At 45.4% G+C, this 144,179-nt stretch overlaps 2 protein-coding genes across 2 annotated transcripts in view; one reads left to right on the top strand and one right to left on the bottom strand.

The window, feature by feature from the left end:
- rgs9b (regulator of G protein signaling 9b) overlaps positions 1-14,863 on the top strand; it is a 17,189-nt gene extending 2,326 nt beyond the window's left edge. Inside the window, exons 2-17 of the mRNA XM_033985150.2 lie at positions 840-936; positions 1,927-1,977; positions 2,662-2,768; positions 2,917-2,968; positions 3,085-3,143; positions 3,289-3,365; positions 3,491-3,572; positions 4,152-4,214; positions 5,634-5,663; positions 5,757-5,818; positions 9,103-9,216; positions 9,646-9,761; positions 10,392-10,479; positions 11,276-11,414; positions 12,354-12,436; positions 13,933-14,863. Coding sequence (XP_033841041.2) covers positions 840-936; positions 1,927-1,977; positions 2,662-2,768; positions 2,917-2,968; positions 3,085-3,143; positions 3,289-3,365; positions 3,491-3,572; positions 4,152-4,214; positions 5,634-5,663; positions 5,757-5,818; positions 9,103-9,216; positions 9,646-9,761; positions 10,392-10,479; positions 11,276-11,414; positions 12,354-12,436; positions 13,933-14,089 — 1,377 coding nt within the window. The 3' untranslated portion in view covers positions 14,090-14,863. The remainder of the gene's footprint in view (positions 1-839; positions 937-1,926; positions 1,978-2,661; positions 2,769-2,916; positions 2,969-3,084; positions 3,144-3,288; positions 3,366-3,490; positions 3,573-4,151; positions 4,215-5,633; positions 5,664-5,756; positions 5,819-9,102; positions 9,217-9,645; positions 9,762-10,391; positions 10,480-11,275; positions 11,415-12,353; positions 12,437-13,932) is intronic.
- Positions 14,864-58,364: 43,501 nt separating this feature from the next.
- On the bottom strand, positions 58,365-131,459 carry LOC117387611 (glutamate receptor ionotropic, NMDA 2C). The gene is made up of 15 exons (XM_033985149.1): positions 131,106-131,459; positions 128,285-128,383; positions 110,396-110,461; positions 108,736-108,924; positions 106,297-106,631; positions 101,189-101,303; positions 97,147-97,358; positions 86,424-86,592; positions 85,191-85,344; positions 83,825-83,950; positions 80,652-80,881; positions 73,629-73,789; positions 65,566-65,753; positions 63,456-63,688; positions 58,365-59,801 (listed from the first exon to the last, which is right to left on the bottom strand). Exons 1-15 carry the CDS (start codon positions 131,457-131,459, stop codon positions 58,365-58,367), a joined length of 4,068 nt encoding a protein of 1,355 aa, XP_033841040.1.
- Between the last annotated feature and the right edge of the window lie 12,720 nt (positions 131,460-144,179).

The following is a 144,179-nucleotide window of genomic DNA, read 5'->3' as shown; positions in this document are numbered from 1 at the left end:
AGGGAGAGGCGGAGAGAGAGGGAGAGAGGTGGAGGTCAGGGAGAGGTGGAGAGAGAGGGAGAGAGGTGGAGGTCAGGGAGAGGTGGAGAGAGAGGGAGGTCAGGGAGAGGTGGAGAGAGAGGGAGAGAGGTGGAGGTCAGGGAGAGGTGGAGAGAGAGGGAGAGAGGTGGAGGTCAGGGAGAGATGGAGAGAGAGGGAGAGAGGGGGAGGTCAGGGAGAGGTGGAGAGAGAGGGAGAGAGGCGGAGGTCAGGGAGAGGTGGAGAGAGAGGGAGAGGCGGAGGTCAGAGAGAGGTGGAGGTCAGGGAGAGGTGGAGAGCGAGGGAGAGAGGCGGAGGTCAGGGAGAGGTGGAGGTCAGGGAGAGGTGGAGAGCGAGGGAGAGAGGCGGAGGTCAGGGAGAGGTGGAGGTCAGGGAGAGGTGGAGAGCGAGGGAGAGAGGTGGAGGTCAGGGAAAGGTGGAGGTACTTCATAAGACAAGGTGATGCACAGGATAAAAACATTCTAAAGCCACTATTATTTAGTCACAAAACAAACTCAAATAAAAACATGTTTTTTCTTTTTTATATATTTGTGTTTATTTCACTGAAAAACGTAACAGCGCCTCTCCACAAACCTGACTCTTTGCTGTGCTTGTTTCCATGGAAATGTCCGTGGAGAGTAAAGGGAGGCGGGGCTCAGAGCGTCAAAAATGAAAGTGAAAAACTTGTCTCTAACTCTGTTTGTTGTGAATGAGCGATGACGATGCTGAGGCAGTTGTCATGGCGATGCCTCCAGCTGTTGTCATGGGAACGGCGGCTCCAGGTGATGATGTTGTTGTTTATTTGTGTTTTTGTTTTCCAGGCGGAGAGCGTCGTCCTGGAGATGCAAGACCCCAAATCTGGAGTCAAATCTCAGACCCAAAGACTCGTCATCACCACCATCCCCCACGCCATCACAGGTACAAGGACTAGACCAGGACTAGACCAGGACTAAACCAGGACTAGACCAGGACTAGACCAGGACTAAACCAGGACTAAACCAGGTCTGGACCAGGACTAAACCAGGACTAAACCAGGACTAGACCAGGACTAGACCAGGACTAGACCAGGACTAGACCAGGACTAAACCAGGACTAGACCAGGACTAGACCAGGACTAAACCAGGACTAGACCAGGACTAGACCAGGACTAAACCAGGACTAAACCAGGTCTGGACCAGGACTAAACCAGGACTAAACCAGGACTAGACCAGGACTAGACCAGGACTAGACCAGGACTAGACCAGGACTAAACCAGGACTAAACCAGGACTAGACCAGGACTAGACCAGGACTAAACCAGGACTAAACCAGGACTAAACCAGGTCTAAACCAGGACATGACCAGGTCTAAACCAGGACTAGACCAGGTCTGAACCAGGACTAAACCAGGACTAGACCAGGACTAAACCAGGTCTAAACCAGGTCTAGACCAGGTCTGAACCAGGACTAAACCTCAGTGAGGAGGTTGTGGATTCTGGCACAGTGCTTGTTGGAGATTCCCTTCACTTCGGGCTCTGACTGAGAGAGCATGCAGGTCGCCACGGAAACGAGAGGATGGGGGGGCGTCATGGTAACGGTGTAGAGTCGGGCGATGGAGAGGAGAGAGGGAGGAGGACGAGAGCGGAGGAGAGAGAGATGAAGAGGGAACCCAGAGTTCTACGTCACAGACTGTGGAGGAGGGAAGTAAAAATATCTCCAGACCAGAGACTGTGCGACTCTGAACAAGGATTTTGATCAATTTGTCTCTTTTTCAATCAAGTGGTTCTTCTTAAAGGCGCAGGGCTGTAGTCACATATTAAAGCCATAATGTGGAACTTTTAGTCAAAAAATAGAATAAAATAAAAGCATGTCCTCTCACTGGTTTAGTCCTGGTTTAGTCCTGGTTTAGTCCTGATGTTGTTTTCTTTCAGGAGAGGACATCGTGAGCTGGTTGTCTGAACACTTCAACATCGACACTTCAGGTACGTCCACACACCTGTCCACACACCTGTCCACACACCTGTCCACACACCTGTCCACGCACCTGTCCACACACCTGTCCATACACCTGTCCACACACCTGTCCACACACCTGTCCACACACCTGTCCATACACCTGTCCATACACCTGTCCACACCTCTGTCCACACCCCTGTCCACACACCTGTCCACACACCTGTCCATACACCTGTCCACACCTCTGTCCACACCTGTCCACACGCTTGTCCACACCTGTCCACACACCTGTCCATACACCTGTCTCTACACCTGTCCACACCTCTGTCCACACACCTGTCCATAAACCTGTCCACACACCTGTCCATGCACCTGTCCACACACCTGTCCACACCTGTCCATACACCTGTCCACACACCTGTCCACACCTCTGTCCACACCTGTCCACACGCTTGTCCACACCTGTCCACACACCTGTCCATACACCTGTCCATACACCTGTCCATACACCTGTCCACGCACCTGTCCATACACCTGTCCATGCACCTGTCCATACACCTGTCTCTACACCTGTCCATACATCTGTCCACACACCTGTCCATAAACCTGTCCACACACCTGTCCATGCACCTGTCCACACACCTGTCCTGCTTCTATAACGACATGTTTGAGTTTGTGCCAGTTTGATTGACAGTTTGTCTCTCTGTCAGAGGCGCGCAGTGTGGGGTCCATGCTGGTTGCCCTCGGTTACCTGTATCCTCTTCAGGACCATAAGAAACTGTCCATCAAATCCGACGCCTCGCTCTACCGCTTCCAGGTCCTCACGAGACTTAAATCCGACCTTTTCACACCGTTTAAACATGTTTTGTTGTTTTATTGTCATTTTTCCTCTGACTGTTTAGACTGATCCATGTTTGAATAATCTTTATTCCGACGTTTTCACCTCCTCTTTTGTCCCTCTACAGACGCCGTACTTCTGGCCCACACAGCAGTGGCCTGTAGAAGACACAGATTATGGTCAGTACAAAATAATCCCATGATGAACTCCATCAAAACAGTTTCCACGTTTAAAAATGAATAAAGCTGCACTGTGGAACTTTTCTGCTGAAGCTCTCCTTTTTGTTTTTATACAGCAATCTATCTCGCAAAACGAAATATTCGCAAAAAAGGCATCCTGGAGCTTCATGAACAGGTGACACAAGCTCAGCCAGTCAAAAAGTTTCATTTAATAAAAAATAAATAAATAAAATAAATTAATTAATAAAAAAAAAAATAAAAAAAATAAATAAATAAATACAAATAAAATAAAATAAATAAATAAAACTTCTCGTGTCCAGGAGCAGTACAACCGTCTGCACAAATGGATGAACCACAAATGGGACTTTATCGTCATGCAGGCCAAAGAACAGTACAGGTCTGTATCTGTTTAATGCCACACTGCGGAACATTCACAGCTTTGCAAATCAGAAACTGACTTTTACAGAATTTCTGTGTCACACGGAGCAGAGGATTTACGGAGGACAAAAATGTCTTTTTCAGAGCAGCGAAAGAGCGAAAGAAACCGGACAGAGTGGTGTTTGAGTGTCAGGAGAGAGCGTACTGGGTCGTCCACAGACCCCCGGTGAGTCCAGGACTGGACCAGGACTAGACCAGGACTAGACCAGGACTAGACCAGGACTAGACCAGGACTAGACCAGGACTGGACCAGGACTAGACCAGGACTAGACCAGGACTAGACCAGGACTAGACCAGGACTGGACCAGGACTAGACCAGGACTAGACCAGGACTAGACCAGGACTAGACCAGGACTAGACCAGGACTAGACCAGGACTAGACCAGGACTAAACCAGGTCTAGCCCGTCTCTTTCCTCCTCTGCTCCTCTTCGCCCCCTGCAGGCCTCATTAGCCTCATTAGCTGGTCCCATGTGGCTTCGTTAAAGGTTAAACTTTATTAATATTTTATGGAGACAAACGTGACGACAGATTTTACACTTTTATATAGATGTGTTTTTATTTTTTATTTTTCTCCTCTAAACCAGGACTAAACCAGGACTAAACCGGGACTAAACCAGGACTAAACCAGGACTAAACCAGGACTGAAACTGGACTTAAATATGAATAAATAAATACATAATGATACTTTAAATCAGTCTGTGTCAACATAATATCTGTCCTGTGTGTGTGTGTGTGTGTTTTCAGCCCGGGACAGTGAGTGCGATGGACTATGGACTGGACAGAAGAGCCGACCCCAACGCCGACCAGGTACAAGGTGAGAGTTTAAAATACTGCAGTTTTAAAATACATTTAAAGTTCTGATATTTTACGCATATTTCACTTCTTCTCCGTCAGTGTAAATAAACAAAAGTGGAACTATTTTCTCATAACATCAGTGAATCTCCCTCTGTTACATAAGCCCCGCCCCCGTCTGAGCTCCAGGTGAAGACAGTAGGAGATATAATCCAGAATGACCTGATATCCAGTTTTAATCAGATTATAATCCATAATCAGATTAGGCTGTTCACCTGTTTGTCCTCTGAATGATCCCTGCTGCTCAGTTCAGATTAACACTAAACATTTGTCTTTTGTTTCTGTTTCTCTCTCTGCAGATTTTTACACGTCTGAGATCGACAAACTGGAACTGTACCTGATTTTTATGATTTTAAAACCAAAAAAAACCCCAAAACTAGTTCATTTTAAACAGTTTGCAGTGGTTCAAAGTTCTTCCTCTCTCGCCTTATGCATCAGAACATCCTAATTACTCACCGTGATGAGTTTAAAAGAGCTTTCCAACACTTTCACAGACCACAGCAGAGTTTGGCATTAACACTAGCATGCTAACATTGTGCTTCCTGATTCTTGGGCAATAAAAGATTTTAAAATTAGATGCAGACAGAAAACAGGGGATTTATATAAAGTATCTGCACTGGAGCGAGGCACAATTTACTCAAATATATGTGAAAAAAAATTAAATAAAGCATTTTAAGTCTAGATAAATCAGGACTAAACCAGGACTAAATCAGGACTTAACCAGGACTAAATCAGGACTTAACCAGGTCTAAATCAGGACTAAATCAGGACTTAACCAGGACTAAATCAGGACTAAATCAGGACTTAACCAGGACTAAATCAGGACTTAACCAGGTCTAAATCAGGACTAAATCAGGACTTAACCAGGACTAAATCAGGACTCAATCAGGTCTAAATCAGGACTAAATCAAGACTTAACCAGGTCTAAATCAGGACTAAATCAAGACTTAACCAGGTCTAAATCGGGACTTAACCAGGTCTAAATCAGGACTAAACTGGGACTAAACCAGGACTAAACCAGGTCTAAATCAGGGCTAAACCAGCACTATAACAAGGACTAAACTGTGACTAAACCACTTCTTAAACAGTACTTAACCAGGACTTAACCAGGTCTAAACCAGGACTAAACCAGGTCTAAACCAGGACTAAACCAGGTCTAAACCAGGACTAAACCAGGTCTAAACCAGGACTAAACCAGGTCTTCACAAGGACGGCACCAAGACTAAGCCACATTTAAAACTGGACAAACCGAAAATAGTGTGTGGAGTTTAAAAACACAGTGGAGCACTTCCTGTATCACCACTTCATGACATCACAAGGTGGAACGGAGACATTGGACAAGTGTAAATGAAGTGTTTGTGTTGTCTCCTTCAGGCCACAACCCCGGACTTCTACGAGAGAATTGTGAGTTTTACATTTAAGCATTTTCATAATTATTTATTATTTATTTTTAATATTAATTATAATTGATCTTGTGTTTGTGCGTCTTGTGTCCAGATGATCTTCACTCAACAGTCCATCATGAGGCCCCGGGTCAAGTCCTCCGTGTCTCTGGGAGCGTGAGTTCAAGTTTCAATACCGATACTCGATTCTCAATACCGATTCTGATACTACAATGATAATAAAAACACTCTTTCTTTAGACAATAGAATGTGATTTTCTACATTAAATAGTAGTACTGTAAATTTCGGACTATAGAGCCGCACCTGAATATAAGCCGCAGGTTTTTGTGTCGTAGCATGAGATATTTACACAGAATGACAGTACGCAGAGGTTTTTTATTTTAGTTTTAATTTAAGACACGCTTTTTCTCAAACTGCGCCTGAAAATCAGCACCAACATGAGGCTCTATTTCCTTCTTTGAGGCCAAACTTACGTGCGGTGGCTCTATTTCCTTCTTTGATGTCAAACTCACGTGCGGTGGCTCTATTTCCTTCTTTGACAGTCAAACTTACGTGCGGTGGCTCTATTTCCTTCTTTGAGACCAAACTCACGTGCGGTGGCTCTATTTCCTTCTTTGAGGCCAAACTTACGTGCGGTGACTCTATTTCCTTCTTTGACGTCAAACTTACGTGCGGTGGCTCTATTTCCTTCTTTGAGGTCAAACTTACGTGCGGTGGCTCTATTTCCTTCTTTGACAGTCAAACTTACGTGCGGTCGCTCTATTTCCTTCTTTGACGGTCAAACTCACGTGCGGTGGCTCTATTTCCTTCTTTGAGGCCAAACTCATGTGCGGTGGCTCTATTTCCTTCTTTGATGTCAAACTCACGTGCGGTGGCTCTGTTTCCTTCTTTGAGGCCAAACTCATGTGCGGTGGCTCTATTTCCTTTTTTGAGGCCAAACTTACGTGCGGTGACTCTATTTCCTTCTTTGACGTCAAACTTACGTGCGGTGGCTCTATTTCCTTCTTTGAGGTCAAACTTACGTACGGTGGCTCTATTTCCTTCTTTGACGGTCAAACTTATGTGCGGTGGCTCTATTTCCTTCCTTGACAGTCAAAATCACGTGCGGTGGCTCTATTTCCTTCTTTGAGGTCAAACTTACGTGCGGTGGCTCTATTTCCTTCTTTGAGGTCAAACTTACGTGCGGTGGCTCTATTTCCTTCTTTGAGGCCAAACTCACGTGTGGTGGCTCTATTTCCTTCTTTGAGGCCAAACTTACGTGCGGTGGCTCTATTTCCTTCTTTGAGGCCAAACTTACGTGCGGTGGCTCTATTTCCTTCTTTGAGGTCAAACTTACGTGCGGTGGCTCTATTTCCTTCTTTGACAGTCAAACTCACGTGCGGTGGCTCTATTTCCTTCTTTGAGGCCAAACTTACGTGCGGTGGCTCTATTTCCTTCTTTGATGTCAAACTCACGTGCGGTGGCTCTATTTCCTTCTTTGAGACCAAACTCACGTGCGGTGGCTCTATTTCCTTCTTTGAGGCCGAACTTACGTGCGGTGACTCTATTTCCTTCTTTGACGTCAAACTTACGTGCGGTGGCTCTATTTCCTTCTTTGAGGTCAAACTTACGTGCGGTGGCTCCATTTCCTTCTTTGACAGTCAAACTTACGTGCGGTGGCTCTATTTCCTTCTTTGAGGCCAAACTCATGTGCGGTGGCTCTATTTCCTTCTTTGATGTCAAACTTACGTGCGGTGGCTCTATTTCCTTCTTTGAGGTCAAACTTACGTGCGGTGGCTCTATTTCCTTCTTTGACAGTCAAACTTACGTGTGGTGGCTCTATTTCCTTCTTTGAGACCAAACTTATGTGCGGTGGCTCTATTTCCTTCATTGAGGTCAAACTTACGTGCGGTGGCTCTATTTCCTTCTTTGACAGTCAAACTTACGTGTGGTGGCTCTATTTCCTTCTTTGAGACCAAACTCACGTGCGGTGGCTCTGTTTCCTTCTTTGAGGCCAAACTCATGTGCGGTGGCTCTATTTCCTTTTTTGAGGCCAAACTTACGTGCGGTGACTCTATTTCCTTCTTTGACGTCAAACTTACGTGCGGTGGCTCTATTTCCTTCTTTGAGGTCAAACTTACGTACGGTGGCTCTATTTCCTTCTTTGACGGTCAAACTTATGTGCGGTGGCTCTATTTCCTTCCTTGACGGTCAAAATCACGTGCGGTGGCTCTATTTCCTTCTTTGAGGTCAAACTTACGTGCGGTGGCTCTATTTCCTTCTTTGAGGTCAAACTTACGTGCGGTGGCTCTATTTCCTTCTTTGAGGCCAAACTCACGTGCGGTGGCTCTATTTCCTTCTTTGAGGCCAAACTCACGTGCGGTGGCTCTATTTCCTTCTTTGAGGCCAAACTTACGTGCAGTGGCTCTATTTCCTTCTTTTAGGTCAAACTTACGTGCGGTGGCTCTATTTCCTTCTTTGACGTCAAACTTATGTGCGGTGGCTCTGTTTCTTTCTTTGATGTCAAACTTACGTGCGGTGGCTCTGTTTCCTTCTTTGAGGCCAAACTCATGTGCGGTGGCTCTATTTCCTTCCTTGACGGTCAAAATCACGTGCGGTGGCTCTATTTCCTTCTTTGAGGTCAAACTTATGTGCGGTGGCTCTATTTCCTTCTTTGACGGTCAAACTCACGTGCGGTGGCTCTATTTCCTTCTTTGACGTCAAACTCACGTGCGGTGGCTCTATTTCCTTCTTTGAGGCCAAACTCACGTGCGGTGGCTCTATTTCCTTCTTTGAGGCCAAACTCACGTGCGGTGGCTCTATTTCCTTCTTTGAGGCCAAACTTACGCGTGGTGGCTCTATTTCCTTCTTTGATGGTCAAACTCACGTGCAGTGGCTCTATTTCCTTCTTTGATGTCAAACTCACGTGCGGTGGCTCTATTTCCTTCTTTGACGTCAGATCCGTTTCCTTTATCTTAAAAAACTGCATCATTTTCATTTCTTCGTGTGTTTTCCATGATGAGGGTGTCGTGATTCACAAAGTGACCGTTCAAAATCAAAACTCGTGTATTCTTCAGCGCATAATCTTTCCCCACGTGTGTCTCACTTTTGCGTTTACAGCTAGAGAGCGCCCCCCGGTGGCCGTTAACCAGTAAAAATCTATAAATTAGCCGCACCGTTAGCCGCAGGGTTCAAAGCGTGGGGAAAAAAGAAGCGGCTTATAGTCTGAAATTGACGGTATTTTGCGAACAATAAGTATCTAGTTTCCTTTTTACAACAATCACGTCTTGGAGGTTGAAGAATGACGCCACGTTTTGAAGCCGGCGAGAAAAAAATAATTAAAGTTTTGTGCTTTTAAACTGACAGAGAAGACGTTGAACTTTGCTCCAGTGTTTATTTCATGTGAACAGGCGCAGTATTTACAGAGACATGAACCGTAAACCTCCCCGTGTTTCTTTCAGTTTGGTGAAATACTGCGCCACGTACCACAGCCACGACCCGTTCCTCTCCAGATGTCTGCCCTCCAACCCCTGGCTCACGGACGACGCCACCTACTGGACGCTCAACATGCCCAAGTCTGCGCCACGGGTTTAAAGCTGCGTTTGATTCTGCGAAATGGACTTTTCAGAGATTCAAAACGAGCGGAAACGGGGCGTAGATCGGAGTAAAAATAAAGATTACTCTACTCTAAATACAACTCAACGAGAAGAAACAACAACGACACGATTTAAAGATCTGAAAAGTCCGTTTTGTAGAATAAGTTTGCTTTAAAATGTCAGTGTCTCGTGGGTAAATTGTGTCAAACTTTTAGATATAAGTCTCTCAATTTTCAACATATTTTTCTACTTTTCTGAGCAAACTGCTTCTTGATTAGTGTAAAACTATAATTTAGATTTTCTCCACCCAAATAAGTCGAAATTAGAGTTAAAAATAAGTCGTTCTATGTATTTAAAAGAGAGGATGTGAAATCATAGAAGTGAAATACCTCGTCTTTAAATTTAAAGTGTGGAGGTTCCGACCAAACAGCGAGTCGAGAGATGGACCTTCAGCTTCGGCGAACTGCTCTCAGACCCACGAGGACGAGACGATTTTAGACTGTTTCTGAGGAAGGAGTTCAGCGGTGAGGACCAGGACTAGACCGGGACTAGACCGGGACTAGACCGGGACTAGACCGGGACTAGACCGGGACTAGACCAGGACTAGAGCAGGACTAGACCGGGACTAGACCGGGACTAGACCAGGACTAGAGCAGGACTAGACCGGGACTAGACCGGGACTAGACCGGGACTAGAGCAGAACTAGACCGGGACTAGACCAGGACTAGACCGGGACTAGAGCGGGACTAGACCAGGACGAGACCAGGAGGAGACCGGGACTAAAACAGGACTAGACCGGGACTAGACCGGGACAAGACCAGGACTAGACCGGGACTAGACCAGGACTAAAACAGGACTAAAACAGGACTAGACCAGGACTAAAACAGGACTAGACCAGGACTAGACCAGGACTAAAACAGAACTAAATCAGGACTAAACCAGGACTAAACCAGGACTAAACCAGGACTAAATCAGGACTAAAACAGGACTGAACCAGAACTAAATCAGGACTAAACTAGGACTAAACCAGGACTAGACCAGGACTAAACCAGGACTAAACCAGGACTAAACCAGGACTAAACCAGGACTAGACCAGGACTAAACCAGGACTAAACCAGGACTAAACCAGGACTAACTGTTTCGTGTGTTTTCAGGAGAGAACTTGGCGTTCTGGGAGAGCTGTGAGGACCTGAAATGGGGAGCAGCAGCGACTATGAAGGAGAAGGCTGAGCACATCTACAAGTACTAATACTTTATATACTTATACTAGTACTACATATACTTATACTTTAATAATAGGATGAAGGAGAGGTTTGAGCACATATAAGTACTATCATGATGTTTATTGTAATAACGTCTGAACAATAGTTTTCAGTGAGATTCTGAAACAAGAAAAGAAACAGAAGTGAATAAATGTAAATCAAATCTCACACAAAATATAAAATATATAAAATAACTGAAAATGCAATAAACATGGTAAAACTGACACTAAAATACTGCACAAGTCTATGTTTAGCAAAAAGCAGAAAATAAATGCCATTCAAAACAAAAGAGCTCCATCTGGTGGCTGCAAAAAGTAACTACAACAACAACGGCTCCCTCTCGTGGCCATGAAAAAGTCACTACAAAGGACAAGGCGTGCTTAAGGGCCCCTGCAGTGTGGGCCAGGGAAACCCCGACTCTGGACCATGCTGGACCAGAGACCGGACCAGAGACCAGACCTGAGACCGGACCAGAGACCAGAGACTGGACCAGAGACCAGAGACCGGACCAGAGACCGAACCTGTGACTGGACCAGAGACCAGACCAGAGACCAGACCTGAGACCAGACCAAAGACCGGACCAGAGACCAGAGACCAGACCAGAGACCAGACCAGAGACCAGACCAGACCAGAGACCAGAGGCTGCACCTGAGACCGGACGAGAGACCGACTCTGAGACCAAAGACCAGACCAGAGACCTGACCTGAGGCCTGACCTGAGACCAGAGACCAGAGACCAGAGACCAGCTTTAATTGTACTTGCTGCTTTTCCTTCAGGACGTTCCTGGCGCGTGGAGCTCCTCGTTGGATCAACATCGATGGAAAAACGATGGAGATCACCATAAAGTCTCTGAAACACCCTCACAGATACGTGCTGGACGCGGCGCAGACTCACATCTACATGCTCATGAAGAAGGTCAGTGAACGCCCCTAATGCCGCGCTTCAGACGACACCTCCACATTCTACGGGACGTGTTGATACTGATACAGATGATGTCGTCAGCGTTCCCTGAGGGTGTGACGCTAACTGTAGGCACTACTCTGTCTGAAGCTTTGTTAGATAGACTTTAATCTGAGCTTTGTTTTAACCAAAAAGAACTGGAACCACAGCAGGTGAGCTGATTTGTGCGGTTAAACAAATCCCTCTTAAATAACATTACAGTCACAAGCTAGCTAGCGTTAGCCAACAGTTTTTCCGTTAGCCGCTCTCACCTTTTTGTGTAAAATCAAACTCCTAAACAGGTCCACGAACGCTCGCATTGATCACACGCTCCTGAAAACCTATCTGGCTGTGTTTACTTGTGTCACCGTGGTAACTGCTACACATTCCACCATAGCCATACACGTAGAGCACCCCCAGCAAGACGTCACTGCAAAGTATCAATAGGCAGCTTAACAGACAAAATGACAAATTACAAATGCGGCAAAATGGAAACTGAAAATAGTTTCTCTGTTGTTGCTGTGACTGTGCTAGCTTGTTAGCTAACGGTAGGAGGAGATAAACGAAACTTCATTGTGATCTACAACAATTAATCTCATCAACGCAGACTCAAAAATGTTCTTTAAGGAGAGAAAGTTTCTGTTCTGAGTCTAAAGTCTGTATTATAAATGATAAATGTGCTCACTGTTTTTCTGCTGTTGACTTGCTAACCTGCTAGCCGCTACGTGTCAAACAGGAAGTGAGCATGGACTGCACTTCTGGCTCCATCGACTCTGGCTCCAGTTCACCTTCTATTGCAGAGCTGTGTCCTCCCTCTGCTGTCAGACTCGTCATTTTGGTCTTAAATGTTTGTCTTAACCCACAATAAGCTGCAGAGAATATGTTTTAACTAAAGTGTGTTCGTTTGTGGTTCAGGATTCTTACGGCCGCTACCTGAAGTCTCCAGTTTTCAAAGAGACTCAGAAGAAAGCCCTGAGCCCTGAGGAGCACAAGTTCACGTACGTCTGAGCACGTCTTTAAAGGAAAAAGATCTAATGTTGTTTACACATCACAAACAGACCTGTGTTTTGTTTCACTCTCACATTTAACCCAGGACTAAAGAGGGACTAAACCAGGACTAAACCAGGACTTAAACAGGACTAAAGCAGGACTAAAACAGGACTAAACCAGGACTAAACCAGGACTAAAGCAGGACTAAACCAGGACTAAAGCAGGACTAAACCAGGACTAAAGCAGGACTAAACCAGGACTAAAGCAGGACTAAACCAGGACTAAAGCAGGACTAAACCAGGACTAAAACAGGACTAAACCAGGACTAAAGCAGGACTAAACCAGGACTAAAACAGGACTAAAGCAGGACTAAAGAGGGACTAAAGCAGGACTAAAGCAGGACTAAAACAGGACTAAAGCAGGACTAAAGCAGGACTAAAGCAGGACTAAAGAGGGACTAAAGCAGGACTAAAACAGGACTAAACCAGGACTAAACCAGGACTAAAACAGGACTAAAGCAGGACTAAAGCAGGACTAAAGAGGGACTAAAGCAGGACTAAAGCAGGACTAAAGAGGGACTAAAGCAGGACTAAACCAGGACTAAAACAGGACTAAACCAGGACTAAACCAGGACTAAAACAGGACTAAACCAGGACTAAAACAGGACTAAAGCAGGACTAAAGCAGGACTAAACCAGGACTAAAACAGGACTAAACCAGGACTAAACCAGGACTAAAACAGGACTAAACCAGGACTAAAGCAGGACTAAAACAGGACCAGACCAGGACTAAAACAGGACTAAACCAGGACTAAAACAGGACTAAAGAGGGACTAAAGCAGGACTAAAACAGGACTAAAACAGGACTAAAGCAGGACTAAAGAGGGACTAAAACAGGACTAAAACAGGACTAAAGAGGGACTAAAGCAGGACTAAAACAGGACTAAAACAGGACTAAACCAGGACTAAAACAGGACTAAAGAGGGACTAAAGCAGGACTAAAACAGGACTAAAACAGGACTAAACCAGGACTAAAACAGGACTAAAGAGGGACTAAAGCAGGACTAAAACAGAACTAAACCAGGACTAAAGCAGGACCAGACCAGGACTAAAACAGGACTAAAACAGGACTAAAGAGGGACTAAAGCAGGACTAAAACAGGACTAAAACAGGACCAGACCAGGACTAAAACAGGACTAAAGAGGGACTAAAGAGGGACTAAAACAGGACTAAAACAGGACTAAACCAGGACTAAAACAGGACTAAAGAGGGACTAAAGCAGGACTAAAACAGGACTAAAACAGGACTAAACCAGGACTAAAACAGGACTAAAGAGGGACTAAAGCAGGACTAAAACAGAACTAAACCAGGACTAAAGCAGGACCAGACCAGGACTAAAACAGGACTAAAAGAGGGACTAAAGCAGGACTAAAACTGGACTAAAACAGGACTAAACCAGGTCTAAACCAGGTCTAAACCAGGTCTAATCCAGCTCTCTCTCCTCAGGGGTTCCCAGCTGGAGCAGAACGCCCGCAGTCGCCGCCCGAGCCTGAGCCCGATCGTCCTGCGGCAACTGGAGCAGGAGAGAAGAGCCAAGATGGCCGCCACCGCTCCAGTCGACATCACACAGGTCATGAGCAAACTGAGCCGCAAACCTCAGTGACACGCCAGACCCAGACGCCAGACCCAGACGCCAGACCCAGACGCCAGACCCATGAGGACAAGTCAAAAGTTACACAGTGCAGCTTTAAACATCACTGCACACAGCTTCATAAGCAGACCATATGAATTCAAGTTTTATTTTTAAGTTGAGAAGAATAGTAACAAAAAGCAGCTTATAGCGATTTCATTTTAAAGAGAATGTTTTACGAATTTTACTCATCAAATCACGGTTCATTACATTTTAATTAAATTTACATGACGGAATGTTTAGTGTTGTGTTTAGTCATGTTGTTTACTTTTAGTTTTTTGCCATTTTTATTTCAGTTATAACTCTGGATGTTTGTATGTTTAGCGCTTTGTTTAGTCCATAGACTGTATATTTAAGTGGCTATAGCTAACCTGCTAGCCGCGCCGTCTTCTATTGAAAAACCGTGGCTCCTCTCTCTGTACTTGCTGCGGTCAGACTCGTCATTCTGGTCTTAAAATGTTCGTATTAACCAACTCTACATGATCCTGGGGTTTTTATTTCACTATTTTGTTCCTAAATCAAGATATGAACATTAATAACCGAAAAATCAGGCTCCTGCTTTCCCCGTGGTCGCTTATGTTAGCATTAGCAACAGGTTTGATTGACAGCGGGCGCGACGGGGGCAGGTAGAGGCATTGACGCCAACAGCCTCGCTCCTGATTGGCTCTTTGGTTGCTCTGATACGCTCGCTTGCTTAAATTAGCCTCTATAACTGCTAGCCTCCATGCTAGCCTCACACTCCCTCCGTCCACTTCTTTATACAGTCTGTGTTTTTTGTTTTAATTCAGTTTTCAGTCATGTTTCTTTCAGTTTTCTCTCTGGATGTTTAGTGTGATGTTTACTCGTGTGTTTTTAGTTCACTTTTGTCAGTTCAAAATAAAACTCACTCTTCACCGTGTGTCGTTCATCTCTGTTCACTTTGAGGTACAACTTTTATTTGACTTTTATTTTTCTGTTGACTCATTCATAACATTATTTCACTTAAATGTCTTCAGTCTGGTTATGTGCCAGGACTAAACCAGGACTGAACCGGGACTAAACCAGGACTAAACCGGGACTGAACCAGGACTAAATCGGGACTGAACCGGGACTGAACCGGGACTGAACCGGGACTGAACCTGGACTGAACCGGGACTGAACCGGGACTGAACCGGGACTGAACCGGGACTAAACCGGGACTGAACCGGGACTGAACCAGAACTGAACCGGGACTAAACCGGGACTGAACCGGGACTGAACCAGGTCTAAACAGGATTGAACTGGGACTAAACCAGGTCTAAACCAGGACTAAACCAGAACTGAACCAGGTCTAAACCAGGACTAAACCAGGACTGAACTGGGACTAAACCAGGTCTGAACCAGGTCTAAACAGGATTGAACTGGGACTAAACCAGGTCTAAGCCAGGACTAAACCAGGACTGAACCAGGTCTAAACCAGGACTAAACCAGGACTGAACCAGGTCTAATCTAGGACTAAACAAGGACTAACCCAGGACTGAACCGGGACTAAACCAGGACTGAATCAAAACTAAACCAAGAGTAAACTAGAACTAACCCAGGACTTAACCAGGACTAAACTGGAACTAAACCAAGACTAAACTAGAACTAAAGCCAGACTAAACCAGGACTAAACCAGGTCTGAACCAGGACTGAGCAAGGACTAAACTTGGTCTAAACTGGAAATAAACCAACCACTGAACCAATAAATCAGGATTAAAATCGTTCTAAATCAGGACTAAACCAGGTCTAAACTAGAACTAAACCAGGACTAAACCCGGTCTAACCCTGGTCTTTGGCCCACAGTTGTGCCGGTTCACCACGCCCGTGCCTCACTTGGCCGTGTACTCTGGTTTCTCTGACTCCTCCCCCTCCTCTTTGCCCCTCCCCTCGGTGACGCCCACCTGTCCGTCACCCATCAGCGTCGCCATGGACACCACCTCGGCGACGGAAGCACAAGACCCGCCCCCTCTGGCCTCCACAGCCCCGCCCCGCTCCAGAGTCGCCCTATCGCTGCGCAGGTTACTCCGGAGGGGGTGTGGCCCGTCCAGCGTCTTCGCCTCTCTGTCGCCCAAATGTCAATCAACGCCAGGGGGAGGGGCCAGCAGCAGAGTGCAGCCAATCAGCAGCGAGCAGCAGGGACAAGCCCCGCCCAGACGCTTCGGCAAGTGAGTGTTAAGATAATTTTATATTTACTGTACTGCTCCAGATGAACGCACTAATGTGGAGGGAATCCATCTTACTGCACAATATTACATCATTGCTTTGTCTGGAATGTTCCACAGTATAACATTAAACTTATCTATCTTCAAACAGACAAGCGTCCCAAGTTACAGGTCACATCTGTGGACGGGGTGTTCACTTACAATAAGAACACATGTTTTTCAAGTTTCTTTTCTTTTTTTAACTGTAGACACACTTGAAATTAAATAAACAGCAAAGCAACGATATCTCCATGGAGACAAACCGAAAACTTGACTTTTTGCTCATGGGTCAAATGCAGACGACATATTTTCTTTTCACAACTAAACGAACTTGACCTTTTGTCCAGTTTTTTCCAGATCAAAGTGGATATCCCTCCAGAGTGCAGGATCTACCCCATCGAGTCTGAGGACGAGGACGAGGACAGAGCGCCCTCTAGAGGTCTGGGGGCCAAGGAGATCATCTGCCCCTGGGAGAGCCTCACCTCCCACAACGGGACGTCCTAACATGAATGCTACATGCTAACAGGGATGACAAATTACAACTATGGCAGGATCATAGGGTCAAAAAGACAAATACCTGCAAACAGAGACAAGAAACTAGAACCACGGCAACAGCAGAGGGTCAAAAGGTAATAGTATTCCTGGAATACACTTAAAGAGGTTAAAATACTACAACTATGGCTACACCAGAGGGTCAGAAAGACATTATACATCTGCTACATGCTAACAGGGACAAGAAACTACAACTATGGCAGCACCACAGGGTCAAAAGGTCATAACACATCTGAAATATATAATGTGAGAGGCTAACAAGGACGAGAAACTACAACTACGGCTACACCAGAGGGTCAAAAAGATATTATACATCTTCTACATGCTAACAGGGACAGAAAACTACAACTACGGCAGCACGCCAGATTCAAAAACATATTAGACTATTGTGTTCTTCTGGTAAATGCTAACGAGGACAATCAAACAACTCCCCGAACAAAATCTACAACTACGGCAACACCAGAATGTCCAAAAACAAAAGGACAAAAAGGACTACAGGCAGTGTGGTGGAACTACAACTCCCAGAACACACCTGGAGATAAAAACTCCCTCTACGGCAAGAGCAGAGGGTCATTGTCACAGTCACATGTTTACATTAGCCCGTGGTCTTAGTAATGATGTTTTTAGCCGTCTTTAGGGTCGTGGTTTTATAAGTTTTATATAAAGATGTAAACGTGCTTTAAGTCGCCCAAAATGTATTTAAGTAAGAGTACAGTTACTTCAGAATAATATTACTCAAGTAGAAGTACAAAGTAGTGGTTGAATATTTACACAAAAATGAGCCAAACTAAATCATATATGAAGGAGCTGCAGGAAACACAAATGTTCAAAAGCCATAGTATGTAACTTTTTTGGGCCATAAACCTTTTGTTTCCATTTGAATATTTTTATTTCACTGAAAAATATAGAAAAAAAATGTGTGAACGGGCTCGCATCTCCACAAACCTGACTCTTATTTGGCCTCCGCATGCTTGTTTCCATGGAGATGCTGCTCATTTGGCTATAACTTTCCACAGTATGGCATTGAAATAACTATCTCCATGGAGAATGTTCTGTAGTGTGGCTTTAACTTTCTGTTTTAATGGAATCAAACAGGTGATTTTACACCTCCAGAAAGTTACATACTGTAGCTTTAAAAATTACTCCAGTAAATGTGACTAAGTACTACCCACATTCGGAGTCTAAACCAGGACTAAACCAGGACTAAACCAGGACTAAACCAGGTCTAAACCAGGACTAAACCAGGTCTAAACCAGGACTAAACCAGGACTAAACCAGGACTAAACCAGGACTGAACCAGGACTAAACCAGGACTGAACCAGGACTAATCCAGGACTAAACCAGGACTGAACCAGGACTAAACCAGGACTGAACCAGGACTGAACCAGGACTAAACCAGGACTAAACCAGGACTAGACCAGGACTAAACCAGGACTAAACCTGGACTAAACCATGACTAAACCAGGACTAAACCAGGACTAAACCAGGACTAAACCAGGACTAGACCAGGACTAAACCAGGACTAAACCAGGACTAGACCAGGACTAAACCAGGACTAGACCAGGACTAGACCAGGACTAAACCAGGACTAGACCAGGACTAAACCAGGACTGAACCAGGACTAAACCAGGACTAAACCAGGACTAGACAGGACTAAACAAGGACTAGACCAGGACTAAACCAGAACTAGACCAGAACAAGACCAGGACTAAACCAGGACTAAACCAGGACTAAACCAGGACTAAACCAGGACTAAACCAGGTCTAAACCAGGACTAAACCAGGACTAAACCAGGACTAAACCAGGACTGAACCAGGACTAAACCAGGACTGAACCAGGACTAATCCAGGACTAAACCAGGACTGAACCAGGACTAAACCAGGACTGAACCAGGACTGAACCAGGACTAAACCAGGACTAAACCAGGACTAGACCAGGACTAAACCAGGACTAAACCTGGACTAAACCATGACTAAACCAGGACTAAACCAGGACTAAACCAGGACTAAACCAGGACTAGACCAGGACTAAACCAGGACTAAACCAGGACTAGACCAGGACTAAACCAGGACTAGACCAGGACTAGACCAGGACTAAACCAGGACTAGACCAGGACTAAACCAGGACTGAACCAGGACTAAACCAGGACTAAACCAGGACTAGACAGGACTAAACAAGGACTAGACCAGGACTAAACCAGAACTAGACCAGAACAAGACCAGGACTAAACCAGGACTAAACAAGGACTAAAATGGGACTAAACCGGATCTAAACCAGCACTAAACCAGGACTAAACCAGAACTAGACCAGAACTAAACCAGGACTAAACCAGGACTGAACCAGGTCTAACCCTAATCTTTGACCGCTGGTTTTGGGCACTATATGAAAGTACTACATGACCTTGTGTGAGTATATAAAAGTACTTTTCCAGGATGTACAAACAGATTTGTGCTTTTGGACTTTTCTGTCTCTGCTGAACGAGACCAGCGCCGTTTAACCGTGGCCTTAATGTTAGAATAGTTTGGGTTTGTGTTTAAAATGAGTATTTACACAGATGTAGCCGGGACATTGCGCCTCTCACACTCACGCCTTAGACGAGGTCTGGAGATCCCAAACAAAATGGACGACACAGAACTTATGATTTGAGTAAATGTTTTTTTTATTAATGTAAAGACACAGACACGAGAGGGAGTGTTGATCCAAAACATGCACTATGTAACTTTTCTGCACCAGAACTAAACCGGGACTAAACCAGGACTAAACCAGGACCAAACCAGGACTAAACCAGGACTAAACCAGGACTAAACCGGGACTAAACCGGGACTACTACAGGTCCAAACCTTTTCACAGATAAATGATGAAAAAGTGCTTTACATGGATAAACAGAAATAGACAGAATAACAGACATAAGAATGTGGTCTTCTCGTCTCCATGGAGATGTTACTGCTTTACCTGTAATGTTCCACAGTATGGCTTTAAACTACCAATCTTGCATTTATTTGATTCACTTTTTATCGCTCAGAAAATACTGGTCGCGTTTCCAAAGAGATAAATTTAATGTCACAATGCGGAACATTCCAGGCAAAGTAATAACATCTCCATGGAGACAAGTAAACGATAGACCCTCCATCAGAAAAGTTGCATAGTGCAGCTTTAAGGTCAAGGTGCATGGACTGTATATATAAATGGACGTAGCTAACCTGCTCGCCACCAAATTATAAACAGGAAGTGATCATGGGCGCCATTTTGGCTCCATCGACTGGCTCCAATTCACTTTCTATTGAAAAAACGTGTCTCCTCTCTCTGTAACTGCTGCTGTCAGACTCGTCGTTTTGGTCTTGAAATGTTCGGATTAATCCACTCTACAAGATCGTCCCTCAGTCGACTTGTTTATACAGTCTGTGTTTCATGTGAAGGGGAGGCTGTGCGTGGGAGCAATGGGACAGTTTTGTGTAAAGTGCATATGACTTTCTTGTACTTTTTGTTTTCTACATTACACAAACTGTCACTGAACTGATGTAAAACTCAAACCACCAAAGTCAGAATAAGATAAACATGAAACCCGTCACCTGCACTTTACATAAGACACATTTGACACATTTGACACGTTTGACACATTTGACACGTTTGACACATTTGACACATTTGACACGTTTGACACATTTGACACAGTTTCTGGTCTTTTCCTGCTTTTTTCGATGTTTTATCATTGATGATTTGTGATCCAGATCGTTGTTTTGAGCCAAACGTTTCAGTTTTTTTCAACATTTTTATAAAAACAATGTAAAAATTTGAATGTACGCTCATGTTTACAGACACTCAAATGTGAATGATATTTACCATCGTTTTAACTATACTGGATTTGTATGTTTTATCAGTATTTGTCAAGTGCCTCAATAAAACCATGTATCAAAGAAAAACTGTGCTGGTGTCGCTCTGTAAGACGAGAACTGAGTGTTATTTTACAGAAAGTAAAGAGAAAGTCCTTAAGAGAAGGACTAAACCAGGACTAAACCAGGACTAAACCAGGACTAAACCAGGACTAAAACAGGTCTAAACCAGGATTAAACCAGGACTAAACTAGGACTAAACTAGGAATAAACCAGGACTAAACTAGGACTAAACCAGGACTAAACTAGGACTAAACCAGGACTAAACCAGGACTAAACCAGGACTAAAACAGGACTAAAACAGGTCTAAACCAGGATTAAACCAGGACTAAACTAGGACTAAACCAGGATTAAACCAGGACTAAACTAGAACTAAACTAGGAATAAACCAGGACTAAACTAGGACTAAACCAGGACTAAACTAGGACTAAACCAGGACTAAACCAGGACTAAACCAGGACTAAACCAGGTCTAAACCAGGACCAAACCAGGACTAAACCAGGTCTAAACCAGATCTAAACCAGGTCTAAACCAGGTCTAAACCAGGACTAAAGACACTCAATTGTGAACAATATTTACCATCATTTTAACTTTATTGGATGTGTATGTTTTATCAGTATTTGTCAATGAACCAACAGCGTCGCAAGAGCAGCTCAGGACCCCAGTCTGCTGTTCATCTCCATCGCACAGACGCATTTCTTTTGCGATGTCGTCTGCTCTATAGTTATAATCTATGACACTCTTGGATCATTTTGTTATAATTTACACATTTTAAATCACAATTTTCACCTAAAACTTCCACGTTAGAAAACTGCGGTGTCCAACGGGAGCTGACGTCGCCGTTAACGTCATCACAACAAAGCGCCGCATGATGTCAACTCCTCGTACGGATTGCAGCACTTTTTTTTTTTCATTTGTACCGAAAATGACTACGTGATGCGCCTGAATCCATGTATCACCGATTAAGAAAATAAAACTGTAGACTGGAAGTGCGTCATCACAGTGGGCGTGTCCCGGTGGAGGTGAAAACGGGAGTAGATCGGAGCAATGGCGTCTTGAAAACAGGAGAATAAAGATTAAACTCAAACATGAATCACTCTAAACACAACTTCAGAAGCTCAATGAGAAGAAACGACTATAATTTGGTTAAAAGCTCGGCGCCTGGAGCTGGGAGGAGACTCTGGCACCGCCCACTACACACCTGCAGCCAATCAGCAATCAGGCCTCCACCTCGGGAGTACAAACGGACCGAGGATCCTCCACACGCCGCCAGATCGTCCGTGTATCCTCCGCGGTACAGCTTCTGCTCGGCTCAGTCTGTTTTTTGTGGTTATCGTCGTAGTGCTCAGTTGGTGTTTCTCGTTTTTCGCCAGATCCCGTTTCTTGGAACCACCTTGCACCTCCGCCTCCGACCCAGCTTCCTTCCTACGGCTGGTTTGAACACCTCCGCCTTTGTCATTCGGAACGACATATATCTCTCCTTTTACCTGAGATGAATAAGAGTTTGGTGCTTCCGTTGTTGATTCTTTTTGTTGGTTAGTTGCCATCTTTGTTTCACTTTATCAGAACGTCTCTCTGATTGGTTAACTGACCTGTCAATCACACCGTCTGAGATTGGGGAGACAGGACACGGCTCCACTCCTCTTTGCACAGTTTTGTTATGTTTGTTTTATATACATCAAATCATAAAATACATACGATCTCTGATATTTAAATATGTTTAAAGGCGCACTATGTAGCTTTTCAGATGTTGGGTCTGTTACCTTTGTTTCCATGGAGATGTCCCTGAACATATTTATGTTTTAACAGATGAATGTGAAGGTTTATAAAACTGTTTTCTGTCTCCTGTTCAATGATAACAACATCTGACCACCAGAGGGCACTGTCGCTTTATCTGCATCAGGACCAGGACTAAACCAGGACTAAACCAGGACTAAACCAGGACTAAACCAGGACTAAACCAGGACTAAACTAGGACTAAACCAGGACTAAACCAGGACTAAACCAGGACTAAACCAGGACTAAACCAGGACTAAACCAGGTCAAAACCTGGACTAATCCTAGACTAAACCAGGTCTAAACCTGGACTAAACCAGGTCTAAACCTGGACTAAACCAGGTCAAAACCTGGACTAATCCTAGACTAAACCAGGACTAAACCAGGACTAACCAGGTCTAAACCAAGACTAAACCAGGTCTAAACCTGGACTAAACCAGGTCTAAACCTGGACTAATCCTAGACTAAACTAGGACTAAACCAGGACTAACCAGGTCTAAACCAGGACTCTGTTTAGGTCGATGTGGGTCTGTTTGTCTCTCTTTTGCTCTGTTTAGCTCTGTGTGGCTCTGTGTGGCTCTGTGTGGCTCTGTTTGGCTCTCTTTGGCTCTCTTTGGCTCTCTTTGGCCCTGTTTCTCGTGTTAATATTAATGACATTCAGAATAATCTCGTGTTATTCTATAGTTTGAGTAATGAGTCCCTCTGAGCTTCTGTTTCAGACACATCAGGTTTTCGATGCTTCGTTTACAAATGTGGGTCGGACTCTGTTTCTCCCCTGAGTTTAAAGTGAACATGAACATATCCTGAGAAATGGACCACGTTATAATAGTTTCTTCTCCTTTTTCTCTGACTTTTTATTTATTTATTAATTCATGTTCAAGTCATTTTTATTCTCTCTTCCTCCGCCGATGACGTTTACGATGTTTTTTGACATTTGACACCGCAGTTTTCTAATGTTGTTTTTTTTTATTAAGTTGTTTTAGGTCAGTTTTGTCATTTAGCCTTTAATGGCCCTACTCAGCCTTTAATGGCCATACTCAGCCTTTAATGGCCCTACTCAACCTTTAATGGCCATACTCAGCCTTTAATGGCCATACTCAGCCTTTAATGGCCCTACTCAACCTTTAACGGCCCTACTCAGCCTTTAATGGCCCTACTGAACCTTTAACGGCCCTACTCAGCCTTTAATGGCCCTACTCAACCTTCAATGGCCCTACTCAGCCTTTAATGGCCCTACTCAACCTTTAATGGCCCTACTCAGCCTTTAATGGCCCTACTCAACATTTAATGGCCCCACTCAGCCTTTAATGGCCCTACTCAACCTTTAATGACCCTCCTATTATTCTCTTTTGTTTCTTTTTGTTTGCTTTGGGTCTAAAGATGGAGTCATAGATCTATAGATCTAATTCTAATCAAATAAATGCACTGTATTTAAGTTTTAAAGCATATCTGGAACATTCTGGGCAAAGTGATCACATCTCCATGGAGACGCAGACAGGTTCCAGCAGCAGCAGCAGCAGTAAAAAAAAAAAAAAAAGTTCCCCCGTGCAGCTTTAAGAGTTGCTTTTGTGCTGTGGTCAGTTCAGTGTGACCTGTTTGTCTCATGATAAATGTGCAGATTTACTTTGTCCTCTTTATCTCCTTCTCTCCACATCCCTCGCTCCTATTTGTTTCTTTTCACCTCTCCCTCCTTTCTTTTCCTCTATCACTTTCATTCACCTCTTTCCCCTCTCTCTCTTTTTCTCTCCCTTTGCTCTTTCTCTCTCTCTGTCTTTCTGTCTCTCTCCCTCTCTTTCTCTCCTCTCTCTCTGCTCTTTTCTCGCTCCGTCTCTGTTTCTCTCTTTCTGTCTCTCTCCCTCTGCTCTTTTTCCCTTTCTCCCTTTGCTTTTTCTCTCCCTCTCTCCATCTGCTTTCTCTCTCTCCTCTCCCTCTGCTTTTTCTCCCTCTGCTCTTTTTCTCTGTCTCTCTCTCTCCTTCTCTTTCGCTCTGTCCCTTGCTCTTTTCTTTCTCCCTCTGCTCTTTTTCTCTCTCTCCCTCTGCTTTGTCGCAGTCCTTTCCCTCTGCTCTCCTCTCCCTTTTTCTCTCTCCTCTCCCTCTGCTTTTTCTCCCTCTCTCCCTCTGCTCTTTTCTCTGTCTCTCTCTCTCTGTCTGCCTCTCTCTTTCTGTCTTTGTCCTTCTCTCTCTCCTCTCCCTCTGCTTTTTCTCCCTCTTCTCTTTTTCTTTCTCTCTCTGTCTGTCCCTCTCCTCCTCTTTCACTCTCTCCCTTGCTCTTTTCTTTCTCCCTCTGCTCCTTTTATCCCTCTCCCTCTGCTTTGTCTCTCTCCTTTCCCTCTGCTCTTTCTTTCTCTTTCTCTCTCTCCTCTCCCTTTGCTTTCTCTCTCTCTCTGCTTTTTCTCATTCTCTTTCTCTCTCTCCCTCTGCTTTCTGTCTCTCCTCTAATTTCTTTCCTTTCTTTCAAGCACAGTGCAATAGCATCTCCATGGCGACAGTGCCACATCCTGCAACAGAGAAGTTCCACAGTGCACCTTTATTACAGAAATACTCCTCTTTAAGGTTTTCTTCATTAATAAAAAACATGTAATTGAACAAACAGTTAAATGTCACACTGTGGAAACATCTCCATGGAAACAAAGCAGCAGACTGACCACCTGAAAAGTGACACAGTGCATCTTTAACCACATTTTACAAACAGATTTATTCCATATTTTGTGTCTCTGTCTCCGACGCTGCTCCTGTTTCAGTCTGAAGCTCGTTAGACGTCACATAATCACACATTTACATACAGACACATAATTAGGGTAAAACTCTGCGCCTCGTTTGAATGCGCCGTGTTATTATATTTACTCCTGTTGTTACATCATTAAACCCGACGCCGCGGCGACAGAGGGCGGAGTCTGGGTTTGACCGGCGCTTCATTTTAACCGCGCATTTTTAACGACGTCCGGATTATAACCTATTTTAAAGATATAATTTTATTTTTTGAGCGAAACATCTCGTTGCTCTCTGCGCTAAGCCGCTCCCCCTTCAGAGCACGATCACAACACAATCAGCTGCGTCGCACTAATGAAACTACTGCACATCACACCAGGTTTGTGAAGTCGTAGTGCACAGTTTTGTATCATGTTTTTGTAGATTTATGGAGAGTTGTCGTGTGGGAGCATGGGTGATGTAGGCCTGTGGGCGGAGCCTCGTACAGAATCTTACAGCTAAACATAAGGAGGGTTTGAATAGGACCCGGGAGAGATCTCTAGATTACTCAAACATGCATGGGTGACTCTAAACCCTCTTCAGACGTGTTTTTGACGAGGAAACAACGTTATAACATGGTAGAAAGCTTCAAATTGCTTGTCTCTATGGAAATGGTCTTGTTTAATGTCGCACTGTGGAACATTCCAGGCAGAGCAATAACATCTCCATGGAAACAAGTTGTGGACTCATTTTTAAAAAGTTGCATCTTTGAATTTGACATAAAATATAGCTTCTTTTTTCTATTAACTAAAAATGCACTACAGTTTTCTCGTTTAGCATCACCACCTCTTTGTCTCCACAGAGATGTTACTCCTTTGCCTAGAATGTTCCCCAGTATGGCATTAAGCTTATTTATCTCCATGGAGACAGCTAGCAACGAGCTTCCCACCAGTTCAGATCTATGGAGGAAGAATGCATGTTAATAATGCAAATGGAAAGATGAATAAATGAAATGTCATACTGTGGAACATTCCAGACATAGCAGTAACATCTCCATGGAGACAAGCAGCTAGCAGACCCTCCACCAGGAAAGTGACAGAGCGCCGCTTTACGACGGCGTAAAAAAGCCCGAGGTTTGAGTTCGATATAATTGTGTTATTCTTGTTTTCTTTCCTTAAGCTGTACATTTTTCACATCAAACCTCTGTCTGACACATGACCACAGGGGGCGCTCTGTCACCCACAGCCCACAGGGACACGTCTCCATGGTGCCACAGTGGTTATCCTGCGCCTCCCCTCAGTGAGGAGGTTGTGGGTTCCCCTGTGTATCTGGATGTAAATGGATGAAAATAAGAAATTATGATTAACATGAATACTACTAGTAATATAAGTACTGCTACTACTACCACTGCTACTATTACTACTACTACTACTACTACTACTACTACTACTGCTACTACTACGACTGCTACTACTACTATTACTGTTACTACTACTGCTACAACTACCACTACTATTACTACTACTACTACTACTACTGCTACTACTACTACTACTACTATTACTACTACTGCTACTACTACCACTGCTACTATTACTACTACTGCTACTACTACTACTACTACTAGAATTACTACTACTACTATTACTATAACTACTACTACTACTGCTACTACTACTATTACTATTACTACTAATACTACTGCTACTACTACTATTACTATTACTACTACTACTACTACAGTTTCCACTACCGATACTACATCAACACCTAGCCGTTTTAGTATCGACTAATATTATATTTTTGATCCTGTGTATAAACGACTAAAAACAACTTAAAGAGACGTCCTACTCTCTAAATCGACTTTCTGGACTTTTCTACCGTGTTATAACGTTGTTCCCTCAGTCGGTAGAGCCTTCGTCCACTTATCCAAAGGTTTGCGGTTCGAATCCCGCTCTCGACATAAACACATAAACATCATCGGTCGAGCGTCAGATCCACTGACCCGCAGGTCGGCGGTGCAGATGAACGCTGTCCCTGACCACGTCCCAAATCGACAGTTGCGCACTTAGAAGGACCGTTCGAAGTACCCGGCTGACGAAGGGTACTCCTTTGTGTAGCCTCCGTTGGGCACAAAGGCGTACGTCAACCGCTGTCTGCGCACTTACGTTATGTCGCTCAGTAACCATGACGACTGTTGACTCATGAGCTAAAGGTGTAAAATGGACACTGGAATAATTAGTTTTATTTTTAATTCTTTATTATTTCATAGAAGAAGAGTCAAGGTGTCTGAATGTGTGTCTGGTTCTTTGATGTAAAAAGTGTCTCGAAGGGGGAAAAAACGTTAAAAACATGTCTAAAGTTTACCGTTTAAATATGTTAAGTGTTAGAAGTTAATACCCCACAGAAGCAAAATCCTCCGTCTTAGTTTTTTGAGGTTGTACTGTGTTTTTTTCCGTCTTCTTCCGTGATCATTCCCCGTTGAACCGTTCTGATCTTTTTAAACGCACACAGTTTCAGTTTCATGTGACCCATCTCATCTGGTTATCCCCACGCTCCATCCAATCAGGCTAACGCTAACGACATAATTTTATCTGCACACTCCGCCGAGAGCCAGAGCGCGCCCGAAATACCCGTGACCATATGGCGAGCGTGCCCCAGGAACAGCCAATCACGGCGCTCCGTCACCACATCAATCACACATGACACGTTATTAGCGCTTTAGCTTGTCTGCGCAGGCTAGCCCCCCCAGTGCAGCTGCGGCGGAGGGGAGGGCATCTGAGGCACGGAGGGGATGTCTGAGGCGCAGGGATATAGGAAGGCGGGAGGGCATCTGACACACACAGGGGTATCAGGTGCAGGGATAGAGAAGGATGGGAGGGCATCTGACACACAAGGATCTAGAACACATGTGTCAAACTCAAGGCCCGTGGGCCAAATGTGGCTCTCCATATCATTTTCTGCGGCCCTCAACAGGGTAAATTCAAAGGTCTGATGGTTTTAAAATGTCATTTTATCAGGAGAAAATGTGTTTGACACCTGCTGTGGAATTTCTAATAGTAAAAACTTTAAAAATATAGAATCAACAGAGATGTCGTCTTGAATCAAAAAGTCTGGTTTATTAAATCAATTGCGCACAATCGTCAAGGAGCTGTTCTCCCTGAAAGTGTCGCCTCACCCTCAGCGCATAAAAGAAAATACATTTAGTGTATTTATACCGTCAAAATAATCATTTAGTTTAGTCTAGACAAAGTGGCTGGATGACGCTAGACGCACAAACAAGACATACACTCAAACATAACAACAGATCGTATTACGAAGGTTAGGTCAAAAAGATCCATAATGATACAAATAAAGATTTAAGGTCAAGAAAACCATAAGGCACCTCTGATATAGACGAACGGGAGGGCATCTGACTCTCTCCTCGCTCTTTCTGCTCAGTATAAACTCCTTAGGGTCCGATGTGTCTTCATTTAAACACGTTGAATGACACAGATGACACAAAATGGCCGCCCGCGTTGGACAGTGACAGATGTACGGACAGAAGGAGCCGCGGACAAGGACACAAAATGGAGTCGATACGGCTCAGTCAAAGAGAAGGACGTGTTCACAGCGGAGGCGTATTAAATCGATAAATCAATAGGTTGTGTTCATGTTCTGGAATTTAAAAACGTCATAATTCAGAAGCAGATGGAGGACAGAGGCCGATATAACTCGACGGGAGATTTTATGTGTTTTTATTTCACGGTTTTGTCCCTAAATCAATATACGAACTTTAAAGAGGGGGTGTTATGCAAAATCGATTTTTTAAAAGCTTTGTACCGTGTTATATTGCTGTTCCCTCATCCGTGCATGTTTCAGTATTCTATTCAAAACCTCCTTACGGTCAGCTGTACGATTCTGTACAAGGCTCCGCCCACAAGCCTATGTCAACCATTCTCCCACATGATAATTCTCCATAAATATATAAAAAAAAAAACATGTTAAACTGTGCACTACAACTTCACAAACCTGATGCGATGTGTAGGGGTTTTATTACCGGGGCGCACGCTGATTGTGTTGTGGTAGCGCTCTGAAGGGGGAGTGGCTTAGCGCGGAGAGCAAAGGAAGGGGAGGCTGAAGAGTGTCAAAAACGAAAGTGAAACTAATAAAACATGTTATTACGTTATTTTGGGCGAATTTAGCATTTTCAAAACAATAAACGTGGTCTAAATATGTTTGTTACGTCTTTAAAAACAGACCAATCAGACGCCTTCTTTCCCCGACGTCGTTTCCACTAGCGATAGGTTTGATTGACACCGTTGCTAAATTACTCAAACATACACGGATGACATCTAAAACTTCTTCCGGCTTGTTTTTGAGAAGGAAACAACGTTATAACACGGCAAAAATCTCCAAAAAGGGGCGTTACCTTCAACAACCTTGCTCCTGATTGGCTCTTTGGTTTTGCGTTCAGATTTCCAAATAAAGTCCCTGATTGCTAATTCGCCGCTGTAACTGCTAGCCTGGACTGACTGAACGCTAATGGTGACGTCACATCCAGGTCTTGTTATTTCCGCGTGACCACGGCAGAGAAATAGCAGCTCAGCAGCTTTTAGAAGTAAAAGTGGACGAGGCCGAATAACGTCAAAACTTATGCACTTCCTCGTTATGTTTCTGCACGTGTCATAAGGCAAGAACCAATCAGTGATCAGCGTCTCACAGAGCTGATACTGAGCCCAGACACATCCAGGGGGCCGACTTCACACAGGTGGTGGTGGGCTGTATACCAGAAAGGTTACATAATGCTCCTTTAATGTACAGGCAGATACAAATATATACTGTATTTTCCGGATTATAAATCGCTCTGGAGTATAAGTCACACCGGAGTATAAATCGTACTGGAGTATAAGTCGCACCGGAGTATAAGTCGCACCGGAGTATAAGTCGCACTAGAGTCGCACCGGAGTATAAGTCGCACCGGAGTATAAGTCGCACTAGAGTCGCACCGGAGTATAAATCGCACCGGAGTATAAATCGCTCTGGAGTATAAGTCGCACCGGAGTATAAATCGTACTGGAATATAAGTCGCACTGGAGTATAAGTCGCACTGGAGTATAAGTCACACTAGAGTCGCACTGGAGTATAAGTTGCACCGGAGTATAAGTCGCACTGGAGTATAAGTCACACTAGAGTCGCTCTGGAGTATAAGTCGCACTGGAGTATAAGTCACACTAGAGTCGCTCTGGAGTATAAGTCGCACTGGAGTATAAGTCACACTAGAGTCGCACTGGAGTATAAGTCGCACCGGAGTATAAGTTGCACCGGAGTATAAGTCGCACTGGAGTATAAGTCACACTAGAGTCGCACTGGAGTATAAGTTGCACCGGAGTATAAGTCGCACTGGAGTATAAGTCACACTAGAGTCGCTCTGGAGTATAAGTCGCACTATAGTATAAATCGTACTGAAGTATAAGTCGCACCTCCAGCCAAACTATGAAAAAAAGATGCGACACTGACCTTTTTGGAGCTGAGTCTGTGTACGCCTTTACTTGTGCGGACAATAGTCTGTACATATAAACGGACTTAGCTAACCTGCTAGCCACTGACTCTGGCTCTAGTTCACTTTACATTAGAAAAACGTCGCCCTTCTCTCTGAAACGTCATTTTCATCTTAAAATGTTCTTATTAACTCGCTCTACATCACATATGTCAAACTCAGGCCCGGGGGACAAATCTGGCCCGCGGTGTAATCATATTTGGCCCGTGAGATCATATCAAATGTGCATTAGAGCTGACCCGCCGGTATATACTGCATACCACTAATACTGCAAATCCCAGAATGCTTTGCTAGTACGCAGGTGCGCAGTCGAGAACAGTTAGCGCCGCTCCTTTTCCGTTGACACTCATTAGCAACTAAGCTACTAATCACCTCAGCCAAATTAATGACTACAGAGAGACATCATTTATTTTAATTATTACTAAAAAGAACACTACAGATGTGTCTTTTATTTCAGATTTTATTCCTCATGTTTGTAGCTTGAGTTGTAGCGTTAGCAACAGGTTTGATTGACAGCGTTGCTAAGCGCCTGCTCCCTGCTAAAACACTGGTGCAGGCGGGAAGGGGCGTTACCTTCCACATTCTCGCTCCTGATTGGCTCTTTGGTTGCTATGATACTCGCAGTCGGACTTCCACGTGTAAAATCTGGCTGCAAATTCGTCCCGTAACCGCTAACCTCGCTTCATTTGACCGAAGCTTTTATCTATGTCGTCTACGTTCTGGACAGAGAGCACCTTCCCCCCTAGCCCCGCCCCCAGAGTACCTGTCTCGAGGACTTGGCAGCACGTTAAAGTCCGAGGACACACAACAGATGCTCCAAAGTCAGAGCCAAAGTCAGACACAGGGGAGAAATTAAAAAAATAAAATGTATTAAACAGTGGGACCTTGAGTTTGAGCCAACACAGTTTCACAGGTCAGACTGAAGGGGGCAGCAGAGAGACCACGGTTATTATCTGTTTAGCTGTGCATATGACTGACAGGTTTTTATTCTGCACTCTTCTCTTTTAATGTTGATTTTATGATGATTATTTGTGATTATTTATGTTTGATTTGTGTGAGTTTAATGTCTTTCTTATTCTGTAAAGCACTTTGAATTACCTTGTGTACGAATTGTGCTATACAAATAAACTTGCCTTGCCTTGCCATTATCAGGCCATAGAAACTCAGATAAGATCATTATTTGTGACAGAAATCAAGTTTTATCGAGTTTAGAAGATCCACAAGACCCAGAAGAAAGAATCCTGCCACAACTGCCCCGGGACAGACTGAGAGAAACATGGCTGCTGATCTGAGAGTTTAAAAAGAACAAACGACTTTAACAGAATCAGACACGAAACGTCCATTTAAGGTTTAACCGGGAAAATGAATGAGACCAGAGCAAGAAAGGAAAGAAAGGAAGAGAGGGATGAGGGAGGAAGAGAGAGAGGGAGGAAGAGAGGGATGAGGGAGGAAGAGAGAGAGGGAGGAAGAGAGGGATGAGGGAAGGAAGGAGAGACAAAGGGAGGAAGAGAGGGATGAGGGTGGAAGAGAGAGATGAGGGGGGAAGGAGAGACAGAGGGAGGAAGAGAGGGATGAGGGAGGAAGAGAGGGATGAGGGGGGAAGAGAGGGATGAGGGGGGAAGAGAGAGAGAAGGAGGAAGAGAGGGGTGAGGATGGAAGAGAGAGAGGGAGGAAGAGAGGGATGAGGGAAGGAAGGAGAGAGAGGGAGGAAGAGAGGGATGAGGGAGGAAGAGAGAGAAAGGGAGGCAGAGAGAGAGAGGGAAGAAGAGAGGGATGAGGGAAGGAAGGAGAGACAGAGGGAGGAAGAGAGGGATGAGGGTGAAAGAGAGAGAGGGAGGAAGAGAGGGATGAGGGAGGAAGAGAGAGAGGGAGGAAGAGAGGGATGAGGGAAGGAAGGAGAGACAGAGGGAGGAAGAGAGGGATGAGGGTGGAAGAGAGAGATGAGGGGGGAAGGAGAGACAGAGGGAGGAAGAGAGGGATGAGGGAGGAAGAGAGAGAGGGAGGAAGAGAGAGATGAGGGAAGGAGACAGAGGGAGGAAGAGAGGGATGAAGGAGGAATAGAGAGGGAGAAAGAGAGGGATGAGGGGGGAAGAGAGGGATGAGGGAAGGAAGGAGAGACAGAGGGAAGAAGAGAGAGGGAGGGACTAAGGGAGGAGGAAGGGAGAGATGAAGGGGGAGGATAAAAGAGTGAGAAAGATACAGAAGGATCGAAAGGAAGCGAGTGAGAGGATGGAAAGTTGAAGGTAAAGAAAGAGAGGGAGAGAGGGAAGAAGAACAGAGGGACCAGGGGAGAGGGAGAAAAAAATGGGGATGAGATAGAGGGAGAGCTTAACTGAACCAAAACAACTCAAACGTAACATTCAATTTAGAAAATCATCAACAAGAGAGAAAGAGAGGAGGGGATAAAAAGAGAGAGAGAAAGAGAGAACTGGAGAGAAAGAGGGATTGAGATGGAGAAAGAGAGAGTGAGAAGAAGGGTAGATAAAGAGTGAGGAATAAAGAGAGAGAGGGGAGAATGAGAGAGACAAAAGAGGGGAAAAGATAGGAGGGAGAGGGAAAAGAGAAAGAGGGAAGCACTAGGGTGAGAGTGGGATAGAGAGAGAAAAGAGAAAGGGAGACAGAAAAGGGAACGATAGAGAGGGAGAGAGAGGGTTTAACTATGAACCAAAACAACTCACAACAACAACCGTAAAGGAGAGAAAAGAGAGGGATGAGAGAGAAGGAGGGATGGAGAGGGTGAATGAAGAAGAAGGAGAGAAAGAGAGGGATGAGGAGACAAGATAGAAAGAGAGGAAGACAGGATTTAACTGAACCAAAACAAGTCAGATCTACCAACAGCCAATTTATAAAACAGCAACAAGAGAGAGAGATGGAGAGAGACGGAGAGAGAGACAAAGAGGGGAGAGAAAATGAGGGAGAGAAAAAGGAGAGATGAGACTGGAAGAGAGGGAGAGAGAGGGAGAGGGGGTAGAAAGGGAAGAGGGGAAAGAGCGAGGAGGAGAGATGGTGGGAAAGGAAGATAGAGGGAGAGAAATGGGGCAAATAAAAAATGAGAAAGAAAGCGATGGGAACAGAGAGGGGGATAGAGAGAAATAGGAGAACAAAACAAAAGGAGACGGGGCAGAGAAAGAATGAGAGAGCGAACAGAAGAAGGAGGGAGAGGGAGTCTGAGGAGAGAGAGAAGAGGGACAGAGAGAAGACATTTTGGAGCAGAGTGAACAAAAGCAGATTTGTTGAGTGTGACACTAATTGGCCCCAGCTCTGCTCAGAAAATCCACTTTACTCAGGTTTGGTCCATTTAGAAAAAAGGACGTTTGTTTTTGAAATCTCAAAAATAGATTCACCACAAAAACAGAAAATAACATGAGTTTGGTCTGAGTTTGTACAAGACACTGAAAAAGGAGGTATTAAAGAGGAGGTATTAAAGAGGAGGTATTAAAGAGGAGGTATTAAAGAGGAGGTATTAAAGAGGATGTATTAAAGAGGAGGTATTAAAGAGGAAGTATTAAAGAGGAGGTATTAGGAGGAGGTATTAAAGAGGAGGTATTAAAGAGGAGGTATTAAAGAGGAAGTATTAAAGAGGAAGTATTAAAGAGGAGGTATTAAAGAGGAAGTATTAAAGAGGAGGTATTAAAGAGGAGGTATTAAAGAGGAGGTATTAAAGAGGAAGTATTAAAGAGGAAGTATTAAAGAGGAGGTATTAAAGAGGAAGTATTAAAGAGGAAATATTAAAGAGAAAGTATTAAAGAGGAGGTATTAAAGAAGAAGTATTAAAGAGTAAGTATTAAAGAGGAGGTATTAAAGAGGAAGTATTAAAGAGGAGGGATTAAAGAGGAAGTATTAAAGAGGAAATATTAAAGAACAAGTATTAAAAAACAAGTATTAAAGAGGACGTGTTAAAGAGGAGGTATTAAAGAGGATGTATTTACTGCTCTGGGGTATTAACTGTGACACATCACATATTTCCATTTTTCCTTTTATTGTTTTAAAAATACTATATTTGCTGTAAACAATGAAGTAACATGTAGTTTTTGATGCTCTGAGTCTCTCCTCCCTTTGCTCTTTGTGCTAAGCCCCTCCCCCTTCAGAGCACGATCACAACACAATCAGCTGCATCGCACTAATGAAACTACTGCACATCACACCAGGTTTGTGAAGTCGTAGTGCACAGTTTTGTATCATGTTTTTGTAGATTTATGGAGGATTGTCGTGAGGGGCGTGGGTGATGTAGACTTGTGGGCGGAGCCTCGTACAGAATCTTACAGTTAACCATGAGGAGAGTTTGAATAGGGCCCAAGAGAGATCTCTAGATTACTCAAACATGCATGGATGACTCTAAAACCTCTTCAGACGTGTTTTTGATGAGGGAACAGCGTTAGAACATGGTAGAAAGCTAGAAAGGAGGTATAAAGTAAATTTATACCTCCTTTTTGAAAACAATCTGGTCAAAAGTCCTCAAAATGGCGCCCGTAACCTGATACCTATGAACTGTATAATTGTGTTCAATGTGATTTCTAAATATTTATGTCCTTCTTCAGTAAATCATGTTTTTGCATAACTGATGTCGTGTTAGTTGGATTATAATCAAATATTTTACCTTCTTCATTTGGAAAAAAAAAAAAAAGTATTTGGTCTTTTTGGCAGCGTTGTCTGATATTTGTCCCCAAAAGTGCCGCCATCTTGGATTTAGCCAATTTTATTCTGTTTTGGCAAAAGAAATCTGCAGCTCAGACAGGATCAGGAAGAGAAAGAGAGAGAAAGAAGAGAGGAGGAGGAAGAGGAGAGAGGAGAGAGGGAGCGCATCCAAGGTCACACTGAGAGGAGGGGCAGGCTAACCACTCTGCCACAGTAACACAGGGAGAACATTAGAGAGATCAGGAGTCTAACCCACAGCCTCCTGATACTGAGAGGAGGCGACGGGATAACCACTCTGCTGATGGACCAGTCACGTGACCAACCGTGGTCCAATCAGATCGCTCCGCTCTGTAATCACCGTCTAATGGCTCTTTAATGGCTGTTATGATTGTGTTTTTGAATTTTCATTTCCGGCTCCGTCCTTCTTCCCTCTTTCTTCTCATAACTGCAGGGACTTTACCGGCAACAGCAGTCGTAGTATCGTCGTAGTAGTAGTAGTTTTTAGACCCGGATACTTTACTCCTGCTCCTCGTCGGTGTGTAATCCCTCAGTCGTCCAGGTATGAGCCAAAGTAAAACAAAAAATTTAAGTCTGTAACTGGACAAAAAAGTTGTAGGAGTGAAGCCGTTTTTGCTGCTCGTTCAAGTCGCTTCTTGGACAATCTGTGTAGAACCAGGGCCGGTTCAGACCATGGGCAGACTGAGCAACTGCTTAGGGCCCCGAAGCCGCCAGGGGCCCCCCAACAGCCCATACATTTATATTGAAACTAATATAATATATCAAGTTTTATTGGATACAGGGCTGGTGTGTTTACAGCAGCCCAAATATCCCTCTAAAACAATTACATTTGTTTTATATCTATAGTCGCAAAATATGTGCTGCTGCTACGTTTGTTTTTGAGTCGGGCAGAGGCGAGGGCAGCTCTGTGTTTAGGACCCGACATAATGTAAATTTAAGAACACTGTCGTCAACTGGAACACATTAAAATCCACCAGAAATGAAGACAAAATGTAGAATTGTAAAAAATCTTGACCCGCCTTAAATGTTTGTCTGTTGTTCTTGTGACTATAGTTCAGTAGTTGTGACGTTCTGGATGTTTTCAGTCTGATGTTGGTCATTTAAACACCAAAACAACTGGTCAAAGTGATGAGAGCAGAGTCAGGATGTGAATCACCAACAACTGAACCAGGAGGGGGCCCCAGAGACAAATTCAGCTTAGGGCCCCCTGTAAAAGTGGGACCGGCCCTGGACACTAACTATTGTTTTCTTTGTCTTGATTTGGGTCTGAGGATGGAGTTTTAAACACTTATATTCATACAAACTGAAACTGTAAACAACCGGTGTGTCAGTTTCCGTGTCGTTAGCTCCGCCCCTCAGATATAAGGCGGTGTCCAGCAGAAATCTGACCACAACTGAAGAAGAAGAAGAAGAAGCGGATTGGACGAGCAGAGAAACGTCTTCACTCCTACAACGATTTGTCCAGTTGACATATTTGAATGTGTCTCCTGTTTGCGTGACTGGACAAGGGAGAACCGTAGACTGTATATGGACGTAGCTAACGCACTAGCCGCCGCGTTACAAACAGGAAGTGAGCTCGGACGTGAACTGGTTCCTTCGATCGCTGGTTTCAGTTCACTTCACATTGAAAAACTGTGGCTCCTCTCTCTGTAGCTGCTGCTGTTGGGCTTTTGTGCTTGGATTTCCAAATATGGTCCCCGGTTGCAGATTAGCCGCTAAAACCGCTAGCGTCGATGAGCTTCATTTGGCCGGAGCTGAACGTTGTGGAGGTCGTCACTCAGTTCATTTCTTTAAACGGCGGGAGAATGCAGACGAGAAGACAAAAAGCAGATATCAACAGAAAATAATCATTTCTCACTTGATCTTGAGATAAACTGCTGCATTTCCAGTGATGTGACTTGATACTTTGCTGCTAATGTTATTTCCTGGGGGTGTGGCGCTAACTAGAGGCACTGCTCTGTCTGAAACTCTGTTCAACTCAGACTTTAATCTGAGTTTTGTTTTAACACAATGTGACCATCAAGAAGTGACTTAGATGAAACTATAACAGGTGAACGTCTCAAATAACACTACAGACACAAGCTAGCTAGCATTAGCCAACAGTTTTTCAGTTTGTCTCTCACCTTTAAGTTGAAAATCAAACTAAAGAGAAGTTTGTATTGATCACGGCTCTTTTCCTCTCCAGTGTGACGTCACTGTAAAGTAAAGCCCCCGGGCCTAAACTCGCCCGCTCTTTGGAGTCAGTGGGCCGTGCTTAATGTCGCCCGTTTAGCCTTTAGCTGCTACGTATAAATAATAAATGACAATGTTTATGCCTCCAGGAGCTTCTGAAACATGTTCTAAACCTGCGGCTCATTCTCGATAGTTTGACTCGTTCATGTCGCGCCGCGTGATCGCAGCATGTTATATGAACAGAATTCTAATGAAAAAGTAAGAATTATCTTGGGTGATTAAGCTTTAAAAATGTAAAGAAAACAAGAATAAACCTCAAGATATAATGAAATCATATTTATAAGAAAGAATCTCTTATCTCAGAGCACGTAACACGAATTAGCATTTTTAAGATGCAAACAACGACACAACAAAACAAACCACGAAGCGTTTTGAGACTAAATATATCCATTTATTTCTGGCCTGTTTTACAGTGACTTCCTGTTTGTGTGGAGTATGTGCATGTGCGTGAACAGGCCCCTTCAGGAAAACGAGTGAGGGACTGTCAGACCGGGCGGTGACCGGGTCAGACCAGGCGGTGACCGGGTCAGACCGGGTCAGACCGGTACAACCCCGTGCTCCGCGCCTCGACAGATGTGTCTGTATGAAATCCTCTGCTCACTTTTCACTCAGAGTTGGGGTTGATCTTCCTGGACGTCATGAGGAGATGATAAACCGCTCGGACACATAGAACAGGAGTTAGCGCCGCGGTAGTTGAAGTTGGATGGACTTCACCGGGAGCTTCACGGTGCGGGGAGCGGCTCTCTGGACACACTGCTCAGGGCCGGTGTTTGAGACTGTCACTAAATGAGTCTGTGAATGAGTTGAGTTTGTATCAGAACAGAGTTTAGAGTTAGGACTTAGGGTTTAGGACTTAGGGTTTAGGACTTAGGGTTTAGGACTTAGGGTTTAGGATTATTTTTTAGAGTTAGGGTTTAACACATGTCCAGAGCATAAACTGAGAGAAGTTAGGGGTTAAAATACAGAGGCCTGATGAAAAACATTTAAATTTGGTCCATGTTCTAGACCCTCTTTAGTCCTGCTTTAGTCCTGGTTTAGTCCTGGTTCAGTCCTGGTTCAGTCCTAGTTTAGTCCTAGTTCAGTCCTGGTTTAGTCCTGGTTCAGATCCAGCCTGGTCCTGTTTCTTTCTTAAATATAAAAGCTTCAGTAAAAGGCGTCATTTCATTTTCATTTCATTCTTAAATTCAGGTTTGATTGTTTCCAAACTCAAAATTCAACTTTATAAAACACTTACATTTGAATTTATTATGAAACGGAAAGAAAAAAGACGACTCACTCTGTTATTATTATTATTTTACTCCTGTCTCTCTGCTCTCCCTCTCTCTGCCTTCTGTTTCCCTTTCTCTCCCATCCCACCCCTTCCTCTCGATATTTCTCTTTCTGTCCCCTCCTCGCCCCTCTTCCTCTATCTCTCCTCTCTCTCTCTTCCCCTCTCTCTCTTTTCTCTCTCTTCTATCTCTCCTCTCTCTCCTCTATCTCTCCTTTCTCTCTTTCCTCTATCTCTCTTCTCTCTCTGTCTCTTCTCTCTCTCTCCTCTCTCTATCACTATCTCATCTCTCTCTCTTTCCTCTCTCTGTCTCTTTTCTGTCTCTCCTCTATCTCTCCTCTCCCTCTCTCCTCTCTCCCTCTCTCTATTTCCTCTCTCTCCTCTCTCTCTCTTTTCTCTGTCTCCTCTATCTCTCCTCTCCCTCTCTCTCCTCTCTCTTTCTTCTCTCTCCTCTCCCCTCTCTCTCTCTTTCCTCTCTCTCTTTCCTCTCTCTCCTCTCTCTCTTTTCTCTGTCTCCTCTATCTCTCCTCTCCCTCTCTCTCCTCTCTCTTTCTTCTCTCTCCTCTCTCCTCTCTCTCTCTTTCCTCTCTCTCTTTCCTCTCTCTCCTCTCCTCTCTCTCTCCTCTCCCTCTCTCTTTCCTCTCTCTTTCCTCTCTCTCCTCTAAACTCAAATCCAAAGAAGGAAGGAAGAGGAAGATGAGAAAGAGGAGAGGAGGAAGAGAGGAGGAATAAGAGAAGGAGAGGAAGAGCAGGTGGAAGAAGAGGAGGAAGGGGAAGAAGAAGGGGATGAGGAGAGCAGAAAGAGAGGAGGAGGGAAGAGGAAGAAGGATGAGAGGATGAGGAGGAAGAAGAGGGGGAAGAGGAGAGGAGGTGGAGGAGGATGAGGACGAGCAGGAGGAAGAGGAGAGGAAGAAGAAGACGAGGAGGACGAGCAGCAGGAGGAAGAATAGTTTAAAACATTAGTAATGAGGCTGTGGACGTGTTTTATTATTGTGAAGGTCACAAATACAACAGCAGCTCATTTAGTATGCGCTCATTTACATACTCATTTACATAAACAGATACTGCACACTGACAGTACTCGAGTACAAGTACAAAAGTAGTGATGAAGAACAGTGTTTCTCAAAGTGTGGCTCCTTCAGACTGTACATTTTCAGGAAAAGTTCATTTTTGTCCTGACAAAGTGACTTTTTAGCATCGATACCTGTGAAAAATGAGGATCTAGATTCAATATTAGTTATAGTATCAATTAGGATCTGATTTTCGATACTTTTGACAACTATACTTTCATTTCTTTGTTTTGAACGACAGTGAAATGATGTAGTCCACTTTTAGACCGAGTTGGGCCTAGATTAGACCTGGTTTAGTCCTGGTTCAGACCCAGTTCAGACCCGGTCCAGTCCTGTTTTCGTCCTCTTTGTCCTCGTTGATGGATGTGTCTTCGCTGACAGTCGGTTCATCTCGTCGTCTTTGTAAAGGTGAAGAAAAACATTAAGATCCTCGTCACAATCAACAAAAGAAAAAAAACGAGCAGAGATTGATGAGTGTGACCCTCTCCGGACGCGTCTGTAAAACTCAAACACTAAAGGTTTGACCACGCGACGTTTGGGGTAAAGATATTTGGAAGACGCCATTTTGTAGATCAACCTCCTCCAGGACACGCCCACCTCCTCCAGGACACGCCCACCTCCTCCGGGACACACCCACCTCCTCCGGGACACGCCCACCTCCTCCAGGACACGCCCACCTCCTCCAGGACATGCCCACCACCTCTAGGACACGCCCACCTCCTCTGTGACATGCCCACCTTTTCCAGGACACGCCCATCTCCTCCGGGACACGCCCACCTCCTCCAGGACACGCCCACCACCTCCAGGACACACCCACCTCCTCTGTGACACACCCACCTCCTCCAGGACACGCCCACCTCCTCCAGGACACGCCCACCTCCTCCGGGACACGCCACCTCCTCTGGGACACGCCCACCACCTCCAGGACACGCCCACCTCCTCCAGGACACGCCCACCACCTCCGTGACACGCCCACCTCCTCTGTGACACGCCCACCTCCTCCAGGACACGCCCACCACCTCCAGGACACGCCCACCTCCTTCAGGACACGCCCACCTCCTTCAGGACACACCCACCTCCTCCAGGACACACCCACCTCCTTTGGGACACACCCACCACCTCCAGGACACGCCCACCTCATCTGGGACACGCCCACCTCCTCTGTGACACGCCCACCTCCTCCAGGACACACCCACCTCCTCCAGGACACACCCACCTCCTCCAGGACACGCCCACCTCCTCCAGAACACACCCACTTTCTTCTCCTTTTGGTTCCTTGATGTGAGTGATTTGATCCGAATCTCATTTTTGAAAAGAACTGAATCTTTTTCTACATGAGACACAGATCAGAATAAACACGTTTAACAAAGTGAGAACTGTTGTTTTTTTAATTGGCTGATTTTAAATTATTGTTGTGGAGCAAAGTTTGATTTAAATTCTGCATCATTTCAATCTCCTCCTCTTCCTCATCTCCCTGTTCTCCCTCCTCCTCTTCCTCCTCTCCCTCCCCCCTCTTTCTCCTCTCTCCCTGCGTCCTCCTCCCCTCCTCCCTCTCTCTCGTCTTCCACCTCTCCGTCTTCTCTGTCCTCTTCCTTTCTCCCTCCTCTCCCTTCTCCCTCCTCTTCCTCCCCCTCCTCTCCCTCTTTCCTTCCTCTCCCTTTCTCCCTCTCTCCTTCCTCTCTCTCTCCCTCTCTTCCTCCCCCTCCTCTCCCTCCTCCCTCTTTTTCCTTCCTCTCCCTTTCTCCCTCTTTCCTTCCTCTCCCTCTCTCTCTCCCCCTCTCTTCCTCCTCTTCCTTCCCCTCCTCTCCCTCCTCTCTCTCTTTCCTTCTTCTCCCTCTCTCTCCTTCTTCTCCCTCTCTCTCCCCCTCTCTTTCTCCTGTTCCTCCCCCTCCTCTCCCTCCTCTCTTTACTTCCTCTCCCTTTCTCCCTCTCTCCTTCCTCTCTCTCTCTCTCCCCCTCTCTTCCTCCCCCTCTCTGTTTACGCTCACACCCAGCTCCAGCGCCTCCTCCTGGGCATGAACCTGACCTCCACCTCCCCCACCTGCTCCACGACCTGTGCCCCACACGCCTCACCTCATCCTGGGCAGAGACACCGACTGTGGCCTGGTTCAGAGTCCGACCTCCAGCGTCGAATTATGCAAAACAGAACGGGAGGGCATCTGACACACACAGGGAGGGCATCTGACACACACAGGGAGGGCATCTGACGCACACAGGGAGGGCATCTGACGCACACAGGGAGGGCATCTGACACACAGGGGTACGCAGGGACACTTGTGCTAATTGGGCTAAAACAGTTGTCCATCTGGCTCCCTGTAGCGGAGGTCAAAGGTCGCGGTGTCGGTCCATCTGTGACACGTTTAAATCGCAGCAAAACAAATGTAATCCCAGAAATGATAAATCTGAAAATAAATCTATAATCTGCTCGAAATGTGAGTCCAGACACAGACTCAACACGTAAACGGACAGAGCTAACGCGCTAGCAACCACCGCCGCCACGAACTAGCCACCGCCGCCACTGCGCTTAACAGGAAGTGATCATGGACGTGTTTCCTGCTCCATCGACTCTGGCTTCAGTTCACTTTGTATTGAAAAGCCGTGTCCTCTCTCTGTACCTGCTGCTGTCAGACTCGACATTTTGGCCTTAAATGTTCATATTAACCCGATCTACATGGTCCTGGTTTAGTCCTGGTTTAGTCCGGGTTTAGTCCTGGTTTAGTTCTGGTTTAGCTCTGGTTTAGCTCTGGTTTAGTCCTGGTTTAGTCCTGGTTTAGCTCTGGTTTAGTTCTTGCTTAGTCCTGGTTTAGTCCTGGTTTAGCTCTGGTTTAGTCCTTGCTTAGTCCTGGTTTAGTCCTGGTTTAGTCCTGGTTTAGCCCTGGTTTAGTCCTGGTTTAGCTCTGGTTTTGTCCTGGTTTAGCTCTGGTTTTGTCCTGGTTTAGTCTTGGTTCAGTCCTGGTTTAGTCCTGGTTTAGTCCTGGTTTAGTCCTGGTTTAGCTCTGGTTTAGTTCTTGCTTAGTCCTGGTTTAGTCCTGGTTTAGTCCTGGTTTAGCTCTGGTTTAGTCCTTGCTTAGTCCTGGTTTAGTCCTGGTTTAGTCCTGGTTTAGCCCTAGTTTAGTCCTGGTTTAGCCCTGGTTTAGTCCTGGTTTAGCTCTGGTTTAGTCCTGGTTTAGCTCTGGTTTTGTCCTGGTTTAGCTCTGGTTTTGTCCTGGTTTAGTCTTGGTTCAGTCCTGGTTTAGTCCTGGCTTAGTCCTGGTTTAGTCCTGGTTTAGCTCTGGTTTAGTCCTTGCTTAGTCCTGGTTTAGTCCTGGTTTAGTCCTGGTTTAGTCCTGGTTTAGCCCTGGTTTAGTCCTGGTTTAGCTCTGGTTTTGTCCTGGTTTAGCTCTGGTTTAGTCCTGGTTTAGTCCTGGTTTAGCTCTGGTTTAGTCCTGGCTTAGTCCTGGTTTAGTCCTGGCTTAGTCCTCTTTCTTCATGGGTCAGATCTGTGCAGAGGCGACTCCGTTCACAGGATGCTTTTCAATGTATATTTGTAAGTAAATAAATACAACATAATAGTTTAATGCCATACTCCAGGCACAGCATCGACATCTCCATGGAAACGAGCAGGTGACAGACCCATGGCCTGAAAAGTTACACACTGCGTCTTTAAAGAAACTGTATTGTCCAATTACTTTAACATTTTTATAAGACGTTTGAGTAGAACATGGAAATGGATTTAGAAATATTGAGATCACAGAGTAGAGCACACACAAGTACAGTATGTAGTACAATATGTAGTACACTGTGTAGTACACTTTGTAGTACAATATGCAGTACAGTGTGTAGTACAGTATGCAGTACATGTATGTAGTACTTGTTTACGTGTGGCACAGGCGTGACGAGTGGGAGCAGTGCCTCTCCGTTTAACACCACAAAAATAACTCTACACTGAATATATTTAAAAGATGTGAATGCTCTGAATGTTCCACAGTTTGGCATTAAAGCACAGACTGTATAAAGTGGTGGAGTACAGGAGCGTGACGTCACCCGTAAGTCGTGTCCCAGTTCGCCGGTCGCTCACTTCGTCGGCCGCATTTGAAGGACACGGACGTCACTTCCGGCGCGACAAGGACAAGGCCTGTCCCGTTTGATGCATCCGACGACTGCGGCCGACGAACGTGACCTGCGTTTCCATGGAGATCGGCCGTGAACGAAGCGTGCACCTGAGCAGACTTCGCGCACGTCTATATCCCATCATGCACCACGCGTCACTTCTTCTACAGGAGAAAATGCAGTCCACGGCTGCTACGGAAAAACACATTTAGGAGCAAAGTATCATAGCAACCAAAGAGCCAATCAGGAGCGAGGCTGTTGAAGGTCACGCCCTCTTCTTCTTATAAACGTGAAAACCTCGTATGGCGCCTGCATGAATCCACTGAAACTGTTAAATCTTCACTCTGGAACATTCTCTGGATATGTTTTATGACACACTGTGGAAGTTTATAGCCAAAGGACAAACATTTCCATGGAAACAAGCAGGAACAGGCCCTCCTCCAGGTCAAATGTGAGTCAGGTTTGTGGAGATGCGAGGACACATGTTTAACCTCAGGACTGAATAAAGAATGTGACCCAAAGAGGTTTATGAAAATGAAAATGTGTCAGAGCGAATGAGTCACAGCAGAGGAGAGAGAGAGAGGGAGAGAGGGAGGGAGGGGAGGAGAGAGGAGGAGAGAGAGGGAGAGGGAGGGAGGAGAGAGGAGGAGAGAGAGGGAGAGAGGGAAGGAGAGAGAGGGAGAGGGAGGGAGGAGAGAGGAGGAGAGAAAGGGAGAGGGAGGGAGGAGAGAGGAGGAGAGAGAGGGAGAGAGGGGAGGAGAGAGAGGGAGAGGGAGGGAGGAGAGAGGAGGAGAGAAAGGGAGAGGGAGGGAGGAGAGAGAGGGAGAGGGAGGAGAGAGAGGGAGAGGGAGGAGAGAGAGGGAGGGAGGAGAGAGGGAGAGGAGAGAGGGGAGGAGAAAGAGAGAGAGGGAGGGAGGAGAGAGGGAGAGGGAGGGAGGAGAGAGGGGAGGAGAGAGAGGGAGGAGGGGGAGGAGAGAGGAGGAGAGAGGGGAGGAGAGAGAGGGAGGGAGGAAAGAGGAGAGAGAGGGAGAGGGAAGGAGGAGTGAGAGGAGGAGAGAGGAGGAGAGAGGAGAGAGAGAGGGAGGGAGGAGAGAGGAGGAGAGAGGGGAGTAGAGAGAGAGAGAGAGGGAGGGAGGAGAGAGGAGAGAGAGGGAGAGGGAGGAGGGGGAGCAGAGAGGAGGAGAGAGAGGAGGAGAGAGGGGAGTAGAGAGAGAGAGAGGGAGGGAGGAGAGAGGAGAGAGAGGGAGAGGGAGGAGAGAGGAAAAAGAGTTGAGAAGAGAGAGAAGAGATAGAGAAAAGAGGATGCAGATAGAGAGGGAAGTAGAGAAAAAAGTGGAGAAAGAGGGGGTGGGGGGAGAGAGGAGAGAGACAGTGGGAAAAGAGAGGAGAGAGGGGGAGGAGATAGAAGAGAGGTGAGGAGAGTGAGGGGGAAAAGACAGGAGAGAGAAAAGGGAGGAAAGGGAAAAGAGAGGAGAGGGGGAGGAGGGAGAAGAGGGAAAAGTGACAAGAGAGAGGGAAAAGAAAGAGAGGTGAGGAGAGAGGGAGAGAGAGAGAGAGGCGAGGAGGGAGAGGGGGAAAATACAGGAGAGAGAGGAAAGGAAAGGGAAGGAAAGGGAAAAGAAAGGAGAGAGAAAGGAGACAGAGAGAGAAAAGAGAGGAAAGGGAGGGAAAGGAGAGCTGAGAGGGGAGGAGAAGAGAGACGGGAGGAGAAAGAGAGGGGTGGTGGAAGGAGGGGGTAAAGTGAGAGAAAGAGGGAAAAGAGAAATGGAAAAGAGAGAGAGAGAAAGAGAGGGGGTAGAGAAGGAAGGCAGGAAGAGAGGAAAGAGGATAAAGAAGGAGGCGGTTCAGTTAAGTCTTGTTTCAGCCGTGTTTCAGCTGTTTCAGTCCTGTTTGTGGTTTTAATTCTCAAACACATTTCTGTATCTTTGATCTGTCGTGATTGGATTTCTTGTGGTTTTAAACGTCGCCAGGAGACGCTCGTCCTCTGAGACGCTCGTCCTCTGAGACCTGAGACTCCAAACTCCAAACGGCTCCTGAACAATTCCACTTTTCCGACAACCGCCTTAAATGAGTTTGGGAGAATCGTCAGGAATTTCAATCGACTTTCTTTTCTTTTTTTTCCAAGCCTGAGTGGAGCGTGGTGTGTGAGAGCTGTACTGATGTGCTGAGCTGAACATGTTTGAGACTCAGAATAATAATAATACTGAAATGTTCCACCGCAGGGCATTAAAGCAGACACATTGTGCTTGTTTTTGCTCTATAGTTCTCTCTCTTTTGGCAGAGTAGATCCACTTTAAATATACGTCTCACATCTACTTCATTATGGATGTTTTTATTGCTCAAAAACACCTTAAATGCATCTCTACAGTGGGCTCGCCTCTCCACAGATCTCACATGTCACTTATCCCTGTGACATCACCTGGTGCTTGTTTCCACGGAGAAAAATAACTTCCAGAACTTTACTTTTTTTTTTGGTTGATTCACACCTCATTCAAGAGAGGAGAGAGAGGAAGAGAGAAAGAGAAGTAACGAGAGATAGAGAGAGGGAGAGAGAGAAAGAGAGAGAAAGAGAGAGGGAGAGAAAGACAGAGGGGGGAGAGACAGAGAGAAAAAGAGAGGGAAAGAGAGACATAAAGAGTGAGAGGGAAAGAAAGAGAGAGAGGAGAGAAAAAGAGAGACAGAGAGAGGGAAAGATAGAGGGAGAGAAAAGAGAGAGATAAAGAGACAGAGAGAGGGACAGAGAAAGAGAAGTAACGAGAGAGAGAGAGAGGGAGAGAGAAAGACAGGGGGAGAGAGAGAGAGAAAAAGAAACAGAAAGAGAGTGAGACAAGAGAGAGAAGGAGGGAAAGAGAGAGAAGGGGAGAAAAAGAGAGAGAAAAAGACAGAGAAAGAGAGAGAAAGAGAGAGAGAGAAACAGAAGATAAAAAAGACAGAGAGATGATTGTGAGTGTCACTTGTCGTCTCTTTATTTCAGACACTGTGTCTTTAAAGTTTCTTTTCCATTTAAACGTCACAGTTTCAGTTTCTCGTGGGACCTGCTCCAGCCCTGACCTCCATTACTCCCCTTGGCTCCTGCTGTAATAAACTACATTAAACTACAACTCCCAGAAGGCCATGGGCTACAGCACAGGAGGAGTCTGCAGCCAGAGGGTCCCCGGTTCAACTCCTGGGCAGAGATACTAAAGCGAGAATCGAAACTAGATACTCATTTTTCACAAGTATCGATACTAAAAAAGGTACGAGGGGGAATATTTGGTTATTTTTTGGCTAAATGATCGAATTTAAGTTGTAAATGTTTTAATGAATAACTTTTATGACTCATTAAAGATGTAAACTAACGACCACAGAAACGGCTCCTGAAACGGCTCCTGAAACGGCTCCTGAAACGGCTCCTGAAACGGCTCCTGAAACGGCTCCTGAAACGGCTCCTGACCCAATTCACCCAGAGACGCTGAAGGACGGAACGAATGTTTAGAGTTTGACCTGAAACTGAGGAAGACAAATGAGTGGGAGGGCATCTGACACAAAGGTGAGAGACAGAAAGAGGGAATGAAAGAGAAACAGAGAGAGGAAAAGAGAGAGAAAGGGAGGAAGAAAAGAGAGATGGAGAGGGAAAGAGAGGTAGAGAGAGAGGGAGGGAGAGAGAAAGGGAGAGAAAGAGCGAGAGAGAGCAAGAGAGAGAGATAAAAGTGAGAAAGAGATCAAGAGCGAGAGAGAGACAAAGAGTGAGAGAGAGATAAAGAGCAAGAGAGATAAAGAGTGAGAGAGAGCAAGAGAGAGAGATAAGAGTGAGAGAGAAATAAAGAGCAAGAGAGAGATAAAGAGCAAGAGAGATAAAGAGTGAGAGAGAGATAAAGAGCGAGCAAGAGAGAGAGATAAAGAGCGAGCAAGAGAGAGAGATAAAGAGTGACAGAGAGAGATAAAGAGCGAGAGAGAGCAAGAGAGAGAGATAACGAGCGAGAGAGAAATAAAGAGTGCGAGAGAGATAAAGAGCAAGAGAGAGAGAAAGGGAGAAGGAAAGAGAGACAGAACTAGGGAAACAGAGAGAGAGGTAGGGAGAGAAAAGAGAAGATGAGAGAGACAGAGAGAGGAACAGAGAGAGAGAGAAAGAGGGAGCATATTGTTGGGGTGGAGGAGGAGAGGCAGAGACAAAAAGGGCATAGAGAGAGGTAGAAAGAGATGAAAACTTAAGAAGGAGGGACAGAGAGAGAAAGATGGAGAGATAACTGAAGCAGAGGGAAGACAGGAGGTTTGAAAGTGAAAACAGACTGACAGAATATTATTGCTTTATTTCCATGACGATGTGTGACCTGTTTCCTGTTTCCCTCTCTCCCTCCCTCCTTTCTTTCTCCTCTCTCCCCTCCCTTTCTTTCTCTCTCTCACTTCCCTGTCTCCCCCCTCTCTCCATCTCTCTCGCTTCCCTCTCTCCCTCTTTCTTCCCCTCTCTCTTTCTCTCTCTCAATCTTTCTCTTTCTTTCTCTCTCTCCCTCTGTCTCCCTCTCTCTCTCTGTTTCCCTCTTTCTCTCCCTCTCTCTCCTCTCTTCTCTCTCTTCTTTCTCTCTTTCCCTGGAGCTGTGAACTGACCTAATAATTTTCTCATCCCTCTTTCCTGAACCAAGAGCCTGAAGCTGAACAGGTAAAATGTGTCTGTGTGTCAGATGCCCTCCCTGTGTGTGTCAGATGCCCTCCCTGTGTGTGTCAGATGCCCTCCCTGTGTGTGTCAGATGCCCTCCCTGTGTGTCAGATGCCCTCCCTGTGAGTTGGAGCAGGTCAAATGTTTCTGGTGAATCTACAGATGTGTTTTGGTTGGAGAAATACAGAATAGACATGACTCTTTTCTTAATCTGGGTTCTCTCTCTCCCTCCCTCCCTCTCTCCCTCCCTCCCTCCCTCCCTCTCTCCCCCTCTCCTCTTCTCTCTTTCTCTCTCTGATGAGATATTTGTTTTTCTCTCTTTCCTGAGCTCAAACACAAATGAGATTATTCCTCCAACAGAAATCTCATTTAGACTTAAGCCTTTACTACTACTGTTAATACTACTACTACTACTACTACTACCACTACTACTACTACTACTACTACCACTACTACTACTACTACCACTACTACTACTACTACCACTACTACTTCTACTCCTCCTGATACTGCACATACAGTCACTGCTCGTGTTACTGTTTAACTAAACGTTCCTCCACAAAACGACAGATTCGGTTTTGACATTGACAGATTTGAGACGGAGAAGAAGAAGAAAGAAAACAGGAAGTGAATGAAATACAGCAACAAAACATCTGCCCCACACGACCAGAAAGAGAGAGGGTCAGAGGAGAAGAGGGTCAGAGGAGCAGAGGGTCAGAGGGGCAGAGGGTCAGAGGAGCAGAGGGCCAGAGGGGCAGAGGAGCAGAGGGGCAGAGGAGCAGAGGGTCAGAGGGGCAGAGGGTCAGAGGAGCAGAGGGCCAGAGGGGCAGAGGAGCAGAGGGTCAGAGGGGCAGAGGAGCAGAGGAGCAGAGGAGCAGAGGGTCAGAGGAGCAGAGGGTCAGAGGAGCAGAGGGTCAGAGGAGCAGAGGGTCAGAGGAGCAGAGGGTCAGAGGAGCAGAGGGTCAGAGGAGCAGAGGAGCAGAGGAGCAGAGGGTCAGAGGAGCAGAGGGTCAGAGGAGCAGAGGGTCAGAGGAGCAGAGGGTCAGAGGAGCAGAGGGGCAGAGGAGCAGAGGGGCAGAGGAGCAGAGGGTCAGAGGGTCAGAGGGTGACTCTCTTCTCCGTAAAATTGAAAATGGACAAAAGTTTTTTCATTAATTAAACATCTGGACACTCAGTCGTCCAGAAACAAACAAACGTGTGAATCTGATTCAGTCGAGTGAAAGAAAAGAAACTTCTGTTGTGTCTTCTCTCTCCTCTTTCTCACTACGTTGTCCACCCTTTCTCTCCTTCTCTCTCTCTTCCTGTCTCATTCTTTCTTTCTCTGCTACCTCTCATCTCCTCCTCCTCTTCTCTCCCTCTCTGTCATTGTCTTTTCTCTTTGCTTCTTCCCCTCTCTCTCTCTCTATCTCACTCTTTCCTCCACTCTGCCCCAATGCATCCTATTCTTCCTTCTCTTCTTGTACTTTCTCTCGATCTCTCCATCACAGCTGCCCTCCCCTTCTCCTTTCTTTCGTGCCCTCCGTTTCTCTTTGTTGTATATCTGCCCCCTGTCCTCTTTCTCCCTCCTCTTCCTCCTCCTCTCTCTCTCTCCTCCTCCTCTCCCTCTCTCCTCCTCGTCCTCTGTCCGTCCTCCGTCCTGGTCTGAAGGACACAGGAGCATCTGTGGCTCTGAGCACAAATCACAAACTCAATTATCACAGAGAAAAGACTAAAACAACAACAGCTCAGGTCGTTTTCACTCTGCCCTCGTTAAGTCGACTTATAGGAGCGCAGGAGCGTCCCCTCACTCTGTGGAGCGGGGGGAGAGCGGGGGGAGAGCGGGGGGAGTGAGGGGGGAGTGAGGGGGGAGTGCAACGGTGTCTATGGTGACAGTAAAAGGCAATGTGGATCAACTTAATATCAGCGACAGTCTCCTCCTGCCTGTGTCTGCGCAGGCGAGTGTGTGTTTGTCTGCGCAGGCGAGTGTGTGTTTGTCTGCGCAGGCGAGTCTGGTGTCTGCGCAGGCGAGTGTGTGTTTGTCTGCGCAGGTGAGTGTGTGTTTGTCTGCGCAGGCGAGTCTGGTGTCTGCGAAGGTGAGTGTGTGTTTGTCTGCGCAGGCGAGTGTGTGCTTGTCTGCGCAGGCGAGTCTGGTGTCTGCGCAGGTGTGTGTCATTCCAAAAGCCTTTTCTCCTCCTCCAGCAGCGTGCACAGTCCTCACAGGTGAACAAAAGAGCACCACATATCGGGGAAGTTGTCGCTCGAGGCGTAGACATAAGTTCTCTGACGTGGCTCTTGGCGTTTGGGGTGAATGACGCCGTTTGGATGGAGCTTTTCAGATTCTAGAAACTCACAAATGTCACGGATTGAAGAACTCACTGTATCACAACAGAAACGCACATTTAAACAACATCTCAACAACATTTTAGCTGCTCCCTCTGTGTTAAACGTGATTGGCTGAATGTGGTGATGTCGTCTGAAGCCCAGCAATAACCTCAAAGATTAAAAATATCCCTCGCTCCTTAATCGTACTTATCTCAAACCCAGAGCGTCGTGTTGTGAGGGACAGAAATAGAGCCTTTAAAGTCACTTTGAACGAGCCGCAGATATCGATCCATAAATAGAGCCGTCATTTGTCCGACCCATTTCCTCGACACATCTGACACTTCTGTCTCTGCTATATTTAATCTGCTGTAAATAACTCTCATAATCACACGTACACAACGGGGACGAGGGCGCGGCTGCTTTATCAGACCAGCTCTTCAACTTGAATTTGTAATAATGTGATATGGAAATAGACACAGGCTTTAGTCTATACAAAACACCAGCAGAGGGCGCTAGGACTGCACCTGCTGAAGCTCCTTGCTGCTGAGACTGTTACTGTTCAGGGACGTCAACACGGGGGGGGACAAAGGGGTCTGTTGTCCCGGGCCCCAGGGTCTTCAGGCGCGTTCACACCAGGGAGTCAAAAACACGTTGGACGCTTTTAGTTGGACGCTTTTGCAATCGAGGACAAACGCCTCCAATGCATGTCATGGACGCCGTGGACGTTCAGGGCATCCGTTGAGTTCAGGACGTTTGTTGAGTTCAGGACGTCCGTTTCATCTCTGCGACTGCCTTTGGATTTTTTTTTTTTTTTTAGCTGCGTCAATCGCCAACAATCCAGCTGTTTCAATTCTGCCGTCAATCGCTTTGGACGCACGGACAGAGCCTCCGCCGCCTGTACGCTCAAGACACGCCACGTCGACACTAGATTTGTGCCGCTCTGACTCTTGAAAATGCACTTCCACCGTAGACTTTTCATGTAAACTCCACCTTGCCCCTGATGCCCCGGTGTGAACGCACCATTAGGGGACCCTCTTCTTATTCATTTATATCAGAAGGGGCCCCCCGTGAGGCTTCTTTCTTACCCCAGGCCCCCACATTTCTGCTGACGGCCCTGTTACTGTTTATTCCACCTGTGCTGATGTATTTGTTGTGCTAATGTTTACTCCGCGGTTATTTATGAGGTTATAGGACGAGCTCATGTTTGACAATGACATCATCTTGAATCCTGAAGCAGTTTGTGTCAGACAGACGACTTTAAACCTGAGCAACCAGGACTAAACCAGGTTTAATCCAGGACTAAACCAGGTTTAATCCAGGACTAAACCAGGTTTAATCCAGGACTAAAAGTAAAACTGCCATCTGTAATTAGACCAAACCCATCCATATCGCATTCTCACATATCACCACTAGAGGCTGTCTACGTCAATGCTGTCTGATAGTGCATCTTTGGCCTGAGAGAAGGGAGTGGGAGGGGCCAGGTGAGGGGGAGGGGCCAGGTGAGGGGGAGGGGCCAGGTTACAGATGGCAACTTTAATAAAAAGACAATACATAAATCAAATAATTACTATACCCATAAATATATCACACACTTTAAAATGACATAATTGTTTACATTTTCTTGTCGAACCTAAACCCGATCATAAACCCCGCCCCCCTGAATCCACGAGACGAAGGAGCAGAGCACGTTTCATAATAAGTCTGTGATTTATTACAATGAGGAGGAGGGGGGCGCTACACCAGAGTCAATCAGATCAATCGACAGTTCCAAGATGGAGGACGACTAATACAAAAGAGTGTCTCAAATTTTACAAATATTTTACAAAAGAAATGAGTGGAATTAGAAAATGTGACGTTAAACTGCGTGTGACAGGTTTGGATGTTTTTTTGTTGTTTTTTTTAAATAATTCTGACGTGTTTCGGTGGATAGAACCTGCGTTAAACAGTTTTACATCAGGATTTGTCTGTTCTTGATGTTGATTTACGGACACAAAAGCGAAATAAAAACACCTGGATCATGTAGAGCGGGTTAATACGAGCATTTTAAAGTCAGAACGACGAGTCTGACAGCAGCAGTTAGAGAGAAAGGAGCCACGGTTTTTCAATAGAAAGTGAATCGGAGCCAGAGTCGATGGAGCCAGAAGCGCGGCCCGTGATCACTTCCTGTTAAGAACGCCGCGGCTAGCAGGTTAGCTATGTCCATTCATATATACAGTCTATGGTTAAGTGTCAGTTGAGAAGGAAAAGTACAAAAATACAGGAAGTAGCGCTGATTTGTCAAACAGATTTCTTCTTTCAGACAGTTTAAACCATCATTTATTTGTATTACCGTATTTTCCGGATTATAAATCGCACTTTTTTCATGGTTTATCCAGGGGTGCCACATATACTCAGATGTGACTTATGTGTGAAATAATTAAAATATATAATTCCACTTCTTCGTTATTGTCGGAGTTGTTCAGAAGCGACACCGAGGATGAAGACTCCAGTGGGTTTGTTGATTTGGAGTGAGATCCAGAGTAAACTCGTTGCTTGTTTTTATACTTTATTTATCTGATTAACTGTTAATATCTTACGTTAACAAATCAGACACATGTTCAGTTCTGTCTGTGCTTCATGTCGCTGAATAAATATAAATGTGTTATGTAACAGTTGATTATACATGTTACAGTTCAGTTGTTTGACCAATAAATGGCGCTGGTGTGTTTGTAATACCTGTAAGAAAATTTACTTGACTCGTTTTTCTTTATACATTTCTACCTTTTCTACATTTTCTACATTGAGTTTGTTGTCTTTGTGTTACGTTAGCGTGCCGTACTGCTATCCAGCCTGTCGTTCTCTATTTTATTCTTATATAACTCGCGTTTAAAGATAAAATGTCCGCTGTTGGTCTCGGATTTTGTCAAATAAATTTCCCTAAAAAATGCGACTTATATATGTTCTTTTCTTCATTATTACACTTTTTTTTTTTTTTTGCTAGTGCGCCATATAGTCTGGAAAATACAGTAGTCTAATCATAACTATTTTGCAATTCAGACAAGTTTTGGGCTTTGTTTACATTGTGGTTGCTAGGTAACAGTTATGGTATTACCTCTACCTATGTCACATCCAGGAAAACCAGGAAGTAAAATGATAAACTTTCACATTTTTTTTTGTTTTTAAACTAGACGAGACAAGGCCAGACAAGTTTTTTAGTGAAATCGTTCAAAACAAACCTGTCACACGCACTTTAAACTCTATATATCGCAGAGTATATGTTCATGACACAACAGTTTTATATTGGTTTAATATTCACTTCGTATAAATGTGGCTGTGCTGTGCTGAAGACCATAGTGAGAATTATACTGGTTAATATTATGGGATATCTTTGTAGATTAAGACACAGAGGATTGGTCAGAGCGGTCGAAAAACCTCGTCAATGCAACAGGGAGGAGTTTAGTTGCACTTCAGATGAAAAAAAGTTCCGTAATATGCTTTAATTTGTTTGCAAAATGCATCATAATTGGATTTGTTTTGTAACAGGGTCAGTTCACGGTGCATATTTAAAAAAAAAAAAAAAAAAAACAGAGAAAAAACTGAAATCTGAGCTAATTTCCCATGTATTTATGAACATGTTTGGAGATGGGCGTGATTGACAGGTGGATTAGCCAATCAGGGACGAGCACGGTTTGTCTGTGTCAAAACGAACATGGCGGCTTATGAAGAAAAAAAAAAAAAAAAAGGAAAAAAAATCAAATCGGATTGAAAAACATGAAGGATTTCTGGGAGGTATGTTTGGTTTTGTTCAACCAATGAGCTCCTTCGTTTCACACGCATCACTGAAACAAACAAATCTGATTGGACGGTTCTACCAGGCGACTAAACTACACGGTTAACAGCTTTTAGACAGAATAAAACCAGATATTTAGTCCTTTGCAATTGGCATTATGATTAAAAATTGCAATTTTATCACTTTTAACATTTAAAATTAAAGCTAACAACCAGTTTCTGACACACTGAGCAGTTTAAATGAGGTTATGAACAATAGCTGCTCACACTGAAGTTAGTTTATTGCGTAAAACTGAGCACCTGCTACAAGTCTGAAGTGAATGAGCTTTAAAACACAGAAGAGCACTTATTTATGATTTATAATTATTATATTTATGATTTATGATTATTATATTTATGATTTATGGTTATTATATTGAATTTATGATTATTAAAATATGTATTTGTTCTTGTTTTGATCTGAAAATGAGTGAATGACAAAGGCAGTGTTTCTTAGCTGTTCCTTTGGCGATAATATTCCACAGTATGGCATAAAATTTGGTATGGTATGAATCTATCTCCATGGAGAATGTTCCGGTGTATGGTTTTAACTTTCTGTTTATGGAATCATATAGGTAGCATGTCACCCCCAGAAATCCAGAAAGTTCCACATTGTACCTTTAATGTGACTTTTTGTATTGAATTTTGAATAAAATAAAAAAAAAAAAAAATACAATAAAATACATACATTAATAAATAAATACAATAATTTTAAATAAAAAATAAATAAAAAAAATAAAATAATAAATAAAAAATACAATAAAATAACAAAACAAAAAATAAATAAATATAATATAAAATAAAAAATACAATAAAATAAATAAATATAAAAATAAATAAATAAAATACAATAAAATAAAAAAATAAAATAAAAAAATAAAATAAAAAAATAAATAAAAACATAAATAAAATAAAATAAAATAAAATAAAATAAAATAAAATAAAATAAAATAAAATAAAATAAAATAAAATAAAATAAAATAAAATAAAATAAAATAAAATAAAATAAAATAAAATAAAATAAAATAAAATAAAATAAAATAATAGTAATAGTAATAGTAATAGTAATATCCTGGTGTGGAACTAAACTCCTCCTCTGTCCAGTTGCTGCTACAGATGCTGCTTTTAGCGTTTAGCTTTTTGCTGGCTGATGTTTCACTTTAATAACACTCTAAACATCTATCTACCCAAAGACGAGCCAAAAACCACCAAACTCACAGGTTCAACAGGGACTAAACACGGACCAAAGTTCTACACCGCGGATTCAGAAGAGCAAACAGAACAGACTAGAACCTGCCGCCCACGGCGACGGTGCAGCGGCGCTCTGCTACCAACCAAATACTTCAAATGTAAAATATATTCAGTACTTTACCCACAAACCTGTTCAGACCGAAGCTGCGGCCGCCTCTTTCACACCAAGAGTTTGAGCTCACATTATTCAAATACTTTCACTAGGATGACTAAAAGTATTTTACATATACAAATAATCAGGTAGTATTTATTTTAATTGATTGAGTTTGAATAGTCTGTTTTCCAATTTTAATAAAAGTGACTGTTAGCTTTGAGACACGAGAGTGCAGAACCTATTAATGAGTTAAAATAAATAAAACAAAAACAAAAAAAACAAAACAACATATACCGTATTTTCTGAACTATAAGTCGCACTTTTTTCCTAGTTTTTCTGAGGGCGCGACTTATACTCAGATGCGACTTATATGTGAAATTATTCAAGCATATAAAATAAATTTCCCCCAAAAAATGCGACTTTTATATGTTTTTTCCTTCATTATTATGCGTTTTTTGGCTGGTGCGACTTATACTCCAGAAAATACGATTATATAAATACTTAAAATACTGTCCGCCAGCTTCAATATCCAGCACTGCATCTACTAATAGACCAAACTTACCAGACTAAAGACGCACTGAGGAACTTTTCTGAAAGAGGGTTTGTCACGTTTCCATCGCCGTGGAGATGTTATGAGGTAAGGTTGTTTTTTTTGTTTACGGTTTCCAGTGTTACGGTATTTTGTGATTTATGTTCTAATGTTGTTTCCTCGTCACAAACAGACCTGGAGTTGTGTTTTGTTTCATTCACACACGTTTAACGCACAAACCCTGTATATTTAGACTAACACTCTGTTCCACCTTGTGATGTCATCATGTGGTGATACAGGAAGTGCTCCACTGTGTTTTTAAACTCCACACACCTTCACTAGAATCATTTGGATCATTTCAGTCCTTTCTAATCTCTACTGAACTAAAGGGGAAAGGTGGAAAACTACCACTTGATGACATCACAGGGTGGAACGGAGCGTTTTGAGGTTTGTAGATGTTACAGACGAATATTAAAGTGTGACTCAAACATGAGTGAATGAAACAAAACACAACTCCAGGTCTGTTTGTGAGGAAGAGTCCACTTTGGAGGAAAGAGAGAAAGAGAGAGAGAGAGAGAGAGAGAGAGAAGGAGGGGTGAAGAGACAGAGATAGGGAGAGAAAGAGAGAGAGAGGGAGGAAGAAGGAGAGAGGGGGAGAAGGATAGAAAAGGAGCTAGAGATGGAGAGAGAGAGACAGAGAGGGAGAGAGAGAAATAGAGAGAGAGAGAAAGAGAGGAGTAAAGAGACAGCGAGAGGGAGAGAAAGAGAGAGAGAGGAAGAAGGAGAGAGGGGAGCTAGAGATGGAGAGAGAGACAAAGTGAGAGGGAGAGAGAGAGGGGGAGGGAGAGAAAAGGGGGGAGGGGGCAGAGAGAGGGAGAGAGAGAGAAAGAGAGAAGGAAAGAGACAGAGAAAGGGAGGGAGAGGGAGAGAAAAAGAGAGAGAGGGAGGAAGAAGGAGAGAGGGGAGAAGGATAGAGGCGGAGAGCGAGATGAAGAGAGAGACAAAGAGCAAGGGAGAGAAAGAGAGAAGGAAATGGAGGCAGAGAGAGGGAGTAGAGAGAGAGAGAAAGAGAAAGAGGGGGGAGGAAGGAGGAAGAAGGAGAGAGGGAGAAGGATAGAGGAGGCGAGAGAAATGGAGAGCGAGAGACAATGCGAGGGAGAGAAAGATAGAAGGAAATAAAGACAGAAAGAGGGAGAGAGAGAGAGAGAGAGAGAGAGAAAGAGAGGAGTAAGGAGACAGGGAGAGGGTGAGAGAAAGAAAGAAAGAGGGGGACGAAGAAGGAGAAAGGGAGGATAGAGGAGGAAAGAGAGAGAGTTGGAGAAAGAGAGAAAGAGCGACGGAGGGCAAGAAAGAAGGAAAGAGAGACAGAGAGAGAGAACGAGAGGGGGAAGGAAGAAGGAGAGAAAGAAAGAAGGAGAAAGGAGGAAAGAGACAAAGAGCGAGGGAGAGAAAGTGAGAAGGAAAGAGCGACAGAGCGAGAGAGAGAGAGAAGGAAAGAGAGACAATTTAACTACTTTCTGATGTGGAACTCTTGAAAAAATGTCAAACTCTCAGCTCATCTTGGTGAAAAAGAGGCACAGACGCAGCTCAAACATTCAAATACATCATAAACAGATAATATTATTCTTATTATTTCCACAGTCGTCCTTCATATAGATTTTATTTATATAAGTCCTTCAAACTTCCGACTCCAGACTGGACACTCTCCTCCACGGCTTCAGCAGACAGGGGCTCCCCGCCGTCGCCACTCCTCCCGCGGGTACGGCCGTCGCCTCCGCCCCCTGGTACCCTCCATACCCTCCGTACCCTCCCGCGTACAACAGCGCCCTCTGGCTGCCGCCGCACGCCACCAGCTGACACTCCTGACTGTGCCGCTGCAAATCCAATGGTCCGTGGTACAGAGGCAAGCCCGGGTATGAGTTCAAATAATGCGCGTACTGTCTGCTTAGCAAGCTAGTCGCCCTCCTGACCGCGCCCTGACCGCTGCTCCCCTGCCGGATCGCCTCCCCGTACGTCGGTAAATGCGCGGACTGCGAATACCTCAGCTTCTGTCCCTTGCGTCCGTTCGGTTTCCGTTGGTCTTCCCGTATGTGGAGATACGCTTGGTTCCGCGGTAAGCACAAGTTGTTACGGATCTGGTAGGCTTTTCCTGGCGTTGTTTGGGTGACAATGCAGGGGAACAAATCAGGTAGCGCTTGGCTGGACGCGGACAACGAGGACTGCGATGCGTCGACCGGTTGGATCTGTTCGCTGCCCCAAGTTGCTTTCAAAAACGAAGGTCTGCGTTGCCTTCGTCTTCCCCTGATAACGAGATCTTCAGGAGGCCACGAACAATAGTTATCCACTCGCGGGCAAACTGCTTCCCTTTGATAGATGTTGTCGACGCTAGGAGCCGAAATGTGGTTAGCTTCGAGTTGGCTGCTTTTGAGTTCACTTAAATAAACCTTTTCAACTTTGTCTTGCCCTCTTCGGTCGCCGTCTTGGAAACTTCGTGATCTGCGTTTACGTCTTGCGATATCGGCCGGGACCGTTGCCGGGTGAGACGCGTAGATATCCGGTACCTGTAGCTCGTTATAACCTAGATACGGCGACTGCGATTGGTTGTCAACGTAGATGTGTCCCGTCGTTTGGTAGTTATAAGGATACTGGTGCGGTAACGTTTCGCTAACGGCTAAATGCGGGCTGCTTAAACTTGAAACGGGAAGTGGACGGTCATATAAACAGGAAGTAGATCTTGTCGGGAGCGTGTATCTCAGCGGCGTCGGTCGGGTAACTTGCCTCGGCTGCTTTAGCGACTGCACGGCTAAAGGCGGAGTTATCGATCGCTGCGGTAACGGCGTGTGGTTTTCGGAGACGTACGCGAATCCGCTGGGGACGGCGTCGTTGTGCCGAATCGTGCCGCCAGTGCCGCTGTTGCCGTGGCGACTCAAGTGTTCGATGGTTTTGGTGGCGTTGTCCAAGGAGCTCTCGACGTTGGCGGTGGAGACCAGGCCCTTAGCGGTACGTAGCATCTTTAGCATGTTAGCCTGCGCGTAGTTGGTGGTCAGGTCGGGTTTCGCCAGTCCAGAGGAGCGGCCGGTGTCTTCCACGCCACTGAAGCAACTGTAGATGCCCTGAAAAAATAAGGAAAAAAATACAAATATATTCTTTTTTTTTTAACAAATAACACATTTTTTATTTATACTTCATTTGTTTAAGTTTTAAAAGCCTTGAAGCTGATTTCTTCCCCATGTTTTTGAGCAAAATGTGTCTTGTCCTAGTACAGATATAGTGTAAAAGCGGCTCTTGAGGTAAAAAAAAAGTCTGCTATGTACTGTCAGTGTTTAAATAAAAAGTGATTTACTGTCTAATTATCAGGATAAACGTGTTAGCATGCTAGTTGTGTAGGATGTTCAGAATGCATAAGGAATAATTTCGGATCACTGCAAATGTTTAAAATGAACTTCAGGTCCAAGTTTTCACATTTTTAAGACAGTAAAAAATAGATACAGCAGATTTAAGTTTGTGCTTTTACAGAAACAAACAAAAACTAAACAAAAAAATCACAAGAAACATCTAAAATAAAAATACACGGTTGAGTTTGCTGCATTGTGTTATTATAGCCTCGCGTTATGCAGTAACTACAGCAGCTCTACTGAATAAACATGTTTAATGATGTTTGGGTTTACGGTTCAGGTCGAGCTACGGCTCAAACTGATTTACACAAATACACAAATATGCAACGAAAACACAATTAAACTCTGTAGTGTGCTATGGGTGCCTGCTCTGGACACACATTATTCATACAGGATATATCTAAAAAAAACAACAACACTACAACAGCTGTTAAAATGACATTAACTGCAACACTACTACTACTACTACTATTACTACTACTACTACTACTACTACTACTACTACTACTACTACTGCTGCTAATACTGCTGCTGCTGCTACTACTACTACTACTACTACTACTACTACTACTGCTGCTGCTACTACTATTACTACTACTACTACTACTGATACTACTGCTACCACTATTACTACTACTACTAGTACCACTGCTATTACTATGACTACCAGTACTACAACTCCTCCTCCTACTACTACTGCTACCACTGCTACTACTACTAGTACTACAACTAGTACTACTACTACTACTACTACTAGTACTACTACTACTACTAGTACTACTACGACTACTACTACAACTACTATGGCTAGCAGTCCTACTACTACTGCTATATGTATTACTAATACTAGTGCTCAAACAACTATTATTACTGCTACTACTATTACTACTACTACTACTCCTAATATTAGTACTAATGCTAGTGCTGCTGCTGCTGTTACTACTACTACTATTCTACTACTACTACCATTAGCCCAGCGTGTACTTATGAACACGTTTCAGACTTCTGCAGATGAATAACTGTATCAATACCTCGTTAATTAAATTAACTAATCTTAACGTGCAGAGTTTAAGTGTCTTTCAGCCACATTAGCCACATTAGCCACATTAGCTCTGTGAATATCTGATTTTGACGCAGTACTTTTCACTTTACCTCTGAGCGCCATGTAATTAAACGCACGTAAACAGTGATTAGGGCTCATTTCTCAGGCGCTAAAGCTAACGCCGCGAGGAGCAGTTTGTTCAATGAGAAATCAGCTCAAACGTAGCATCAAGTGTTCAACAATTAGCCACGCCGCGCAGGGTCGTTAGCCGAAGAAAATCTACTTAACCTCAGCCAATCAGAGCCGAGCGAACGAGTCACACAGCGGAATACAAACGACAGACTGGAAGAGCGAAAGAGAGGGAATCGTTTTGAATAACACGTTTATTTATTTGAAGTGGTTCTGACGTTTAGCAAAACCTCCAGGAAAATGTATTTGAGCTCGACTTTTAATAAAGAGTTAAACTGTTTGGAGAGTAATGGTTTTTAGTAGTCCTGGTTTAGTCCTGGTTTAGTCCTGGTTATGTCCTGGTTATGTCCTGGTTATGTCCTGGTTTAGTTCTGGTTTAGTCCTGGTTTAGCCCTGGTTTAGTTCTGGTTTAGTCCTGGTTTAGACCTGGTTTAGACCTGGTTTAGTCCTGGTTTAGACCTGGTTTAGTCCTGGTTTAGTCCTGGTTTAGTCCTGTTTATGTCCTGTGGTTCATGTTGTCGTTCATGTTGCGGTTCATGTTGCGGTTCATGTTGCGGTTCATGTTGCGGTTCATGTTGCGGTTCATGTTGCGGTTCATGTTCTGGTTCATGTTCTGGTTCATGTTCTGGTTTATGTTGCGGTTCATGTTGCGGTTCATGTTGCGGTTCATGTTTTTGTTCATGTTGTGGTTCATGTTGCGGTTCATGTTGCGGTTCATGTTGCGGTTCATGTTGCGGTTCATGTTGCGGTTCATGTTGCGGTTCATGTTGCCGTTCATGTTGCGGTTCATGTTGCCGTTCATGTTGCCGTTCATGTTGTCGTTCATGTTGTCGTTCATGTTGCGGTTCATGTTGCGGTTCATGTTTTTGTTCATGTTGTGGTTCATGTTGTGGTTCATGTTGTGGTTCATGTTGTGGTTCATGTTGTGGTTCATGTTGTCGTTCATGTTGTCGTTCATGTTGTGGTTCATGTTGTGGTTCATGTTGTCGTTCATGTTGTCGTTCATGTTGTCGTTCATGTTGTGGTTCATGTTGTGGTTCATGTGGTTCATGTTTTTGTTCATGTTGTGGTTCATGTTGCCGTTCATGTTGTCGTTCATGTTGCGGTTCATGTTTTTGTTCATGTTGTGGTTCATGTTGTGGTTCATGTTGCGGTTCATGTTGCGGTTCATGTTGCGGTTCATGTTGCGGTTCATGTTGCGGTTCATGTTGTGGTTCATGTGGTTCATGTTTTTGTTCATGTTGTGGTTCATGTTGTGGTTCATGTTGTCGTTCATGTTGTCGTTCATGTTGTGGTTCATGTTGCGGTTCATGTTGCGGTTCATGTTGCGGTTCATGTTGTGGTTCATGTGGTTCATGTTTTTGTTCATGTTGTGGTTCATGTTGTGGTTCATGTTGTCGTTCATGTTGTCGTTCATGTTGTGGTTCATGTTGCGGTTCATGTTGCGGTTCATGTTGTGGTTCATGTTGCGGTTCATGTTGTTGTTCATGTTGCCGTTCATGTTGTCGTTCATGTTGCCGTTCATGTTGCGGTTCATGTTGCCGTTCATGTTGCCGTTCATGTTGCCGTTCATGTTGTGGTTCATGTTGTGGTTCATGTTGCGGTTCATGTTGCGGTTCATGTTGCGGTTCATGTTGTCGTTCATGTTGTCGTTCATGTTGTCGTTCATGTTGCTGTTCATGTTGCGGTTCATGTTTTTGTTCATGTTGTGGTTCATGTTGTGGTTCATGTTGTGGTTCATGTTGTGGTTCATGTTGTGGTTCATGTTGTGGTTCATGTGGTTCATGTTTTTGTTCATGTTGTGGTTCATGTTGTGGTTCATGTTGTGGTTCATGTTGTGGTTCATGTTGTGGTTCATGTTGTGGTTCATGTTGCGGTTCATGTTTTTGTTCATGTTGCGGTTCATGTTGCGGTTCATGTTGTCGTTCATGTTGCGGTTCATGTTGTCGTTCATGTTGTGGTTCATGTTGTCGTTCATGTTGTGGTTCATGTTGTGGTTCATGTTGTGGTTCATGTTGCGGTTCATGTTGTCATTCATGTTGTGGTTCATGTTGCGGTTCATGTTGTCATTCATGTTGTGGTTCATGTTGCGGTTCATGTTGTGGTTCATGTTGTGGTTCATGTTGTCGTTCATGTCTTACTCGGCTGATGGCGAGCAGGAAGTGGGCCTTGTGCTTCTTGCGGAGCGAGTGCCGGAGTCTCCAGTAGAGGAGATGTTCCCAGGAGAAGACGAGCAGACTCAGCCCCATGGCCACGAGCAGCATGTAGAAAACCCCCGCCATGTTGTCTATGTCCAGTTTGGAGCTCATCACCTCGTTCTTCTCGTTCTGACAGATCCCAGAGAGCCACACCGTCTCCAAGCGCTCAGTGTCCCCTGAAACAGAACAAAGTCATGAAGTACACAAGTAAAAGTACTGGTCTTAAAGAGGAGGTATTTACTTCTGTGGGGTATTAAAGAGGAGGTATTTACTTCTCTGGGGTATTAAAGAGGAGGTATTTTACTTCTCTGGGGTCTTAAAGAGGAGGTATTTTACTTCTGTGGGGTATTAAAGAGGAGGTATTTACTTCTCTGGGGTATTAAAGAGGAGGTATTTACTTCTGTGGGGTATTAAAGAGGAGGTATTTACTTTTATGGGGTATTAAAGAGGAGGTATTTACTTCTATAGGGTATTAAAGAGGAGGTATTTACTTCTCTGGGGTATTAAAGAGGAGGTATTTACTTCTCTGGGGTATTAAAGAGGAGGTATTTACTTCTCTGGGGTATTAAAGAGGAGGTATTTACTTCTCTGGGGTATTAAAGAGGAGGTATTTACTTCTGTGGGGTATTAAAGAGGAGGTATTTACTTTTATGGGGTATTAAAGAGGAGGTATTTACTTCTATGGGGTATTAAAGAGGAGGTATTTACTTCTCTGGGGTATTAAAGAGGAGGTATTTACTTCTGTGGGGTATTAAAGAGGAGGTATTTACTTCTCTGGGGTATTAAAGAGGAGGTATTTACTTCTGTGGGGTATTAAAGAGGAGGTATTTACTTCTCTGGGGTATTAAAGAGGAGATATTTACTTCTCTGGGGTATTAAAGAGGAGGTATTTACTTCTCTGGGGTATTAAAGAGGAGGTATTTACTTCTCTGGGGTATTAAAGAGGAGGTATTTTACTTCTGTGGGGTATTAAAGAGGAGGTATTTTACTTCTCTGGGGTATTAAAGAGGAGGTATTTTACTTCTGTGGGGTATTAAAGAGGAGGTATTTTACTTTTATGGGGTATTAACAGTAACTCATAACATATTTTTTAGATCACCATGTTTACTTTTATTGTTTTGAAAATGCTAGTCTCCCAAAACAACGTATTAACGGCTATAAGTCCCTCCTCTCTTTGCTCTCGGTGCTAAGCCCCTCCCCCTTCAGAGCACTATCAGCTACATCCAGCTAATGAAACTACTGCACATTACACCAGGTTTGTGAAGTCGTAGTGCACAGTTTTGCATCATGTTTTTCTATATTTACGGAGGATTGTCGTGAGAGATCGTATGTGACGTAGACTTGTGGGTGGAGCCTTGTACGGCATCTGTTAAAACAGTTTGAATAGCGCCCAGGAGAGATCACTAGATTATTCAAACATGCATGAATGACATCTAAAACCTCTTCAGACATGTTTTTGATGAGAGAACAACGTTATAACATGGTAGAAAGCTCCAAAAACAATCGAAATCGCGTAATAATCCCATTTTAAATTAACTGTACGACTAAACTGAATCTAGACTTAAGCGCAAACATCAAAATAAGTAAGAAAATCGTCAAAATTCAAGGTATTTTAACTCACACTGTGGCCATCAACAGCCTGCCCTATCCCTCCTCGTCTGAACAGGTGCGTTAGACCCAGGTACGACGACCCCGCTAACACCGGCGTATGCTAACACACCCCTATATTTACCCCAAAACCACAGGGCCCTCGAGCTGCGCCGCGCGGAGGATATTAGCTCGGACGCTACCTGGAGCTACGGCTAACGCGTGTGTGCGGCTGCAGCGCTGTGTGGAGGGGATAATCAGCGCCCCCTGCTGGCTAAAGGATATTAACGCTTCAGTCTGTAAGCCCCCCCCTCCCACCGGTAAGACTGGAACAGCTCCAGTTTTCCACAAATAAAACTGTGAGGAATGGAACGGGAATCATATATGGAATCAGGAGAGCGGTTTGGGATGGAGGAACATGGGAGGGCATCCGGCACACAGGGAGCCGAACCCACAACCTCCTCACCGTCTCCGAGGAACTGCAGCAGAGCGAGGTCGATGAGCCTCTTCCAGCGGGATCCCTTCTGGAGCGCGATCCCGTATCCCGTCGTCGCAAACACTTTCCCGCTGCCGATGGTCACGAGTTTACAGCCCTCGTCTTTCCCCGCCATGTAGTTCAAGACCGCCGCGTCGTAGATGAACGCGTCCAGTTTACTGTCGCAGAGAGAGGGGAAAACATTTGGAAAAGCACGGGACTAAACCAGGACTGAACCAGGACTAAACCAGGACTAAACCAGGACTGAACCAGGACTAAACCAGGACTGAACCAGGACTGAACCAGGACTAAACCAGGACTAAACCAGGACTGAACCAGGACTAAACCAGGACTGAACCAGGACTAAAACAGGACTAAACCAGGACTGAACCAGGACTAAACCAGGACTAAAACAGAACTGAACCAGGACTAAAACAGAACTGAACCAGGACTAAACCAGGACTGAACCAGGACTAAACCAGGACTGAACCAGGACTAAACCAGGACTAAAACAGAACTGAACCAGGACTAAAACAGGATTAAACCAGGACTAAAACAGGACTGAACCAGGACTAAAACAGGACTAAACCAGGACTGAACCAGGACTAAAACAGGACTAAAACAGAACTGAACCAGGACTAAAACAGAACTGAACCAGGACTAAAACAGAACTGAACCAGGACTAAACCAGGACTGAACCAGGACTAAACCAGGACTGAACCAGGACTAAACCAGGACTAAAACAGAACTGAACCAGGACTAAAACAGGATTAAACCAGGACTAAAACAGGACTAAACCAGGACTGAACCAGGACTAAAACAGGACTAAACCAGGACTGAACCAGGACTAAACCAGGACTGAACCAGGACTAAACCAGGACTAAAACAGAACTGAACCAGGACTAAAACAGGATTAAACCAGGACTAAAACAGGACTAAACCAGGACTGAACCAGGACTAAACCAGGACTAAAACAGAACTGAACCAGGACTAAAACAGGATTAAACCAGGACTAAAACAGGACTAAACCAGGACTGAACCAGGACTGAACCAGGACTAAAACAGGACTAAACCAGGACTGAACCAGGACTAAACCAGGACTGAACCAGGACTAAACCAGGACTAAAACAGAACTGAACCAGGACTAAAACAGGATTAAACCAGGACTAAAACAGGACTAAACCAGGACTAAACCAGGACTAAAACAGGACTGAACCAGGACTGAACCAGGACTGAACCAGGACTAAACCAGGACTAAACCAGGACTGAACCAGGACTAAACCAGGACTAAACAAGGACTGAACCAGGACTAAACCAGGACTAAACCAGGACTAAACCAGGACTGAACCAGGACTAAACCAGGACTAAACCAGAACTAAACCAGGACTAAACCAGGACTGAACCAGGACTAAACCAGGACTGAACCAGGACTAAAACAGGACTAAACCAGGACTGAACCAGGACTAAACCAGGACTAAAACAGAACTGAACCAGGACTAAAACAGAACTGAACCAGGACTAAACCAGGACTGAACCAGGACTAAACCAGGACTGAACCAGGACTAAACCAGGACTAAAACAGAACTGAACCAGGACTAAAACAGGATTAAACCAGGACTAAAACAGGACTGAACCAGGACTAAAACAGGACTAAACCAGGACTGAACCAGGACTAAAACAGGACTAAAACAGAACTGAACCAGGACTAAAACAGAACTGAACCAGGACTAAAACAGAACTGAACCAGGACTAAACCAGGACTGAACCAGGACTAAACCAGGACTAAAACAGAACTGAACCAGGACTAAAACAGGATTAAACCAGGACTAAAACAGGACTAAACCAGGACTGAACCAGGACTAAACCAGGACTAAAACAGAACTGAACCAGGACTAAAACAGGATTAAACCAGGACTAAAACAGGACTAAACCAGGACTGAACCAGGACTGAACCAGGACTAAAACAGGACTAAACCAGGACTGAACCAGGACTAAACCAGGACTGAACCAGGACTAAACCAGGACTAAAACAGAACTGAACCAGGACTAAAACAGGATTAAACCAGGACTAAAACAGGACTAAACCAGGACTGAACCAGGACTGAACCAGGACTGAACCAGGACTAAACCAGAACTGAACCAGGACTAAACCAGAACTGAACCAGGACTAAACCAGGACTGAACCAGGACTAAACCAGGACTAAAACAGGACTAAAACAGGACTAAAACAGAACTGAACCAGGACTAAAACAGGATTAAACCAGGACTAAAACAGGACTAAACCAGGACTAAACCAGGACTAAAACAGGACTGAACCAGGACTGAACCAGGACTGAACCAGGACTAAACCAGGACTAAACCAGGACTGAACCAGGACTAAACCAGGACTAAACAAGGACTGAACCAGGACTAAACCAGGACTAAACCAGGACTAAACCAGGACTGAACCAGGACTAAACCAGGACTAAACCAGAACTAAACCAGGACTAAACCAGGACTAAACCAGGACTGAACCAGGACTAAACCAGGACTAAACCAGGACTAAACCAGAACTAAACCAGGACTAAACCAGGACTGAACCAGGACTAAACCAGGACTAAACCAGGACTAAACCAGGACTGAACCAGAACTAAACCAGGACTACGACTGATTTAAAAACAGTGTCTTGCCCAAGGCCCACACAATATTATGTACTAATGAAACCTGGTTTAGTTCTCGTTTAGTCCTGGTTTTACAGGTCTTGGGTGTTCTTTTACAGTATCAAGCAGAGGTGCTTTAGTCCCAGTTTAGTCCTGGTTTAGTCCTGGTTCAGTCCTGCTTTAGTCCCAGTTTAGTCCCGTTTTAGTCCTGTTTTCGTCCTGTTTTCGTCCTGTTTTAGTCCCTCTTTAGTCCCTCTTTAGTCCCTCTTTAGTCCCTCTATAGTCCCTCTATAGTCCCTCTTTAGTCCCTCTTTAGTCCCGGTTTGTTCCCGGTTTGTTCCTGATGGTAACACTTGTACTTCTGAACGCCCTTGTCCCATGTCCCTGTCTGTTCTGATGCAAATATGAAACTTTAGGCTAAAATAAAAATAAACCTGTCCGTCTGCATCAGTGTTTGTGGAAGAATCGTCCGTGAAAAGTGGCCCAGCTCGCTCCCTCTACCACTTTACACAACACAGACGAGATATAGCACTCGTTACCATGGTGACGCGATGCTCACATTAGCAAACACAGACAAAAAACAGTCTGAAAACACAAAACTGATTTAAACAGCACATTTTCAGGAATCTGTGATCAGTCCGAGCGTTTATGGTCCTGAGTTTCACTTTAACAAAAAGATACGAGCGACAACTGTACGACTGTTGGCTAATGCTAATGCTAATGCTAATGCTAGCTCGTGACTGTAATGTTGTGTGAGAGAGACTTGTTTATGTTGATAGTGTCTTGCTGAAGAGCACGACAACATTATGGCCTAGAAAACAAGTCCTCAGCTCCAGAAAAGCTCTGCACCAGTCAGAATGTTTAGACCTGGTTTAGTCCTGGTTCAGTCCTGATTTAGTTCTGGTTCAGTCCTGGTTTAGTCCTCCTTTAGTCCTGGTTCAGTCCTGGTTTAGTCCTCCTTTAGTCCTGCTTTAGTCCTCCTTTAGTCCTCCTTTAGTCCTCCTTTAGTCCTGCTTTAGTCCTGCTTTAGTCCTCCTTTAGTCCTCCTTTAGTCCTGCTTTAGTCCTGCTTTAGTCCTGCTTTAGTCCTCCTTTAGTCCTCCTTTAGTCCTCCTTTAGTCCTCCTTTAGTCCTGCTTTAGTCCTCCTCTAGTCCTCCTCTAGTCCTCCTTTAGTCCTCCTTTAGTCCTCCTTTAGTCCTCCTTTAGTCCTCCTTTAGTCCTGCTTTAGTCCTCCTTTAGTCCTGTTTTAGTCCTCCTTTAGTCCTGCTTTAGTCCTCCTCTAGTCCTCCTTTAGTCCTCCTTTAGTCCTGCTTTAGTCCTCCTTCAGTCCTCCTTTAGTCCTGCTTTAGTCCTCCTTTAGTCCTGTTTTAGTCCTCCTTTAGTCCTGCTTTAGTCCTCCTCTAGTCCTCCTTTAGTCCTCCTTTAGTCCTGCTTTAGTCCTCCTTCAGTCCTCCTTTAGTCCTCCTTTAGTCCTGTTTTAGTCCTCCTTTAGTCCTCCTCTAGTCCTCCTTTAGTCCTCCTTTAGTCCTCCTTCAGACCTCCTTTAGTCCTCCTCTAGTCCTCCTTTAGTCCTCCTCTAGTCCTCCTTTAGTCCTCCTTTAGTCCTCCTTTAGTCCTCCTTTAGTCATCCTTTAGTCCTCCTTTAGTCCTGCTTTAGTCCTCCTTTAGTCCTCCTTTAGTCCTGCTTTAGTCCTCCTTTAGTCCTCCTTTAGTCCTGCTTTAGTCCTCCTTTAGTCCTCCTTTAGTCCTGCTTTAGTCCTCCTTTAGTCCTCCTTCAGTCCTCCTTTAGTCCTCCTCTAGTCCTCCTTTAGTCCTCCTTTAGTCCTCCTTTAGTCCTCCTTTAGTCCTGCTTTAGTCCTCCTTTAGTCCTCCTTTAGTCCTCCTTCAGTCCTCCTTTAGTCCTCCTCTAGTCCTCCTTTAGTCCTCCTTTAGTCCTCCTTTAGTCCTGCTTTAGTCCTCCTTTAGTCCTCCTTTAGTCCTCCTCTAGTCCTCCTTTAGTCCTCCTTTAGTCCTCCTTTAGTCCTCCTTTAGTCCTGCTTTAGTCCTCCTTTAGTCCTCCTTTAGTCCTCCTCTAGTCCTCCTTTAGTCCTCCTTTAGTCCTCCTTTAGTCCTCCTTTAGTCCTGCTTTAGTCCTCCTCTAGTCCTCCTTTAGTCCTCCTTTAGTCCTCCTTTAGTCCTGCTTTAGTCCTCCTTTAGTCCTCCTTCAGTCCTCCTTTAGTCCTCCTCTAGTCCTCCTTTAGTCCTCCTTTAGTCCTGCTTTAGTCCTCCTTTAGTCCTCCTTTAGTCCTCCTTTAGTCCTGCTTTAGTCCTGCTTTAGTCCTCCTTCAGTCCTCCTTTAGTCCTCCTTTAGTCCTGTTTTAGTCCTCCTTTAGTCCTCCTCTAGTCCTCCTCTAGTCCTCCTTTAGTCCTGCTTTAGTCCTCCTTTAGTCCTCCTTTAGTCCTCCTTCAGTCCTCCTTCAGTCCTCCTTCAGTCCTCCTTTAGTCCTGCTTTAGTCCTCCTTTAGTCCTCCTTTAGTCCTGCTTTAGTCCTCCTCTAGTCCTCCTTTAGTCCTGCTTTAGTCCTCCTTTAGTCCTCCTTTAGTCCTCCTTTAGTCCTGCTTTAGTCCTCCTTTAGTCCTGCTTTAGTCCTGCTTTAGTCCTCCTTTAGTCCTGCTTTAGTCCTGCTTTAGTCCTGCTTTAGTCCTCCTTTAGTCCTCCTTTAGTCCTCCTTTAGTCCTGCTTTAGTCCTGCTTTAGTCCTCCTTTAGTCCTGCTTTAGTCCTCCTTTAGTCCTCCTTTAGTCCTCCTTTAGTCCTGCTTTAGTCCTCCTTTAGTCCTCCTTTAGTCCTCCTTTAGTCCTCCTTTAGTCCTCCTTTAGTCCTCCTTTAGTCCTGCTTTAGTCCTCCTTTAGTCCTGCTTTAGTCCTGCTTTAGTCCTGCTTTAGTCCTCCTTTAGTCCTCCTTTAGTCCTCCTTTAGTCCTGCTTTAGTCCTGCTTTAGTCCTCCTTTAGTCCTGCTTTAGTCCTCCTTTAGTCCTCCTTTAGTCCTCCTTTAGTCCTGCTTTAGTCCTCCTTTAGTCCTCCTTTAGTCCTCCTTTAGTCCTCCTTTAGTCCTCCTTTAGTCCTCCTTTAGTCCTGCTTTAGTCCTCCTTTAGTCCTGCTTTAGTCCTGCTTTAGTCCTGCTTTAGTCCTCCTTTAGTCCTCCTTTAGTCCTCCTTTAGTCCTCCTTTAGTCCTGTTTTAGTCCTGCTTTAGTCCTGCTTTAGTCCTGTTTTAGTCCTGCTTTAGTCCTGTTTTAGTCCTCCTTTAGTCCTCCTTTAGTCCTGCTTTAGTCCTCCTTTAGTCCTCCTTTAGTCCTCCTTTAGCCCTGCTTTAGTCCTGCTTTAGTCCTCCTTTAGTCCTGCTTTAGTCCTCCTTTAGTCCTCCTTTAGTCCTCCTTTAGTCCTCCTTTAGTCCTCCTTTAGTCCTCCTTTAGTCCTCCTTTAGTCCTCCTTTAGTCTTTTCTAAATCTCGTGACAGAATAATATGCTGATTTCCATTTTCCCAAAGCTCAGAGTTATTTGTGAATTGGGTCAAAATGAATCGTTGTATTTTTAGATGAAAAGAGCAGATCTAAAAAAAAAAAAGCACCGTCCACTTTTTCAAACATTTTATCAGAAAATCTGATCTGACGTTTACAGTTTAGACGTTCGACACGAGACAGATCAATAAGACGTTTGGTCACAGTCGAATAAATCTCCAAACTTTTGATCCACAAACGTTAAATTCCATTAGAGTCCATATTGAGCTAATGGCTTAAAGCTGCACTGTGGAACATTTCTGGAGTGGAGTTTGTGCCTGTTTGTCTGTGTGGAGATGCTTACTGATATATTGAGCATTGCATTTACTAAATTTCACTTGTTTTGTTTAAAAAATACCTTAAAACAGGAACTTTATTTACGTGTGTGAGATCGCCTCTCCGTAGACATGACCCGTAACTTCATTTATTAACTATAAACACGTCAACAAATCTGCAATCTGACATTTAAACAGAAAATTACACTTGAGGATTCAGACTAGTCTCAACATCAGCTTAAACTATCGACACTTCGCAGCTAATGTCATTAATATTGTCTGGGGGAGTGATGCTAACTGGAGGCACTGCTCTGTCTGAAGCTGTTACTCAAGTTACACTTTAATCTGAGGTTTATTTTAACTCAATCTGACCAGAAAGAACAGGATTATCTGAACTACAACAGGTGAGATGATTTAGGCTGTTAAACAAGTTCATTTCAAATGACATTAGTCACAAGCTAGCATTAGCATTAGCATTAGTGTTAGCATTAGCGTTAGTCAACAGTTTATCAGTTAGTCACTTTTATCTTTTTGATGAAAATCAAACTCCTAAACAGGAATAAATCAGGACTAAACCAGGACTGAACCGGGACTAACCAGGACTAAACCAGGACTAAATCAGGACTGGAAACCAAGGACTAAAGCAGAACTGAACCAGGACTAAAGCAGAACTAAAGCGCCATCATACAGGTGTGCATGTTCTTAACCTGCTCTGGTCTTGGTCTTGGTCTGGTCTTGGTCTTGGTCTGGTCTTGGTCCGGTGTCTTGGTCTTGGTCCGGTGTCTTGGTCTTGGTCGTGGTCTGGTCTTGATCTGGTCTTGGTCTTGGTCTGGTCCTGGTCTCTGGTCTGGCCTGGCCTGGTTTGGTCTTGGTCTTGCTCTGGTCTTAGTCCGGTCCTGGTCTGGTCGTGGTCTGGTCTTGGTCTCTGGTCCTGGTTTGGTCTGGTCTGGGTCTTGGTCTTGGTCTTGTTGGTCCTGGTCTGGTCCTGGTCCTGGTCTTACCCGGTCTTGAGGCTGTCCAGGGCCTCCTCCACTCCTTTCTGGTTGTACTTCATCATGTGGGTGTGTATGTTCTTACTCTGCTCTGGTCTTAGTCTGGTCTCTGGTCTCTGGTCTGGTCTTGGTCTTGGTCCTGGTCTTGGTCCTGTTCTTGGTCCTGGTCTGGTCTGGTCTTGGTCTTGGTCTTGGTCTTGGTCTTGGTCTTGGTCTTGGTCCTGGTCTGGTCCTGGTCCTGGTCCTGGTCTGGTCTTGGTCCTGGTCTTGGTCCTGGTCTTGGTCCTGGTCTTGGTCCTGGTCTGGTCTGGTCTTGGTCTTGGTCTTGGTCTTGGTCTTGGTCTCGGTCCTGGTCTGGTCCTGGTCCTGGTCTGGTCTTGGTCCTGGTCTTGGTCCTGGTCTTGGTCCTGGTCCTGGTCTTGGTCTTACCCGGTCTTGAGGCTGTCCAGGGCCTCCTCCACTCCTTTCTGGTTGTACTTCATCATGTGGGTGTGCATGTTCTTACTCTGCTCTGGTCTTAGTCTGGTCTTGGTCCTGGTCTAGTCTTAGTCTGGTCTCTGGTCTTGGTCTTGGTCTTGGTCTTGGTCCTGGTCTGGTCTTGGTCCTGGTCTTACCCGGTCTTGAGGCTGTCCAGGGCCTCCTCCACTCCTTTCTGGTTGTACTTCATCATGTGGGTGTGCATGTCTGGATAGTTGCTGCGGATGTTTCTTTCCGTGCTCCCGTTTGGCACCGTCCCGAAGCGAAACGGAGGATAGTGCTCCTGAGGCTTCTGGAACTGCACACGAGAGATTTATTTTATTTAACTATTATTATGATTTTTTAACTATTATTTATTTTATTGTAACTAAACATGAACTAAACACATGTTCCTAGTCATTATTAGCAGCTTTAGTGCAGGTTTTTAGGTAAATTTGCAGGTTTCTGGACGAAAACATCAAAATCTAAGTCTGTGCTTTTTACAGCGGCCTCTGCCATGTCAAGTACATGGTGACATCACTCACCTCTGGGAAAAGCAGAGGGACAGAGGAGCGGAGGGTCAGAGGAGCAGAGGGTTAGAGGAGCAGGGTCAGAGGAGAAGAGGAGCAGAGGGTCGGAGGAGCAGGGTCAGAGGAGCAGAGGAGAAGAGGAGCAGAGGGTCAGAGGAGCAGAGGGTCAGAGGAGCAGAGGAGAAGAGCAGAGGGTCAGAGGGTCAGAGAAGCAGAGGGTCAGAGGAGCAGAGGAGAAGAGAAGCAGAGGGTCAGAGGAGCAGGGTCAGAGGAGCAGAGGAGCAGAGGGTCAGAGGAGCAGAGGGTCAGAGGGTCAGAGGAGCAGAGGGTCAGAGGGTCAGGTCCATTCACATTCAGGTCAGTTCACACACTCGTCCTTCGTCCACACGTCGCTGTCTGATCCTCACTGTCTTCAGTTTATGTTTTATTAACGAGATCAGAATGTCAAAGAAAAGAAATAAAATGGATTTAATGCAAATGAGGATGACCACTGACCACAGTAACACACAGGGTTTAAGTCCTGGTTCAGTCCTGGTTTAGTCCTGGTTTAGTTCTGGTTTAGTCCTGGTTTAGTCTTGGTTTAAGTCTTGTTTTATGTTTGAACTCAGTGTCAATGTATTGTTCTTGGATATTACATTTTTATTCATTTTTTTAGTCCTGGTCTAATCCTGGTCTGGTCCCCGTTTAGTCTTGGTTTAGTCCTGGTTTAGACCTGGTTTAGACCTGGTTTAGACCTGGTTTAGTCTTGGTTTAGTCTTGGTTTAGTCCTGGTTTAGACCTGGTTTAGACCTGGTTTAGTCTTGGTTTAGTCCTGGTTTAGTCCTGGTTTAGACTTAGTCTAGTCCTGGTTTAGACTTAGTCTAGTCCTGGTTCAGTCCTGGTTTAGTCTTGGTTTAGTCCTGGTTTAGTCCTGGTATAGACTTAGTCTAGTCCTGGTTTAGTCTTGGTTTAGTCCTGGTTCAGTCTTGGTTTAGTCTTGGTTTAGTTCTGGTTTAGTCTTGGTTTAGTCCTGGTTCAGTCCTGGTTTAGTCCTGGTTCGGTCCTGGTTCAGTCCTGGTTTGGTCCTGGTTCGGTCCTGGTTCAGTCCTGGTTCAGTCCTGGTTTAGTCCTGGTTTAGTCCTGGTTCAGTCCTGGTTTAGTCCTGGTTCAGTCCTGGTTTAGTCCTGGTTCAGTCCTGGTTTAGTCCTGGTTTAGTCCTGGTTTAGTCCTGGTCTAGTCCTGGTTTAGTCCTGGTCTGGTCTTGACACAGGGAGCACACACTTCGCTCACAAAGATCCAGAGTCAAACGCACAACCTTTGAAAGTGTCATGTCTTTTGTGCGTCTTAATTGATTGACATTTGTGAGAGGGGGATGACGAGGAGGAGGAGGAAGAGGAGGAAGAGGAGGAGGAGGGGGGGTCGATGGACAGAGAGAAAAGAATCCTTCAGTCTTTTACACAGAAGATTGATTAGTCACCGCTCAACATGTGTCCCGCTGATAGAGAGAAAGAGAGAGGAGAGAGGAGGAGGAGGGAGGAGAGAAAAGAGGAAGAGGGGGAGAGAGAGAAGAAAGAGAGGTAGATAAATAAGAGAAGAACGAGAGAGGGGAGGGAGAGACATGGAGAGATGAGAATGAGAGTGGTGAGGTGGAGAGAAATGACAAAGGTTTGAAAAAAAAGAGGTAAAGTCTTAGAGAGCCTCAGACAGAGCAGTGTCTCCAGTTAGCGTCTCCGTCTGAATCTCTGTCACTCAAGTCCGACTTTAATCTTTAATCTTTATTTCAACTCAATCTGACCATGAAGAACTCACTGTATTTTTTGAGTTTTCAGACAATCTTAAAACTTTTTTGGAGTCGTTGCGTCACTGCTGAACATTCATCCATAGACATACATGCAGAACCCTCCAACATGATATCAATATGAAACCGGGCAGACAGTACGTGGCTCTGGCGCTTGAACCCACAGACTGCGTAAAGAAGTGACGTCAGCCACAGCGTTCCACTCCAGTCAAATGAAGCTAATCGAATGCTAGCGGTTATAGCGGCTAATTTGGAGGCAAGTTGCATATTAGGAATTCCGACTGCGAGTGTCATAGCGACCAAAGAGCCAATCAGGAGCGAGGCTGTTGAAGGTAACGCCAATTCCCGTCTGCACCGCTGGTTTAGCAGGGAGTGAGCGCTTAGCAACGATGTCAATCAAACCGGTTGCTAACGCTAGTGGGAGCGACATCAGCGAAAAGAGGCGCCTGATTTGTCTGTTATTAATGTTCATATTTTGATTTACGGAGACAATAGCGAAATTAAAAAACAGGATCATGTAGAGCGGGTTAATATGAACATTTAAGACCAAAATGACGAGTCTGGTGGCTAGCGCATGTTTATGGACGTCACCCATAGCATTCGGCTCATCGAGGCTAGCAGTTATTGGAGTCAGATTCCATATTTGGAATTCCGACCACGAGTATCATAGCAACCAAAGAGCCAATCAGAGGCGAGGCTGTTGAAGCTAATGCAACTTCCCTTTGGCAGAGGCTGGGCACTTAGCAACACTGTCAATCAAACCTGTTGCTAACGCTAACGGGTGCGACATCAACGAAAGAAGGTGCGTGATTTGTCTGTTATTAATGTTCATATCTTGATTTACAGAGAAAATAGCGAAACAAAAAAAAAACGACTATCACATGGCTCGGGTTAATTACGAACATTTTAAGACCAAAACGACGAGAGAGAGTTGCAACTTTTTTTTCAATAGAAAGCAAATTGGAGCCAGAGTCGATGGAGCTGAATCGCGCCCATGCTCACTTCCTGTTTGAAACGCAGCCGCTAGCATGTTAGCTATGTCCATTTATATAAACAATCTGTGGTTAAACGGAATCAAAAGTGCGTCATATGGTCCTGTGGCTCTGTGCGATAAACGTGAAGGATTCTGCGCGCGTTCCGACCTCCACACTGGCGCCGCGTCCTGGTGAATACTGACTAACTCTGCGGACTGGAGGTTAGAGCGGGTCATGTGATCAGCTTTAGTCTCTACACATAATTTATGCAACGCTAAACCTTCAAACCGCGGCCACTTCATACATTTATTTATTCAGGATCTCGTCTGGATTTTACAATGAGCAGCGAGTCGCGTTCGTTCACCGAGAGACGTCTGGATCTGACAGGATTCAAATCTCACGGGCTGTATCCGAATGTCTCCCCTCGCCCCTAACCCCCTCAAACGCTACAAAGCCTTAACGCACTTATGCACAGAGCGATTCAGACGCTCAGTCCATGTGATTTGTGTCATAAATAATGAACAGATCGGACCGGCACAGGCGTGTTTATGGACTAATAATGAGCAGACATGTTTTAGTCAAACTGGATCTGGCGTAAAAACCGCGTGGATTATTCATCTTTTTGTCTGAGATGCGGAAATTATCGCTCGTTTTACAGCTCGAGCTAAATCAGCCAGCAACTTTACGCCGTAACGAGGGTTTTATTCATAATCAGGACCATCCAGCGCTTCTATCTGAGTTCTGTCCAGTTAAACACCTGTCGCTGTCTGCGCCGGATCGGTATTTTTCAAGGCGCTTTGTGGGAAATTTGAAGTTTAATACTTTTTCAGTAACGGTAGGTAGAAATACGCACGTCTGATAAAAAGTTCTGAGTTCTGCACTCTGGGTCAAAAAGACAAACACTGGAGTTCTTTGGAGCCGCCGTGATGTGACGTTTTCGGGGCAAGTCCGTGGTTCTGTTCTTTTTTTTTTTTTTTTACTACTGTTTCTCTCAGTGGACATCCTGACTCCACTTAAAGTAGCATGACCCTTAAATAGCACCCCCTGTAGGGAATAGCATGAACATTCTGACACAGTATGGTGGCTGTTTTATGCCAGGGGTGTGCAAACTCCTGCCCGGGAACCACAAACGGCCCTTTAGGCTTATTAATCCGGGCCGTGGAACGTGACCAAATTATATTAAAGTAGATTGTGTCAAATGACCTTTCCCCTGTAATACCAATGTTTCCCAAAAGATGGCGCCCTTCAGCTTCACCAACCTTGTTCGCGCGTGTTACTCTTATTCTCTTATCAGCCCTTCTGTAAAAATGAGCCAATCAAACTAAAGAAAAGTGGATAGTGAGCGTCGAGTCCGGGAGTCAAAGGTCGTGAGTCGCGGTTTTTCAAAAAGTAGAATATGAGTCATCACAGTGAAGCACGCCAACGACGCTAGCAAACAGACAACGCGGGAAGGGACGGCTCCAGCGCAGAGGACGGCGGCCAATTTACAGATTTAATTAATGCATTTGAAAAAACGGGTTGTACAATGAGCCGGGCGTATTTATTGATTCGCTACATGTTATAAATCTGCTGCCGAATCCTGGCCCCGCCCCTCTGTCACATTTTAGATCCCGCCGCGGCCCGAGTGTCAAACATTTCGCCCGCTCCTGTTTGATACGGGACACCTCAGTCTTACCTGTCCAGCCAGAAACACAAGCTTTGACAAAACTCTACAAAGACGAGATCCATGTCCGGAACCGTGTCCTGACTCTCGGAGTGTTTAGGGAGTCCATTTTGTTTTGACCCTAACGGAATTGTTCAGGTCAAAACAAACGGGTCTCCCTAAATACTCCGCATTTGGTCCATTGGTGGGTCACGTCAATCAAACCGAACTAAATGCCGTGTACTGTATTTTCCACGGAGAGTGAGTTAATTCCGAACTGCGGCGAAGTAGTAAGGTCCAGTGCAATTTCTAAACTGAACTTTGGCCCTAACCTCAACCTTAGAATGGCGCCACGTAGACACGGCAACGGAAAGGAAATGAAAAACTGATTGTGTTTATTTAGACTTTTAGCAGAGTTGAACAGGAAAACACTGTTTGAAAGTGGGTCGCCGTGGTTGCAGTAGAACGTTAAGTCCTTCCCCTGGTCCAAATGAGATTTTAGGGAGTCCCCAAAACAAACATGGCGGCTTATATCTGGTACAAATTGGCGGCGAGGTCTGTTCAGATAATCCTCAGTCAGACACAGTGAGACAACACAGGATCTTTGTTTTGTACCTGCAGGTTTTCATGAAAGTCTGATGTAGTGAAGCTCTTTAAGGCCCCAGGAACAGTATTGGTTTAGTCCTAATATAGTCCTGGCTTAGTCCTGGTTTAGTCCTGGTTTAGTCCTGCTGTAGTCCTGGCTTAGTCCTGGCTTAGTCCTGGCTTAGTCCTGCTGTAGTCCTGGTTTAGCCCTGGTTTAGTCCTGGTTTAGTTCTGGTTTAGTCCTCACTTGGTCCTGGTTTAGTCCTCACTTGGTCCTGGTTTAGTCCTCACTTGGTCCTGTTTGAGTCCTGGTTTAGTCCTGCTGTAGTCCTGGTTTAGTCCTGGTTTAGTCCTGTTTTAGTCCTGGTTTAGTCCTCACTTGGTCCTGGTTTAGTCCTCACTTGGTCCTGTTTGAGTCCTGGTTTAGTCCTGCTGTAGTCCTGGTTTAGTCCTGGTTTAGTCCTGTTTTAGTCCTGTTTTAGTCCTGTTTTAGTCCTGTTTTAGTCCTGGTTTAGTCCTGTTTTAGTCCTGGTTTAGTCCTCACTTGGTCCTGGTTTAGTCCTCACTTGGTCCTGTTTGAGTCCTGGTTTAGTCCTGCTGTAGTCCTGGTTTAGTCCTGTTTGAGTCCTGGTTTAGTCCTGCTGTAGTCCTGGTTTAGTCCTGTTTTAGTCCTGTTTTAGTCCTGGTTTAGTCCTGTTTTAGTCCTGGTTTAGTCCTTCTTGTCTGACAGCCCGGACACAATATCGATGTTCTGCTCTTGGATCATGCAACGCTGCAAGGTCATTTTAGTTCTAATTTAATCCTGGTCTAGTCCTACTTTAGTCCCACTTTAGTCCCACTTTAGTACAACTCTAGTCCTGGTTTAGTTCTGGTCTAGTCCTGGTCTAGTCCTGTTTTAGTCCTGGTCTCTCTCCTTTTTGTCTGATAGTCCGGATATAATGTCATTGCTCCTGGATCATGAACGTTGCAAGGTCATTTTAGTCCTCCTTTAGTCCTGGTCTTGTCCCACTTTTGTACCAGTCCCGTCCTGGCCTAGTCCTGCTTTAGTCCTGGTCTAGTCTCACTTTTGTACTGGTCTAGTTCTGGTCTAGTCCTTGTTTAGTCCTGGTTTAGCCCTGGTCTTTCACCTTCTTGTCTGACAGCCCGGACACTGTATCGATTTTCTACCCTTGAATCATGAACGCTGCAAGGTCGTTTTAGTCCTGCTTTAGTCCTGCTTTAGTCCTGGTCTAGTCCTGCTTTAGTCCTGCTTTAGTCCCACTTAAGTACGACTCTAGTCCTGGTTTAGTCCTGGTCTCTCTCCTTTTTGTCTGATAATCCGGAGACAGTGTTGATATACTGCTTTGGATCATGAACTTTGGTTGGTCATTTTAGTCCTGCTTTAGTCCCACTTTAGTCCCACTTTTGTACCAGTTTAGTCCTGGTCTAGTCCTGCTTTAGTCCCACTTTTGTACCACACTAGTCCTGGTCTAGTCCTGGTTTAGTCTTGGTCTAGTCTTGGTCTAGCCCTAGTCTCCCAATTTCTTGTCTGATAGTCCAGACACATCGTTGATATATTGCTTCTGGATCATGAACGCTGTGAGATCATTTTAATCCTGCTTTAGTCCTGGTCTAGTCCCGGTCTAGTCCTGGTTTAGTCCCGGTCTAGTCCCGGTCTAGTCCTGGTCTCTCACCTTCTTGTCTGACAGCCCGGACACAGTGTCGATGTACTGCTCTTGGATCATAAACGCTGCGAGGTTGGCGGTGTAGGAGGCGAGGAAGATGACGGCGAAGAAGGCCCAGACCAGGACCATGATCTTACTCGTGGTCCCTTTCGGATTCTCGATCGGGACGGAGTTATTAAAGACGATCCCCCACAGCAGCCACACCGACTTCCCGATGGTGAAGGTGGGACCCCCGGGAGCTAAGGGAGAGACAGGGAACTGATGTGAGCGCCATAGACTGTATAACGAAAAGAACTGAGACGTCAACCACGGCGCTCAGCCAAACGAAGCTCATCGAGGCTAGCAGTTATAGCGGCTAGTTTGGAGCTGGAATTCCGCCCGCAAGTATCATAGCAACCAAAGAGCCAATCCAGAGCACGGGATTGGCCCGTCCACACCGCTGGAGCAACGGTGTCAATCAAACCTGCTGCTAACACTTAAAGGAGCGACCTCAGAGAAAGAAGGCACTGATTAGCATGTTTTTAATGTTCATAGCTTGATTTACGGACAAAATAGTGAAATAAAAACACCAGGATCATTTACAGTGTGTTAAAACGAACATTTTAAGGCCAAAATGACGAGTCTGACAGCAGCAGTTACAGAGAAAGGAGCGACGGTTTTTTCAATAGAAAGTGAATTGTAGCCAGAGTCGACGAAGCCGGAAGCGCGCCAATGCTCACTTCCTGTTTAGAACGCGACGGCTAGCAGGTTAGCTACATCTGATGGACAATGGTCTACAGTCCCTTAGCCAATCAGGATGCAGAACAAAAAAATTGCACGAAAAAAAATCAGCGAAACGGCGACGCTGCGAAAGTTGAACCGCGATTTAGTGAGGGACAACTGTAGTACTTCTCAGAGTAGTTTAGCAGTAATAGTACTCGTCTACTTGTCTAAAGTGACTTGATTATGTGAACGTTTGTGTCAGAGCCTCCATTTTGTTGCGATGTAGAACTTTCTCAACACTTCGGGGAAACGTTGAGTTTGTTCAATGACCCGCGACCGAACGCCTCTGCTGTGTTTACGCTCTGCTGGTCATTAACTGTAATTACACCTGAACAAATGATTTCTGCAAATGTGAAACTCAAATCGACTGAGAAATGTGCTGACTCATATCACTCTGGTGCTGAAATAGTTATGTGATGTAGTGAGTCTGTGTACTTTTACTACTGCAACTGTTGACAGTACTCCCACTACCATAAGTACTAAAAGAAAAAATATACATGTTAAATGACAATGAGAGTATTTGTGAAGAGTGTGTTACAATTACTACAAAATGTATGTGCTACTGCTTCTGCTATTAGTACTGCAGCTATTACTGTTACTATTGCTATTAGTACTGCTACTCGTACTGCGGCTGTTACTACTACTGCTACTGCTACTAGTACTGCGGCTGTTACTACTACTGCTACTGCTACTGCTACTGCTACTACTACTACTACTGCTATTGCTACTGCTACTAGTATTGCGGCTATTAGTACTAGTGCTACTGCTACTACTACTGCTAAAGCTACTGCTACTGCTACTAGTACTGTGGCTGTTACTACTACTGCTACTGCTACTACTACTACTGCTACTGCTATTGCTACAGCTACTGCTACTAGTACTGCGGCTATTAGTACTACTGCTACGGCCACTGCTACTGCTGCTAGTACTGCTACTAGCACTGCGGTTGTTACTGCTACTACTTCTACTACTACTGCTAAAGCTACTAGTACTGCGGCTGTTACTACTACTGCTACTGCTACTGCTACTGCTACTACTACTACTACTGCTATTGCTACTGCTACTGCTACTAGTATTGCGGCTATTAGTACTAGTGCTACTGCTACTACTACTGCTAAAGCTACAGCTACTGCTACTAGTACTGCGGCTATTAGTACTACTGCTGCTACTACTACTACTACTACTACTACTACTACTACTACTACTACTACTACTACTACTACTACTACTGCCTAAATCTTGTCTAAATGTATTTTTGCTCAAAGTTGATAAAACTGCAGTTCTCCTGAGTTCTAACCTTTCTCCAGACTCAGTCCAGGCTGCACTTCATCCATCACACTTCGATTAGCTCGTGGCTAACGCTAATTAAAAGCGCCCGAGTGACCTTTGGCGTGTCGCTGGTGCATTGTGGGATTGATTAGTTCAGTTCTGGATCCTGCTGTTACTCCAGCTTTGAGTGGGGACGTTTAAAACTCATCTAAACTATGAAACTATGGAAATACATCTACTGGAATGTTCAAAAGTCCTCAAAATGGCGCCCGTAACCTAAGATCATGATACTTTGAGTTTGTCAGTAGTACAGAGCAGGGGTGGAGAGTCACTCACTACAATCTGATACTCTGCAGTGACGTCACGCTGGGGGTGTTGTACATCTATCTCTATGGTGGAATGTTCAGCAGTTACCACAAAGACACATTAGCAAACGCTGTCAAAAAAGTTTTTAAATTGTCTGAAAACTCGAGAAAAAAAATACAAAATGGATTCAAACAGCACATTTTCAGGAGCCTGTGACCAGTCCGAGCGTTCGTGGTCCTGTTTAGAGTTAGATTTTCAACTAAAAGGTGAGAGCGACTAACGGAAAAAAAAAACTGTTGGCTAATGCTAATGCTAGCTAGCTTGCAACTGTAATGCTTTAACCGCACAAATCAGCTCACATGTTGTAGTTCCAGCTAAATCAGTTCTTTCCGATCAGATTGTGTTAAGAAAAAGCTCAGATTAAAGTCTAATAAAGCTTCAGACAGAGCAGTGCCTCCAGTTAGCATCACACCCCCAGAGACGACACCGGCTGCAAAGTATCAATACTCAAATACTCAATTTAGTACATTTTTGTGTTAATTTAAATTGTTTTAGTAGATCTGTAAATGTGCAGACCACTTGGGTAAATATCTGACATAAAGTAAGTACTGTAGTATCGTGTACTTTGACTTTGTGTATGTTTCATGTTTTACTGAAGTGAGATTTTGGCAGCACTACTTATCCGTGGGTAAATTAGGACTGTTACCATAGCAACAGACAATTCAAAACAAAAAATGAGATCTTTGAAATGGAGAAAAGTCCTCACAATGTCACATATAATTGAATCCATGTTGAGTCACAGTGACAGAATACTGCAGTACTGACCTTCAGACTGCAGTACTCACCTTTGGCTCGGAGTAGGCTCTGGTTGTATCCCACTGGACTGAAGTACTCGAATACAAATACTGTTATCGCGACGACTGTGAGGCACATGACGAACATCATCACCCACACGGCCGGACTGTACGGCTCTGAAAGAGAGAGAGAAAGTTACTACTACTACTACTACTACTACTGCTACTACTGCTACTACTAGTACTGCTACTACTGCTGCTGCTGCTACGGCTACTACTACTACTACTACTGCTACTACTAGTACTGCTACTACTGCTGCTGCTGCTACTGCTACTACTACTACTACTACTACTAGTACTGCTACTACTGCTGCTGCTGCTACTGCTACTACTACTACTACTACTGCTACTACTGCAGGACTGTACGGCTCTGAAAGAGAGAGAGAAAGTTACTACTACTACTACTACTGCTACTACTGCTACTACTGCAGGACTGTACGGCTCTGAAAGAGAGAGAGAAAGTTACTACTACTACTACTACTACTACTGCTACTACTGCAGGACTGTACGGCTCTGAAAGAGAGACAGAAAGTTACTACTACTACTACTGCTACTACTACTAGTACTGCTACTACTGCTGCTGCTGCTACTGCTACTACTACTACTACTACTACTACTAGTACTGCTACTACTGCTGCTGCTGCTACTGCTACTACTACTGCTACTACTGCAGGACTGTACGGCTCTGAAAGAGAGAGAGAAAGTTACTACTACTACTACTGCTGCTACTGCTACTGCTACTACTATTACTGCTACTACTACTACTCTACTACTACTACTACTGCAGGACTGTACGGCTCTGAAAGAGAGAGAGAAAGTTATTACTACCACTGTTACTACTATTATTATTACTACTACTACCACGGGTACTACTACTGATACTACTACTACTGCTACTACTACTACTACTGCTATTGCTACTGCTACTACTACTACTACTAGTACTACTACTACTACTACTACTACTACTACTACTAGTACTACTACTACTACTACTACTACTACTACTACTAGTACTACTACTACTACTACTACTACTACTACTACTGCTATTGCTACTGCTACTACTACTACTACTACTACTAGTACTACTGCTGGACTGTACGGCTCTGAAAGAGAGAGAGAAAGTTACTACTACTACTACTACTACTGCTACTACTGCTTCTACTACTACTACTACTACTGCTGCAGGAATGTACTACTCTGAAAGAGAGAAAAAAAGTTATTACTACTACTGTTACTATTATTATTACTACTACTACCACCACGGGTACTACTACTGATACTACTACTACTGCTACTACTACTACTACTACTACTACTACTACTGCGGGACTGTAGGCTCCGGCTCGATTACCCAGGAAGGCGGAGGGCGACACGGTGCCGTTGCTACGGGCGACCATGACGCTGATGCCCGTCTCCACGAAGGGGACGGAGAAGTCGATGATCTCGGAGCGCTCCTCGTTTATGGTGAGAGAGCCGATGGCCATGTCTGCTCTGCGGTACACGACCTGCACGGAGTACACAGGACAAATATATGAAATAATACTGCAGTACAAGTACTACAGCTGCCATGTACACAGTTTATAAAAGAATCAGTATTACAATTATGGGAAAACAAAAGTACATGTGAATCTATGGATAAAAGCAATAACAGTGTAGTAGTAGCAGTAGTAGTAGTAGTAGTAGTAGTAGTAGTAGTAGTAGTAGTAGTAGTAGTAGTAGTAGTAGGAGAGCAGACGAGTTTATGGAGGAAATCAAAACTTAAAACAAGAACTGGAAATTGTTTTCAGGAAATAAATGAAAAATCCCCCTGAATTTAAATGAGGAATCTCCAAAAGTCAAATCCACAAATGTATTTTTTTTTTAAAGGAGACAGGACGATGGAAGGGCATCTGACACACAGGGATATATGAGGCTGGGAGGGCATCTGACACACAGGGATATATGAGGCTGGAAGGGCATCTGACACATGTGGATAGAGGAGGATGATTGCAGCTCTACTTGTCCTACTTTAAACCCGTCTACCCTCCTGTGGAACTGTCTCTCCTCTTTGACCTGATTATCTCCCTCTAAAACAGCTCCTGTCGCTCTGCTCCTGTCGCTCTGTGCTCCTGTCGCTCTGCTCCTGTCGCTCTGCTCCTGTCGCTCTGCTCCTGTCACTCTGCTCCTGTCGCTCTGTGCTCCTGTCGCTCTATGCTCCTGTCGCTCTGCTCCTGTCACTCTGCTCCTGTCGCTCTGTGCTCCTGTCGCTCTGTGCTCCTGTCGCTCTGCTCCTGTCGCTCTGCTCCTGTCGCTCTGCTCCTGTCATTCTAGTAGTATTTGCAGTATTTGTAGTATTTGCAGTATTTGCAGTATTTGTAGTATTTGTAGTATTTGCAGTATTTGTATCAGTAGTAGTATTTGCAGTATTTGTAGTATTTGTAGCAGTAGTAGTATTTGTATCAGTAGTAGTATTTGCAGTATTTGTAGTATTTGTAGTATTTGCAGTATTTGTATCAGTAGTAGTATTTGCAGTATTTGTAGTATTTGTAGTATTTGCAGTATTTGTAGCAGTAGTAGTATTTGTAGTATTTGCAGTATTCCTCACCTCTCCGATCATGCCGTTCCATGTTCCTCTCACCAGTTTTCCGTGTTTTCCGTTGGTCACCAGGTACAAATCGTAGGAAAACTTGATGGTTTTGGAGAGTTTTTTCAGGATGTCGATGCAGAATCCTTTACAGCACAGTTTGGTGTACGACTCCGAGTGTCCGACCACACTGGAATACACCAAATACACCAAATACATCAAGTACATCAAGTACATCAAGTACATCAAGTACATCATGTACATCAAGTACATCAAGTACATAAATATATAAATACAAATACAAATCAGAAACTGGGAGAGGACGAGAGGAAAATCTTTAAAGGTAAAAGTTTTGTTTAAAAGTGCAAAGTCCACCGTCTGCTCGTCGCCATGGAGATGTTATCGTTTGGCCTGGAATGTTCCACAGTGAAGCATTAACACAGCATAGAGACGAGCAGGTGACGAAACCAGGCCGGGTCAGATCTGTGGAGAGGCGACCCCATGCTCTTAGTAAGAATGCATGTTTATCAAGATATTTGTCAGCAATAAAAACATGATGTGTAGGTTTAATGCCCCACAGTGGAACATTCTAGTCAAAGCAAAAACATCGAGCAGGTGGCAGACCCCGCCCCAGAGAAGTTTAAATATTGTTTTTACTGTAATATATTTCAGTAATAGTATTATTTGAGGTTTTTTTTTAGCTTTCTACCATGTTACATCGAGGTTTTAAATGTCATCCATGTTTGAGTAATCTAGCGATCTCTCCCGGGCCCTATTCAAATCCTCCTCTTTAAAGCTTTATTGTGTAACCTTTTAGTGATTCCATGGAAACAGAAAGATAAACCCAGATACAGATTCACTCATATGGAGGTTTTTCAGTGGTTTTCAGCGCAATTAAAAAAACATCCAAACAAACAAAAACATGCTTTAAGTCTATTTTATGACTAGAAAAGTTCCGCAATGGGGCTTTGTACGTGCACTGTGTAAGCTCGGTTCTGCGGAGCGGCGTCACCTGCTTCACGTCATGGGTTTTTCCTTGAATATTCCACAAAACCATCCTCCTCAAAACGTGTTGTTTAAGTCCATTTTGTGTCTCTTTTTTTGACGGCGTGCGCATTGCGTCGTGTCTCCGTGGTAACTGCTGAACATTCGACAATAGACGCGCACGTAGCACACCCCCGGCCTGAATGAGTTTTCAGTAAAAATGTGAGTTTGTTGAGGCCGAACGTCGTGTTCCGTTGAGCAGAGCAGTGGATGTGAAGGCCACTGCGACTCGGCGCCTCCGATCAATAAGAAAACACAAACACAGACGGCGCTCAGAGAAGGTTCATTTTAGATTTTAGATGTTTGGACCTCGGTGAAATGTTTTTTTTAATTTTATTTATTTATTTTTTTTCAAACACAGTCGATTTATTAGCTTGTCTTCAGAACAACTGGCTCCGTGAACGACAGCGAGCGGCGGAGGTTTTTACCCGAGTCGCATTAAAATGAATAAATATTTAAAGATCAGACGGTGACAGGGAACTACGGGGGTTCAGGGGTCAGGGGTCAGGGGGTTAAGAGGTAGTGGACAAGGAGCTGCGGGGAGGTCAGAGGTCAGTGGTCAGGGGTTAGGGGTTAGCATCAGACATTGGACAGGGAGGTGGGTTAGGGGTCAGGGGTTAGAGGTTAGAGGTCAGGGGGTTAGGATCAGGCAGTGGACAGGGAGCTGCAGGTGAGTTAGGGGTCAGAGGTCAGGGGTCAGGGGGTTAGGATCAGGCAGTGGACAGGGAGCTGTGGATGGATGTCACTGACAACGTGTTAAACAGTAGACAAATAAAATGAACACTTCACCAGAGATTTAGAAATACAGACGTTTGTGTCTCAATGCTAATGCTAACGCTAATGCTAATTTTGAGGCATAATAAACGCTAATGCTAACGTTAATGCTAATTTTGAGGCGTAACAAACTTCAAAACAACAGCACAAACTGAAGTATTTTACATATAAAAATAACTGGGCCGTCTTTATTTTAATTAATTTGATTTTTTATAGGTTGTTTACTTTATGTTTTCAAATTTTAATAAAAACTGACTGTTAGCCTTGAGACTCCGTGAGCTAGCTAGCATGCTACTGTGCACTGAGCCAGTTTTCTTATTCACCCGGGGGGGGGGGGGTATTTTTGTTGGAAAGACACTTAAAGCTGCGATATGTAACTTTTCTGGTAAAGGGTCAGTCTCCATTCGAGATGTTAGCGCTTTGTCCGGAATGTTCCGCAGTATGGCGTTAGACTTTCGTGCATTTATTTAATTAAAAATGCATCGAAAAACATGCATTCAGTCTGTCAGCGGGCTCGCCTGTGCTTAGATCTGACCTGGCCTAATGGCGTCACCTGCTTGGCTCCATGGAGACACGTTCAAAGCCATACTGCGGGACATTCATGCAAATATCTGGTTAACGCAATTGACAATGAAAAGAGATGTGACCTGAACATTGAAAACAGCTAAACAGGACAAGCAAAGAACTTAGAGACGCTAGCCGATCTCTACTGAACTAAAGATAAACTTCCATCGCATTAGAACAACGTTAAAGCCCCACTACGGGACATTTCATCACATTAGAAACTATTACAGCACATTAAAGCTCCACTGCGGGACATTGTGTCAGAAATCCACGGAAATTCATTCAATCTCAACCGAACAAAAGCCGTAAAATTATCTGTTAGCTTGAAAACTAGCGCTTCATGACATCACAAGGCGGCTGAGTTCTTCTTTTAAACGGAAAACACTCTGTTCCACCTTGTGATGTCATCGGGTGGCGATACAGGAAGTGCTCCGCTGTGTTTTTAAACTCCACACACCTTCATTTCTAGAATCATTTGGATCATTTCAGACCTTTCCAATCTTTACTGAACTGAAGGTAAGAGACGGAAAACTACCACTTGATGACATCACAAGGTGGAACAGAGCATTTTGACATGAATTAAAGCTCAGCTCTGTGTGTTATAGGAGCTTTAAATGGTTCATTTCTGACCGTAGTGTTTTTAAAAGTGATTTAATGTGTTGTGTTGTTGGACCTTGATGAGTTCCACTTGTATATAACTATAACACTGTGTTTGTGTGTTTGTTTGTTTGTATTTGTTTGCTTGTGTTTGTTTGTGTTTGTTTGTATTTGTTTGTTTGTTTGTGTTTGTTTGTATTTGTTTGTTTGTTTGTGTTTGTTTTTGTTTGTTTGTGTTTGTGTGTATTTGTTTTTGTTTGTTTTTGTTTGTTTGTGTTTATTTGTATTTGTGTGTATTTGTTTGTGTTTGTTTTTGTTTGTTTGTGTTTGTTTGTGTTTGTGTTTATGTGAGAGCTGCTCTGACAACAGCGACGGTGGATTTCTCTTTTTTCGGCAGATTTCTGAGAGAATTTCCCGCAGTGGGGCTTTAAAGTGCCGTAATGGGTTCTAATGCGATGAAATGTCCCGTAGTGGAGCTTTAACCTTGTTCTAATGCGATGGAAGTTTATCTTTAGTTCAGTAGAGATCAGAAATTCCAGGGTAGAAACGATCCAAATGATTCTATAAATGAAGGCGTGTGGAGTTTTAAAAACACAGCGTCGCACTTCCTGTATCGCCACATGATGACATCACAAGGTGGAACGGCGTGTTTTCAGTTTGCCAGGCTAAAATTGCAGGGTTTGTGTGTTAAAAATGTGCGAATGAAACAGTTTTTGATCAGAAATACTGGACTTTTAAACCATTTTCGTTTCAACTTGTCACTTTTGTTCAACCGAAACCGAGTAATTTGAACAAATGTAGATGTTTTGGCTCATTTCCCGCGAGTCCTTCTGAAGAAACGAGACGACGGAGGAATAAAAATAAAGATTAAAGACGTCCACGGATATATTTAAGTTTGAGCTTTTTGGGCCGAAACGTGATTCATGATTCTGTTTGAAGAGTCGTCTGGTCGCGTCTCTGAGGAGGTCGTGGGTTTGACTCCCGATGCGTCCGAATCCGCGCGTCCTCCCCGTGTCGCTGTGGCAGAGTGGTTAGCCCCGTGCTCCTCCCTCTCACCAGGAGGTCGTGGGTTTGACTCCTCGTCTCTTTTTCCGTTGATAAAAACCGTGTCACATTTTCAGATGGTGACTTTTTTTTTTCCTCTGACAAGAGCGTTCACGGTCACAGTTTTGCAGATTTAAAACCGTCTCGTCTGACGGAGGGTCTGGTTTGGTCTGAGACAAATGCAAATCTCCAAACGCCGACTTTGAGCAATGACAACGAAATAACCACGGCAACGCTGAACAACACAATGGGGCTTTAAAAACCTGCTCTAATGTGATGAAATGTCCCGAAATGTCCCACAGTGAGGCTTTAACGCTCTTCTAATGTGATGAAATGTCCCGAAATGTCCCACAGTGAGGCTTTAACACTGTTCTAATGTGATGAAATGTCCCGAAATGTCCCACAGTGAGGCTTTAACACTGTTCCAATGTGATGAAATGTCCCACAGTGAGGCTTTAACGCTCTTCTAATGTGATGAAATGTCCCGAAATGTCCCACAGTGAGGCTTTAACGCTCTTCTAATGTGATGAAATGTCCCACAGTGAGGCTTTAAAGCTGTTCCAATGTGATGAAATGTCCCTCAGTGAGGCTTTAATGCTGTTCCAATGTGATGAAATGTCCCTCAGTGAGGCTTTAACGCTGTTCCAATGTGATGGAATGTCCCACAGTGAGGCTTTAATGCTGTTCTAATGTGATGAAATGTCCCACAGTGAGGCTTTAACGCTGTTCTAATGTGATGAAATGTCCCACAGTGAGGCTTTAACGCTGTTCTAATGTGATGAAATGTCCCGAAATGTCCCACAGTGAGGCTTTAACGCTCTTCTAATGTGATGAAATGTCCCTCAGTGAGGCTTTAATGCTGTTCTAATGTGATGAAATGTCCCACAGTGAGGCTTTAACACTGTTCTAATGTGATGAAATGTCCCTCAGTGGAGCTTTAACCCTGTTCTGCTGCAGTGTGCTCTTCATAAACACACATTGGAGTTGTGTATCACTCACTTCTGCCTGTGACACAAGTGAGAACGATGAGTTTAAAGCCACACTAAGAAACATTCCAGGCAAAGCATTAGATTCTCCACAGAGACAAGCTGGAAATATTACATACTGCAACTTTAAGTGCAAAAAAAGAATGGTTTAGTCCTGAGTTCGTCCAATTTTAGTCCTGATTTAGTCCCGTTTTTTCGTCCTGGTTTAGTCCTGTTTAGTCCTGGTTTAGTCCTGTTTTAGACCTACTTTAGTCCTGCTTTGGCTTCAGAAGTAAATTTTCCATACATTTTCCCACAGACTTTTTCAAAAACTCAAACATTAAAAGTTCAAAGACTTCGCAGAGGCTAACCAGCTACATGCTAACATCCATCACACACTCAGGTCACACTCAGGTCACACTCAGGCCACACTCAGGTCACACTCAGGTCACACTCAGGTCACGCTCAGGTCACGCTCAGGCCACGCTCAGGTCACACTCAGGTCACACTCAGGCCACACTCAGGTCACACTCAGGTCACGCTCAGGTCACGCTCAGGTCACACTCAGGTCACGCTCAGGTCACACTCGGGTCACACTCGGGCCACACTCAGGTCACACTCAGGTCATACTCAGGTCACACTCAGGTCACACTCAGGTCACCCTCAGGCCACACAGTCGGTCACATTCAGGTCACACTCAGGCCACACTCAGGTCACACTCAGGTCACACAGTCGGTCACACTCTCAGGTCACACTCAGGTCACACTCAGGCCACACTCAGGCCACACTCAGGCCACACTCAGGCCACACTCAGGCCACACTCAGGTCACACAGTCGGTCACACTCAGGCCACTCTCAGGTCACACTCAGGTCACACTCAGGCCACACTCAGGCCACACTCAGGCCACACTCAGGCCACACTCAGGCCACACACTCAGGTCACACAGTCGGTCACACTCAGGCCACTCTCAGGTCACACTCAGGCCACACACTCAGGTCACATTCAGGTCACACAGTCGGTCACACTCAGGTCACACAGTCAGTCACACTCAGGTCACACTCAGGCCACACTGAGGTCACACAGTCGATCACACTCAGGTCACACTCAGGCCACACTGTCGGTCACACTCAGGTCACACTCAGGTCACACTCAGGCCACACTCAGGCCACACTCCGATCACACTCAGGTCACACTCAGGCCACACTCCGATCACACTCAGGTCACACTCAGGCCACACTCAGGCCACACTCCGATCACACTCAGGTCACACTCAGGTCACACTCAGGTCACACTCACTGCGCAGCATCACTTTAGTGCAGAAAACGTGCAGCTTTATGAAATATGTGTTAAACAGTGAGTCAGGGCGAGTCGTGCTGTGACTTTATGGATTAAATAACAGAGTGAAACAGAAGGACGACAGGAGACGATCTTCTTTTTGCACGAGACAAACGCTCGTAAACATAAACGGCGCTAAACCATCCAACTTTCTAAACCCCTCACCACACACTTTATACACTTTTCTCACACAGACAGTAACATTTTCTCACTTTTCTCTCTCATTCAAACACTCTCAAAGTTCAAACCTTCGCCGGACGCCGCTGGTGACACTTCGTCCGCGTCTTTACACGGTCGGCGGGTTCTACTATCATCCGTTTAACTCCGCTCCTCTGCGTCCTACTGCCCCCCTCCTCCCGGTCCATCAGGTCATGGTCCCGCTCCAAACCCAGGATCATTAAACCGGCGATACACATGTTTTTAATCCAGCTAACATCTGCTCGGCCCTGTCCAATATGGCCGCCGCCTGTCCCTGAGCCGGCTGCTGGTTCGATTCCAGCGCGGAGAGAACGGGGCTGACAGATGCCCCGCAGATAAAGCTGATTTCAACAAACAACAGTAATTAATGCTGCACCAATCTGCTCCTCTTTGCACAATGTTCAGTCAAATCAAGACAGATTCTGGGGTTTCGGTGCAGAATTTTACTACGCGGGGGAGGGCATCTGACACACGGGAGGGAGGGCATCTGACACACGGGAGGGAGGGATGGAGGGCATCTGTTACGTGGCAGGTAGGGAGGGCATCTGACACACACACAGGGGCATTTCAGAACATGTTTGTGTAGGACAAAGCTACAGGGTCAGCAGCTTTTTACACAGAATGAGCCCCCATGGAGACACAGGGAGGGCATCTGACACGCAGCAGGGAGGGAGGGCATCTGACACACACGGGGAAGGTGTCTGACACACGGGAGGGAGGGCATCTGACACACAGCAGGGGCATTCCAGAACATATTTGTGGATGTCAAAGCTACAGGGTCAGCAGCTTTTTACACAGAATAAGCCCCCACGCAGACACAGGGAGGGCATCTGACACACAGCAGGGAGGGAGGGCATCTGACACACACAGGGAGGGCATCTGACACACGGGAGGGAGGGCATCTGACACACAGCAGGGAGGGAGGGCATCTTTCACGCGGCAGGGAGGGCATCTGACACACACGGGGACGGCATCTGACGCACGGGCATTTCAGAACATGTTTGTGTAGGTCAAAGCTACAGGTTTTGCAGCTTTTTACGCAGAATAAGACCCCATGGAGACACGGGGAGGGCATCTGACACACAGGGAGGGCATCTGACTCACAGGGAGGTCATCTTATCACATTACCTTAATAACCGCAGCCTTTTAAAGAATTGAAATAGCTCTATTTGGATCGGCTCCTCTCACAGTTATAATATATCTGACAAATGAAAAGTCTCCGGCCTGAGAACACTTTGAGTCCAGAGTCTCAGGAGGAGCCGCGGGGGAAGCGTCTGGGGAGGGGGAAAGTCTGGGCCGACACAGACGCAAAGTTAAAGAAGACACGGTGACCTTTCCCTCAGAAAACTTCAGAAAAGACTTTGGACGAGTGAGTTTGGACGGACAGAAGAATCGAACGTCAGATGAATCGATACTAAAACTAGAATCGAAAGTGCTGCCATTTAATTTCAGTTTTCATTATCGTCCTGTTATCGGAATCGGTATCAAGTATCGAGTCTGTTTCTCAGTATCAAAACCGAGTTTGACGTTTTAGTATCAACACTAAGTTTAAAGATGCACTGTGTAACTTTTCAAGTGGGGGTGTGCTACCTGCTTGTCTCCATGGAGATGTTATTGCTTTGCCTGGAATGTTCCACAGTATGGCTTTAGACTTATGCAACTCTAGGGGACGAGCAGGTGATGATAACAGGCCAAGTTACAGGTCAAATCTGTGGAGAGGCGAGCCGACTCACAGCAAGAATGTATGTTTTTATTTTATGCAGTAAAAAAACATGTCGTTGAAAAAAAAGATGGATAAATGCCACAATATGGAATATTGCAGGCAAACAATTAAGAATATTTAGTCCTGGTTTAATTCCGGTTCAGTCCTGGTTTAATTCTGGTTCAGTCCTGGTTCAGTCCTGGTTCAGTCCTGGTTCAGTCCTGGTTTAGTCCTGGTTCAGTCCTGGTTCAGTCCTGGTTTAATTCTGGTTTAGTCCTGGTCTAGTCCTGGTCTAGTCCTAGTTCAGTCCTGGTCTAGTCCTAGTTCAGTCCTAGTTCAGTCCTAGTTCAGTCCTGGTTCAGTCCCGTTCAGTCCTGGTCTAGTCTCCTGGTCTAGTCCTGGTTTAGATCTGGTTTAGTCCTGGTCTAGTCCTGGTTTAGATCTGGTTTAGTCCTGGTCTAGTCCTGGTCTAGTCCTAGTTCAGTCCTGGTTCAGTCCTGGTCTAGTCCTGGTTCAGTCCTGGTTTAGTCCTGGTCTAGTCCTGGTTCAGTCCTGGTTCAGTCCTGGTCTAGTCCTGGTTCAGTCCTGGTTCAGTCCTGGTTCAGTCCTGGTCTAGTCCTGGTTCAGTCCTGGTTCAGTCCTGGTTCAGTCCTGGTCTAGTCCTGGTTTAATTTAAAGTGTAACTCTCTTAAACACTTTTCTAATCTGCTCGTCTCTTTTACTCTCGTCCTTGTTCCATCTCTGAACATATTTTGACGAGGCAGCGTTAATTAGTCCTACGCTCCCTGAACGCACCGCCACCTGTCACTGTTACACGGGGCCGCTTGTCTGACGCACCGAACTCAAACGCACCGCTCCCGAGAGACGAGCGAGAGAGAGACAGACCGCTGCAGCGTGAAGTCTAACCCACAACCTCCTCACGCTGAGATCAGAACACGGGGCTAACCACTCTGCCACAGCAACACGGGGAGAACGCTCAAACTCCAGACACATCAGGAGTCTAACCCACAACCTCCCGATACAGAGACGAGGACGCGGGACACACACACCCTGCCACGGAAACAGCGGCAGTAGCAGTAGTAGCTAGCAGCAGCGCGTTAGCTCGGGTCCCAGAGGAGGCGCTACGCTAACGGCGCTCAAACTGCGACACGATCTGCCACGTTTTTGAGTCTCTGTTTCACACACACTACAGGAGACTTGTTAATTGTTAATATTTAAAGTTGCAAGAAAAAACTTTGGACGACGGCAAACCGTTTAAAATGAGCTAGGCGAGGTTAGCGAAGAATAATATCGTCAAAATTCAGATTATTGTTGTAAAAAGTCAAAGTTAATGGCTCTCGTCAACAGGAAAAACTGGGTAATAGGGCACTCGGGTTAGAGGGTTAGAGGGTACACCATAGACTGTATATGTAAATGGACAGAGCTAACCTGCTAGCTGCCTCGTTACAAACAGGAAGTGAGCATGCGCGCGCTTCCAGCTCCATCGACTCTGGCTTTAATTCACTTTCTATTGAAAAACCGTCACTCCTCTCTTTGAAACCGCTGCAATTTGGTCTTAAAATTTTCGCTCTACATGATCCTATTTCTTTATTTTCTTCTTTATTTTTCTTCCTAAATCAAGATATGACAAATCAGGCGCCTTCTTTCCCGCTAGCGTTAGCAAAAGCTTTGACTGACGGCGTTTTTAAGCGCCCACTCCTTTCTAAACCAGCGCGCGGGCGGGATCAACGCACAACTCCCTTTTCGGATTGACTCTTTGGTTGCTATGACACTCGCGCTCGGATTTTGAAACATCGAACTCCGCTCCAGATTAGCCGCTATAACTGCTAGCCTCGATGAGCTTCATTTGACCTGCGACGTCGCACTCCCTCAGTCCACTTGTTTATACGGTCTATGAGGTACAGGGTGTTGGGGTTACCGGGTAGACAGGGTACGCCATAGACTGTATATGTAAATGGACATAGCTAACCTGCTAGCTGCCTCGTTCCAAACAGGAAGTGGCGTGGGTGCACTTCCGGCTCCAACTTTCTATTGAAACCGCTGCTGTCAGACTCGTCACTTTGGTCTTAAATGTTCGTATTAACCCGCTCTACGTGATCCTGGTGTTTTTATTTTGTTCTTTTGTTCTTAAATCAAGATATGAACATTAATAACAGACAAATCAGGCGCCTTCTTTCTGGCTAGCGTTAGCAACAGGTTTGAATGTCGCCCGCTTTCTCCTAAACCAGCGTTGTGGGCGGGAAGGGACGTTACCTTTCAGCACCCTCCCTTTTCGGATTGGCTCTTTGGTTGCTATGATACTCGCGCTTGGATTTCCAAATATAAACTCGGCTCCAGATTAGCCGCTATAACTGCTAGCCTCGATGAGCTTCATTTGACCTGTGACGTCGCACTCCCTCAGTCCACTTGTTTATGCGGTCTATGAGGTACAGGGTGGTTGGGTTGCCGGGTAAAGAGGGTACCACAGACCAAACGGGGCGTACTTAGACTCTTGCTCTGTACCTGTGCGTGCGGTTGTACCTCTCAGTGCGGTTAGACTGCCTCCTACAGGGCACAGTGTTCCTCACACAGGTGCCGGTGCCGGGGTCCACCTGCTCCACCATCACAAACGGGTGCTCCTCCAGCGTGGCCACGGTCAGGTGCCGGTCGTCGCTCACGTGCTCCAGGAAACTCCCGTACCGGGGCCAGACCGGGTACCGCACCTGCAGGATGCCCCGCCCATATGTGCCCACCTGCGGGAGAGGGAGGGAGGGTGAGTCAGGGCTGAACCAGGACTAAACCAGGACTAAACCAGGACTAAACCAGGACTAAACTAGGACTAAACCAGGACTAAATTAGGGCTAAACCAGGACTAAACCAGGACTGAACCAGGACTAAACCAGGACTGAACCAGGACTAAACTAGGACTAAACCAGGACTAAACCAGTGGAAAATTCAGGATTAAAAGTTAAGAGTAGTTGAACCAAATCCGTAGAGATTTGGTTAGTCTTGGTTTAGCCCTAGTTCACTTCTACTTTAGTCCTGGTTTAGTTCATGTTCAGTCCTATTTTAGCCATAATTCATCCCTAGTCTTATCCTGGTCTAATCCTGGTCTAATCCTGGTTCAGTCCTGGTTTAGTCCTGGTTTAGTCCTGATTCAGTCCTGGTTCAGTCCTGGTTCAGTCCTGGTTCAGTCCTGGTTTAGTCTTGGTTTAGTCTTGGTTTAGTCCTGGTTTTGTCCTGATTCAGTCCTGGTTTTGTCCTGGTTTAGTCTTGGTTTAGTCTTGGTTTAGTCTTGGTTTAGTCCTGGTTCAGTCCTGGTTCAGTCCTGGTTTAGTCCTGGTTTAGTCTTGGTTTAGTCCTGGTTTAGTTCTGATTCAGTCCTGGTTTTGTCCTGGTTTAGTCTTGGTTTAGTCTTGGTTTAGTCCTGGTTTAGTCCTGGTTCAGTCCTGGTTCAGTCCTGGTTTAGTCCTGGTCCAGTCCTGGTTCAGTCCTGGTTCAGTCCTGGTTCAGTCCTGGTTTAGTCCTGGTTCAGTCCTGGTTCAGTCCTGGTTCAGTCCTGGTTCAGTCCTGGTTCAGTCCTGGTTTAGTCCTGGTTCAGTCCTGGTTCAGTCCTGGTTCAGTCCTGGTTTAGTCCTGGTTCAGTCCTGGTTCAGTCCTGGTTCAGTCCTGGTCCATGATAAACTACAAACGTCATACAGTCGTTTTATATAAATGAGGTCAGTGAAGTGTGTTGCTCAAGGGCACAGTAAAAACACAGTGGGATTTGAACCCGCACACTCCCACTCTCCTCCTGCTTCATAACGACGTCTGAGTGGCGTCGAACGGAGAGCAGGATTTTCACTGGAGGTAACCGGAGACGTCACAGTAATCCCTCAGCGAGCAGGGAGCTCCAGAGCCCAGGGAGCGCTCGTCAGATCTGCCCCAGAAAAGACGCTCTCCGCTCAGCCGCGCGTCACCGCAGCTCAGCCTGTCAGCCGTGGAGCTCCGCCTGATCCAGACACGGTGGGAAAGAGTCTAAGCCCAGACAACACGCAGAGAGCCGGAGAAGCACGGGAACGCCAGATGTTTAATACAACCGTGTGATTTCAGAACGACGAGAAAAAAAAAAAAAAAAGCACAGTCGTCATAGCGATTAACAATTTAAAGCAGACATATTGTGCCGGCGTCTGCTCCGTCAAATAAACGATTAAAGACGGTTCAAACGTGCACGAATCGCTCCAAAAACAACGTCAGGTGAGGAAATGTCGACGGGAAACAACTGCACGCAGTTAAAAACGTCTATTTTGCTTCGAAAAGTCCTCAAAATGGCGCCTGTAACGTGAAGCTGAAACCGTTTGACGCTTCCATTGGAGTCAAAATAGGAACGAAAGTAAATCATAAATCTAATGAGTTAAAGCTGCGCTGTGTAGCTTTTCTGGTTGAGGCTCTGGAACCTGCTTGTTTCCATGGAGATGCTGTTGTTTTGCCTGAAATGTTCTCGGAAAACAGTAACCGGGCTTGCCTCTCGACAGATCTGAGCTGTAATTTGGGCTGGGGGCGTCACGTACAGTTCTCTACGGAGACAGACAAGTTTAATGCCGTGCTGTGGAACATTTCAGTTGGAGTAAGCAGGTGGTGGAAGTTACATAAAGTACGACTTTAAAAGACTAAGACTTTGAATGTTCGCTCTGTGTGTGTCAGATGCCCTCCCTGTGTCTCTGTGGGGTCTTATTCTGTGTAAAAGCCTTCCCTGTGTCAGATGCCCTCCCTCTTTTCTGAAATTCATGGGATTCTTGGATTAATTTGAAGTTCAGATTTCACTTTTCTCTCAGAACCGTTTAAAATATAGGATTTGTGAATTTTATATCACAAAACCACAACCACATTTGTATTACTAGATAAATTTGATATTTTTCAGCCTGGATTCCGACAGTATTCCGACAGTATTCCCATGTCATAGCCTGTGTTATTCCCCGTTCTTCCTGAGCGCAGACGGACTCGGGCGGTGACATTGATGAAGTGAACTGCTCCAGTTTAAATGAGTTCACGATTTCAGCTCAAATCCACAGAGACCAGTTTGATTCTGATATGAGGTTTGATCAAACCACCTCCTGAGAGCAAAAGAGAACACAATCAGACCCGCTTCAGACCCGCTTCAGACCTGCTTCAGACCTGCTTCAGACCCGCTTCAGACCTGCTTCAGACCCGCTTCAGACCAACTACAGACCAGCTTCAGACCAGCTTCAGACCAGCTTCAGACCAACTACAGACCAGCTTCAGACCAGCTTCAGACCTGCTTCAGACCCGCTACAGACCAGCTTCAGACCCGCTTCAGACCAACTACAGACCAGCTTCAGACCAGCTTCAGACCTGCTTCAGACCAGCTTCAGACCCGCTTCAGACCAACTACAGACCAGCTTCAGACCTGCTTCAGACCAACTTCAGACCTGTTTCAGACCAACTACAGACCAGCTTCAGACCTGCTTCAGACCAACTTCAGACCTGTTTCAGACCAACTACAGACCAGCTTCAGACCTGCTTCAGACCAACTACAGACCAGCTTCAGACCTGCTTCAGACCCGCTTCAGACCAACTACAGAACAGCTTCAGACCCGCTTCAGACCAGCTTCAGACCTGCTTCAGACCAGCTTCAGACCCGCTTCAGACCCGCTTCAGACCAACTACAGACCCGCTTCAGACCAACTACAGACCAACTACAGACCAGCTTCAGACCAACTACAGACCAGCTTCAGACCTGCTTCAGACCTGCTTCAGACCAACTACAGACCAACTACAGACCAACTACAGACCAGCTTCAGACCAGCTTCAGACCTGCTTCAGACCAACTACAGACCAGCTTCAGACCCGCTTCAGAACCGCTTCAGACCCGCTTCAGACCAACTACAGACTAGCTTCAGACCTGCTTCAGACCAACTACAGACCAGCTTCAGACCTGCTTCAGACCCGCTTCAGACCCGCTTCAGATCCGCTTCAGATCAGCTTCAGACCCGCTTCAGATCAGCTTCAGACCTGCTTCAGACCCGGTTCAGACCCGCTTCAGAACAACTACAGACCTGCTTCAGACCAACTACAGACCAGCTTCAGACCCGCTTCAGACCAGCTTCAGACCCACTTCAGACTAACTACAGACCAGCTTCAGACCTGCTTCAGACCAACTACAGACCAGCTTCAGACCCGCTTCAGACCAACTACAGACCAGCTTCAGACCTGCTTCAGACCAACTACAGACCAGCTTCAGACCCGCTTCAGAACCGCTTCAGACCTGCTTCAGACCCGCTTCAGACTAGCTTCAGACCCGCTTCAGACCAACTACAGACCCGCTTCAGACCAGCTTCAGACCCGCTTCAGACCAGCTTCAGACCCGCTTCAGACCCGCTACAGACCAGCTTCAGACCAGCTTCAGACCCGCTTCAGACCCTCTTCAGACCCGCTTCAAACCAGCTACAGACCCACTTCAAACCAGCTACAGCTGGTCCAGTCCTGGTCTAGTCCTGGTCTAGTCCCGGTCCAGTCCTGGTCTAGTCCTGGTCCGGTCCCGGTCCAGTCCTGGTCTAGTCCCGGTCCAGTCCTGGTCCAGTACCTTGTCCCAGAGCCGGTCTCGGTCCAGGGCGATCAGGATGAGTGAGGGGTTGGACAGAAAACCCTGAGAGTTAAAGGAGAGGTCCTTTCTCTCCCAGGTCACGTTCAGCATGTGCCTGAAAAACAACACAAGAGTCACATTTAAACAAAAGAAAAATCTCACTTTTGTTCATTTAAACTGACAGAGGAGACGCTGAACTTTGACCCAGAGATATTAACCATAAACCAGGTCAAAGGTCAACACATCTGCATCTGACAGAAACTCCACCTGAGGATTCTGACTCCAGCTCAGGTCAAACTAAACCACAGAAGTAAACACCTCCTCTTTAATACCCCAGAGAAGTAAATACCTCCTCTTTAATACCCCAGAGAAGTAAATACCTCCTCTTTAATACCCCATAGAAGTAAAATACCTCCTCTTTAATACCCCAGAGAAGTAAATACCTCCTCTTTAATACCCCAGAGAAGTAAATACCTCTTCTTTAATACCCCATAGAAGTAAAATACCTCCTCTTTAATACCCCAGAGAAGTAAATACCTCTTCTTTAATACCCCAGAGAAGTAAATACCTCCTCTTTAATACCCCAGAGAAGTAAACACCTCCTCTTTAATACCCCACAGAAGTAAAATACCTCCTCTTTAATGCCCCACAGAAGTAAAATACCTCCTCTTTAAAAACCTCACTCTCACATGTTTATACCTGGAGCCTCTCGTCCAATCAGCTGCTTCCGTTTGGTCTTAACGAGCTCTTCCTGACCAATTAACACCCTGCAATTTTTCTTAACGAGCCTTTCCTGACCAATCAGCCGCCTCCGGTCTCTTAACGAGCTGAGACCGTCGCCCACGTTCGATTGCGCCGTGCCCGGGGAGCAGCGTCTTTAATTAGAGGCGTCAGGAGCGGAGAGTAAAATATGCAAATGAGGAGAGTGGGATATGCAAATGAGGCAAAGCAATCAGCCACGTCCTATACAAACCCACGCACCTATACAGCAGGGACGCTCCTTAAAGGTCTTACAGTCCGCTATTTTTATTGATACTTCGCCGTGATATCATGTTGGGGGTGTTCTGCATGTATGTGTACGGAGGAGTGTGCAGCAGTTACCGCGGTGACACAAAGCGAGCATTAGCAAACGCAGCCGAAGAAGTTTTTAAGACAGTTTGAAAACTCAGGACAAATACAAAAATGGATTTAAACGGCACATTTTCAGGAGTTTAAGATGAATCTGAGCGTTCATGGCATTTAGGAGTTTAATTTTCAACAAAAACGTGAGAGCGGCTAACTGAAAAAAAACTGTTGGCTAACGCTAGCTAGCATGCGAGTGTAATATTATCTGAGTGGGACTTGTTTAACAGCACAAATCAGCTCATTTTTTTGTCCAGTTAAGTCAATTCTTTCTGGTCAGATTGTGTTAAAATAAAGCTCAGATTAAGGTCTAACAAAACCTCAGACAGAGCAGTGCCTCCAGTTAGCGTCACTCCAGTTAGCTTCACTCTCCCAAGGAATGTTATCAGCTGCAAAGGATCAATTAACCCACAATTTTACTTTTTATTCTTATTAAAAACCAATTCAAATGGAGTGCAATAAAAATTTTCCGAACCGCACGCTACACCGGATGAAGTTACAGGTCAGATCTGTGGAGAGGCGAGCCCACTCTCAGTAAGAGTGCATGTGTTTTTCAAGGTATTTTTGAGCAATAAAAACAGCTAAGGAGCTAATGCTATAGGGCACATATGTCAAACTCAAATCTGGCGTAATTATACTTGGGTCATATCAAACGTGCACACACCACTAATACTACAAATCCCAGAATGCTTTGCCAGTATGTTAGTGAGCAGGTGAGACCAATGCACAGTAAATCAGAGTGTAGCAAATTGAGCTTGAATATATGTTTCCTCTGTGCACTTGTTCTACTGCAAGACACAGACTGTAGAATTTTCAGTGAATTAAATTATTATTATTATTATTATTATTATTATTTATTTATTTATTTATTTATTTATTTATTTATTTATTTATTTATTTATTTATTTATTTATTTATTTATTTATTTATTTATTTATTTATTTATTTATTTATTTATTTGGCTGGTGAAAAAAACATTCATTTTAAAAAGGAACTTGAAAGGCTACAGAGAGAGACAATTTATTTGATTTATTTAAATAAGAAATGAAAACTACTGATGTGTCATTTATTTCAAATTTAATATTTCAGATTTTAATTTTCTCCCACAGTGAATTTGAGTTTGACACGTCTGCTTCAGAGCACATCATTATTATAACAACACATGAATTAAAACAAAGGATTAACTAACTAATAGTTTATTAAAGATACAGTATGTACTTTTGATTCCATATACAGTATATACACAAAGTTAAATCCATATGTTGGAACATTCTCCATGTTTTATGTCATACTGTGTAATATTATACTCAAAAACAAAGCCCATGTGGGTAACGACAGTGACACTTGGAGGGGCGTGATTGGGAAGAACGGCCTCCCCGATCTGAACCCGAGTGGTGTTTTGTTATTGGACTTCTGTGCTAGTCACAGCTTGTCCATAACAAACACCATGTTCGAGCACAAGGGTGTCCATCGGTGCAGGTGGCACCAGGACACTCTAGGTCGGAGGTCGATGATCGACTTTGTTGTCGTGTCATCTGACCTCCGACCGCGTGTCTTGGACACGGAAGTAAGGGATGCTGTCAAGCTGAAGAAGGAGTCCTATCGAGCCTTGTTGGCTCGTGGGACTCCTGAGGCAGCTGATGAGTACCGGCGGGCCAAGCGTGCCGCGGCTCGGGCAGTCACAGAGGCAAAAACTCGGGGTTGGGAGGAGTTCGGGGAGGCCATGGAGGAGGACTATCGGACGGCCTCAAAGAGATTCTGGCAAACCGTCCGACGCCTCAGGAGGGGGAAGCAGTGCTTCACCAACACTGTTTACAGTGCGGGTGGAGAGCTGCTGACTTCGACTGGGGATGTTGTCGGGCGGTGGAAGGAATACTTTGAGGATCTCCTCAATCCCACTGTCAAGTCTTACAAAGAGGAAGCAGAAACTGGGGACCCAGAGGCGGACTCGTCCATCACCCTGGCTGAAGACACTGAGGTGGTTGGCAAGCTCCTCGGTGGCAAGGCTCCGGGGGTGGACGAGATCCATCCTGAGTACCTCAAGTCTCTGGATGTTGTGGGACTGTCTTGGCTGACACGTCTCTGCAACATCGCGTGGCGGTCGGGGACAGTACCTGTGGAGTGGCAGACCGGGGTGGTGGTCCCTCTGTATAAGAAGGGGGACCGGAGGGTGTGTTCCAATTACAGGGGAATCACACTCCTCAGCCTTCCCGGTAAGGTCTATTCCAGGGTACTGGAGAGGAGAATCCGACCGATAGTCGAACCTCGGATTCAGGAGGAGCAGTGTGGTTTTCGTCCTGGTCGTGGAACACTGGACCAGCTCTATACTCTCCATTGGGTCCTCGAGGGCTCATGGGAGTATGCCCAACCAGTCCACATGTGTTTTGTGGATCTGGAGAAGGCATTCGACCGTGTCCCTCGTGGTGTCCTTTGGGGGGTGCTCTGGGAGTATGGGGTCCGGGGCTCTTTGCTAAGGGCTGTCCGGTCCCTGTATGACTGGAGCAGGAGCTGTGTTCGCATTGCCGGCAGTAAGTCAGACCTGTTCCCAGTGCATGTTGGACTCCGCCAGGGCTGCCCTTTGTCACCGGTTCTGTTCATTATATTTATGGACAGAATTTCTAGGCGCAGCCAGGGGCCGGAGGGGGCCTGGTTTGGGAACCACAGGATTTCATCTCTGCTGTTTGCAGATGATGTTGTCCTGATGGCTTCTTCGAGCCAGGACCTGCAGCAGGCACTGGGGCGGTTTGCAGCCGAGTGTGAAGCGGCTGGGATGAGAATCAGCTCCTCCAAATCCGAGGCCATGGTTCTCGACCGGAAAAAGGTGGTTTGCTCCCTCCGGGTGGGTGGTGAGTCTCTGCCCCAAGTGGAGGAGTTCAAGTATCTCGGGGTCTTGTTCACGAGTGAGGGAAGGATGGAGCGGGAGATTGACAGGCGGATCGGTGCAGCGTCTGCAGTGATGCGGTCGCTGTATCGGTCCGTTGTGGTAAAGAAGGAGCTGAGCCGGAAGGCGAAGCTCTCGATTTACCGGTCAATCTACGTTCCTACCCTCACCTATGGTCATGAGCTCTGGGTAATGACCGAAAGGACAAGATCGCGGATACAAGCGGCTGAAATGGGCTTCCTCCGCAGAGTGGCCGGGCGCACCCTTAGGGATAGGGTGAGGAGCTCGGTCACACGGGAGGAGCTCGGAGTAGAGCCGCTGCTCCTACACGTTGAGAGGAACCAGCTGAGGTGGCTCGGGCATCTGCTCAGGATGCCTCCTGGATGCCTCCCTAGGGAGGTGTTCTGGGCATGTCCCACCAGGAGGAGGCCCCGGGGAAGACCCAGGACACGCTGGAGGGACTATGTCTCTCGGCTGGCCTGGGAACCCCTTGGGGTCCCACCGGAGGAGCTGGAGGACGTGTCCGGGGTGAGGGAAGTCTGGGAGTCCCTGCTTAGACTGCTGCCCCCGCGACCCGGCCCCGGATAAGCGGAAGAAGATGGATGGATGGAACTACTGATGTGTCATTTATTTCAAATTTAATATTTCAGATTTTAATTTTCTCCCACAGTGAATTTGAGTTTGACGCGTCTGCTTCAGAGCACATCATTATTATAACAACACATGAATTAAAACAAAGGATTAACTAACTAATAGTTTATTAAAGATACAGTATGTACTTTTGATTCCATATACAGTATATACACAAAGTTAAATCCATATGTTGGAACATTCTCCATGTTTTATGTCATACTGTGTAATATTATACTCAAAAACAAAGCCGACATTTCCATGGAAACAACCAGGAGAAGGTCCTGCCCAGGTCTGTGGAGATGCGAGCCTGATCAGTGTCACGTGCAATACAATTTTAGTCAAAAAAAGTTACATACTGTGGCTTTAACAATGACTTGTTCTCAGTAACTGCCCCCGATATTAATCAATTAATTCCAAACCCTAAATCACATGTATTAAAGTTACTGTCGTCTGCCGCAGTGCCCCTCCTCACCTGTAGAGGGTGCTGTTGTGTTTTCCCGCTCCGCTGCAGTCGGCGTGTCCGTCCGGTACGAACCCGTGCTGTTTCCTGTAGCTGTCGGCGGCTTTAGCGATGATGGCCACGCCCTCTCTGACGCGCTGCCGCAGACTCTTCCTCCACTGCTCCGTGATGATCCCGATGACGCCCACGGGGAAGCTGGAGGGCGGGGTGCTGTCCGGGTTACCCACCGCCATCCCGGGTAAGATCCAGATGTACCCGGGTCCCATCAGCCCCACCTCGGCCGCCTGGAAGAACAAGTACTGGGCCTCTTCGTACGAGCAGTAGACGAGCAGCACCTGAGCGTCCACCTGAGAACAACAACGAGTCTGTTCACGGGTTTACGGGCGCCATTTTGAGGACTTTTAATATTCTGTTATGGACTGCCCACTGCACCGGCAATTATTTAAATGTTTTTATCACTCTGTCCTTGTAAAAAACTTATTTTTAAAGGGCTACTTGATAAACTTTTTTTGACCTTTTCCTTGTTTTCTGTTGATTATTTTTATATTATTTTTAAATAAATCCTCGTGTTCAGCCCTAAGAGACGACGATGTTCTGATTTTGGGCTTTACAAAAATAAATTGAATTGAACTGAAACTGCCTGAATCTTTCACTCTTTGTGCTTTTTGTACAAGGTCTTGAACTGAAATGGGTAAAAAAGATTTGTTTTTTCTGCTTCACTAAAAATTGAGTAAATCTGAAGGACGAGCGAAACTGGATGCACTTTAATAATCTGGAGATGAACGTTTAAAATCACACCTGCTCCTGTTTTTAATGTTTTAAATGGACCTATTTATTTGTTTTGTTTGTTTTTGTTTTTATATAGCAAAAGATGAAATTAAATCTGAAACTGTAAACAGCTATTGTCTCCAGTTTCAGCCTTAAGACCCTATTTAGCCTTTAATGGCCGCCTATCGTTCTCTTTGTTTCCTGTTTGCTTTGGGTCTGAGGGTAGAGTTGTACATCGGTGTTTTCTTAGATCCGCTGAGCTATTTCTCCCAGGACTTAAGTGACTGCCCTGCTTTTTAAACTTTCTAAGGCCGAGCATTTTCCTAAGGTAACGCTGAGTTAAGCTAGCTGCCCTATGCCCTGCTTCAGGCTAACAGTGAGCTAACAGTGAGATAACGGTGAGCTAACAGTGAGCTAACAGTGGGATAACAGTGAAAAAACAGTGAGATAACGGTGAGCTAACAGTAAGCAAAAAGTGAGATATTAGTAAGCTAACAATGAGCTAACAGCGAGCTAACAGTGCGATAACAGTGAGCTAACAGTGAGCTAACAGTGCGATAACAATGAGCTAACAGTGAACTTGGTGTTTTCTTAGATCCGCTGAGCTATTTCTTCCAGGACTAAAGTGACTGCCCTGCTTTTTAAACTTTCTAATGCCAAGAATTTTCCTAAGGTAACGCTGAGTTAAGCTAGCTGCCCTATGCCCTCGTTCAGGTTCTTTCTTCTGTGATACTTTGGGTATTAACTGATTCTATCGTTCATTTGAGGTTAAACCGTACGTGATTTCTATTCTCTGTTAATTTCTTGCCAATATTTTCCAGCTGTCTTATCAGTTTGACAGGGAAATTGCTCAGTGGATCAGCGAAAACACCAATCTACAACTCCATCCTCAGACCCAAAACAAACAGGAAACAAAGAGAACAATAGGCGGCCATCACAGGTTGAATAGGGTCGTTAAGGCTGAAACTGGAGACAATGTTTGTTTACAGTTTCAGTGTAGTTAGCTCCTCCTTCAGACAGATATAAAGAAGTGGCTTGGACGAGCAGCGAAACGTCTTCACTCCCACAACGATTTGTCCAGTTGACAGAGTTAATTTCGTCTTTAGCGATGGATCAGACCTGGACGACTGAGGGATCACACAGACATCTTTGTTTTTGTGTGTATTCTTCTGTATTTTAACACTCATGAGAAAGAGTCTGCTGCTCTCGCTGGTCTCTGTGTAAATACAGATAAATGAAATGAAGCCCAGGGAGAAGCTCAAAGTCGCTTCACGCTGCATTATTCATTCACTCCAGACTTGATACGTTCCTGAGGAGACGGTCCTTTCTACATCCTGTTTAAATCTAGAAGAGTTTGGAATCGGACCATAGAACGTCCAATCACAGCCGCTCATTTGTAACATGTGACTCTCAAATGCAGAAAACATCTCCTCTGCAAATTCTCTCTCCTTCAGAACTACCGTAAATTTCGGACCTATACCACCGCGCGGCTTATTTATAGATTTTTACTGGCTAACCTGCGGCTAACGGTGTGCTAACGGTGCGCTAACAGTGAACTAACTCTCACTCACACACTGCAGTGTCTTGCCCAAGGACACAACACTTTACACTAGATCCACTGCTGCCCCACTGTGGCGTCTCGTGTTCATCCTCCCTAACCCACCAGCAGGGGGCGGCACTGACCTGTTGCAGAATGCGTCGCGTCTTGATGTCGTTGGCGCCCACGGACATCTCCATGGTAACCACGTCCTGCAGGCTCCACAGGAAGTAGGAGGAGTCGGTGTAGGTCTCCACAATGTCGACGAACGTGTCATATCCCGGAAGTAAGCTGGTGATGACGGAGAACTCGCCCCAGTCGTACTCCTCCATCAGCTGGAGACAGACAAACAAATAAATAAACAAACACACAAAGAAACAAACAAAGAAACAAACACAAAGAAACAAACACACAATTAGACAGACAAACAAATAAACAAACAGACAAATAAACAGAGAAAGAAACAGACAAATAAACAAACACACAATTAGACAGACATACAAACACATAAACAGACAGAAAAACAAACAGACAAATAAACAATCACACAAAAAGACAGACAAATAAACACATAAATAAACAAACACACAAATACAAAAACACACAAACAAACAGAAAGACCAATAAACAAACAGACAAACAAACACAAACAAATAAACAAACACACAAACAAACAGAAAAACAAATAAACACACAAAGAAACAAACGCACGATTAGACAGACAAATAAACAAACACAAAAACAGACAGACAAACAAACACATAAATAAACAAGCACACAAACAGACACATAAACAAACACACAAATACAAAAACACACAAACAGAAAGACCAATAAACAAACAGACAAACAAACACAAACAAATAAATAAACAAACACACAAAGAAACAGAAAAATAAACAAACAGACAAATAAACAAACACACAAACAAACAGAAAAACAAATAAACAGACAAAAAATAAACACACAGACAAATAAACAAACACACAAATAAAAAACACAAACAGAAAAACAAATAAACACAAACAAATAGACAAAAAATAAACACACAAAACAAATAAACAAACACACAAAGAAACAGACAAACACACAAACATACAGAAAAAACAAATAAACACAAACAAATAAATAAACAATCACACAAACAAACAAATGAACAAGCAAACAGACAAACAACAAATAAACAGACAAACAAAGATCTTTAGGAACAATTCAAACCAAAGTCTCTGTATCAGATCAAGTGTAAAGCTCCTGTCATTATTCGATTTGTCGCGTTTTTAATTTCCTGTTTAACTCTTTCATGGAGTAAAACTCAGACAATCATAACTATTGTGTAATTTAGACAAGTGTTGGCCTTTGTTTATATTATGGTTGCTAGGTAACAGTTATTAAATGACCTCTACATCTGTCACGTCTGCTGTGTCCAACCAAGAAGTAACATCATAAAAAACAAAAATGACGTGCAGTGAATGAGTCTAACCTGGTAAATGAACTTTAACACTTTAACTACTGGGCCTGTCCACATCAAACAAAAACTGGAGCAAAGTTCAACATCCTCTCTGTCAGTAAAAACAAACAAAAGTGGAACTATTTTTTTTCATAATATCTTCGCAAAGTGGAGCCGTGATTCAACCCCAAAGACGTGATCGCTGTCAGCCGGAAGAGCTTTAAGTCAGAAGATTAAAATGACGAGTTTGTGGAGCCGATCCCAAACAAACAAAGAGACGCTTCAACATTTGTGCACCAGAAGTTTGGAGATTCCTTTAAAAGTTGCTGTATATCGACCTCTGTGTGTCTGCGTTTTACCTTAAACATACAGAGGATCTGCTGCTCCAGAGACGCTCCCATCTGCAGGAACGACGAGCCCTCCGACTGAAAACAAACAAAAAAAACAACAAAACCACAAATATGAGATTGTGATTGTGACGAGATGAGGGATTATTGGACTTCAGCTTCCTGTTTATTGGCAACATTTTACTTTTTCATTATTCTGCAACCAATATGTGTCCTAGGTATGTGTTTAAATGAATAAATACATACCTAGAACACATATCTACACCGCGTACATGGTGTTTTAATAGATTTCTACAGAGTTACACAGTTTACAGAGAGAAACGAGCTAAGTTCAGATGAAAACCTTTATCCATAAATGTCAAGAGCATCAAGTTGTGGCAGAGAAAAGAATTCCACCATCAGGACATCTTCAGTGCACACGAGGTTTACACAAATGGTATTACACAAACACACATGGATTATAACGCAAAGAAGGTTTCATAAATACGTTCGTCCAAGCAGCTTCTTCAGGTCTAGAGCAGATTTAAATGTCCACTGAGCTGCCCGAAGGTGTCGTCTGCGCTAAATCTTCGCTAAGTTCACACCTTAGGACAGTGCAAAGGACACAAAGTGGGACTAAAAACCTCCCAGATCCCAGTTTTCCTTGTGTTTTGTGCTGTTTTCCTCCTCCCTTCTGTGTCAGAGCCTGGAGCTGGGCGGAGACTCGGGCTCCTCCCACACACACACCTGCCACTAACTGTCAATCAAGCCGCGCCTGGAGGAGGACAAAGGGAGCCAGGACCCGCCTCTCAGCGCCAGATCATTCGGCTCCGTCTCTTGTTTTTTGTATTTTGCGGCTCATTTCTAAGTTGGATGTTTTTTTGCGCCTCGTCAGACCTCACTCAGCTCCTCTGTCTCCGACCCAGCTCTCCACGACTGGTACGAAGCCCGAGTCCTGTCTCTCTGATCCCCCGTCAGTCGTTACAACAGCCCTCAACCGTATTTCAAACAGAGGTCTGGAGGACTAAAGGGGAGAGCGAGGGACGAGGAGGGGGCGGGGTCTGGAGGACTAAAGGGGAGAGTGAGGGAGGAGGAGGGGGCGAGGTCTGGAGGACTAAAGGGGAGAAGGAGGGGGGAGGAGGGGGCGGGGTCTGGAGGACTAAAGGGGAGAGGGGGGGAGGAGGAGGGGCAGGGTTTGGAGGACTAAAGGGGAGAGTGAGGGAGGAGGAGGGGGCGGGGTCTGGAGGACTAAAGGGGAGAGTGAGGGAGGAGGAGGGGCGGGGTCTGGAGGACTAAAAGGGAGAGTGAGGGAGGAGGAGGGGCGGGGTCTGGAGGACTAAAGGGGAGAAGGAGGGGGGAGGAGGGGGCGGGGTCTGGAGGACTAAAGGGGAGAGGGGGGGAGGAGGAGGGGCAGGGTTTGGAGGACTAAAGGGGAGAGTGAGGGAGGAGGAGGGGGCGGGGTCTGGAGGACTAAAGGGGAGAGTGAGGGAGGAGGAGGGGTGGGGTCTGGAGGACTAAAAGGGAGAGTGAGGGAGGAGGAGGGGCGGGGTCTGGAGGACTAAAGGGGAGAAGGAGGGGGGAGGAGGGGGCGGGGTCTGGAGGACTAAAGAGGAGAGCGAGGAGGGGAGGAGGAGGGGCGGGATCTGGAGGACTAAAGGGGAGAGTGAGGGGGGGAGGGGCGGGGTCTGGAGGACTAAAGGGGAGAGGGAGGGGGGGAGGGGCGGGGTCTGGAGGACTAAAGGGGAGAGGGAGGGGGGAGGAGGGGGCGGGGTCTGGAGGACTAAAGAGGAGAGCGAGGAGGGGAGGAGGAGGGGCGGGGTCTGGAGGACTAAAGGGGAGAGTGAGGGGGGGAGGGGCGGGGTCTGGAGGACTAAAGGGGAGAGGGAGGGGGGAGGAGGGGGCGGGGTTTGGAGGAGTAAAGAGGAGAGAGAGGGGGAGGAGGAGGAGGGGCGGAGTTTGGAGGACTAAAGGGGAGAGGGAGGAGGAGGAGGAGGCGTGGGGTCTGGAGAAATAAGTTTGCTTTGTCTATCCGGTACTCACACTTCAAATTCACTTGGCTGTAATCAGGACAGTGCTGTGTGATGTCATGTGGTACTCGAAATTGCCCAGGTGGCAGAAGGCAGGACAAGCTCATGTTTTTATACTTTTTTTTTTTTTTGGCAACCCAAAGCTGCACATTTTCCTCATTTAAACTAAAATTTAATTATCTACACATTTAAAAAACTCCACTCTGGTGTCTGAGACGTGTGAAAAGCGCTTGTAAACTCATCATGGTGAATAATTAGGACGTTCTGAGTGAATAACAGAAGTGAGGAAGAACTTTGGACCACCGCAAATGGTTTAAATATAGAAGCTGTTAGAATTTCAGCTTATTTTGCCACGGACCCGATACGACAGAATCAAATACGACACAGAGCGAGCTAATTATAAGAGAACTTTGTTACAATGAGATTAAAAACTCATAAAAGCTTGTTTTGCATAATATGAAGGGAAGGTTTAGAAAAGTTTTGTAATTACACCCTCCAACTCGTATAATTAACAGCTGCGTCTCTAAATCCACGCACCACTTTTGACTTTTCGACTAGCGTTAGCACCTTTTAGCTCGCGGACGCGTTTGAGCGGTGTGTTCCCGTCAGAAAGCCATCCGAGCGGAACGTGCAGCTGCGGCCAATTACCCCGCGACGGCAGCCATGTTAGGAGCCACGGAGCGGGTTCGGAAAACACACAAAATGTCTGCCAAAAGGTCGCGCTAACTCAAACGATCGCAAAGTCTAACGGAGCTGTAGGAACGTGACGAAAGTTAAACGTGGGGGTGGCGTCCAAACTCAATTTTTTGAAAGATTTCTACCACGTTAAGACGATGTTCCTTCATCAAAAACACGTCTGAAGAGGTTTTAGAGGCGTCCGTGCATGTTTGAGTAATCTAGAGATCTATTCAAACCCCCCTTACGGTTAGCTGTAAGATTCTGTACGAGGCCCCGCCCACAAACCTACATCACCCACTCTCCCACACGACAACTCTCCATAAATCTACAAAAACATGATGCAAAACTGTGCACTACGACTTCACAAACCTGGTGTGATGTGCAGTAGTTTCATTAGTGTGACGCAGCTGATTGTGTTGTGATAGTGCTCTGAAGGGGGAGGGGGTTAGCACAAAGAGAGGAGAGACTCAGAGCGTCAAAAACTACATTTTACTTCATTGTTTTCAGCAAATATAGTATTTTCAAAACATTAAAAGGAAAAATGGAAATGGAAATATGTGATGTGTTACAGTTAATACCCCATAGAAGTAAATACCTCCTCTTTAATACCCCATAGAAGTAAATACCTCCTCTTTAATACCCCATAGAAGTAAATGCCTCCTCTTTAATACCCCATAGAAGTAAATGCCTCCTCTTTAATACCCCATAGAAGTAAATACCTCCTCTTTAATACCCCATAGAAGTAAATACCTCCTCTTTAATACCCCATAGAAGTAAATGCCTCCTCTTTAATACCCCATAGAAGTAAATACCTCCTCTTTAATACCCCATAGAAGTAAATACCTCCTCTTTAATACCCCATAGAAGTAAATACCTCCTCTTTAATACCCCATAGAAGTAAAATACTCCTCTTTAATACCCCATAGAAGTAAATGCCTCCTCTTTAATACAACACAGAAGTAAATACCTCCTTTTTAATACCCCATAGAAGTAAATACCTCCTCTTTAATACCCCATAGAAGTAAATACCTCCTCTTTAATACCCCATAGAAGTAAATACCTCCTCTTTAATACCCCATAGAAGTAAATGCCTCCTCTTTAATACAACACAGAAGTAAATACCTCCTTTTTAATACCCCATAGAAGTAAATGCCTCCTCTTTAATACCCCATAGAAGTAAATACCTCCTCTTTAATACCCCACAGAAGTAAATACCTCCTCTTTATCAAGTTAAAGTGATTTAAATACAGGAAGTAGAGCTGAGTTGTAAAACAGAATCTCTCTGCGTCTGTCATCAACACAGAAAAATAAAAATAAAAAAATAAAAATCCAGAGACTGTTAACGCACAAGGACACTTTAAGCCATCATTTAATTAAATAAAGATGTTTGTTTTTGTCTGGCCTCATGGTTGCTAGGTAACAGTTATGGTATTACCTCTATGTGTCTGTTTACGTCATTTGTTTTGGTAAAATCCTGTGTTTTAGTGAAATGAGTCTTTGTCCGTCATATGCACTTTAACTATCTTGCATTTATTAATTGATTTATTTAAATTCTATTGCAAAAAAAAAACAAAAAAACAACAACTTGAAAAAGCATGTGTGTTCTTACATGTTACAAGTTTAAATTTAAAGCCATACAGGGAAACATTTCAGGCAAGGCAACGATCTTCATGATAGTGTTGTCACGATACTGAAATTTCAAACTCGATTTCGATACTAAGGAACAGACTCGATACCGATACCAGGATGATTATAAAAAACTCTCTTTCTTTAGACGACATAATGTGTGTGATCAAACTAAACACGTCGAAAGTGTTTCAAACTCAATAAATTCAAGTATTTAAAATGATTTTTCTTTTTCCATGACATTTCCGTGTGGAATGCAGCGTGTTGTCTTAAAATGCATAAAGTGAGTGGACCTGCTCCCGTTCTGTCAAAGCCTCGTGGTTTCGACCTGGAAGTGGTGCATATATTAGCATAGCAGCGACGCAAATCAGGTAGAGACGCAAACCACGCACACATGAGACATATGTGGACATTTAGAGACACGTCACCTGTGTGTGTGACAGGGACACCTCACCTGTGTGTGTGACAGGGACACCTCACCTGTATGTGTGTGTGACAGGGACACCTCACCTGTGTGTGTGACAGGGACACCTCACCTGTGTGTGACAGGGACACCTCACCTGTGTGTGTGACAGGGACTCCTCACCTGTGTGTGTGACAGGGACACCTCACCTGTGTGTGTGACAGGGACACCTCACCTGTGTGTGACAGGGACACCTCACCTGTGTGTGACAGGGACACCTCACCTGTGTGTGTGACAGGGACACCTCACCTGTGTGTGTGACAGGGACACCTCACCTGTGTGTGTGACAGGGACACCTCACCTGTGTGTGTGACAGGGACACCTCACCTGTGTGTGTGACAGGGACACCTCACCTGTGTGTGTGACAGGAACACCTCACCTGTGTGTGTGACAGGGACACCTCACCTGTATGTGTGTGTGACAGGGACACCTCACCTGTGTGTGTGACAGGGACACCTCACCTGTGTGTGACAGGGACTCCTCACCTGTGTGTGTGACAGGGACATTTCACCTGTGTGTGTGACAGGGACACCTCACCTGTGTGTGACAGGGACACCTCACCTGTGTGTGACAGGGACACCTCACCTGTGTGTGTGACAGGGACACCTCACCTGTGTGTGTGACAGGGACACTTCACCTGTGTGTGTGACAGGGACACCTCACCTGTGTGTGACAGGGACACCTCACCTGTGTGTGTGACAGGGACACCTCACCTGTGTGTGTGACAGGGACACCTCACCTGTGTGTGTGACAGGGACACCTCACCTGTGTGTGTGACAGGGACACTTCACCTGTGTGTGACAGGGACACCTCACCTGTGTGTGTGACAGGGACGCCTCACCTGTGTGTGTGACAGGGACACCTCACCTGTGTGTGTGACAGGGACACTTCACCTGTGTGTGTGACAGGGACACCTCACCTGTGTGTGACAGGGACACCTCACCTGTGTGTGTGACAGGGACACCTCACCTGTGTGTCTGTGTGTGACAGGGACACCTCACCTGTGTGTGTGACAGAGACACCTCACCTGTGTGTGTGTGTGTGTGACAGGGACACCTCACCTGTGTGTGTGACAGAGACACCTCACCTGTGTGTGTGACAGGGACACCTCACCTGTGTGTGACAGGGACACCTCACCTGTGTGTGTGACAGGGACACCTCACCTGTGTGTGTGACAGGGACACCTCACCTGTGTGTGTGACAGAGACACCTCACCTGTACATGTGTGTGTGTGACAGGGACAACTCACCTGTGTGTGACAGGGACACCTCACCTGTGTGTGTGACAGGGACACCTCACCTGTGTGTCTGTGTGTGACAGGGACACCTCACCTGTGTGTGTGACAGGGACACCTCACCTGTGTGTGTGACAGGGACACCTCACCTGTGTGTGTGACAGGGACACTTCACCTGTGTGTGACAGGGACACCTCACCTGTGTGTGTGACAGGGACGCCTCACCTGTGTGTGTGACAGGGACACCTCACCTGTGTGTGTGACAGGGACACTTCACCTGTGTGTGTGACAGGGACACCTCACCTGTGTGTGACAGGGACACCTCACCTGTGTGTGTGACAGGGACACCTCACCTGTGTGTCTGTGTGTGACAGGGACACCTCACCTGTGTGTGTGACAGAGACACCTCACCTGTGTGTGTGTGTGACAGGGACACCTCACCTGTGTGTGTGACAGAGACACCTCACCTGTGTGTGTGACAGGGACACCTCACCTGTGTGTGACAGGGACACCTCACCTGTGTGTGTGACAGGGACACCTCACCTGTGTGTGTGACAGGGACACCTCACCTGTGTGTCTGTGTGTGACAGGGACACCTCACCTGTGTGTGTGACAGAGACACCTCACCTGTACATGTGTGTGTGTGACAGGGACACCTCACCTGTGTGTGACAGGGACACCTCACCTGTACATGTGTGTGTTTGAACATTGTATAAAATCTTATTTCATGAACCGAATGTCTCAAAAATGGTCTGTTTGCATTTTGCCTGGATTGTTGCATCATAGATAAAACTCCAGATCGCTCCTGCACAGTTTTTAAGTCTATAAACCATCACCGGGCTCATTATGCAGGGCTCTGTTCACATAGTTAAGGGTTTGTTTACTTTGACCTGGTTAATTCCCCGTTGTGACATCAGAGGGAGCTCCAGCACCTGAATATCTCACTGGAAACAGAAGTGAAGGTAAAGAGCTCACACTATTCTCTGATTTATGTTCTAATGTTGTTTCCTCATCACAAACAAACCTGGAGTTGAGTTTTGTTTCATTCTCACATGTTTAACACACAAACCTGCAGATTTAGGCTGAGTTCTTCTCTCAAACTGAAAACACTCTGTTCCACCTTGTGATGTCATCATGTGGTGATACAGGAAGTGCTCCACTGTGTTTTTAAACTCCACCTTCAGTAGAATCATCTGGATCATTTCACCCCTTGAATTTTTTCCAATCTCTACTGAACTTAAAGTAAAAGGTAGACGCTAACTTGAACGCTACCACTTCATGACATCACAAGGTGGATTTGCGCACAGAAACACGTTTGGCGTCGTCACGATAGTCTATTTTAGATTGTAGACGAACGTTTGATGTAGATTCTGCACCATTTCAAACGGTGGCTCACTCCCACTCTCAGTTTGAACGGTTTTAAACAGATCTGAGCGTCGGTCGTTGGGTCTGTGATTAGTTTGTAGATAAAATGAGTTCCCACATTGGCTTCTGTCATATAAATAAATATAAAAAGAGCCAGTCTTTTGAACGGCTCTTTGAAGTGAAAAGATCCAAAAGATTCAGATCCCATAAAAGAGTCGAAAGTTCAATCACCGCTGCTACTACTTCTACTACTATTACTACTGCTACCACTCTACTAGGTATTACTACTATTACTACTTTAACCATTCCTTCTGTCCACACCTCCACCCCCCTCGCTCCTCTCCTTCTATCCCAGGATCTGTCACTCCGATCGGGGTAATTAGGTCCTCCGGCTCAGCCCCACTGCACAGCGTATGGAAATGTGACAGGAGACAGTCCCACAACACGGAACGTTCAGGGAAAGTGCTGTGGCAGAGTGGTTAGTCTGCCTCCTCCCCCCAGTGAGGAGGTTGTGGGTTAGACTCTTGATGTCTCAGAGTGGAGTGTGTGTTACTGTGGCAGAGTGGTTAGCCCTGCCTCCTCCTCGCACTAGAGGGATGTGGATCTTTCATGTGTTGATCTAAAAAACACAAATGGGTTGTGCTTCATAAAGAGGTCGATGGAAACAGACGTCTGGCTCTCAGCAGGACGAGAACTGAACCAGGACTGAACCAGGACTAAAGCAGGACTGAACCAGGACTAAAGGAGGACTAAACAAGGACTAAACAAGGACTAAAGCAGGACTAAACAAGGACTAAACCAGGAGTAAACAAGGACTAAACAAGGGCTAAAGCAGAACTGAACCAGGATAAAGCAGGACTAAAGGAGGACTAAACACGGACTAAACCAGGACTAAACAAGGACTAAAGGAGGACTAAATAAGGACTAAACAAGGGCTAAAGCAGAACTGAACCAGGACTAAAGCAGGACTACACCGGAACGACGAGAACTGAACCAGGACTAAACAAGGACTAAACCAGGACTAAAAGAGGACTAAACAAGGACTAAAGCAGGACTAAACAAGGACTAAAGCAGAACTGAACCAGGACTAAAGCAGGACTAAAGCAAGACTAAACAAGGACTAAACCGGGACTAAAGCAGGACTAAAGCGGGACTAAACCGGGACTAAACCAGAACTGAACCAGGACTGAATCAGGACTAAACCAGGACTAAAGTGGGACTAAAGCAGGTCGAAACCAGGACAAAACTTGGATCATACCAGGACTAAATCTGGAATAAACCTGATTTAAACCAGAACTAAACCAGGACTGATCCATGATTAAAACAGGACTAAAGTAGGACTAAACCAAGATTGGACCAGGACTAACCCAGGACTACACCAGAATTACATCAAAACTAAATTAGGACAAAACTAAGACTGAACCAGGCCCAAACCAAGACTAGACCAGGACTCCATCATGTCCAAACTAAGACAAAACCAGGACTGAAATCAAACTAAACCAAGGAGTGACCCAGGTCTAAACCGGGACTAAACTGGGACTAGACCAGGACTCCATGAGGTCAGGACTAAAACTGGACTGGCCCTTTTTAGGACAAGCCCAGTCTCCTTTCTCCTCTGAGGTCTCCACAGTGAGTATTCTGCCCCCTAGTGTGCAGCGATTCACAGTCTAATTTAGCCAGGGCAGATTTCAAATTATCGCCTCAGTCTCCTCAGTGAGAGACGGGCTAACCACTCTGCCACAGCGACACAGGGAGAACATGCACACGCCACTCAGAGACAGGAGGAGTCTAACCCACAACCTCCTCACTGAGGGGAGGAGGCAGGATAACCACTCTGCCACCACTTGGTTTAAAATGTTCATGTCCGTCTAATTTACAAAGACGCTGACGCTACAATAATTCATGATCCCAAAACCAAATGATTTTTTATTCAAAGACGTCTCTCAGCGTGAAAACAAACGACCACGCTCTGCTGCTCTCGGACTAAACACACCCTGAGTCTGTGTCATTTAGAAAAGTTTAGTCCTGGTTTGGTCCCGGTTTAGTCCTGGTTTAGTCCTGGTTTACTCCTGGTTTAGTCCTGGTTTAGTCCCAAATTAGTCACGGTTTTGTCCTGGTTTAGTCTCGGATTAGTCCTGGTTTAGTCCTGGTTTACTCCTGGTTTACTCCTGGTTTAGTCTCAGATTAGTCCTGGTTTAGTCCAGGTTTAGTCCCGGCTTGGTGCTGGTTTAAGCCAAGATTAGTGTAGTCTTTATTTTAGTTTAGTCCAAGATTTGACCTATGACTCCTACATAAACCATGTGACTCTACATAAACCATGTGACTCCATATAAACCATGTGACTCTATATAAACCATGTGACTCTATATAAACCATGTGACTCTACATAAACCCTCGTGTTCAGTCTCTCGTGTCTTTCTCTCTCTGACTCTGTAAAATCACATTTAAACTCCAGGTGAACACGTCTCACTGCACAAACCTCTCGTCTCGTCTCACACAATTTAACTCCATTTAAGAAATGTGCTTTTATTTCAACTCTGAACTCGTCCATTATGTTTACAAAAGAAAAGCACCGGACGACACACAAACATTCTGTATGCAGTGATGGTTAGTCCTGGTTCAGTCCTGGTTTAGTCCTGGTTTAGTCCTGGTTCAGTCCTGGTTTAGTCCTGGTTTAGTCCTGGTTCAGTCCTGGTTTAGTCCTGGTTCAGTCCTGGTTCAGTCCTGGTTCAGTCCTGGTTCAGTCCTGGTTCAGTCCTGGTTTAGTCCTGGTTTAGTCCTGGTTTAGTCCTGGTTTAGACCTGGTGTAGTCCTGGTTTAGACCTGGTTCGGTCCTGGTTCGGTCCTGGTTCGGTCCTGGTTCGGTCCTGGTTCGGTCCTGGTTCGGTCCTGGTTCGGTCCTGGTTTAGTCCTGGTTCAGTCCTGGTTCAGTCCTGGTGTAGTCCTGGTTTAGTCCTGGTTCAGTCCTGGTTTAGTCCTGGTTCAGTCCTGGTTTAGTCCTGGTTTAGTCCTGGTTCAGTCCTGGTTTAGTCCTGGTTTAGTCCTGGTTCAGTCCTGGTTTAGATTTTGTGCATATCTGAGCACATTTCTTTACAGACACACGTGGCTCATTTTCATATCAATATAGTGAAATCTGCTAAACTTTTAAAATCTGCTTTTGTGTTTGATACTTTCCCCTTGGGTCATTTAAGATGAACAGAGGAGTGTGAGGAGCCGAATCTGTGAGGAGCCGAATCTGTGAGGAGCCGAATCTGTGAGGAGCCGAATCTGTGAGGAGCCGAATCTGTGAGGAGCCTAATCTGAGGAGCCAAATCTGAGGAGCTGAATCTGAGGAGATGAATCTGTCTGAGGAGCCGAATCTCTGAGGAGCCGAATCTGTCTAAGTACTGGAGTCTGGGGTAGGACACATTCAAATCAAACAGAACAAAGCCTGACCCACAAATTAATTATTTTAAGTGGCCTGAGTCTAGACTTATTTTTTCAGTGGGACTTTTCCGTGCGTCATGTTCAGCAGCTCGTCGTCGTCCGCCTCGTTATTTGGACTATTCTTCTGTAGCCTGGCACGATTATTACTACATCCAGTTATTGTCCAATACATGACAGAAGGAAATATCATTTTTGAGGGTCAATATTTATTGTGGTGTTTTTTTTAAGAGGTTTGAATAAATAAGATCCATGACTCATTTTACATACAAACTAAAGACTAACGTGTTTCATTCTGCTCTTTATTTATTGCAGCGGGTATAATATGGTTAAAAAACACATTTATAATATTTTTTGTGGGTGATTCTACTTCAGGGTCATTGTGTCCGTGTTTCAATATTATCATCTTTATTCAGCAGTGAACTGAACTTCACATTTTATTATTGTGACAGGCCTGTTAATACGAACAAACAACAGTAACAATAAGAAGATCATACCTGGATTATACCGGGATTATAATTGGATTATACCAGGATTATATCAGGATTATAACTGGATTATACCTGGATTATACCAGGATTATAACTGGATTATAACTGGATTATACCTGGATTATACCTGGATTATAAATGGATTATACCTGGATCATTCATGGATTATACCAGGATCATACCAGGATCATACCGGGATCATACCGGGATCATACCAGGATCATACCAGGATCATACCTGGATTATACCTGGATTATACCAGAATTATAACTGGATTATAGCTGGATCATTCATGGATTATACCTGGATCAAACTTGGATCACATCTAGATCGCACCCGGATCATACCTGGATCACACCTGGATTATACCGGGATCATACCTGTATCACATCTGGATCATTCCTGGATCATACTGGGATCATACTGGGATCACATCTGGATCATTCTTGGATCACACCTGGGTGACTGAGGGATTACACAGACGTGCACAAACCCTGATACTTTGGAGTCGTAAAAACACAGTTAATATCCAGACTCACAAAACTCTGGTGATGAGACTTTCGGCTCCTTTGTGAGATCCGAGTCTTTTGGATCTGTTCTCTTCAAAGAGCCGCTCAAAACACTGACTCTTTTTATATTTATTTATGTAACAAAAGCCAATGTGAGACTCTTTTAACTGCAAACTAATCCCACAGAGGAAGCACACAGGCTCAGATGTGTTTAAAATGGTTCAAACTGAGAGTGGGAGAGTGTTACCGTTTGAAATGAAGCAGAATTTAAATCAAACGCTTCACTACAATAATAATTAAAAATCAAACTGTTATTACGATGTCAATGTTTTACGATGTTTTTTGTTTGTTCTCGTGTCGCCTGCTCTGCTTCTGTGCCCAGTCCGGTGTCGGTTCAGCTTTAATCAGTGTAAAAATGCATGAAAATGGGAAAGAAAAAAAAAAGATTCAGCTCAGATTCAGTGAGTATCATAGCAACCGAAGAGCCAATCCAGAGCGAGGATGTTGAAGGTAACGACTCGTCCTGTTCGCAACGTCGGCTTTGTTCAAGTTTACAACGAAGAAGATTCAACTATCTGCTGCACTGGTGTAGGCCGACTGAAGTCCTGGTTTAGATCTAGTTTAGTCCTGGTTTAGTCCTGGTTTAGTCCTGGTTTAGTCCTGGTTTAGTCCTGGTTTGGTCCTGGTTTAGTCCTGGTTTAGATCTAGTTTAGTCCTGTTTTAGTCCTGGTTTAGCCCTGGTTTAGTCCTGGTTTAGTCCTGGTTTAGTCCTTGTTTAGTCCTGGTTTAGTCCTGTTTTAGTCCTGTTTTAGTCCTGTTTTAGTCCTGTTTTAGTCCTGTTTTAGTCCTGTTTTAGTCCTGTTTTAGTCCTGTTTTAGTCCTGTTTTAGTCCTGGTTTAGTCCTGTTTTAGTCCTGGTTTAGTCCTGGTTTAGTCCTGTTTTAGTCCTGGTTCAGTCCTGGTTCAGTCCTGTTTTAGTCCTGGTTTAGTCCTGGTTCAGTCCAGGTTTAGTCCTGGTTTAGTCCTGGTTTAGTCCTGGTTTAGTCCTGGTTTAGTCCTGGTTTAGCCCTTGTTTAGTCCTGGTTTTAGTCCTGTTTTAGTCCTGTTTTAGTCCTGTTTTAGTCCTGTTTTAGTCCTGTTTTAGTCCTGGTTTAGTCCTGGTTTAGTCCTGGTTTAGTCCTGGTTTAGTCCTGGTTTAGTCCTAAAGACTCGACACATTCACACATTATATTTGTCTAAAATGGAACCAGACGAGTGATTTTATGAACTTTTTGAGGAGTATCAGTGTCTTAAGTGAAAATAAATGTACAAAAGTAAAAATGAGGGAGATGTTTGTCCAAACTCACACAGACGTCCTCACGTCTCCAAAGAGCAAAAATAAATCCATTTGGAACAGTTCAATGGCTGATGTGTGTCCACTTTGTAAACATCTTTAAACTACCTGAGCTGCAAACACAGACTGGAAACAACTAGTCCATGTTAATGTAAAAGGAGGAAAGACACATAAATAAGTAAATAAATTACTCTCATTTCATGTAACACTGAGAGAATATCAATTAAGTCTGAAGTATATAGACCTTATTTGGCCCCGCCCACTTTTACTGTAAATGCTCCTAAACTGCTCCGTCTTTGTGGCGCTGCTTCTTCATTTCAACTGAGAATCTGTGAAATGTTTCGCTGCTAAAACCTGAAATAAAGTAGTTTGAGTTGTGTTGAATGATCATGTGACCAATGAGTCGACTGGCTCTGGAGTCAAAACTACAACCAAAATAAAACCACCTGAATAGTAACGAGAGCCCACAGCCTCCGGAACAAGGTGAATTTAAATGGACATAGCGACCCCGCCAGCCGCCGCGATACGAATAGGAAGTGAGTCTGGGCTTCCGGCTCTGACTCTGGCTCCTGCTTTTCCAAATACGGAACTCAGCTCCAAACTGGCCCCTAAAACTGAAACTCCACATGAGCTTCATTTGACTGGAGCCACACCTCTTTATACAGACTATGGTTTAGTCCTAGTGCGGCCTTGTTTTAGTCCTGTTTCAGTCCTGTTCTAGTCCTACTTTAGTCTTGGTTTAGTCCTGTTATAGTCCTGTTTCAGACCTGTTTCAGTCCTGTTTTACTCCTGCTTTAGTCCTGTTTCAGTCCTGTTTCAGTCCTGTTTAAGTCCTGTTCTAGTCCTGTTTCAGTCCTGTTTCAGTCCTGTTTCAGTCCTGTTCTAGTCCTGTTTCAGTCCTGTTTCAGTCCTGTTCTAGTCCTGTTTCAGTCCTGTTTCAGACCTGTGTTTTTCCTCCATGCTCACACACAATGACGTGTCTATAAATAACTCCATGTCTGTGAGTGAGATAATTACACGGTGCATCTGATGAGTGCTACATTCAAATGCTTCTCTTCAAACTCCGTAAACCTCATCAACGTGTCACATTCAAATGCGTCCCCTCAGACTCTGTGAACCCCAATCACGTGTCACATTCAAATGCGTCCCCTCAGACTCCGTAAACCCCATTCACGCGTCTCATTTCCTCTCGTCTTTTTTCTTCCTGTTTGTGTTACAGAGGTGCTGCTTTTTACGCACCGCCATCAAACGCCTCGTCTCATTCATAATCAGATCTGTATTCAAGTCTACAAGACACAAGCACCTGCTGCATTCAACAGGCTGAGGGACCATTCAAGTCCTGGTTTAGACCTGGTTTAGATCTGGTTTAGATCTGGTTTAGATCTGCTTTGGTCCTGGTTTAGATCTGGTTTAGATCTGCTTTAGTCCTGGTTAAGACCTGATTTAATCCTGGCTTAAGACTGGTTTAGTCCTAGTTCAGTCCTGGTTTCATCCTGGTTCAGTCCTGGTTCAGTCCTGGTTTAGTCCTGGTCTAGTCCTGGTTCAGTCCTGGTTCAGTCCTGGTTTAGTCCTCGTTCAGTCCTCGTTCAGTCCTGGTTTAGTCCTGGTCTAGTCCTGGTCTAGTCCTGGTTCAGTCCTGGTTCAGTCCTGGTTCAGTCCTGGTCTAGTCCTGGTCTAGTCCTGGTTTAGTCCTGTTTTAGTCCTGGTTCAGTCCTGGTTCAGTCCTGGTTTAGTCCTGGTTTAGTCCTGGTTTAGTCCTGGTTTAGTCCTGGTCTGGTCCTAGTTTAGTCCTGGTCTAGTCCTGGTTCAGTCCTGGTTCAGTCCTGGTTTAGTCCTGGTTTAGTCCTGGTCTGGTCCTAGTTTAGTCCTGGTCTAGTCCTGGTTCAGTCCTGGTTCAGTCCTGGTTTAGTCCTGGTTTAGTCCTGGTCTGGTCCTAGTTTAGTCCTGGTCTAGTCCTGGTTCAGTCCTGGTTCAGTCCTGGTCTAGTCCTGGTTCAGTCCTGGTTTAGTCCTGGTTCAGTCCTGGTCTAGTCCTGGTTCAGTCCTGGTTCAGTCCTGGTTCAGTCCTGGTTCAGTCCTGGTCTAGTCCTGGTTCAGTCCTGGTTCAGTCCTGGTCTAGTCCTGGTCTAGTCCTGGTTCAGTCCTGGTTCAGTGTTTTTGTTCTTTGTTGTGCCTGTTCTTTTTCAGGTAAATGTCCTGACTCTGGTCCGAGCTCTGGGACAGTCCTCAGTTTCTGCTTCTTCACTTTTTATCAGATTTTAAAAATAAAAGTTTGGCGTCTCGTTTTCACGTGGAGCTGGTGACGGGGTCTAAAAATACGACGTGTTGATGGAGCTGCGAGCGGAGGGAAGCCGTCACTGAAACACGTGAAACGAGCAGCGCTACAAGAGACAAGAAGAGCAGAACACCAGCCACTCCTCTGCAGCCTGCCCCAGGACGACCACAGCAGAGCGACGTTTAAAGAGGAGGTATTTACGTCTGTGGGGTATTAAAGAGGAGGTATTTACGTCTGTGGGGTATTAAAGAGGAGGTATTTACTTCTATGGGGTATTAAAGAGGAGGTATTTACGTCTGTGGGGTATTAAAGAGGAGGTATTTACGTCTGTGGGGTATTAAAGAGGAGGTATTTACTTCTCTGGGGTATTAAAGAGGAGGTATTTACGTCTGTGGGGTATTAAAGAGGAGTATTTTACTTCTATGGGGTATTAAAGAGGAGGTATTTACTTCTGTGGGGTATTAACTGTAACACATCACATATTTATATCACCACGTTTCCTTTTTCGTAAGTTTCACCTTCGTTTTTGACGCTCTGAGTCCCTCCTCTCTTTGCTCTCTGTGCTAAGCCCCTCCCCCTTCAGAGCACGATCACAACACAATCAGCTGCATCGCACTAATGAAACTACTGCACATCACACCAGGTTTGTGAAGTCGTAGGGCACAGTTTTGCATCATGTTTTTGTAGATTTATGGAGAGTTGTCGTGTGGGAGCGTGGGTGATGTAGGTTTGTGGGTGGAGCCTTGTACAGAATTTTACAGCTAACCACAATGAGCCCGGGAGAGATCTCTAGATGACTCAAACATGACTCTAAAATCTCTTCAGACGTGTTTTTGATGAAGGGACGATGTTGTATGAAGCTCAAAATAAACACATTTTCTATAAAACCTCCTCTTTAAAACAAAGTGAGACATCAGTCCTGTGTTTTGGTTGTGAAGAGGTTAAGTCCAAGTTTTAGTCCAGGTTTAGTCTTGGTTTAACCCTGGTAGTGCTTATCTGGCCCTGGTTTAGTCCTGGTTCAGTTCTCCTTTAGTCCTGGTTCAGTCCTGGTTTAGTCCTGTTCTAGTTCTGGTTTAGTCCTGGTTTAGTCCTTTTCTAGTTCTGGTTTAGTCCTAGTTTAGTCCTGGTCTAGTCCTGGTTTAGTCCTGGTTTAGTCCTGGTTATTCCTAGTTTAGTCGTGGTTTAGTTCTGGTTTAGTCCTGGTTTAGTCCTGGTCTCAGTGGTTTTATTTCTCGCAGGTGTCCTCCTCATGGTCCTCCTGGTCCTCCTCTTCCTCCTCGTCTCCTGGTCCTCCTGGTCCTCCTGGTCCTCCTCTTCCTCCTCGTCTCCTCGTCCTCCTCGTCCTCCTCCTCGTCCTCCTCTTCCTCCTCGTCCTCCTGTCCTCCTCGTCCTCCTCCTCTTTGCAGATGACTGTTTCTTTTATCTGGCGTTTTCCAAACTCAAAGCTGGATTATTGTTGAATCCGCACTCGGATCCTTCCTCCCAAATATTTGAACTGCGCGTCTCCTGGTTCCACGTCATATTTGACCCATTTAAGTCTTAATCTGAGACGGGCTGAAGAGCCAAGAGTTTAACCCAAATAAAAACAGGTACTGTGCAAATATGACGCCGCGAGGAGGAGGCGGACTCCAGAGACTCACTGTTCGGATCAGGGAACGTTTAGATTCCTGGGAAAACTCACTCGATCCTGATTTTAATCTCAGTCACAGAAACACGACAAACCACAAAATAGTCCCTGTAATTTTCCAAACAGATGCTTTAGTTGTGTCTCATATTTCTGATACAAACTGGGAACATTATGGAATCAATCAAGTGATTTTATTTTATTTTTCAATACTTCACTGTCGACATGACATGACCAAAGAGAGGCTGCCAATCACACACACATACACACATACACACACCAGAGCACCCCCACACACACACATACACACACACGCACACACACACACACCCACACACAAACCCACACACACCAGAGCACACACACAGACACTAGGGGCGAGATGGGGTTAAGTGTTTTGCCCAAGGACACAACGATAGTGTTCATTCACCACCAACTAACAACAACAACAACAACAACAACAACAACAACAACAACAACAACAACAACAACTAACAACAACAGCAGCAACAGCAGTTTCCAGTGGAGTCAGTGGCTCCTGTGGCTCCTGTGGCTCCTCACTCTGAGCTGCAGAGGCTGCACTGGCTCTGACTCATGAGGTGCAGGTCCTGAGGTTTAAGCAGTGACCAATCAAATCAGAGAGACTCAGGAGGAATTCAATCATCCTTAAACTACTTCTCCATCGTGTCCAGTGTTTTTCAAATTACAAATAAATCGGTAAACATTTACCTCACACCTCAGATGTTTCGATACTCAAGACTGATAGACACAGGTGAGAGAGACGGGTGCACATAGACAGGTGCACATAGACAGGTGCACATAGACAGGTGCACATAGACAGGTGCACATAGACAGGTGATAGATGCGGGCGAGTACCTTGTAGGGGATGACCACAGCTGATCCTCCGCTGATGCCGACGATCGGGAGAGACGTCTGAGTGGAGAGAAAGTCCAGGATCTGAGCCACTTCTGCCACCTGCAAAATACACAAATATATAACAAATATATGAAGTACAAACTTATACTTATGTAACCAGGACGGGAGGGCATCTGACACACGGGGAGGGCATCTGACACACAGGGAGGGCATCTGACACACACAGGGCTACAGGAGGAGGGCAACACAATATTTGTTTAAACCAGGTCTGGTCCAGAGTGAGTCAGAGCCTGAGCCCCGGGCCCTGTCTGAGAGAGAGAGAGAAAGAGAGAGAACAAGAAAGAGAAAGAGAGGAGAGAAGGACAGAGAGAAAAGGAGAGACACAAAGAGAGTGAAAGAGGGAGAGAGACACAGAGGAGAGAGTCCCACAGACACCACCAGGGCCCCGTCTGCAGCTCTGTGATGTTTAGCTCCAGAGTCCAGGGACGTCTCCAGACCTTTTAACTGGAGCCGTGACAAAAGCAGCTCGTCCGTCCTGAAATGTGAGACTTTGGTGTTTCTCTGGTCGGTCTGAGCCGAGGCCCCGGGCTCCACTGGACCAGAGATAAAGAAACAACACACGGTCCACAGCACGAGCGGCCCGGGGTAATGAACAGGGTCTGTGTGCGTCCACGCTTTGAAACATCCGACATGTTACAGGAAGTGACCTCCGTTTGTGCCACAGACGGTGAAAAAAGTGAACCGAGGGAGTGTGACGGGAGTGTGACGGGAGTGTGACGGGAGTGTGACGGGAGTGTGACGGGAGTGTGACGGGAGTGTGACGTCACCCACAGCGTTCGGCTCCAGTCAAATGAAGCTCATGAGGCTCGAGCCACGAGTTACAGCGGCTAATCTGCAACCAGGACCCATCCATTTTCTTCCTCTTATCCGGGGGCCGGGCTGCGGGGGAAGTAGTTTAAGCAGGGACTCCCAGACTTCCCCCACCCCAGACACGTCCTCCAGCTCCTCCGGTGGGACACCAAGGTGTTCCCAGGCCAGAGAGACAGTCCCTCCAGCGTGTCCTGGGTCTTCACTGCAGCCTCCTCCCGGTGGGACATGCCCAGAACACCTCCCTAAGGAGGCGTCCAGGAGGCATGGTGAAAAGATGCCTGAGCCACCTCACCTGGCTCCTCTCGATGTGGAGGAGAAGCGGCTCTACTCCGAGCTCCTCACTCTATTTCTAAGAAAGCTCCCAGTCACCCTGCGGAGGAAACCCATTTCAGCCGCTTGTATCTGCGATTTTGTCCTTTCGATCATTACCCAGAGCTCATGCCCATAGGTGAGGGATGAAAACTGCACTGCTCCTCCTGAATCTGAGCTTTGACTCTTGGTCGGATTCTCCTCTCCAGTCCCTGGAGTAGACCTTACCGGGAAGGCTGACGAGTGATTCCCCTGTGATTGGAACACACCCTCCAGTCCCCCTTCTTATACAGAGGGACCACCACCCCGGTCTGCCATTCCACAGGTACTGTCCCCGACCGCCACGCGATGTTGCAGAGACGTGTCAGCCAAGACAGCCCCACAACATCCAGAGACTTGAGGTACTCAGGATGGATCTCGTCCACCCCTGGAGCCTTGCCACTGAGGAGCTTGCCAACCACCTCAGTGTCTTCAGCCAGGGCAATGGACGAGTCCACCTCCGAGTCCCCAGTTTCTGCTTCCTCTTTGTAAGACTTGACAGTGGGATTGAGGAGATCCTCAAATTATTCCTTCTACTGTCCGTCAACATCCACAGTGGAGGTCAGCAGCTCTCCGCCCGCACTGTAAACAGTGTTGGTGAAGCACTGCTTCCCTCTCCTGAGGTGTCGGACGGTTTTCTAGAATTTCTTTGAGGCCATTAGTTCGGGGGTTACCGCCACGACAAGCACCGCAGACCCCACGACCACAACTATGAGCAGCTCCATCGACAATAGAGGTGGAGAACATGGCCCACATGGAATCCATGTCCCCAACCTCCCCCGGGATCAGGGCTCTGCTGGAGGTGTGAGTTGAAGACTCCCTTGACAGAGAGGTCCGCTAGACGTACCCAACAGACCCCCTCAATATGCTTGGGCCTGCCAGGTCTGTCCGGCTTCCTCCTCCGAGTGTCTAAGACACACGGCCGGAGATCAGATGACACAACAACAAAAATGATCATTGACCTCTGGTCTAGGGTGTCCTGGTGCCACGTGCACTGATGGACACCCATGTGCTCAAACATCATGTTCATTATGGACACGATGTGACTAGAAGTCCAATAACAGGACACCACTTAGGTGGAAAGTTGTTCTTCCCAATCACGCCCCTCCAGGTCTTTGCCCACAGAGGCGTTGAAGACCCCAGTAGAACAACGGAGGTCAGGTACTCTGCGCTGCTGCTTGGCTCGTAGGCCGACACGACAGTGAGAGACCTGACCCAGACCCGAAGGCGCAGGGACTGGACCCTCTTGCAACCAGGACCCATATGTGAAAATCTGACCGGTGAACAAAAGAGCCAATCCGGAGCAAAATGGTTGAAGGTACACGCCCTTCTCGCTTGTAGCCATTTAGGGACAAAATAGTGAAATAAATATGGGTAAATATCAACATTTTAAGGTCAAAATGACGAGCCTGACAGCAGCACTTACACAGAGAGGGACCACTTCTTAGGTCTTAATCCGGTCTAAATCAGATCTAAACCAGGTCTTAATCCGGTCTAAATCAGATCTAAACCAGGTCTTAATCCGGTCTAAATCAGATCTAAACCAGGTCTTAATCCGGTCTAAATCAGATCTAAACCAGGTCTTAATCCGGTCTTTTCTCACCTGCGCGTCGTCTCCGTACACCACATCATCCTCGAACACCACCCCGTGCAGTCTCTCCGTTGCCATGGTCCCACAGAGCCTCGTGAGCAGGTCTCGGGGGTTGGTGTCGTTGACGAGGACGGTAACCGGAGCGACCGCCACGGGGAGGTCGGCGAAGTTCTCTGCGCTCAGACGACCTTTGACCTCTCCCTGGTAACTGGATCCGGAGAAAACCACCGCCACGTTCACGCTCGGGTGCAGGACCAGCGGCCGCGCCTCCAGGACGGCCAGCAGGGGGCAGCACAGGAGCAGGAGCACGGGGGGGAGGGGCCGGGGGAGAGGGGGGAGGAGACAGGGGGCAGGGGGGAGGGGCATGCTGGCTCACTGCGGCCTGGAGACAAAAGGGTAACACATATATTTGTTATGACCGCGAATCTATGATCAGACATCGATAAGACACTCCCCCTCTGTCTCCACGACGACAAAGACTAGTGGACGCTCCAGGTACTGCACTTCCTGGGAACATCAGCCTGTACTTTTTTGTAAATTCATGCGCGTTTCTGTCGTCACGCGGTGGGCGGAGTTAGCGCGTCCTCTTCCAGATCTTGTTTTACTTCCTGTGGTCGTAAACAGAACAGCTGCGCGCTAAAGGTTTTAATGCGTTTCCAATGGGAGAGTTAGCGTTAGCGTTAGCGTTAAAGCGTCGCAAACTGTGAAAAACCAGGGTGTTTTTTGTGACTCGACCTCACGGGAGAAACACCAGAGCCTCAGAAAACATCATCACATCTAGCTCTGTTTCAGGAGGGTGATTATTTATAAGTCTTTTCTTCATAGTTTGGCCGAGGGGCGACTTATACTCAGATGTGACTTATGTTTTTTTTTTTCTTCATTATTATCATTTTTTGGCTGGTGCGATTTATACTCCAGAAAATAATTATTTAGGTTAACTATGTCCATTTATATGTACAGTCTCCTGGTTTAGTCCTGGTTTAGTCCTGGTTTAGTCCTGGTTCAGTCCCGGTTTAGTCCCGGTTTAGTCCCGGTTTAGTCCCGGTTTAGACCCGGTTTAGACCCGGTTCAGTCCTGGTTTAGTCCTGGTTTAGTCCTGGTTTAGACCTGGTTTAGACCTGGTTTAGTCCTGGTTTAGTTCTGGTTTAGTTCTGGTTTAGTCCTGGTTCAGTCCCGGTTTAGTCCTGGTTTAGTCCTGGTTTAGTCCTTGTTCAGTCCTGGTTTAGTCCTGGTTTAGTCCCGGTTTAGTCCCGGTTTAGTCCCGGTTTAGTCCCGGTTTAGTCCCGGTTTAGACCTGGTTTAGACCTGGTTTAGACCTGGTTTAGTCCTGGTTTAGTCCTGGTTTAGTCCTGGTTTAGTCCTGGTTTAGTCCCGGTTTAGTCCCGGTTTAGTCCTTGTTTAGACCTGGTTTAGACCCGGTTTAGTCCTGGTTTAGTCCAGGTTTAGTCCTGGTTTAGTCCTTGTTTAGACCTGGTTTAGACCCGGTTTAGTCCTGGTTTAGTCCAGGTTTAGTCCTGGTTCAGTCCTGGTTTAGTCCTGGTTTAGCCCTGGTTTAGTTCTGGTTCAGTCCTGGTTTAGTCCTGGTTTAGTCCTGGTTTAGTCCTGGTTCAGTCCTGGTTTAGACCTGGTTTAGTCCTGGTTCAGTCCTGGTTCAGTCCTGGTTTAGTCCTGGTTTAGACCTGGTTTAGTCCTGGTTCAGTCCTGGTTCAGTCCTGGTTTAGTCCTGGTTTAGTCCTGGTTCAGTCCTGGTTCAGTCCTGGTTTAGTCCCGGTTTAGACCTGGTTCAGTCCTGGTTTAGTCCAGGTTTAGTCCCGGTTTAGACCTGGTTTAGTCCTGGTTTAGTCCTGGTTCAGTCCTGGTTTAGTCCCGGTTTAGACCTGGTTTAGTCCCGGTTTAGTCCTGGTTCAGTCCTGGTTTAGTCCTGGTTTAGTCCTGGTTTAGTTCTGGTTCAGTCCTGGTTCAGTCCTGGTTCAGTCCTGGTTTAGACCTGGTTTAGACCTGGTTTAGTCCTGGTTTAGTCCTGGTTTAGTCCTGGTTCAGTCCTGGTTCAGTCCTGGTTTAGACCTGGTTTAGTCCTGGTTCAGTCCTGGTTCAGTCCTGGTTTAGACCTGGTTTAGTCCTGGTTTAGTCCTGGTTCAGTCCTGGTTCAGTCCTGGTTTAGTCCTGGTTTAGTCCTGGTTCAGTCCTGGTTCAGTCCCGGTTTAGTCCCGGTTTAGTCCCGGTTTAGACCTGGTTCAATCCTGGTTTAGTCCAGGTTTAGTCCCGGTTTAGACCTGGTTTAGTCCTGGTTTAGTCCTGGTTCAGTCCTGGTTTAGTCCCGGTTTAGTCCTGGTTTAGTCCTGGTTTAGTCCTTGTTCAGTCCTGGTTTAGTCCTGGTTTAGTCCCGGTTTAGTCCCGGTTTAGTCCCGGTTTAGTCCCGGTTTAGTCCTGGTTTAGACCTGGTTTAGACCTGGTTTAGACCTGGTTTAGTCCTGGTTTAGTCCTGGTTTAGTCCCGGTTTAGTCCTGGTTTAGTCCTGGTTTAGTCCCGGTTTAGTCCTGGTTTAGTCCTTGTTTAGACCTGGTTTAGACCCGGTTTAGTCCTGGTTTAGTCCAGGTTTAGTCCTGGTTTAGTCCTTGTTTAGACCTGGTTTAGACCCGGTTTAGTCCTGGTTTAGTCCAGGTTTAGTCCTGGTTCAGTCCTGGTTTAGTCCTGGTTTAGCCCTGGTTTAGTTCTGGTTCAGTCCTGGTTTAGTCCTGGTTTAGTCCTGGTTTAGTCCTGGTTCAGTCCTGGTTTAGACCTGGTTTAGTCCTGGTTCAGTCCTGGTTCAGTCCTGGTTTAGTCCTGGTTTAGACCTGGTTTAGTCCTGGTTCAGTCCTGGTTCAGTCCTGGTTTAGTCCTGGTTTAGTCCTGGTTCAGTCCTGGTTCAGTCCTGGTTTAGTCCCGGTTTAGACCTGGTTCAGTCCTGGTTTAGTCCAGGTTTAGTCCCGGTTTAGACCTGGTTTAGTCCTGGTTTAGTCCTGGTTCAGTCCTGGTTTAGTCCCGGTTTAGACCTGGTTTAGTCCCGGTTTAGTCCTGGTTCAGTCCTGGTTTAGTCCTGGTTTAGTCCTGGTTTAGTTCTGGTTCAGTCCTGGTTCAGTCCTGGTTCAGTCCTGGTTTAGACCTGGTTTAGACCTGGTTTAGTCCTGGTTTAGTCCTGGTTTAGTCCTGGTTCAGTCCTGGTTCAGTCCTGGTTTAGACCTGGTTTAGTCCTGGTTCAGTCCTGGTTCAGTCCTGGTTTAGACCTGGTTTAGTCCTGGTTTAGTCCTGGTTCAGTCCTGGTTCAGTCCTGGTTTAGTCCTGGTTTAGTCCTGGTTCAGTCCTGGTTCAGTCCCGGTTTAGTCCCGGTTTAGTCCCGGTTTAGACCTGGTTCAATCCTGGTTTAGTCCAGGTTTAGTCCCGGTTTAGACCTGGTTTAGTCCTGGTTTAGTCCTGGTTCAGTCCTGGTTTAGTCCCGGTTTAGACCTGGTTTAGTCCCGGTTTAGTCCTGGTTCAGTCCTGGTTTAGTCCTGGTTTAGTCCTGGTGTAGTCCTGGTTTAGTTCTGGTTCAGTCCTGGTTCAGTCCTGGTTCAGTCCTGGTTTAGTCCTGGTTTAGTCCTGGTTCAGTCCTGGTTTAGTCCTGGTTTAGTCCTGGTTTAGTTCTGGTTCAGTCCTGGTTCAGTCCTGGTTCAGTCCTGGTTTAGTCCTGGTTTAGTCCTGGTTTAGTCCTGGTTTAGTCCTGGTTTAGTCCTTGGTATAACCTCTCTGTGTCTGTTTCATAATAAGGCCAGTTTTCCTCGTGAGGAGCAGATCATTTCCATTTGACCCACTTGGATCTCTCCCTGAGGTGAGCAATCAGACAGAATATTCCACAGTGCGGCTTTAAAGACAAAACTACGGCAACCGATGAAGGTCAAAACTCAGCACAACATTTTAAAATGCCCATAGTTTATGCCCTGGAGACGGGTCAGACTCTTTTGACCCGGTTTAAGGTTAATATCACAAAGTCAGATCTGTGGAGAGGCGAGCCCATAGAGTTATACGCACACACAAAGTCAGATCTGCGGAGAGGCGAGCCCATAGAGTTATACACATACACAAAGTCAGATCTGTGGAGAGGCGAGCCCATAGAGTTATACACACACACAAAGTTAGATCTGTGGAGAGGAGAGCTCACAGAGTTGTACACACACACACAAAGTCAGATCTGTGGAGAGGCGAGCTCACAGAGTTATACACACACACACAAAGTCAGATCTGTGGAGAGGCGAGCTCACAGAGTTATATAGACACAAAGTCAGATCTGTGGAGAGGCGAGCCCATAGAGTTATACACACACACAAAGTCAGATCTGTGGAGAGGCGAGCCCATAGAGTTATATAGACACAAAGTCAGATCTGTGGGGAGGTGAGCCCATAGAGTTATACACACACACAAAGTCAGATCTGTGGAGAGGCGAGCCCATAGAGTTATATAGACACAAAGTCAGATCTGTGGGGAGGCGAGCCCATAGAGTTATACACACACACAAAGTCAGATCTGTGGAGAGGCGAGCCCATAGAGTTATATAGACACAAAGTCAGATCTGTGGAGAGGCGAGCCACTTTCAGCAAGAATTCATGTTTTTCAAAGTGTGTTGGATCCACAAAACGCCAGTAACTGCAGAGATAAGGGACATGAGTTTAATGCCACACTGTGGAACCCTCCAGGCAAAGCAATGACATCTCCATGGAGACACACAGGCAGTAGACCCTCCAGCAGAAAAGTGACACAGCGCGGCTTTAACTAAAAGAGAGAGTGGCTGTGATGTGACATAATTCCTGCTACAATCCCACGTAATCCTGAACCTAATCACAAGGACTGGCTCGATACAGAGAGAGAGAGAAAGAGAGAAGGAGAGAGGGAGGGAGGGAGAGGCTCGATACAGAGAGAGAGAGAGAAAGAGAGAAGGAGAGGAGGAGAGAGGGAGAGGCTCGATACAGAGAGAGAGAGAGAAAGAGAGAAGGAGAGAGGGAGAGGAGGAGGGAGGGAGACAGGCTCGATACAGAGAGAGAGAGAAGGAGAGAGGGAGAGGAGGAGAGAGGGAGACAGGCCAGAGAGAGAGAGAAGGAGAGAAGGAGAGAGGGAGAGGAGGAGGGAGGGAGACAGGCTCGATACAGAGAGAGAAAGAGAGAAGGAGAGAGGGAGAGGAGGAGGGAGGGAGAGAGGCTCGATACAGAGAGAGAGAGAGAGAGAGAAGGAGAGGAGGAGAGAGGGAGAGGAGGAGGGAGGGAGACTGGCTCGATACAGAGAGAGAGAGAAAGAGAGAAGGAGAGGAGGAGAGAGGGAGAGGAGGAGGGAGGGAGACTGGCTCAATACAGAGAGAGAGAGAAAGAGAGAAGGAGAGGAGGAGAGAGGGAGAGGAGGAGGGAGGGAGACTGGCTCGATACAGAGAGAGAGAGAAGGAGAGAGGGAGAGGAGGAGGGAGGGAGACTGGCTCGATACAGAGAGAGAGAGAAAGAGAGAAGGAGAGGAGGAGAGAGGGAGAGGAGGAGGGAGGGAGACTGGCTCGATACAGAGAGAGAGAGAAGGAGAGAGGGAGAGAGAGAGGGAGACTGGCTCGATACAGAGATAGAGAGAGAGGGAGAGGAGGAGGGAGGGAGAGGAGGAGGGAGGGAGAGGAGGAGGGAGGCTCGATACAGAGAGAGAGAAAGAAAGAGAGAGAGGGAGAGAGGCTTGATACAGAGAGAGAGAAAGAGAGAGAGAGAGGGAGAGAGGCTTGATACAGAGAGAGAAAGAGAGAAGGAGAGAGGGAGAGGAGGAGAGAGGGAGAGAGAGAGGGAGACAGGCTCGATACAGAGAGAGAGAGAAAGAGAGGGAGAGGAGGAGAGAGGGAGACAGGCTCGATACAGAGAGAGAGAAACAGCAGAAGGGAGAGAGAGGCAGAAAGAGAGGGAGACAGAGAGAGCAACGAGGAGAGAGAGTGTGAGAGAGGGAGAACGAGAGAGAGACAGGAGGATCAAGGGAGGGGGAAAGAGAGAGAGACAGGAGAGAGAGAGGAAGAGAGACAGGCAATGGAAGAGGGAGCGAGAGACTGGAGGATGGAGAGAGGGAGAGACATGTGCAGAACTACAAACAGAGACGGAAAGAGACGGGAGGAAGAGGGGAGTAGAGGGGAGAGAGAGAGGTGACAGAGAGAGAAGGGGGATAAAAGAAGGAGGAGGAGAGAGAGAGGGAGGGAGAGAGGGGGACATGTGTGGAACTGGCCTCTATCAGCCAGAAAGGAGAGAGAAAGAGGAGAGGGACATGTCTCCACCAGTCACTGTACTGGGGATAAAGCATCCTCTGCTCCTCTGCTCCTCTGACCCTCTGCTCCTCTGACCCTCTGCTCCTCTGACCCTCTCCTCTGACCCTCTGCTCCTCTGACCCTCTGCTCCTCTGCTCCTCTCCTCTCCTCTGCTCCTCCTTTGGCTTTGATCGTGTTTGATTAAATCCTCTATCCATATGAACAGTATCAGTCGTGTTGTTTATCACAGCAACGGTTTGTTTCATGACAAGTTCAAAGACTGAAACAGGACAGATCCTGGTTTAGACCTGGTTTAGTCCTGGTTTAGTCCTGGTTTAGACCTGGTTCAGTCCTGGTTTAGTCCTGGTTCAGTCCTGGTTCAGTATCAGTTCTGAGCTGTCAGTCAAACGTTTCTTTATTACTTTGGATCTAAACCTCAGGAGTCTCAGACCTGATTAAGAAGAAGAGAGATGGACAGACACGAGGGAGGAGGAGGAGAGGAGGAGAGGGAGAGAGGGGTGGAGGGAGAGAAGGAGTCTGTAAAATGGTAAGTGGTCATATTTTTATGAAGTGTTTTATATCAAGGAACCACTCACCCAATCACACACACATTCAGTCCTGGTTTAGACCTGGTTTAGTTCTAGTTTAGTCCTGGTTTAGTCCTGGTTTAGTCCTGGTTTAGTCCTGGTTTAGTCCTGGTTTAGTTCTAGTTTAGTCCTGGCTTAGTCCTGGTTTAGTCCTGGTTTAGTCCTGGTTTAGACCTGGTTTAGTCCTGGTTTAGTCCTGGTTTAGTTTTCAAATTAAACCTCCTGTAAGTAGAGCCGCCTCTGCTTTTAATTAAACATGATTCTAACATGATTTTAACTATTTAAAATGAACTCACAAGAACATTCTGTCATTAAGAAAAGACCTCGGGTTTAGTCCTGGTTTAGTCCTGGTTTAGTCCTGGTTTAGTCCTGGTTTAGTCCTGGTTTAGTCCTGGTTTAGTCCTGGTTTAGTCCTGGTTTAGTCCTGGTTTAGTCCTGGTTAAAACTCAGTATTTATCAATTCAAGATATTGGCCAAAATCCCTTGGAAAGACTTACATAAGCTACAGTTTAATCCAGATGCCCTCCCCTGTGTCCTCTCTCTCACTGGGGCAGGTCTGACCTTTGACCTGAAGTTATTCTTTTGATCTTTAATTAAAAATATCATTGGTTCATTATTCCCTCGTCTTTTTGTCTCAAACCAGTTTGAAATCTGCATAAATTTAGATGAGAGGAGAGGAAGAGAGGAGAGGAGGACGAGAGGACAAGAGGAGGAGAGAGAGAGGAGAGGAGGACGAGAGGACGAGAGGAGGAGAAGACAGAGGAGAGGAGGACGAGAGGAGGAGAGAGAGAGGAGAGAGGGAGAAGAGAGAGGAGGAGAGGACAGGCAGAGGAGTGGAGAGAGGGAGAAGGGGCATAAAATAGAATAGAATAAAAGGAGGAGAAAAGAGAGATAGAAGAGACATGTAAAAGACAGAAAGAAAGTCTAAATGAATATCTAAATGAGGACTAAACCAGGACTAAACCAGGACTACACCAAAACTAAACCAGAACTAAACCAGAACTAAACCAGAACTGAACCAGGACTAAATCAGGACAAAACTTTCCTGGACTTTACTTAATCAAACTTGACAGAAAATGCATTAGAATAGACCCGTGCATGTTCTGTGTACTTCTACTTGAGTACTTTATATTGAAGTAACATTACTCTTTACTCGAGTACACTTTTGACTCCTCTACCTCCTCTGCTCGGGACGTACCAAAGCTTTAGCGACTTTAGTTCTCAGACACGGTTCCACTGGGACGATGTGAGTCGCCTTTAGTCTGGAGCCGCGTCATTGGTTTAAATCTGTTCTGTTTTATATAAAGACTTTATTTTAAAAGTGAGTATTTTCCGTTTAAACTCGTCTTTCGTCCATGTTTTCATAAAGTCTCTCTGTCCTGTCGTCCCCGGGTCACCCCTGAGTCTAATCTCTCGCTCCATCTGTCCTTACATCATTTGTTTCATCCCACAGTAAGTTAGCTCCCTGTTAGCGTACTGCCTGTTAGCGGCTGCCGGATCCGTCCACGCTAGCTCCGCGGCTAACACACACACACACACACACACACACACACACACGTTTAGAGTCATTGTGATGATTAAAACATTCAAAGCAGAGATAATATCGTCCAACGGGACCAAACTGCAGCCGCGTTACATCATTCTGTGTTTAAACTGGAAAAAGACGGAAATATGAACGGAAAATACAAGGAACGCTAACGCAACAATGGGATTATTATGTGACATTTAAGTAAAAACAGAACTAACCCAGAACTAAACCAGGATTAAACCAGGACTGAACCAGGATTAAACCAGGACTAAACCATAACAGAACCAGGACTAAACCAGGACTAAACCAGGATTAAACCAGGACTGAACCAGGATTAAACCAGGATTAAACCAGGACTAAACCATAACAGAACCAGGACTAAACCAGGACTAAACCAGGATTAAACCAGGACTGAACCAGGATTAAACCAGGATTAAACCAGGACTAAACCATAACAGAACCAGGACTAAACCAGGACTAAACCAGAACTAAACTAGGACTAAAACAAACTAACCCAGGACTAAACCAGGACTGCACCAGGACTAGACCAGGACTAAACTAAAACTAAACCAAGACTAAATCAGAACTAAACTAGTAATAAACAAGAACTAAACCAGGACTAAATTAGGACTAAATTAGGACTAAATCAGGACTAAACAAGAACTAAACCAGGACTACACCAGGACTAAACCAGGACTAAACCACAACTAAACCAGGACTAAACCAGGATTGAACCAGGACTGAACCAGGTCTAAACCAGGTCTAAACCAGGACTAAACCAGGACTAAACCAGGACTTCTCAAACATGTGTGAATGAAACAAAACACACCTCCAGGTCTGTTTTTGAGGACGTAACAGTTTTATAACACGACTTAACGCTCACAAGAGCCAATTTTACGTCACATTTTGGACGTTTAAGTTCATGCAAAACCAAATCCCGCCTGTTTTTTAAAATCAAAACATCAAAACCTAAAACCCGTGAGCCGATACCCGCACCGCTCTGATCAATATTCGAGTTACACATCACACTTATGAATAAACGAGCCCACATTCTGACCCCTCCCCTCCATAATAAGCCTTTTATGCGGCGACCTTTGACCCCGCGCCCCGTCGGCTACGTGCGTCTCGGCTCTGACAGGCGAACAGGAAATCGTTACGGCGCGGTACCGTGCTCCCTGGTTGGTGGCCCGCCCCGAGTGAGTGACGAGTGACAGTGACGGAGCGAGCGAGGGGGGGGGGGGGGGCTGTCAGTCAGAATGTAGATCCGCGCCTCATGTGGTGGAGGGATACGCAGCGAGAGGGCGTGAATGGGCCAGACGCAGACACATGCAAATTTAGACTGATGTGTTAAGTAGGGCTTCTGTCACGAGGGGATTGAAAAGACGAAGAGTTCACACGTTTGATGGAACTATTTAATAAACCCGACACAAACGCCGCATATGAGGACCTAGATTCTGTCGAAGAGGGGTATTTACTACTGCGGGGTATTAAAGAGGAGGTATTTACTACGGCGGGGTATTAAAGAGGAGGTATTTACTACTGCGGGGTATTAAAGAGGAGGTATTTACTACTGCGGGGTATTAAAGAGGAGGTATTTACTACAGCGGGGTATTAAAGAGGAGGTATTTACTACAGCGGGTTATTAAAGAGGAGGTATTTACTACTGCGGGGTATTAAAGAGGAGGTATTTACTACTGCGGGGTATTAAAGAGGAGGTATTTATTACTGCGGGGTATTAAAGAGGGGGTATTTACTACTGCGGGGTATTAAAGAGGAGGTATTTACTACAGCGGGGTATTAAAGAGGAGGTATTTACTACTGCAGGGTATTAAAGAGGAGGTATTTACTACTGCAGGGTATTAAAGAGGAGGTATTTACTACTGTGGGCTATTAAAGAGGAGGTATTTACTACTGCGGGGTATTAAAGAGGAGGTATTTACTACTGCGGGGTATTAAAGGGGAGGTATTTACTACTGCGGGGTATTAAAGAGGAGGTATTTACTACAGCGGGGTATTAAAGAGGAGGTATTTACTTCTGCGGGGTATTAAAGAGGAGGTATTTACTACTGCGAGGTATTAAAGAGGAGGTATTTACTACAGCGGGGTATTAAAGAGGAGGTATTTACTACAGCGGGGTATTAAAGAGGAGGTATTTACTACAGCGGGGTATTAAAGAGGAGGTATTTACTACTGCGGGGTATTAAAGAGGAGGTATTTACTACTGCGGGGTATTAAAGAGGAGGTATTTACTACTGCGGGGTATTAAAGAGGAGGTATTTACTACAGCAGGGTATTAAAGAGGAGGTATTTACTACAGCGGGTTATTAAAGAGAAGGTATTTACTACTGCGGGGTATTAAAGAGGAGGTATTTACTACTGCGGGGTATTAAAGAGGAGGTATTTACTACTGCGGGGTATTAAAGAGAAGGTATTTACTACTGCGGGGTATTAAAGAGGAGGTATTTACTACTGCGGGGTATTAAAGAGGAGGTATTTACTACTGCGGGGTATTAAAGAGGAGGTATTTACTACTGCGGGGTATTAAAGAGGAGGTATTTATTACTGTGGGGTATTAAAGAGGGGGTATTTACTACTGCGGGGTATTAAAGAGGAGGTATTTACTACAGCGGGGTATTAAAGAGGAGGTATTTACTACAGCGGGGTATTAAAGAGGAGGTATTTACTACTGCAGGGTATTAAAGAGGAGGTATTTACTACTGCAGGGTATTAAAGAGGAGGTATTTACTACTGCAGGGTATTAAAGAGGAGGTATTTACTACAGCGGGGTATTAAAGAGGAGGTATTTACTACAGCGGGGTATTAAAGAGGAGGTATTTACTACAGCGGGGTATTAAAGAGGAGGTATTTACTACAGCGGGGTATTAAAGAGGAAGTATTTACATCTATGGGGTATTAAAGAGGAGGTATTTACTTCTGTGGGGTATTAAATAGGAGGTATTTTACTTCTATGGGGTATTAAAGAGGAGGTATTTACTTCTATGGGGTATTAAAGAGGAGGTATTTACTTCTATGGGGTATTAAAGAGGAGGTATTTACTTCTGTGGGGTATTAAATAGGAGGTATTTTACTTCTATGGGGTATTAAAGAGGAGGTATTTACTTCTATGGGGTATTAAAGAGGAGGTATTTACTTCTATGGGGTATTAAAGAGGAGGTATTTACTTCTGTGGGGTATTAAAGAGGAGGTATTTACTTCTGTGGGGTATTAAAGAGGAGGTATTTACTACTGCGGGGTATTAAAGAGGAGGTATTTTACTTCTACGGGGTATTAACTGTAACACATCACATATTTAAATCTCCATGTTTCCTATTGTTTTAAAAATGCTAAATTCATCCAAAAACAAGTTATTAACTTCACTTCATTTTCACTTTCATTTTTCACATTATGAGTCCCTCCTCTCTTTGCTCTTTGTGCTAAGCCCCTCCCCCTTCAGAGCACAATCACAACACAATCAGCTGCGTCGCACTAATGAAACTACTGCACATCACACCAGGTTTGTGAAGTCGTAGTGCACAGTTTTGTATCATGTTTTTGTAGATTTATGGAGAGTTGTCGTGTGGGAGCGTGGGTGATGTAGGTTTGTGGGAGGAGCCTCGTACAGAATCTTACAGCTAACCATGAGGAGGGTTTGAGTAAGGCCTGGGAGAGATCTCTAGATTACTCAAACATGCACAGATGACTCTAAAACCTCTTCAGACGTGTTTTTGATGAGTAAAAAAAAGTCAATTTTCCATCATACCTCCTCTTTAAAGCAGCAGGTGTAACATTCCTGGTGTTGTGTTTTCCAGCTCCATGTTTCCATGTGAAAACGGAAAGTTAAAACCAAACTTTGGAACATTTCTCCTGCATAGATGAGTTATGCGTTTCTTTGAGTCTATGTTTTTGTCTGAAATGTTCCGCGGTGGGGCTTTACGTGGAGCCGGAGCAGATCTGGGCCAGAGGAGCAGACGACGTGTTTCCTCGAGAGTGTGTCAGTTTGACAGAAGCAGAGCAGCAGGAAGAACGAAGGAAACAAACACTTTAGACAAAGAACGAAGGGAAGACGGAGAAGAGACTGACAGATAGACCTGGTTTAGTTCTGGTTTGGTCCTGGTTTGTCCTGGTTTAGTCCTGGTTTAGTCCTGTTAAGTCAAACACCTCCTCTTTAAAGACTTCTCCTCTTCCTCATCTTCAAAGTCTGTCTGTTAAAGAAATGAGTCGACAGATGAGACGAAGAGCGAAGACGAATATTGACCAGGACTAAACCAGGACTAAACCAGGACTAAACCAGGACTAAACCAGGACTAAACCAGGACTGAACTAGGACTAAACCAGGACTAAACCAGGACTGAACCAGGACTAAACCAGGACTAAACCAGGACTAAATTAGGACTAAACCAGGACTGAACCAGGACTAAACCAGGACTAAACCAGGACTAAACCAGGACTAAACCAGGACTAAACCAGGACTAAACTAGAACTAAACTAGAACTAAACCAGGACTAAACTAGGACTAAACCAGGACCAAACCAGGACCAAACCAGGACCAAACCAGGACCAAACCAGGACCAAACTAGGACTAAACCAGGACTAAGCCAGGACTAAACCAGGACTAAACCAGGACTAAACCAGGACTAAACTAGAACTAAACCAGAACTAAACCAGGACTAAACTAGGACTAAACCAGGACTAAACCAGGACTAAACTAG

The sequence above is a fragment of the Periophthalmus magnuspinnatus genome, chromosome 19, assembly GCF_009829125.3.
Source record: "Periophthalmus magnuspinnatus isolate fPerMag1 chromosome 19, fPerMag1.2.pri, whole genome shotgun sequence".
Classification (NCBI taxonomy): domain Eukaryota; kingdom Metazoa; phylum Chordata; class Actinopteri; order Gobiiformes; family Gobiidae; genus Periophthalmus; species Periophthalmus magnuspinnatus.
This window is presented reverse-complemented; position numbering and strand designations above follow the sequence as displayed.

What these genes read in the sequence shown, in the direction of transcription:
- LOC117387611 (XM_033985149.1), bottom strand. Translation starts at nt 131,459, where the DNA reads ATGCCCCTCCCCCCTGCCCCCTGTCTCCTCCCCCCTCTCCCCCGGCCC. An exon ending in GTCGCCCTCCGCCTTCCTGG is followed by an intron (nt 83,951 to 85,190) that starts GTAATCGAGCCG and finishes TCTCTCTTTCAG; the next exon opens with AGCCGTACAGTCCGGCCGTG. An exon ending in GCTGCAGTTCCTCGGAGACG is followed by an intron (nt 63,689 to 65,565) that starts GTGAGGAGGTTG and finishes GTTCTGTTTCAG; the next exon opens with GGGACACTGAGCGCTTGGAG.